At 39.9% G+C, this 144179-nt stretch overlaps 2 protein-coding genes across 4 annotated transcripts; both read left to right on the forward strand.

Moving 5' to 3' along the window:
• Positions 1-11354: 11354 nt before the first annotated feature.
• Positions 11355-97582, forward strand: ANKRD17 (ankyrin repeat domain 17). Of its 3 annotated transcripts, none has more exons than XM_084286399.1 (34): positions 11355-11925; positions 48224-48377; positions 48985-49141; positions 51389-51536; positions 51827-51974; positions 52828-53061; positions 54940-55034; positions 60640-60877; positions 61407-61598; positions 61984-62093; positions 62898-62985; positions 63996-64123; positions 64549-64692; positions 65256-65358; positions 66880-67635; positions 74630-74778; positions 75882-75993; positions 76176-76321; positions 77527-77669; positions 78352-78565; positions 79654-79829; positions 80661-80823; positions 81405-81500; positions 82644-82760; positions 83561-83732; positions 84551-84998; positions 85979-86134; positions 86364-86513; positions 87010-88658; positions 90514-90711; positions 91704-91952; positions 93600-93775; positions 94109-94273; positions 96616-97582. In XM_084286399.1, exons 1-34 carry the CDS (start codon positions 11608-11610, stop codon positions 96673-96675), a joined length of 7752 nt encoding a protein of 2583 aa, XP_084142525.1. In that variant the 5' UTR covers positions 11355-11607; the 3' UTR covers positions 96676-97582. The 3 variants fall into 3 exon arrangements, with proteins under 3 accessions (XP_084142525.1, XP_084142526.1, XP_084142527.1); XM_084286400.1 differs by having other exon boundaries at positions 74633-74778; XM_084286401.1 differs by lacking the exon at positions 90514-90711 and having other exon boundaries at positions 96616-97581.
• Positions 97583-99232: 1650 nt separating this feature from the next.
• Positions 99233-110816, forward strand: COX18 (cytochrome c oxidase assembly factor COX18). The gene is made up of 6 exons (XM_084286681.1): positions 99233-99510; positions 100802-100902; positions 101663-101826; positions 102762-102874; positions 103923-104030; positions 104844-110816. Exons 1-6 carry the CDS (start codon positions 99253-99255, stop codon positions 105015-105017), a joined length of 918 nt encoding a protein of 305 aa, XP_084142807.1. The 5' UTR covers positions 99233-99252; the 3' UTR covers positions 105018-110816.
• Positions 110817-144179: the final 33363 nt, after the last annotated feature.

Below are 144179 nucleotides of genomic sequence, written 5' to 3' on the forward strand. Positions count from 1 at the left end.
TTTTATTAAAACACTGTAGGGAATGATCACATGTTGGTTAGAAAAGGAAGAATAACTTCAATTTGAACTACTTAAATAAGGTCTCACAGGAAAGTTTACTTTCCCAGATGAGCACGCACCCTCAGTTTTGGACAGTTAGCCAAGCACTGTCTGCCATTTGTGCATGTACAAGCGCTGTACAAACTGCAGTATGTCCCACCGAAAGAAGGACTTCTTGTATATTTTGAACCCTAGAAAGTTCCAGACAAAATATATTTGTGCTCAAGATCCAGATGGGAATTTGACACTTGATTCCAACTTAGGCTAAAACTTAAATGAAAGCTATGTGAAAGAAATATTTGTAATTATTATTACAAATATATACATATATACATATACCTTTATATATACAAATATATATAATATATACATATACCTCTGAACTCATACACAGTTCAGAGGTATATGCATCCACATTTATACTTAACAAAAAAAAAAATCAACCCATAGATCTGATGAGACAGTCAAATTAATTGCATATTCCTTTAAACGTATCCTTTCAGAAATGATTTTTGGAAAGTTAGGTTCCTAGATTGTTTCCAATCACATAGGGTGATTGTAATTGCACACAGAAACCCTCATTGTCCTAAAAAAATCCTCTTCTTTTTCATCGATGCTGAGATTCACTGTCTGTTCCAATTCAGACAGGTGTTATTTCATTCTAAAAGAAAAGCACAAACTGAGCAGCCTCCATTACTTTTCAGGATGTCCAGAGCTAATATATATATATACACTGCCACCTTCTGTGTAGATGCTGATCCTGCCTCCAGAGAGTAAACTCTTATTAAAATCTCATTTATGGTAGTGAGTGTTCATAGAGGAAAAAGAAAGAAAAAAAAGAAAGAAAACACTACGAAAGAAAGAAAACAGTTGAGCTGCTTGTTATCATCCAGTCAAGTAAACTGGAACAGAGAAACAGGAAAGGACACTGCGTGTGAGAAATTTGAAGATGGGGATGGTAGTCTGGGGGCTGCTGAATGAGCATTTGAAGAATTAGTCTGAGGACAAATAGGAAAGATGGAACTGAATGTCCAAAGCAGACTGAACAGGAAAGGATGTGCTGTGCCTGGAGTAAGGTTCTGAGTCAAGAGAAGACCATCTGATAGGCTCTGAAGAATGGGAGTTGGACAATGAGATAAAGATGGGGGGAAAGGAACCTAGACAGGAAGAAAGGAAAGGAGACAGGGCAAATGTGTGGCTGAAAATTGGGAAGGGAATCTGTGCTTCCAAGGACACATCTACTTTGGTGACCTGGAATACCACTTGGTAGGTACCTTTGATACCATCTGTCCCTCCCCACTGCATTGCTAGCAACTAACATGCTGCCTTAGGATGTACCTGCCCACTGTAGACACCAGCTGCACTGCTGGTTCAAGCATCAGAGAAGCCTCTGAAGCAAATGAATTTCATGGTTTCTCACAAAACACTTGTAAGACGCTAATCAAATTTCTTCTGAAAGTGTTTTGAATAAAAATATGTGAGTAATGAATAATCCAATTTAAATTTGAAAATCTTTTTTTTTTTTTTTTCAAAGTGAAAACACATTATCTCATTTTCAGTACTAACAAAAAGTTACTTATTTCCAAAATTTTTCAATTTCTTCTCCTTTCAGCTGACACTGAATTTGACACAAATCTGTGCACAATTTTCCAGTCTAATTTGCATGCAATTTGCTATTTGAAAAATGTTGGCTTCTTGCTTTGAATCACTAATTGTGACCAAATGGTTTTATGGATGTCTAGATTGAAACTCAAAATTCTGATCTAGAGACAAATTGAGTCCTCAGAGCTGCAACCGAGGTTAACAGGAGGTGGGTTTTGCAAAGACACAATGTTAAAAAATGCAACACTATGATAAAATCCCTGGAGGTCTTTAAAAGACGTTTAGATGTAGAGCTTAGGGAAATGGTTTAGTGGGGACTGTTAGCGTTAGGTCAGAGGTTGGACTCGATGACCTTGAGGTCTCTTCCAACCTAGAAAATTCTGTGATTCTGTGAAAATCAGGTCATTTTGAAAAAAATGAATTGAAGAGTTTTATCTGAATCCTGACATGTCTTGGATTTTAAGTGTAAAATGTAGAGATAATCATCCCTTCATCTGTAAGAGATGGGTCTGGAATAAAACATCCAACTTAAGACAAGACTGAGGGCTGAGTGCAAATTACTCGTTGAAACACTTGGCTAATAAAATGATAAGATTAGATTGTAATTATAAACCACAACAACAAAACTAACCAAACAAGCAACAAACAAACAAAACAGAAAAACTAGTAACATGTAGTAAATAATCCCAGGAATCATATACTGGAGATAGAGGAAAAATCAAAATACTGAACAGATATTTGTTGAGAATGCAGACTATTCCTCACACCAGGTGAAACAGCAATGAGTAGAAAAGCAAAAGACTATGACTGCAGAGGCCATTTATTTTAGCCTTTCCAGACCGCTGATTGTAAACTTCATCTTAATACAATGCAGTATGCCTTTTTCCTATGTATCTGAAGCATATGTACATTAAATACACTTTTCAGAGATGCTGAATATCCAGTTTTGTGGCCAAGAGTTACATATTCTAATGCAGAGAGAGATCTCCACCTGTCCTTCTATGAATTGGCATATATTCGCGTAAAGTTCATAAAAGCTTTCCTAGTTCTCATTTATCTTCCCTCTCTTTGGAGGTTGCTATTTTGAGATATTTATGTTTAGTGTATGTGAAATACTCATCCAGACTTACTTACATTCTCACGTTTGTGAATGAAAACTTTTAATTTTCTTGACAGCCCAAAGCCTTTCATTTTCCCTGATCCAAACATTCAAAACAAGCTTTTAGAAACCCATTTACATGCAGCTGGGAGAAAGATCCTTCCTGAGGTGTAGCACAAAAATAAGAGGTACCACTCTCCAATCACAATGTAAGAGATTTCAATGAAAGACTGTACTAGTATGGCAAGCTTCTAGAAAGAAACCAGAAGCTTTTGTTTTAGGAAGATTACTCTGTATGCTGATAGTTATGCTTATAGTTGTAAGCACGGAAATTCCCTTCTTATGCAAAATTGAGATAACCCTACCTGTACTAAGGTATTAAGATTCATGCTTGAGAAGACTAAACCATAACAGTCAGATGCTAATTTGGGGTACAAGATCTATGGTGTATACTCCTGAACAGCAGGGGAGAAATGTCAGGGCTTCAGCTATGAAGTTACAGTCTACATCTGAATTTGATTTGTTAAAGTGTTTTTCTTCCAGCCAGAAGGTGAGATTGTCTTTTTTTTTTTTTTTTCTTTCTTTAAAAGCTCCACTTTAGACTCAGACTTTTTTCTTATGATCAGAATTCTCTAAATGCATTGATATCACATCTAATGTCTAACCTAACAATCTTTGAAAATTGCCATAATGAGGTGTATAGCAAAAAGACCAGCTCTCACTGTAGCTTCAAGTACTAACAAAGAGAAAACTAGACTTGTTGATTAATCCGGATGTGCAATTTATTCGCTGTTCTTGTGGGAAAGTGTTTGTGTAATTCTTTTGGAAGTACTTTTATCGGAAAATGTTTTCATTGCTTTTACACGAGTTGTTTTAAATGAAAGGTATTTTAAATAAAGAATGTGAAAAATTCTTTAAGACACTAGGTAATGCTGATAAAGTACAATGTTTGAAAAATTACGAAGAGCTTTTTATAGTTTGTAACAGTCACTAGCCAACAAAGCAGCGTGCAAGATGTGGAATTAGAGTACACAGATCTTATACCGAAATTATTTGCTGAATGCAAATGGAGTGAAGAAGACATTTGAAATTTGACTGATGTTCAACAGAATGTAAGAGCTTTGCAGAACCTGGGGAGACTGTAGCAACATTTGAATTTGTGTTCAGAAAGACTTCTGGAATACAAAGTTAAGTATTAAAAAGTAGTATCTCATGCATAGTTGAAAATCACACACCTGAGAAATAAATTTTAGTCTCAGTTTGCGTATCTAAGCTAACAAATGAAAATAAACAATCCAGATGTACTTTCAACACACTTATAAGCTTTCTCATGACACCTATAGCTAAACATGTATTATGACTTGTTGCAGCCCTCTTTTCAAGTACTTTAGAGTCTTCTTAGTGATACCTTCTTGGTTAGTAATATAACTAAATTCATATACATGAATGAGAAAATAAGAGAACTACAGGTGACAGATGAAAATTTACCTCATCAGCAATTTTCCTCCTGTGTACGTGAAATCTGCATTGAAAAGAACACTGATTCGGGAACACCAAGCTATTCAAGACAGCACCTAACCTTGTAACTAGTTTGCATTAAAAGCAATAGTATTTTAAATGTGTTTCATATATACAAGAAAAAAAATTCTGTGCTTAATCTTCTGGAAATAAATAGAAAACAAACAAACACCAAAGCACTCTGTATTACATGCTGAATAATAATAACAATAAAAAAAGAATATGTATGTTTAAGAATGAAATGCTCTAAGTATTTTTCCTTTCCAACCTGGGTTTACTGGGTAATACTGGTGGTTGAGGAATGGTTGGACCAGATGATCTTGGAGGTCTTTTCCAAGCATAATGATTCCCTTAATTTGTCTTTCAATTCTGACTAGTTTTAGATGAACGTGGATTGCCAGCTTCTAGCTCCATCTACTGTGGCAAACTAAAATGACAGAAAGCTTGATCTTTCCTCTTTTTTAAAAGACAGCAATCTATGGCTTTTGAAAGCAAATGAACTAACGTAAAGGCAAAATGGCAGATATATAAGCCAATAAGTAGAATAGTGCAAAATAAACAAGGTAAGGAAAGTTTTGTTTTGAAAAAAAAAAAAAGAGGCTCTGCAGGATCCTGGGTAGCTGGACAATTCTGGATAACTGAGGGCTATTAGACAGTTTTTCTAAATGTCATTATAACTCTGGGAAACAAAATTTTCTTTCATTTTATGCACCATTTTGAGATATCACAGAGACTTACACTGCCTTCGCTGAAACCAAGGTCTTACTAAGGTTTTCACAGAAAGACAGAGACAGAGACTGTCACTCCCTTTCTTGTCCAGAGATAAAGTAGCCTGGTATTTTCTAAATATTTTCTATGAAGATAGAAGAGCAACAGCCTGAACCTTGTTATTCTGCATCCCAGCAGAAGGCTGTTTCCATTAAGATCTCCTGAGCTGCACCAAGAGCAGCAATTTCAAGGACAAATTTCAGAACTGATCAATTGTTTACTTAAAAAATGGTTACTATAGAAATTATCATTAAAGACTGGCAAGCCTCAAAGTAAAACATAAAATGTAAGAAATGTTATACCTCCTAGTCAATTCTTTTGTAGTCTATATGCATGCTAGCTTCAATGTTTCTAATAATAAAAGCAAAATGAAACAAAACACATGACTTAGGTAAAAATTTTGATGTTTAATACAAGTAGTTTTGGCATGAGAGTTCTCGCACTAAGCTTGGGATAAACACAAAACTTCAGAGGACCCGTGGTGAATATATGTGTAGCACTGAATGGCAATGATCTACTTCTGCACTTCTACTAAGTGTTCTTCTATCTGTTCAGTTATTTCTTCTGCTGAAGACTACAGGGCATTATTTGGCAGGTTTTGGTGACCCTGTATGAAAAAGCTTCTCTCCCTTTCCCCAACAACTAATCTACACACTAACACAAGCTGGGTTCCTGGTAGAGTTCAATCACTAGAAAAAAACAAGGACTAATTCAGAATTAAAACCAAAGGAATGAAGCTGTAGATGTCTCATGATACAGAAAAGGTGTTTTGGTGAGTAACAAAGAGTAGCACGGGCATTAGTGTTATATTTGCATGGTTGGTAGACCTCACTCTCTGTAGATTCAGTCCAAGACTTTCTCCAAGTCAAATATCTGGGGAATTTTGTACCACTCTATATCATACATTTAATACAGAAAACTACATTAGAGGTTAACCTTCCTAAACACCTCCCCTAAAAAATCCCAGTGTTTCTCCCCACTGATCATATAGAGACTAGGTTAGGTGTCAATAACCTCACCTTTTATTTCTATCTTTTAAAGCACTTGAAAGGAACCCAAAGAGATCCAGAAGCTCATCAAATACTATTTGCCTCAATTCGCCACGGTATTTTTTCATCTTATACTCACAAAGTGTATACTCACATTTTGAAAACATGAAGCAAATTAGGAACCTGAAAACTACTTTCAGAAATGATTTATCCTTGTAAAAAAGAAGTAAGTTTCAGAAACTATTAATAAATTTTCTTTCTTAAATAAGACACAGACTTGCAAAGTACTAAATATATTACAAAATTAATGTTCTTCTCCCTTAATGCTTCAGACCAATTTCTATCTCATCAACCCTTCAGAATTTCAAGTTTAAAATTATGTTTTAAATTATGTTTAAATTTAAATGTTATATGCTGGGTAGTACTGGGAGGATTCAGTAAGGTATGAAATGCTGATGGGTTTGTCAAGCTGAGTGTTAAAATCTATAAAGTTCAAACATTACATAAAAGACTCACTGAAGGTTTTGCTTTGTGGGTGTGATTTTACTTTCTCAATCTTCCCCAGGAGGAAGTGGTCAAGCACAATGTTTTTTCAGGTTTTAAGGGCAGTAATCAGAATGTGTAACATGAGCATCTGAGATGGAACACAAATAATTTTCAAGACAATGAAGGAGGATACAAGTGTATTTCAAATTGAAACTGGTGTGGTAGCCACTGCAAATGGCAAAAAATCACCTGGTTTACCATGCCAAGTGGAGGCAGAAGTCACTTTTGAAAGGGCCTTCAATACTGGATGCATTTGAGTATTAGTATTAATGTAAGTGCTTTACCTTCTGCATATGTAGAGGTGCTGTCCTTTGAACAGTGCTGCTGTAACTATAAGCAGTTCTTCCAGACTGACATCGATCTTGTTCAGTTCTGAATCTGTGTGGACTTCCTTTACTTTCTTCACTCACAAAGCCACTCCAATCGAGATGCTGACAGGAAACCTGTAACGGAGAAATGCAGATATTAAGAAAATGTAATTTAAAGTAATTGCCTTGGCTACATAAAAACAATTTTTAAACTTTCTTTTGCATAATTTACTGTTATTAAAAATGAGTTTTAGACAATCTGAAAACATAGCACAAAAAAAGTATTTCATGAATGTACAGACATTTCTTTTCCTTCTTTCTCCCTTTAACCTTATCATCAGTAATTGCATAATTGCTGAACAACCTGAATTTTATTATTTTTTTAAAGAATTAACTACAGTCTAATTTTAGTTAATCTTGTCTCCAATTTCAGATATGTCTTTTTTATTTTGAAACAATGCTTCACTGAACCAAGGAGGTTCAGTGAGCCAATCCTTGTGGAACACGTGTTGAAGGCACACAACAATTGTAGGTTCACAATTCCCAGAACAACATGAATAAAAATACTGCAGCATGTACAGAAGCTGCAACAGCTGCATCCTGTCAAAACTGTGAGCATCAAAGACATCCAGTGAAATCTCTGATTCTATAACCAGTGAGAATGGCAAGATTTGGGTTTTGCTTTACTTTCTTACCTCATTTGGATAACCATCTAATCTGGAGATGTGTAACTTCTGTGCTTCTCCTACGTTCCTCCTACTCTCACAAATATTAAAACTAGATGCATTCATTCTTGAGATGAAGAGATAAAAATGGGGGTGTGGTTTTAGCTGAGAGCATTCAGATTTTTTAAGAGCTTGTTGCTCTTTAGCACTTACAGAAAATCAAGCAAAGCAGCTGTATTCACAAAAAAAAAAAAAAAAAAAAAAAAAAGAGAGAGAGAGAAATTGCTATTGAAACTGGCTATAGGGAGACAATGGGAAAAAAATTCAAAAAATTTCACAAAAATGGAGGAAAAAATAAATTTACCCCCTGCCAAAAAGGAAAGCATTTTAGCATCTCAAAAGTATCATTTCAGTGCATTACTAACAGAAGTTTTCAAAGATGAAAGTAATATTCATCATTTAATCTGTTCACTTCAAGAATGAGACACTTCCCTTCACCCATTTTTCCCTCCAGCCCTCAACAGATCATTTCACACATTCTGATTGCTGTTTGGGAAATTCCAGGCTGAAAAAATACGTAAGAAGTAAGAGCTGGGTGTGGAAAGGGTATGTTTTGGGTTGCGGGATGGCATGGCACAGAGCACATGTAGGTTGAATTAGATGCCACGTGTATGAATCAGGAAGGAGAGGGTGCATATTTAAAATCAGAGCAGAAGGGCAGAGGCAAAAGTTGGGCTGATGGGTCTGAAAGTATGCATATTCTGTGCTAGTGTGTGTGTTGTCAGGGTTACCAAGACACAAACCAATAATATCTTTTTTTTTTTCCAGTTCCTGTATCAGCGTAATTGCAAGTCAGTATCCCCGCTTCCTGATTGCAATGGTAATACTTTTTCCTGTACTTGTAAATGAAACTGAAAGCAGAATCCATGCCGATACTTACACTACAGCGTAGGTTTAAACACGTGAGTTGTCTCACAGAACTTTTTAAAGAATCTTTCCCTCCACAAGACAGTCCCTGAAAGCATTCACTGAATTCAAACCTCACATTTATCTACTATTCATATTTAGCATTCGGTGCAGTGACCAACAGCTAGAAGGGAATTGAATAAATACTCAAGTAGAAGTCACAGATAAAAAAAGTAACAAAGGATTGGTGTTTTTCTCAAGATTTTCTGCAGCCTTATGCTAGCAACAAAAAGAAATATCTAAAGCTAATCAATCTCAGGCTCACAAAAGGAAATGTTTTTGTTAGGTGTTACTTTCCTGATTAGATCCCATTACTGACTTTCTATCGTTATGCAATCCACCACCTCAAAGCTCTGTGAGTGGCAAATACAGCTTTGGGTTATGCACTCACATTGATAGTGGGATACAAAAAAAAATTATCTTAATTATTTACTCTTTCATCATAAGCATGTTTTTCTCAGGGGTTTTAGAATATAAAGCACTATTATGCAACTGGAGGAAGTTTCATGCCCTCCCCAAATGTGCTCTTTTTTAAACCATCACAATTCGTACCTGACTTCCACAAGCAGCTCTTGCCCATGACAAAAAAAAAACAACATGTTATAAGCATGACGAATCTAACACCAACCTTCTCCAAAGGCCACAAGCGCTTTTACTGCTGCTGCACGCACAAAAAGTTCAAACTAGTAGAGGCGGTGGGGAGAGCAGGTATAAAGTGTGTTATAAAACCATCGGAAAACGACTTGTTGTACACTGCACGATTAGAAGGAGCGACTGTTTGATCAGAACAGAGGTCACCACCATAAAATAAACTGAACAAATAGCCTCAGATAGTCCATACTGCTTCTGCCTGGAATGGTGGTGCTTTGTAATTACTCAACCTGATCCAGGACTGGATAATGCAACAGAGACTGATAAAATTATATGGTTGCTTTTATTAGCAAGAAACCCAGATTTGATGGCTGAAAAGACCCTTTCCAAGCCTACCACCTTAATGGATCCGTGAATTAATATGTAAATGTTGAAGCTCATTATGAAAAAGCAGGTTTGGAACAAAGTTGAACAGAGCATTACTGCAACACCAATCGCCCGTTGCCATTTTCTGACCTCATGCTGCCCTGAAGAGACACAGGGAGGCAACTCCTTGCTAACAGCTCAAAGGGTAAAATCCAGCCCTGCAACTGCCCTTCCTGAATCCAAACAGGTGAATTTGGTGCATTTGGACAGTCTCTCCTCTGCCAAGCTGCTGAGGCTGTCAAAGAGATTTAAGATGTGTTTTGTCTTAAATTTTCTGTTAAGGAAGTAAAGGTGGTGACTTTTTCACATGTAAACCATTAACCTCAGGTGGAAGGGCTGAATTTACCTTATTCTCTTCATTATTTTTTTCGTTTGTTGCGATAACAACAAAACTTAACGCTTGACTTGTGCTTGTATTTCACTATGCAGCAGTAAAAATCCATGTGTTTGACACAAGAAGACAAAACCATAATTCTGATAGATCTGTATCTTGCGCTGTTTTGCTTTTGTGATTTTTGTGTAATCACACCAGTTTGAGAGGGAATCTTACTGATTGTAGAGTCCGTTTTTCGCAAGTGACCAGGAAGTAGTAGTGAGGTGGCTAGAACATCCCGTTTATTCCTCCTAGATCGCATCAAACTGTCATCTGCAGAGGTATGTATAAAGGTACTTTCACTTTAGGTCCTCTACCTGAGGATGAGGTGAAGAGCTACAACCAGAGCCAGGTGACTCGCAAATTATGCTATAACTTAATAGTGGTGCTGTTACCACTGCAGCAGTCCTTTTCTTAATAGGTTTTGGTGGGCTGTGACTTAGAGGGAAACTCTGTGGACTTGCTTTCATGATAAAATTAGTTTGAGAAGTTTTTTTTAAAAGCAAATGTTCATTTTAGAGGTGCTGCAGATGCAGACAGTTCTTTTTAATCTTATCCAAATAAGATGACAATTATGGAATCAAGTGTAACTCCTTTGCATTCCTGTAAAATGTGAATGGAATAGACCCTATTAGCTTGAAACATTAAATCCAAAACATCACTAGCATACCTGTGCATCACGGCCGTTATCAACCTGTACACTCAGGTGTTTCTGAGGTGAAAAAAAAAAACATTTTCCTTGGTGATTTCCATCATCTTGAAGAAAAAAGTTCCCGTTCTTTTAGTGAGCTTGCATCAATGGCCTGTATTTCAGTGCCAGAAGACTTGTGCTAAGAAAAGAATGAACCTGCACTGTGCTCAAGTGGAAGTGATGATATTTTTCCACAGAAAACCAAACCAAAGCATTTGAGTATGGATGTCCCAAGTCCAATTCCGGGGTGGGGGGGCCTTAGGAAGGAAATGGGATGTGGTGACAGTTAAAGGACAGGGCTGCAGCGTCTGGTGACAGAATTAAAGGACCGAACTGCAGTATGCGCTGCTATTTGTTGGCAACGACGCCCGACCAACGTTTTTCACCACAGAACTGAGGGGATTGCCTCAGAAAAATCAGCTAACAGACACCATTCCACAGAGTTTGACGTAGTTCTGACTTAGAGTCACCAAAGACGTGTGTTTTGGCACAGTGCTGCGTGTTTGGGGGGACGGGGACGACCCCATGGGTGGCGGTTGGGGCTCGCGCCCGCTCTGACAGACCCCGGGAGGGGCGGAGCTGGGTCGTGGGGGGGGGGGGGCTGTGAGGAGGAACGGCCGCAACGGCGCCGCCGCGGCGGGTGATGACGTCCCGCGCTCTTCCGGCGCCGGGGCGGTGACCGAGGCACGCAGGGGAGGGGGGGCCCCGCCGGGAGGGCGCTGAGGAGGAGGAAGAGGAAGGCGCTGAGGGGCGGGCGGGGGGAGAGAGGGAGAGGGAGGAGCGGGAGCGCGGAACGGGAGCGAGGAGCAGCGGGCGCGCGCCGGCGGCCGTTGCTAGCGCGCGCGGCGGCCGTTGCCGCTCCGGCGGCGCTCCCGCGGCGGGGCAGAAGTATCGCGAGAGCTGCCGCGGCGCCGGCGCTAGAGGTGACCGAGGAGCGGCGGCGGCTCCGGGTGCTGCCTCCCCCCCCCCCCCCGCTTCTTCCTCCTCCTCCTCCTCTTCCTCGTCCCTCAGCGGGGCGGAGCGGCCATGGAGAAGGCGGCGGAGGGAGGCGACGGCGAGGCCGGGAGCGCCACGGCGGGGCCGGGGCCACCGGAGGGGGGGAGCGGAGGGAGCGGAGCCGGCTCGTCGTGCCCCGGCGGGGCGGCGGGGCCGCGGGGGCTGGTGCGGGTGTGCGACCTGCTGCTGAAGAAGAAGGGGAAGGCGAAGCGCAGCGGGAGGCCCGGCCGGGCGGCCAGCAGCAGCGAGAGCGGCGGCGGCGGCAGCGAGAGCAGCAACAACGGCAGCGAGGAGGAGGAGGACGAGGAGGAGGAGGACGAGGAGGAGGAAGAAGAGGAGGTCTCCGAGGTAGGGCCCCAGCGGGCTAGGTGTGGGGGTTGGCCTCGCTGCCTGGGTTTCATAATTTCATAATTCCTCCCTCTCCTCGGGGAGGAAGGGGGCAGCACCGGGCCGCCTCGTGGCGGGGCGGGGCGGCCGGCACCGGGGCACGGCGGGGAGCTGGGGCCGCCCCTGGCTTCCCGACCCTTTTCCCCCGAGTGCCCCGGGGCTCAGGAGGTGGTCCCGGGGCCCAGGAGACGGCCCCCGCCCTCGTGTGGCTCTCTGGGCACGTGTGAAGGGGTGGCTTGTGTCTACACGTGCTAAGGGGCAATCCGGATCGCAGCCCGGAGCGGGGGATGAGCCTGAGTTAGGGTGTGTGGCTAGGAAGCAGTCCCCGCTCCGCATCAGGTAAACAGGTCGTTTTCAGTAAGAGCAGGTGGATTTGCAGCTAGAGCAAAGGCTTCCCGAGGTCTCGGGGTGTTCTGCTCATGTCCAAACAACTCTCTGAAGCTGTCAGCAGCCATCATTTATATGCCACAGAATCAAAGAATGGTTTGGGTCAGAAGGGACAAATACAATGCTGAAAGAAGCATGAGAAAGCATGGTCAACTTGGTGTCACTTCATGTTGTTTTCTTTCAGGTTGGTATCACTGGAAAAGGCAAATCAAGATTTGAAGCACCTTTCCTATTTGCATAAATAGCCATGCCAAGTTGGTTTGCTGGGTAGCTTTAATTCCGTAATGTTCCACGGAACAGTCACTTCTGCTTTTACTGAACAGCATTCGCAGAGCAGTCCGCTCCAAGTTTTTAAGCTTTTCCTTGAACTTTATTTCTAAGTACTTTTGATGTTAAGTGGCATGTTCTACTTTTGGGTTAGAAATGAAAAATGAGCAAGGAGGAAGAATCTCATACAGTTCAGGAAGGGCTTGGCTGTTACTGTGGTTGGTTTTTCCAGGGTAAAGAAGCACTCTGCATTTTTTTTCCCTACAGAAGTAGATACAAGGAACTTCGTATCTAGTTGTTGTGAGATAAATTGCGCACAGAGAGCGCCTGTCTCAGTTAACAAGTAATTATGTCTGGCTTCTTGTTTTTCAGTGTCTATTTTTAGCGAAGTGAGCATCCTGTAGGTACAGGTTTTCAAATCCTAAAACTTAAGAGTTAGGCAGCTATGATCATGTACTTGATGTGCTTTGCTGTGCCATCTAGCAGTCCTACAGATATGTGAAATACTCTTGAGCAGAGTCCATTGAGTTTTACGTGGCAAATGGATGAAGGCTATCTAATGCTACAGGCAATGCATCGGTTGGTGGTTCAGTATCAAGATGAGTTGTATGGTGCAGCAGAATTCAGCGGAATTTATGTCAAGTGGGACTTACTGGTAAAATCATAGGTAGGTTAATTTTGTGGTCTGGAGCCTTTTATTGAAGGGGCTGTTTATGCTGCTGATCTACCAGTGGTATTGAGGATGGTGTGATGAGAAAGGTGAAGATAACAAAGGTATGGGTAGTCTTGGACAATGTGAGCTTTCTTAGCTTGTATGCTGTACCTTATGTAGCCATAGGTACCTATTTTGTATGCTTGAAGATGTCCAGAGGTGAGAAAGCAAGTGGTCATTAAAATATCACAGGAAGGCTAAATAACACTTCTTTTTTTTTTTCTTTAACAGAAATTCTATGTCTTGTAGGCATAGGTAGCTGGGGAAGCAGTTTTGGCATCTGGAAGCTTCCCTGATGCTTTTATCTTAGTCATAGTAAGGGAAGGCTTGCCCAGTCTGGGTGGTCTGGGTTTAAATATGAAGCAAGAGCTCGTAAATAACAGACAAGTTAACACTGTGGAGTCTATTAAGTCCAGGATATGTGAGGAAATGTATCTGCTTAATTTATCTTAATTCTTTCTTGTCATTCAGGTTGCTTAAAAAAGCTCTTCTGTCTTCTTTCTCCAGACTTCAGGATGGAGTGATGCGGTACAGTAGCATATGCACAGCTGAAATCACAGTTTTTAGGAGTGAGAACATGAGGATGGCCTGGATAAGGGAGTAGGGGGTCCAACTTCAAAGTAGTTCCCAACAGCTCCTGGGGAGGAAATGTCTTTTGAGTGTTGTCAGCGAATGAGAGTTTTCCTCATCTGAAAGCAACCTGAAGTTTAATTTTGGCATTTAAAGGCTTAAAAAAATAGTTAGAGCTCTACTGTGGGATTTCTTGGTAGCAATTTTTGTTTCAGTGACTTGTTTCAGTTCAGACTTAACTTGATGCGTGCAGCCTGTGTGGCTTTCAGCAGTTGGACCGTGGTCTTCTGACCACTGGCAGTCTGAAGGCACATGAAATGAAAAACAAATCTAAGTGTATGGTTTTGCTGGAAATGGAAACTATTGTGGAAACACTGCATTAGATGGTGTTCCCTCCCAGCCATTCTGTTCATTATCTGGGTGAACTTAGGGCAGTTTGTTAGGCTATTTTTTGCCTTTCCCATGCTTAATACATTAAGGCTCTAATCTCCAAACTGAAGTACTTCTGGATTTGACTGTTAATGAAACAGGTTCTAAAAATTGGGAGTGCAGTAGCAACAAGTCAAAGGAGTTATAATTGGAAACCTGGCAGACGCTAAATCACAAAAACCCCAAGAGTGGAAAGACATTGTTTTGGCTCAGTTGTTGCTGAGCTGATGGAATGGAATAAAAAGTTGTAATCAGATGTTTTCATCTCATTCTGTTTCTAAACTCAGTTAGATCCCAGTGCGGAAGCATAGGCGCCGGACGGAGCTCTGGGAGAAGTTAAATCGAGATGTCATACCAGCAACTTAATAAACTCCTATTACTATGTTTGTGGCGAACTTCAAGCTTGCTTTCTGAAATTGCAGCAAACTGCTGTTTGTGAAAAAAAAAAAAAAAGCCAAGATACCAGGTGGCGCAGTCTGATATTGTCTATAAGTGGCAAATTGGCTTTTCATTATCCAAAAGTTAATAAGAAAGTGAACCGTTTTCAGTGTGCAGGAAGAATAATCTTAAGGTGAGAGGAAAATGACAGTAGAAGTAACACCAGGGGATGTCTGCTCGCATGTTTCTTGGCAGAGTTCTGGCCTTGCTTCGTGATGACCACATGCACCAAGCAAAGTGGTTTTGTTATCAAAGAGGTAATCTCAAGCTGTTTAAGGAGCTGTATGGTTAAATAGGACTGCTTGATCACATGAAACCTCACAGAGGTTCTGTGCATTCAGGCAAAAATCACATAGGTGTAGTGACGTGTGGAAAACTTAATAGGTTGACACATTAAACATTTAAGGGTAAGGTCAGGGTGCTTCTCTGTATTCAGAGCTGTGTGAGGAGTGTCACTGAAGAAGAATTCTTAGGCCAGGCATTGCATCCTGAGTGGGAAGATGCTTCTGCTTTTTACTGGGTCTCTGTGCAGTATTCCCTCCACCCTTGCTTAGCATGGTGTGTTGCTGATAAGTACATCTGTGAAACACAAAGAAAACTGCTCATCACATTCCACGTGCTCTGGGGCAAGTCCAAGGTTTCTCTTCTGAGGGTCTTAAAAGAATGATTTTAAGGACACAAGTCAAAAAAAGTGAAAATTGACATTGTGAAGCTTTGGAACATCAGAATTAGTTAAGAACTTCCTTATTTGTTATCTTTTTTGGTGAAAAAATGGTTTAGCAGTTCATCTGGACAGGTTCAGATGAAGTATGTAAGTGTGCAGAAGTCTTGCAAGGGTTTTTATACGCACCAGTTTAGCTAAACATTTGTCTTCAATAAATAGTGAAATTCTGCAAGAAATAAGCAAGTTGTCATATCTATTTGAGAGTCTGATGTCCAGAATGCATTAGGACTTTCCTTATTAAACACAGAAAGGTTTAACTCTATAATATGAAGCTTGCTTACAAGCTTTTTTTTTTTTTTTTTTTTTTTTTTTTGGAGTCTTTGAACTTGCAGGACGTTTGCAGCTGGCACTGAAGTTTATAATTCCTGTTCTTAGTATCATATCCATTACACAAGTGTATGAGTTCAGTTTTTTCCTTGACCTAGTGCTTCTTGATAAGCAGCTGTATATCGGTTTTAGGTTTGTGTGTGGTTCTCTCCTAATCTCCCCACCCCAAAAAGGGCCTAGTCTGATACTGGGTTCTTGGATGGCTTCTGCAAATCTGCTTCATTAAACACAATCCTCAGTAACGTTCCATATACCTGAAAGCACTGCCATATGCAAAGGATATTTTGGAGAGTTGTTAGCTGTTTATTAAACATCCTTGGTTTTACTTTGGCCTTGCAGCTTCTGTAAATAAAAGTTCATTTTTTTTAGCTGCGATAGAATTAGTAGTTGAACTGAGCTAGTAAGATGAAGTAAAAACAACAGAATACCCCCAGTCCTCTAAAATTTCTTCATCCAGAGGAAGTTTGTCTTAACAGCTTATTGTAGCTTCAGATAGGAGGTGTTAATCTGAAAATTTGAATTTACTGATGTGACTTTGAGCGTCAGAAGCACACAGGTGTAATATATTTAAGTGTCAAAGTAAGCTGTTGATTTCAAACATAAAATTTATTTTCTTTTTTTTTTTTTTTATCCTGATTGTCTTAATTAGACTCCTGGAATAAGAGGCCTTTGGCTTCTGCAGGGCTGCTGAAGAGCCAGTATGTCTTGCTTGACTGCCGTTACTCTGAAGATAAGTAGAATTTGAGACAGCCTGGAAGTATGTAAAGGGCTTTTCTTGAAAATACTGAAATATCAGGGCTGGTAGAGCTGTGGGTGGTTTTCACAGTGGTGAAATCTGCTGTAACTGACCAGGAAGAAATAGTTAACATTTGGAAAATGGGAATCATGTTTTGTCTGGCTTTGCCATTCCCACTAACCACTGTTCAGTTGTTACTGGCCTCACTCTGTAGGTGATGTCTGGCACATGCTCCCTTATCGAAGGAGCTAAGTTACTAGATTGCATACACCAGTCAGGGGAATGAGTGTGCTTTTAGGGGTTAGAGAGGTGCATTTATGTGCATGGAAAGATTCTAGGTATCCTGAGCTAATTAATGATGTCTGGCTAGGCCTGGTGCATATTAAAAAATAATTCTTCAAGGTGTGAGCGTGTGCACTCTACCGAATTGAAGTTGTTAGTGAATATCTGTGACTTAAAAAAAAAAAAAAAAAAAAAAAAAAAAAAAGCACCCTGCATAAAATTACTGTAGAAAGTGGAGTCAGGTATTGGTTGGACCACATGAATTTGTTTACTTCCTTAGGTATTTCTGCAGGAAATGTACTTCTAAACAACTCCAATCTGCAGGCTGAAACCAAATGCCTTTATTTTAAGATAGCAATTTAGTTCTTCATAGAATAGTTTCTCTGGAAGAGATGCAGCTGAGATACGAGCACATCTTGTTTGTCAACTCTGAAGTCAAACTGGATTAGTTAGGTCTATTTTCTTCCTCTCTGTTTTGGAAACCTATTTGATCTTATTTAGGATGTATTTTTTAGAAGTTTGATTTAGGTATTAAACAACTAATGCTGCAGATCCAGGATAAGTATGTAGGTGTTGTTTGTTTATTTGTTTGGTTGGTTTTCCCCAAGGTAAAAGAAACAAGCCCTCACAGCTTGGAAGCTTTGGATGCCCGATCCCTGGTAGTGTCCAGGGCCAGGCTGGATGAGGCTTTGGGCAGCCTGGTTTGGTTTGGGGGATGTCTGCTTATGGCAGATATCAATTAGATATCTAAGGTCCCCTCCAGCCCAAACCATTCTGTGATTTGGTGAACTGTGAGTAAAGTAGAAAAAAAATAGACAATTTACCTATTTGCATTTTAAGCCATTTGAGGCGAGATCTGTGGCTGCCTTGGTAGGCAGCTTTCCTTTCTGTGAAGTGATGATGTGCCTCTGGTTTCTGGATGCTATGGTTGGTATTTTAGGTGACTCAACTGACACAGCATCTTGAAGGTGTGTTGTATCCATAGAGCTTCTGCAGCTATTTTTTGTCAATACTGTCATTCTCAAAATAACTTCTGATGCTTTGAAAGGAATGTTTGAGTAGGGAAAGGCTTACAGCTTGTAAAAGGCTCATTTAAGGTCACTTGAGTTATATATATATGGGAAGAAAAAAAAAAAAAGGAACATGTGAATGGCCTTAGCAATGAATGTAAACGTCTTGGTGTTGGTGTGTGATGTCTGGTGACCTCTGTACAGTCATTGTGCAATGATAACTGGGATACCTGAAGGAAAAAAAGTATATAATTGAGCAATAAAGGCAGCATTTCCATTCATTTTTCACTAAGCAGTCAGTACTTTGTGCTAATTGAGCAGAGTTTCTCAGTATTCTAAATGTACTTCAGCCACGTTTTTTCCACCCTGTATGCAATCCTACACTCACTGTCTGAAGAGCTAAAGCCACGGAGAGGTGTTCGTTAACTCTTCTGTCACCTTATTTTCATATTAGGTAATAGCTCTATACCAGACTAAAAGTCAGGCATGAGACTGAACATGCTCTAAATATATCTTCATACTTGCACTGTTTTCTTTAAGGTTGAGTGTTGTAAGCATGCTTACCCAAAGCTGTTTGTGACAAACAGAAATTACTGTTTTATGTGCAGCTGCTTTTCCTCTGCTGTGTTTTAGCAGGAAGTTCAAGTCTTAGAAGCGTGGTGGTATGTTCGAGGAAATAAGCTGAAATTAACCCGGAGGGTTTTTTGCCTGCTCCACCCCAATATCTTAGTTTGAATTAGGATTTTATGGTGTTATACATTATCCATCAACAGTGGATAGCGTGTCCAGATTCACAGCTGTTAAGATGCTAAAAAGCAGAGCTAGAAAGACAGTTGGAGTATTATGTAGTGTGATGAAGTGTCACTGTTTAGGGTATTAGAGTATCAGCGGTTTTGGCCTCAGTTCTCCTCAGGTTCAAGAAGTTAAGTGTCCATATGCTAACTCCGTATCCTGATTATTTTTGTCTCCTGTCCCTTCAGTTAAAATTGAAGGCATCTTTCTCACAGTAACAAGACTTTTTTTTTTTTTTTTTTTCTGTTGCCAAGGAAGCTACCTTGTATATGGGCTCAGGTTTTCCCTAATCCGAACGGAGTGATGGTTCCTAAGCCTTAGCCAGGGTTGGTTTATGGAATAAATACAGCTTCAGCAGAAGGGGAACATCTGAAACCTTTCTCTAGGGCAGGGAGTGATTCAGAGATAAGAGGAAGAAGGTCACTTCTCTCCTCCCAGTTTTTCCCACACATGAGAATAGAACTAAACGTTAATGAGAAGCTGGAGGTCCCTCGTACATCTGTGTCTGTAAGGTATTCGGTGACTCAGATGTTTTCCTGTACCTGAGCTTTACCATGTAAAAACTTGAGGTATTTTTTTCCCTTTTGTTCAGTCTTGTCCTGAAGTGTTGTGCCAGCGGAATTTTCCTCCTTAGCTGTTGTGCAGCTGGGAATTGTTCTCCTCCACAGAACGGTGAACAATGCTTTAATCAAGTTGAAAATTTCAACTCACAATGTGACTTAGCTTCTTCCTGGAGTGCTCAGCCTCTATGTCAGCGTGGGTACTGAGCCCACCACAGTGCAGGCAGGGGAATCAGGCTTGTCGGAAGGTTGCAGTGACCTCAGGGCTTGGGGAATAGGGGGAAAGGCAGTCCTTGCTCCTCCCAGCTGCTTGGGAAGTCATCTCCTTTATGAAAAAAAAAACTCAGCAGCAGAAAAAGCGTGCGTACAGCCGATGGGGTTTTGATCCTGTTTGTCAGGCAGCCGCACAAGGACTTGTGCTGACACAGTGGAGAGCTGCGAGCTTGGACAGTGTGAGGGGTGAGGACTGCCTCTTTTGGTGCAACTCATCATTGAAATGTCTGTCAAAGAAACGCTTGCATTGTCTTTGAGGGTTCGAGCTGTTGAGAATGCTACAGATCTGTGAGTTGTGGTATTAAAGGGCAAAGTAATCCTCTTCACAGTTCCTTTGGATCTTGCATTTGTAAGTGGCTGGCAGAGTCCTGGAAAGATAAATAGTGCAGAGGGTTTTTTTTCCTTTCAGTATTAAAACTTGAAAGCTTTTTGAGATAAAATCAGTGCTGACTTTTTTCGTCTCTGGCATTTCTTAAGGTTTCTTAAAGCAGTGTGTTAGGGATAGGGCGAAAGAGAATGGAAGCGGTGTCACGCTAAAAAGTTGCTGCACTTGTGAAGTATAACCCTTGCTGCTCTTGTGTCAGCTGGTGGAATCCAGCAAAGGAGTCATTTTGTACTTGGACCAGTACAATACGGTCACAAAGTGTGACTGTGAGGAGCATGGCAATTGTAGTACAAATCACCAAGCTAGTTTTAGGGAAAAGAGCACTTGCTTTCAACTTAACAGGCTGCTAGATAGATGAGCATATGCCTTCTGTCCATCTCAGTCACTAACAGAAGTGAAAGTTGGCATAACAGCATGCTGGTATTTTTGTGAAGCATCAGCTTGATCAAGGATCTCCTCACTCATAAATATAGTAGCAAAGTTTAGCACGTAAACTTCCAAAAGGGCTTTTCTGAACTCTGTGTGTGTGGGAAATGGTTGTGCTTGTCAACAACTTGTGTGTAAAAACTGCTCTAAATTTACTTAGGTCTTTGGGATGGGTTTCTAAAAGTGTGTTAGTATGTCTACCCAAGTTGGGTTCTTCAGTAATCTTTCTGAAACAGCGTGGAGGAACAGGATGAGTTGATCTAACAGCTTACTTCTGCCACGAGTGGGGAATCTTTCTCTGAGCTATTACCAACTGTGCACGTACAGTTAGTTGGTAATGGTAAAAATGGGTTTGTAAGCCCATTTTAGTAGGTCAGTGGCCTGTGGTCTACCTGAAAGGTACTAATGTGGGTACAAAGAGAGAAGGAGAAATAGCTGCAAGAATTTATTTGGTGGTTGTTTTTTGTTTTTTCCTTTGGAGTCTAGAATTGAACCGTTATATCAGCTTGCCATGTGCCTTGTTCGTGGATATGGGACAGAGCAGAATTTTTTTCCTCAGCTGCACATTGATCCAACAGCTCTGCCAAGTGCCATGTGTGGTATGGAAGTTAATACAGATGCAGGTTCCCCCCATACTTTGTAATGTTGCGTGCTGTCCTGTCCCATCCCAGTGTTGCTTCGTTAGGTTAGAGCACGGCTGAAACCTCAGCTAGCGGATGTCTTGCCTTCGCTAACTCAGTCGATGCTACCACTTCTGAAGAAGCGGGTCAAGTAGTACTACCTAGTAAGCACTTCCTTCAGTGAATGATTGAAATAAGAATACCTGTAGTACTCACAAATAATTATATTTAAAATCTGTTTTTAAGTATGAAATGGTCACCTTTAGGAAGGGCAGGTGTCTTCAGCGGTGGCTGTCGCTGTAATCCGAAGATGGGTTTTGCAGAGTACTCAGTCTTTGCAAACCATTGTCATACGCTGTTAATAGAGAGAACTTGAGCAATGTGTGTTGAAACAAGTGTTCTGTATGCTGTCTGGGACATATTTAAATGGTTTTGCCTAACTTTCTGTGATAACAGGAAGTGGGTGTTTTCTTTAACCTCGGAGTAATTTCTTAAGCGTTTATTAAAATTTGTCCTAGTAAAATAATTCCTTGAGGCGAATGATTAAATTTGAATGCAAGTGGAGGGGGCGAGGTCCCTCTAATGGAGAGGATGCACATAGGTTGGGCTGAGAGCGGACTTCAGTGTCAGTGCAGTGAGTGTTGTATAGCAAAGCTATTTAAGACCTCTGAAGATTTTTCATTTTTCTGTACTCATGTAAACCTTTAGAATTAGTTTTCACTTAAAATGAGGCTCTTAATGTCCATGCATCTTGAATTGGAAATGGCAGATGTTTGAGACTTAATTGTTGTGGATTTCTTTTGGTGATGTGAGATAAAACTGAACCTGTGGTTTTCACGTGGAAGACTCAGTAAGGAAGAAATGGACAACGGAAGGTACTGAACTAAAGTGAACAAGCAGTGTTCAGCTACAAATATTTTAACCTGGTGGCCAGTTTGACTGTGCCCATACTAAATACTCAGAGCTCTGCTGTGAGGTTCCCAGTGTTTCTTCATCTTCCAAGCATCTTCAGATGAAACAAGAAGTCAACAAGTGCATTATAGTCAACACAGAAGTCTCTCATTGTTTTAATTCAGTTTTTGGGCTCCTCCTCCTTCAGCATTTTTTTTTTTAAACAGCCTTTTCTCTGTTCAGTTCCAGGCTTTTGGTATTGCTATTGATGAATGCAGTAGCTCTTGTAGATGGTTTGTTTAATCTGTGATCTTGAAGATGCCAGCAGAGATTAAGAGCTTTCTAAAAGAAAAACTGTGTACAGTATTATGGGTTCTGCTCATTTTCGTGATTGTGAGGATAGGCCTAGAAATGTGATATAAACCAGGTTCAAAGTGATTTTTTTTACCAACTTCCCACCTAAATGTAGAATTGCTGAATTATTTCTTTGGCTTACAGCTGGGAAAATGGAGATGGGAAAATCCTGGATTAGAATTTGATAAGGAAATGCTTTGTATCAGTGTTCATTTAACTGGATTATTATGCACCAAATGACAGCTGTGGAGATGTGATTCTTCTAAGAGGTGAAGGGAGGGGGGAAATAACAGAATACTATGGGAAAACAGTCAACGCAGATGAGGATCTTGACTTGAGAGGATTCTTGAGGTTTGGTTTTGGACTGACCTAATTTTATCTCATCACAGAAGATCAATAGTCTGAATTTGGTGAACGTGTCTGGAGAGAGAAATCTAAACAATGGGTTTATTTTTTTGTATTGATGTAGGAATAAGTGACCTTAACGAATGCGCCAAGAGGTGACTGATACAAACTACTATAAAGTAGAAGTCATGTTTTTGTGCCATATATATATTTTTTTTTAATTAAATTATGAATGGTATCAGAAGCAGCAGAGGGTAAAGAACATGTTTAGTGTCTTTGTGGCTACTCAACCTAGTTACTGATGTGATGGGGTAATGAAGAATAAATGCACAGGTGGGGATTTAGGTGGTAATGAAGGCAGAGAAATATTAGTGCAACTTGGCAGGTATTGACCTTATCTGCAGTAGTGTTTACACTTACAGGTATCAGTTTGGGAGAGATGGAGTTCTGACTTAATTCTAGAGGGATTTGAAAAACTGTTTTTACTCTAAGAGCAGATTGAAAGAACCTGGCACAGTCCAGTGAAATGGATGTGGGTAGGAGTATCATCACTGCCTTAAAAAAGGATGAAGTGGATAAACCGCAAAGCTGGAAGTTAGTATTTGCAAGAGGAGGTGTACATTAGGTAGTGGATAACTGTAGTGTCTGAGGTATTTGCTTGTTAGTAGGTCTCCCAATTAAGGTAGGCTTGCCTTTTTTCTCCCCCTTCCTGTGCTCAAGATGTTGTTTAAATAATGAATGCACCTTGTGTTTTTGCTGAATAAGGTGTTAGCATCTAAGCAGGATGCGATTGAAACAACCCAACCTTGATACTGAGCTCTCGGCTCTGGAAACGCACACAAATTGTGTTTATATGCTTCGGGGCGGTTGGTGACCAGTACTGCTTGATCAGCTGTAAGTAGATAACAATGTGCTTTTGTGATATAAGAGTGGGAATTGTCTGATCAATTGTTGAAACGCTTACATTTCTGGGTGCCAGAATCTCTCCCAGATCAATTGAGAGAATGCTTGTTTCAGGGTGACATAATCTGAGCGATGTGAGCTCAAAATTGGTGGTGGCACGTGTGATAGGAGGCAGATAGAAATATTTTTTCCTTTTAAAAGTTGTCCGCCAGCTCCTCAGTGTTCATAGCTTCACAATGTACTTCATCCTGCATGAACAACTGCTCCTTGAAATGTTTTTACTCTCCCTTTGATCAAATCATATGCTTTTCACTTGGTTTTAGTTACCATTGCTGTATGGGGAACATACCACAGAGTAAACCAGCCTCGTTTTATAAATGTCCCTGGCTTTGGCTTTCACTGAATGCTGCTATCTCAAGATGCTTTTTGGTCTTACGTGCTTGAGCGCAGCTTGAAATAGGACTTGTTCTGTTTTTTAAGCAGTGCTATGATAAATTTGTCTGCTCAAGCTGCACTTGAAACGTTTACTCTTCCACCTTCTGTGTGGGAAACATAAGGACTTCTCTTTGCTTTAAACTTAGAGAATGTAAGGAGCTGTCATGAGACAGCATGATGGATGCGTGTGACTTGGACAGCTTGCTTTCTTTGAAGGTACCACTTTTTTGGAAGAAAGAAGCTTTTTTAGTAGCAGATTGTAATAGATGAGGATGCTGACTAGCTCATACCCTTCCGAGTAAGGAAAAATGAAGATAATAAGTTTTCAACAGAAGCTGAGATGCTTTAAAAAGATAAAGATGCTTTTTCTAAAAACAGCAAGCTGAAGTAATTGATAGAGCTGGACTTGAAAAAAAGAAAGAAATGGTTTTGTGTTCACCTGTGCAGAACTTGAAGATATGTTTCCTGACCTGTGAACTCCGTGATTTCAGGTTTTAAACAGAGATGTAAGAAATAATTGATATGTTTAAGCAGTTCCTATTCTCCCCAGCCCACGTATACCTGCTTTTCCTGCAGGATTAGAATGGCAGTCTGCATCAAAGCAGTTGTTTTACTGAGGATATCACAGCACTGCAAAGTTTAAAATGTTGGGAGTCAGCTTTATAGAATTTGTAATTCCTTACTGCAAATGAGTTGGAAGTACTAAGTGAAGTAGGGGATGTCATTTGACAAAAGAATATTTCTTTTGAAGGCCTTGCACAGGGCTGCAGGTGATGGATACGCTGCTGGGCCAGGAGAGAGGAGAAGGTGAGGGAGCAGGGGGAGGTTTGAGTATTTGGATCCCAATTGAAAGCAAACCAGTGTTGAACACAACTTGATTTCAGTGGAACATGCAGCTGGTTAGCTTGTTAGCTGCCTTCTTCATTGCTCTTGCGTAGCACTAGTGGTGTTTGTGATGATGTAAAAACTTGTCGAGCTATGGGTTGGTCTTTTGGTTATGGTTTTGTAAATGAAGTTATGTTGCAGACACAACCCTGTCTTCCAGTTGGGACTGGAAATGGTTCAGCTCTTGAGATGAGCTTGTTTCTCCTCAAAATCTTGCACTTGTTCAGTAGAAAATGGAGAAGGTGCTGCTATTCCTATTGTGTAGATCAAGCAACTTTTGTTCTGCTCTGCTGTCTTTCCATTTTTAAATGTTTTTGGTGTTGTCATATGTAATGTATCTTAGCACAAAACCGAGTGCTAAAATTATGTTTTTTGGGGTGATATAAGGTATTTGTACTTTATTTTCTTATGCTTGGAAGATTGAGGAACTGGTCTTCTGAGACATAGCTGTTATGTGGGAGGTTTGTGGGTTTTTTAGCTCTGCTTTTTCAAGGAATGCTTCAGGCTGGAAGGGCTAGCTTTGTACTTGCCTAACATTTCTGTATAATAAATGCAGTGCAGGACCAGTTGCAGGGGATTGCCAAGGCACTCAGAAATGACTGGAAAGTAGTGCTTGAAGGGAACTGTGGAATTTTGTCTGGTGATTTTTCACGTGGACAACACTTTCCTACAGAAAGTAGGCTGGGATAGGTAGATGTCTGTATGATTCACATCCCTCAGGGCAACTTAGAGTTGTATTAATCTTCTTGGCTATCTAGCTGCTGTTACAAGTACGCATGCCCAGCAAAATTTAATAGGATGGCATGAAGGCAGTGCTGCCTCCAGAATCCCTGTGCTGTTGGTAAATTTCCATGTATTGAAGCTCACAGAAATTGTTGCTAAATGTATTGTCTGCAGAGTTAACCTCCTAAAAGGTTTTTGTTAATTTTTTGTTGTTGTTCTGGAGAACTGGTTGAATAGCAGCCTAAATAGTAATAAACTGCATTTGTCACTTTGGTCTTCTGGTGTGGTACCTCAGCTGGTCAAATTTCCTCTCAGAACAGGCAAAAGGCAAGCACAGGTTCAGTAAGGTATCTGATGTCACAGAAAAATTCTCATGCCCTTTATAATTATGTAAGAACAAATTCTGAAAAAGGACTCAAGGCAGTGCTGAAGACAAACAGCCCATCGAGGAGGTGCTCCTTGAGTAAGTTATAGTAAAAAGATATCAGATCTGAGGTGTTCCCTAGAGTGGTAAAATAGGATGGAGCATGTAAGCAGGTGTAGAGCTCTCGTAAAGTGAGGGTTTTCTGCTAGGTGAGTACGGTGTATTCCCCATTCATTTATTGTTGCAAGTGTGGAAACTGTAACAAGAGAACAGGGCTGTGCCTAAAACTTGGACTGGTCCACTCTAACTTGCTACAAGTGAGGCAGCCTGGGCAGCTGTCAAAAACTTGTTAAAAATATTTTTGCTGAGAGAGGGTATTTGTTAGCAATGCAGTTCTCATTTTTAAGAAAATATTCAGTTTTTACCAAGTTACTTGTTAGCATTTCAAGTCTGAATGTAAAGTTAGTTTGGCCAAAAGCCCTACTGTGCTCTGCTAAAATGAGTTGGGGCTGATTTTTATGGGGTCAATGATGTTTAGTTTTTTGAAAACTGGAAAATGAAATGTATTGAAAGCTGCCAATAGGATAGGTGATTTTTGTGACCTGCTGTGTGCAGAATGGATACCACAGTTGTGTGCTGTTTGGAGGAGGCTTTGTTGTGAAGGGAAGACAAATCCCAGGCCAAAAAAAGAAGTAAGTGAGCCAGCCATGTGGTACTGCTTGATCTGAGGTGTTGGGTATTTTTGTTCTTAAGGGTTATGAGGGGTGTGCAGTGCTACCACAAGTGGATAGGAGAGGGAGGCCACAAACAGACCCACGTCTGCTTTTGGGGCCGGAAAGCAGCTGGCCCATGGGCAGGAGCACTCAGGGCATCTCGCTGAGCTGGGCAAGGAGGTCGAGGCCTCGTCCGGAGCCTTTGGACGCCGAGCTAACTTTTTATTTTTTTTCCAGCAGAGCCTTCGACAAGCCCTTTGTACTCGCTCCCGCGGGGTTGCGGAGGCCACGGGAGGAAGGCGAGCCGCCCGCCCGGGGCGAGGCGCAGCGACGCGTGCCCGAAGCCGTGCCAAGGAGCCGGGGCTGGTTGGGGATGGCGCCTTTGGGCCTTGGCGGTCAACGCCCGGCTACCCCCGAGGGGCCGCAGCCCCTGACAGCGGCCGCCCCCCCCGCGCTCGGGTGGTAGGCGCCCGCCCCGCGCTGGGTGGAAGCGTCCATTTCCTCTTCCCGTGCTGACAGCAGGGGGGGGGAAGCGAGCGTGCTGGTGCCGGGCAGCCCGTCCGTCCTTCCGTCCGTCCCGGGGGCGGCAGGCGGCGGGGAGCGGGGCATGGCCGGGCACTGAGGCTGGGCAAAGGAGGCAGCCGCCGCGATGGAGGCCTACGTGCTGGAGGACATCCTGGAGGTAGGGCGGGAGAGGGCCGCAGAACAAAGGGGCGCGGGCTTGGGGTGGCGGCCGAGCCCCCCGGGGGCTGCGGGCGGCCACGTTCCCCTCCCAGCCTCTGCTCTGCGCTGCACAAGCCTTGGGCAGCCCTCAGTCTTGGGGCTTTTTCTACACGCTGCTGCCCTGCCTCCGCCTTCTGCCAGCGGCCGGACAGCGGCCTGCAAGGGGCGGGGAGCCCTCCGGTACCAGGGGGAGCCCTCTGGTCCTGGGGGACCCCGCAGGTTGGTGGCTGGGGACCTGGCGCAGGATGACCAGCTGTCACCATGCATCTCATAGCCGGGGCTGATCCTGCACTGTATGTGATAGGCCTGCGGGATTCCTGTGTGTCCTGTCTCCTTGAGTAGGTACAGGCTGTTCTTATGTCCCCTGCAGAAGTAGGACCCTGTGTTACAGAAAGAAACGTTTCCCTGTCTTGGAGTGAAACTTCAAAATGCTCTTTGAGCTTAAGGAGGAGAGCCTGGTTTAGGAATCTCCAAGTGACACAGCTCTGTAGTCCACATTGTACTAACAAGTAACTGTTGCAGTTCAAGGAAGGCTTTTTTGTTGTTGTGGTAGTGGTGGTGGTTCTGGTTTTGCAAGCAAGAGCACAATCGCCTTGCCAGCTGACTTTTCCAAGTATTTGCATGTAGTCTTAATTATAAGGAGAAGCTGCTACCTTGTTTTAGCAGCTGCTGAAACTTCCACAAAACGCTGCTTACAGTGATGTTTGTTCAGTATTTTTTTTTCCAGAATGGCCATGCTGCTCTTTGGCCTAAAATTTTATATCCATAAAAACACGTAGTGTTGGTGTTAACTTCCTTGTGAGCGCTGTGATTTCAGCACATTTACATTCAGAATGCTAACACAACTGCGCAGTGCGTGCTTAAATTGTTAGAGATGTCTGGACAAGGCACTGCTACCGGTATTTCTGTGTGGCTGGGTTTCTGTGGTGAGCTAGGAAGACCAAAAGTGAACTGGGCTCTTTGCCATCAGAAAAACATTTCGGTACTTCATTTGTCTTTGTGAATGTGGAAAGCTTTTTCTTTCTTTTCTTGTGAGCTATAATTGTCATGTGCAGCTCCATGGTATGCCGAGTTAATAAAATACTTGTCATTGCTTCATTTTTTTTTCTAATTTTTGGAAAAGTGAGTATATTACTTGTCTTAGTATAGCAGTATTGTGGGTTTGTGTGTGTGAGCTAAGCAATTCTTGCTTCTCAGATTAGTTTGGATTTGGTACCTTTCAGTAGTTCTGTAGCATGTTATTTTCATGGTAATGAGACTAACTGTGTCCAGGCAAAACATCCTTAAAAATCAAGCTGCTGTATAGCTTACATGATGCCAGCTGAACGTAATGTGACTGCATCTCTGTTCATGAAACTCTGGAAGCAGTAAGGGCAGTTTCTGATATCTTAGTGCATCATTACATGAAACACAGCTGTCTGGAGTTCCCATTGGGGATTCAGAAGTCAAACTTGGTCATCCCAAAGCCTGTTTCTATTGAAGCTTTTAAAAGTGTGCTCGTGTCTGTGTTTTATTCTTCATTTTAGGGCTTTTTTTCTCCTGTGGAGCAGCCAAAGAGTGGCATGAAGGTTGGGAGAGCTGCTGTTGGTTAGGTAGCAGAGTCTAAGCTGGATCTCACTCACTGGACGGTTTGTACTTCTTAGTATTGAATTAAATTCAGATGAAGCAGTACTTGCATTTTCACAAAATCTTCAGTAATTTTTTTCACCTAGACATTGCTTAGAGCTTAAAACAGAAGAAAAAAGGCACTTCTGTGGCCTGGTAGTTTCGTCATTGAGTTTGCCTGGAGACTGAGGCTCTAATGGTGTTAGAGGTCCTAACCGCAGGAAGAGAGTGGGTGCTTCTGGGGCAAAAATCACTTTGGGGTTGAAAAATGTGGATAGTAATCAAGTAATTCTTAGTTCACATGTTCAAGCTTGCCCTCTTGTGAGGGCTACTTCTGTGTGGAAAGGGTGAAACAAGATGAGGTGAAAGCATGTTCTATGTTGGCTTATTTCGTTGCTGAAGTTGCAGGACTCTTGGAAATGTTTTTCCCTAAGACTTCTGCTTTCCTTTGTGAGGATAAAACTAAAATATTTCTCCAGCAAGCTTAATGCAACTGCAGTCAGAAATGGTCATTAGGTCAACAGCATGAAGGATGTCATTTAGCGTTCTGGCTGCTGCACGCTTACACCGCCTTCAAAGAAGGTTGTATTTACTGCAGACCTTGTGCTGCTCTCCTGCTCTCAGCTCAAGGTGAACAGGGTCCTGGCTGTGCTACTCGCATTTGGTATTGAAAGTACTGCGAAGGAATGCAGCTGAATCAAATTTAAATACCACGGGGTTCAGCTGCAGTTAGTTTTTGTTCCTTTGGTTCTTCTGATATGCGTATCTTGGCAATGCCTTTTTTTATACGTGTGACCTAACTGATGACAGAAATTTTGTTGTTAGTATAACATTTAGGTTTTTGGCTCATGTGCTACTGGAGAAATTACTGTGCTACAGGAGACTGAAATGTGGCATTCAGATAGAGGCATAAACCTGCAGTTGCTCTTTGGTCGCTTGAGTTAATCAACAAACACTTTTTGTTGTTGGAAGAAAAGGAGGTATGTTGCTTCCTGACAGATGAGGGTGCGGTCTGTATTCTGGTGTGCAGAAAAGCACTTAACAAAGCTTATGGAAGTAGAGGAGTGGCCTGATATTCCCTGTGTTGTTTTGAAACTTGTCAAGAGAAGCAGCCATGTGTTCTGACCTTCAGGTGGTTTGAAAGTTTGTCTGTGCTTGACTTGGCAGAAACAAGCTGGAGTATAATGCCAGCCCACATGCAGCAGTTGATTATTAATGTCCTTAGTAAGTGCATTAAAAAAAAAAACTTCAGCTTTTCAGCATAAGGTAAATATTCTTCACCACCTTTGGGCAGAGACTCGAAGTCGTTGTGAGCACACACCTTTCTTATTTTAACACATAGAGTATTTCCTAACTGCTGAAGACTTCTGAATTGTTTACTGGAGCCATGGAGTTGTTTTTACAACCTATGAAGATCCTGCCTTAGTTGCTTCATGCGTGGCTGATACAGGATTGATATTGGTAAGAAGCAGGATGATAAAAAAGGATCACCTCCATCACATCTTGATTAGTCTAGAGCCACAGTGCAGATAGTGGAGCATAGCTTAGATAGTGACCTAAAGCTTTACGTGGAGTGGAGACTTACCTGCTTGAGTACATGGGTTATTGATGAAATGCTAAGAGAAGGAAGAGCAAGGAGATCACTGAATGTGACATAGAAAGGTCATGTCTAATGCACATCCAGAGATCAAGGAGGCCTCTGCAATGCTATTTTTAACACACCAAAGCACTTCATATTTATAAACCTTGTGTTTTTTTGGTGTGAAGATGAAGACTGGGATGATGTTGCAGTATTTTCATTTGGGGCATTAGTTTGTATCTTTGCTACGTGCTAACTCTTAGCCTAATATTTTTTCTTCTCTGTTGCTTATAGTTTCTGTGGGTCGTCTTACCAGTTTAACTTCATACCTGTTTTCCCATCGTCTTGAAATGTTTTTGTTTGTGAAGAAGACAATGGCTACTAATGTGCTCCAGCATTTCCTAGAGATAAGTTGCAGTTTTCATAAACCTTCTGTTAGCAACTACCTCGTGTTATTTTCAAGTAAATTGGAACACTACTGTACTCTTGTCTTTTTTTTTTTTTTTTTTTTAAGGCAGCATTAAAAAGTTTGGGTCATATAGTCCTGAGCCTATGTGATGAATATCGGTTATGTTACTGTCTGGGTCCAAGGTGGTGGGATATATAGGGCTCAGTCTTTTTTTTTTTTTTTTTTTAAAAAAAAGGTCATTGAAATAATGTTAACAAGAATGCTTACACTTAAATGCTGTGATGTGCCCATGTCTCTCCTCACACATGCATGCACATAGATTTAAAGGTTTAGTGGGATATCATGGCAAGGCATTAAGTAAGGGAAGAGACACTTCTGCCTGCTGTAACGCAGCGAGGTTGTGCTGTGCTCTGGAGTAGGGCTGAGCTTTGTTTTGGGATGTGTTCTGCTGGGTATGACCTTACGTTCTGTCAGTTGCTTGTATCCAGTCAGTGTTCGTGTGGTTGTCTGTCAATAGCTAGCTGATGGTGGCATAGCTTACCCCAAATTCAAGAAGAGCAGAGCATTTGGTTGCTGTTTGAGGTGATGGGACTGCCTTGCTGAGAGAGGGACTCATGTTCCAGGTGAATGAGATTGGAAGGTAGCTGAACGTGGCTCACGTGAATGTTCAGATGAGCCTGAAGGTAAGCTGAACTTGGTAACTAAGAGAGGACAGGAGGCTGAATTTGATCAATCATCTTGTTCTCAGGTGGCATTAACATGCCTACTGACCTGCAGCCAAGGTGTGTAACAACAGTCATGGTGAGGCTAATGCAGCAAGAGCAGGATGTTAAAATTTGCACGTGCCCTGCTTCCAGGAAACGCTGATGGAAAAAATGCTTCTGTTGCCCCCTTCTTGAGTCAGCTGGAGAAGACTGGTCCATTTTTGTAGTTTACCTCAAGTTTCTGGCTGAGCTATTTATTTATGCACGGCTTACTGATCTGCTGTGCAACTGATTATGTAGTGAGAAACTTCTGTGGTTGCCGTCTTCTCGTGACTCCATGGAACTGACAGAATGGTGTCGCTCTGACAGAAGAGCAGTGATAGCAGGGCCTAGGCGATGGCCAGCTTGTGTGTGTTTGCAGCTTTGTGGAGGTGAGTGGAAATGAGCAGTACAGGGTACTATTTTTCAGCTGCTGAAGCCGGGTTACCTTAACTGGCTAGCAAGAAATAAAAGCTGGTCGATGTTTCCTTTGAGTTTTCATCTGTTTCTACTTCCATTTGCAAGAAGATATTACAAGCCTGATGGTACAACTAAATACCATCATTGTTTTTTGTTTTGTTGGTTTTATCTTTTTCCAGTAACAGTTTGTTGTTTGTACATTAATATGAAAATACAGGTATTGTGTGAGAAACTTCAAGGCAGTTAAGAGCTCCATACTTCAGAAACTGCCATTGAAAAGGTCATCATTAAGTGGTTGCCAGTGAGCAAGTTGCTAATTGAGATCATCTAACTGGAGGCTTTGATTTGACAAGCAGGTGGGGTCGGATAATTTGCAAAGGTCTCCTGGAACCCCAACTCTTCAGCTTTTCTAAGTGGTTAGTTCAAATCGGATACTTGATCAGAAAGAAAAAGGAGTCAAGTGTTTTAGGCAGGTGAGCTTATTTCCAATTTCTTTTTGTACATCTTTTCTTCAAAATTTGTAGAAACATACAGCAAGGTTCTTCTCCTGGATGAGGTACTTTTCCCTTTTTCCCCAAATACGCATGAAATCTCTTCATGTCTTTATGTTGCTGGAATTACCTGGTTCTGTAGGCTGATAGGAAGTCACGTACACTACAGCTGTAACTCAGGCTCAAATCAACTTGTTACACTTTACATTGAGTGAGAATGAAGTGTGAATTATCTGTTAGTATAAATATTGGGTCTTCATCAGTTTATGGCTACCACCTCTTATGTTGCTGCTCTTGCACAATTTCCTCAGTGTTGTTGCACTTAAACCAGTAACATTCATGTTGGTAGGTGATGAGTTGAACATCTGAGATGGTATTTGAAGAAGAAAGGGGTTGTGCCCATCCCTCGCTGTGGACAGGATTGTTGTAATCTGAAAAGCAGCTTTGTACTCTAGCAGTTTTGAGATCTGAATATAGCTGAGCGTGATTTGTGCTGGAGGGAAGGAAACAAAATTTGATTAATGATGCGTTGTGTCCTACTGAGAAGCTGATGTTGGAGCTGGGTTCGTATTAACATAGAATAAATGTGCTAAAACACCTTAATTGAACAAATGTGATCAGAAGCATAAAGAGGAGAGCAGATATCAAAGTGGCAATAGGTATTTGAGGGAGCATGGCATATGACATTTCTGTCTAGCAGGCTGGAGCAAATGGTGAAAAGAAGGGACTACTTTAAGCTGCTCCCTTTGTTTTGCCCTTAAACCTCAGTTTTTCAAGACCTATTTGATGAGCAGGAGGAAGAAAAACGTATTTTGATTTGGTCAAACACTCGGGCATTTCTTATGCTGCCTTTGCAAGTCTGTTAATTTACCATATGTAAAAAAACCCATGCAGATATGTTCAGTGTGGAGAAGCGCTCAGTGGGGTCTGCTAAACACAGCAAAATGCATTGTTGTTCATTTGTTAGGTATGCTTGGCACTGCTCAGTATCGAGGGAAGAAATGGACGGCTACCAAGCTTGTGAGGATTTTAACCAAATGGGTGGAAGTTATTAGAAATAATTCCCTCTGTGCTCAGTTGCCTGGGTGGTAACAATAGGAATCCTGATCGGACACTGAACCCAACTGTCTCCTACCGTAACTTTATACCCTCGCTTCTCACCAGAAGAGAAGACTGGAAAACTAGGCCATACCAGATCCTTTATTGAATAAAAGGCTTCAATTGTAACTGCTAAAAAAGACACTTTTAGCAGTGGGAAGTCAAGGAAATCAGCATTATGCTTGGTCACATTTTGTTGTTTTTTTTATTGGCCTCGGTTCTTGTCTGTGAGTTTAGTCGTTTCAGGACAGTTGCATTGCTATTTCTCCATTTATAAGACAAGAATGAATACCAATTAACAAAACTGGAGCGACTTGAATTAATTTCCAAGCTCTTGACGTACTGAATCCTGTCTTCCCAAACTATGTTTGGTTATTTTTCTAAAACTATCTACATAATAGTTTGATTTGGCTGTGCTTCATGATGCGGGTTACTGAGCGGAGACTTGAGCAAGCTAATTACATCTGGGAAAAGTAGCTGTCATTTAAGGAACTTGGGTTTCTACTTTACTGTCCCTGATCCTGATGGGTTAAGTAGAAGGCAGAGCACGCAGCTTTTGGAAGCAGTACACCAGCAAGTTCTTAGTGGTCATCTGTACAGGAAAAAATGAGATTTGTGGAGTTTGTTCTTCAGTTGAATGGCATATGATTTAAACAGCTTGGGACGGTCCCTTCTCAGTGACCTCAACTCAAATAAAGCACTTTTCTGCTGGAAGCATTCTGCAGACTTTTGGAGCACTGCTGTGGTGGTGTGGTTTAAGCAGTAGCAGCCTGGCTGATCTCTTGGCTGTTCTCTGGCTTGGAAATTAGGGTAGAAGGGAACAGTAGCTGAACCTGCAGGTTCTGAACAGAGCAGCAATTTTATCAAAACACCAGGGATGCTGAGGACAAAAAGGCAACTGTCTGGTATGTCGCAATCTTTTTTCTCTCGGTACAGGAGTGTTTGGAAGAAGAAAGTCCTTCTCCTAGTAAATATTTTTTTCCTTGTCTTGTTCACTTTTTTCTTATTTCTACAAGTATGCATGCATTACTGTGTAATGTGTATTAGGGATTTAGAATGATGTGGCTTGATTTAAGGGACTGCTACCCAGCATTGAGAAACATGAGCTATGGGGCAAGTGTCCAGCGCAGTTGGTTTGTTCTTTTACTCCAGGGATAGCTTATTGAGTGAAGACCACGGCAAGAGGGTTTCCAGTTGCCCTGTGCAGTGCACTGTATGGTGGAGTGGTGCTTTAATCACTTGGATCATGTGAAAGAAAAGCTATGGCTAAGCTACACATTACACAAAGAAGAAAAAGAAAATTGTTCTAGCATTCCTGAATTTTGTTTCAGATCCCTGCTGCATCCCTGCAGACAGGCACATGCAAACACGAGTTTCATTCATGCCAAAGGGAATTCTGGGTTTGACTGAGACAGAATGGCTGTTGGAGCATTTGTCCTGTCCCTCCTCCACATGTCCTTGTTACCTTCTGCTGCTTCATCTTTCGCTGCAGAGTGCTTCCTGGCTGTTGTGAAGACTAGCTGACAAAAAGGACTTGCAGAAGGGAATGATTTCCTGCCAAATCTGTTGAAGAAAACGTGGGCAGTTTAAAACTATTTCTGTTTCAAAAACAAGTGGTGTTATGCAGTTCAGGTTACTTGCTGACTGTTTTATGCTCAGTAGCCACAGTGAGGGATAAAATCAACTTGAAAGTCCTTGCAGTGAGTATGGGTCTAGTGCCTCAAATAAGCTTGTTGGCTTATGTGCAAGAGCGATCAGAACTGAGAATTGGAAAATGTTTGATTTAAACAAGAAAAATAAGGAAGAAATATGCAGCTCGGGTGAACAGGAGTGCTAGTGCTGTTCAGCATCATCCCTTTGTGGAGAGCAATGAAAATGTTCATCAAAAATTGCATGTTAGCTCTTTTTCCCCAAAGCCTTTATTCTCTGGTACTTTCTTAAATGAGAAAAAACAGCTCTGGGAGGGTTGTGCCTGAAGGGCAAACCAGGCAGACTGCAGTGGGAGGCAGAGAGCTTTTCTTCCTTGCTGTTCTGGAAGAGGTGGGTAACTGCCACTGTCAACGTCTTTTTCTATAAAGTAGGTCTTCATTTTTCTGAGCACAAGCAGAGAGACCGTTTTCCACTGGGTGTGACAGCTTTTGTAACTTTCAACTGTGTTTCTTTCATCTTTGATCTTTCAGGGCGCTTCGTTTTCATTTGTGCCCTCTCCTACTTGATGTCAGAGAAGGCAGGGAGTGAGCTGGTGGCCCCAGTGGGATGCTTACCTCACCTGGGGCTGAGAATGTCTCTACTGCACTTTCCTGCATTTCTTTGGTCCCCTGTGCTACTGTCACAAAATCCAGGTTTGCTGCCCCGAGTTCGGCGCATCATTCTTAGCGGCAAGCTGGCTGATGTTACTGAAGCCTTATGCCGATTTCCACGTAGGCTTTTATTAAAACAAGAGAGTGGGATGCTTTGGGGGAAACCACTCTGTGAGGGCCTCTGTGAGGCCTTTTAAGCACTGATGTAATACAGGTGTGCAGCTCGCTTTGTGCCTTCAGGTAAGCCCTAAGCACCTTAACCAGTGTGTCAGTAAGTAACTAAGTTTTGGCAGTGCAGTCCTACTAGTGCAGGGTGCTGAGAAGCTATCTGTGAAAAAGCCAAGTGGTCCTGTGGAAATAGAGCTTCTTGGTGCCACTTGGGCAGTCTTTCTGGACTGCTTGGGTGGTTCATCAAGGGAAGTTGGCTTCAGGCAGGGTGCTGTCAAAGCACTGGGTTTTTGCTGTGTTTTTTCCAGGAAGGAGTTCACCTAGCTGCCTGACAGATACATGTGATCCTGAGCATAAAGAAGAAGGCAGAGGATTTCTTCCTTTTCTACTTGAATTGGGGTTGGTTGTTGTAGTAGTGCTGTGGCAGCTTTGAAATGGAGCGGGTTGGGTGACTGATTTGTTGAGGGAGGCTCTCTTGCCAGCCTGGTGGTTTTTGGACATGTGAAGGAGCTCAAGGTGCCAATACGGAAGTGAAACTGGAGTTTATCGTGCAGCAGGGGAACGGCACGGCAGCGAAGGGGAATTTTAACAGTCATGTTTGCATGCTCTCCCTGCCCTAATTCAGTAGTACAGTTTTGCAGGAAATTGATGTGAAGCACGGAACCCTTTCAGCACCTGTTGAATTCACCAAAGACAATCGATCCATGCTTTCAGGAAGCTGTAGCATGGCGGGTTCCTCTTCCCAGGGGAAGAAAATGGGATGATATTCATCACTGCAGAGTCGGGAGCAACTGCAGGGTGATGGGTATCAATGGGCACTGTCGGAGGGACCTCAGTGCAGCTGCTACTTGGGGTGTTTGGGGCAGGGAGTCATTTTGTAGAGATGGGGGTGTGGTGTTTTAGTGAAGCAGTGCCTTAGGCATCAGGATGTTTAGTCTTGAGGTAGCATGTGACATAATATGAGCTGCTTAATCCTTTATCTTCACTCCTGTAGTATCTCTTGTGTGTGATGTGATCAATCTCTGTCTCAGTATCTGTATTTGCAGATGAAAATGTGTGGACAAGCACAGATCACTTGCTTTCTGGGGGGTGTTGAAGCCAAGTGCTGTTGTCCTAATGGCTCTTGTGCGCATCATGAGTTGCAGGGCACGGAGGTTGTACTGTGTGTGGATTACAGCCCACACCGTGCAGTCATCTGCCTCCTGTTTGGAGGCACTGTGGCAAACATCAGTATCTGAGCTCCACTCTGTTCTACACTCGAGTTAGGCTGCGAGATTGGAGATCAGAAATATGCAGAAAAAGTCATCTGACAGCAGCGAGGGAACAGAAGGAGTAAGCTCCTGGAGGGAATTGGAGCTGATACACCACTGCTGTAGTTGCTCGCAGATACAGGGAGGAAAGAAGCCAAGCTGACTAGGCTAATTGTCAAGAGTCATGCTGGCTGAGGAACGCTTTCTGGCAGGTTTAGCACAGCAATCTCAAGCATTTCGTCGTGGAGACTGGGGAGGTTGGTGTTTTCCCTCTTTTTAACCTCCTAAGTGCAGCGTGCTGTCAGTGAAAGCTCACCAGGTAGATGTGTTAGTGGCGGTTCTCTTTTTGGCAATGTATTTTGAATGGATATAGGACTGTATTGCTGGAAATTACATCTTCTGGGAGATGGGGGAGTGGTCTCGCCTCTGACTGATGTGAATAAATGAACAAACAATTTGCAAAGTTCAGCAGCTTCCTTGGCATAGCCTACAGAGAAGCTGCCTTGGGTCATTTGAGGCTTGTCCTCGTCACAAGAAATAAACGTGTGCTCAAATCGGAGGGAACTGCTCTTGTTTTAGCAGTCCTAAACTATGCCGTTAGGAGATGTGGGTGAAGGCAAGGCGCCACAGCACTGTTTCTGCACTGAGCTTCGCTTCTGGCTTTGTCTATATAAAAGTTATGATGTTGTGCTTCCATTGTTCCGCAGCGCTAATCTCAAATCCTTAGAAAAACAACTTCTTCATCTGGCAATGGAAATGGGTGGGTGTGCACAGCTCTGAACTGGAACTGAGACCGAGTGCGTTGGGCCAGTAAAAGCGCTTGTGGGAAGCTGGGCCACCTTTAGTTGTGCTAAGCTGCTCTAAACTCCCTTCTCAAAGGATTAGTTAAGGGTCTTGATCTGTTGCAACAAAGCCTGAGAGAGTGACAGAGAAATGGCTGCTTATCGAGCTGTGAAAAGAAGGCTCTAGATACTTCTCCTTGAAGACTCTGCAGGCCACAAAGATGCAGACGAGCTCCCTGAAGTTAGCCACGGATAACAATACTAATTTCTGGTTGGGATTTCAAGCCTGACTTTTTCAGATATAATATAAACAATGCGTTTGTCCTTTTAATAACTTGGGATTTTTTCTTCACCTTTTCCTTAGGTGTCATTTTCAAAGAGGATACTTGAAGGTCATACATCAGTGGTTGTGGGATCTGTAGCAGGGTGCTTTGTTGTGGGGTTAGAGATGCTCGCGTTGAGAAGGCATCCTTTAAATCTCTCCTTGGGGTATACGGTTAAGGCAAAAGGTGAGTCCAGTTGAAAAGAAACATGACCAACCGTTAAAAAGGATTTCCTTTTTCTTCTCAGCTCACCTTCCTTAAACAAGGCTTAAGAGAATAATTAGTCCCTTGAAAGTAGGGCAGCGAGGAATAGGCCGTAACCGCGCACAGCAGCACTGCTTAGGCCTTTGTAACGTACACACTGTTCAGAGCTGCTGGTGTTGCTGTGAATCCAGGCGCTCCTCAGGTACACGTCCAAAATCTTTTAAGAGCGGAGTCACGCTTAATGTACTTTCCAATTTTTGTGTAATGAATGACAAAACTGAAAGGACTTGGGTACAGCTAAGATGTTCTGTACTATTTATGTTCCCTGTGTTTGTTGCAGTCTTATTAATAGCTGAGAGCTGGACATGCCACACTTGTGGGTTAGTCCATGGTGGTGAGGATGAGCTCGAAGAAGCACGGGCTGATCCAGAGAAGTCCTTGAGCAGGAGGAGAGGTGAGGAAGCTCTAACAGGCCATTTACCCAGTGCAGAAGGCTTGTCTTTAAAGAGCTCGTGATACAGCCTGGGTGGAGAAGTGGCTAGATGGCAGCGTAACGTGTTCGTGGAGCTCTCTGCAGCTGTAATGAGCAGGCTTGTGGATGTTGTGTGGCCCTGTAAGGAACTTGGTGAGTAGCTGAAGTGATGCTTACGTGAGGTAGTGGGGAGAGAGTCTTAGGGGGCTGCAGTTGTCATCGAACCATGACATGGGGGCAGTGGAGCAGCAAGAGGAGAGGGTGACTCCAGGAGACCTGGCTGCTTCATCTCTTCACTTCATGGTTGTTGCGTGCCCATTTTTCTGTGTTTGACAGAATTTCTTGTCAGCGAAGACGTGACAGGTTACTTGCTGTGGGTAGCAGAAACTGCCTGTGGCAGGTCAAGTTCTCTGTTGTAGCATTCCTTTGACAGGGTTATTTTGACAGAAAACTTTCCATGGTGGCTGCCCAATGGTATGGGAACAGCCTTAGATCGAGATGTATATTAGTGGATTCGTTGTAGACACCAACATCTCTGGTTTATCCAGAGACGTGAGCAGTCTGTTAAGTGAGTACACCATCAGGGAAACTTTGCATTCTGCTATGATGAGTTCTTTTCAAACCCAGTTCACAAGACAGTTGATATTAAGAGTTTGTTCAGTGTTTTGGGGGTGCAGGTGGGAGCAGGAGTGAATGTGCATACCTGTGTTCAAATGGTTGGAGTGGTACCCATCAGCTATCGTGTCGTGAATGAGTACTGTCCAGGAACACTATGGCAGGCAGTTTTACAGTAAGTTATGTGCAGATTTTGTGACTGTATTTTTTTAATATACTGTTATTTCATGCCAGTGACGTAACTTGTAATTTGTCCCCCGGTAGTGTGAAACTGGGGCAGGGAATTGAATAAGCTGAGTGGAGGTGGTGGTGTTTTTCTGTTGGCATGATATTTTTTTGTGCACGGACAATTGTAGCTGAGTAGCAGTAAATGTGTAAATTTGCTTGATGTGGAAGTATGCCAAGTGCTTGCTAAGATCTGAAATGGAAAAGAAAATATTAAACGAAAGGTCTTTTTTCCTTGTGGCTCCACACTAACAACCTTTCTGTAGCTCTGTTTCAGTCTGCATGTCTCTTTTTATTGTTGTTGGTAATACGAAGGATGAACCATAGAGGAGGGGAGGGGTTTCTGATGCGAGTACATCAGCACCTGTCTCGTCATCAGAAACACTGCAGTAATAATGCAGGTGTCCCTGCAGCAGAAACTCCGTTGGTGCCAGTCATGAGGACGGTGTTATGCCATCTCAGCAGCACGGACTGTTAATCTTCTCGTTCCCTCCCCCTCCTTTTAGAGCAGCAGTGGCAAGAGAACTGGAGTGTACAGTTGATGGAATAAGATGAAAGAAGACACTGTTGAGACATTCCAGCTGCCAGACTTGGGATTTCTGCTGAATAAGGCATTTCGGCTTCGGGAGGGTCATGGCATGTCAGAACGACAGCACATCTGATTATCTGTCCCAGATAACTGGAAGCAATCCGCACTGTGCAGAAAGGAAACATTGCTCTAAGGCTTTGTGTCTGCGCTTGCAACACTCCTGTAGTAGTGGGGTAGGCTAAGGAAGGATCATACAACATGTTTCTGGTTCAAAATAGATAGGAAGAAAACCACAAAAACAGTGAGGATGAAATTGAGTGGGCAAGATCCTCTGGTTCATTTGGCTTCAGCATATGCTTTCCCTTCCAGTAACCAAGAATTCAATATAGTTATTTAAAGAAAATGGTGTCTCTGGTAAATATCCAGTAAATCGTCACTTCCTCTTTAGAGCTATGTTGTGTAAATTAGGTGGTGATGTGTTTTCTCCACACAAAAATGACAAGCACTCAGATGCTTGTTCTCAAGGAAGATTTGATTTGAGAATTTTTAATGATAGTCTTAACAGTGGAAAGGTCTGCATTTTCAAGTGGCTTCAGACCTTAGGGGTAGTTACACCTGAAGACGTGTAATCTTAGCTGAAGAAGTAGAACTGTGCAATTTTTTTTGCCTTACTGTTTAGTTGGATCAAGTCGTACTGCTGCTGTTCCGTTTTGGGGTGCATATAACTAGATAGCTTTGTCTTGGTGTTACAGAGAAAGAATCTGAAGCTTTCACCGAGCTGGCCTGTGACTAGCATGTGCAAAAAATGCAGCGTATGGACAGTGTATGGACATCACAAAGTTCAGTTGGAATAATGAGCCTTTCTATTTATAAGGCTCCAAGTTAGTTCTTTGCACTTGTAATTGAAAGCTGGGTATGAATATGTAGCCCATGAAAATTGAAAACAGGATGGAGTTCAGCATCATAACCAGCAGAGTTCTGGGGTTATGTGTTTGTATGTTAGGTTTTGGATGCTTAAGTCAAAAATGAGCGCCCAAAATAGGTGGCTTGGTTTGCCAGGTTTCAGTTATATATCATTGCTTTGTATCAATTCACTCTTCCCTCATAAATCCTGTGACCATTGACGGTTCAATGTATGAAACAGTTCAAAAATACCAAGCAGTGATGTGCAAAGAAATCTTTGTTGCATTTGAAACATGTTTTATTTCCTCTGGTAGGTACCAATTGCAAGGTGATAGTATAGAGACTGCTATTATGTGTAAAACAGGTTTCTGGGTCAGTAAATGAAGTGAATGGTAGAAAATATTTTGAATTTTCAAGGAATGCTTGTGGAAGTTGGATGAAAGATGCGTGTGCGTGTGTATGTATATATTTTTGTGCTGTGTCTTGCAGTAACTTGGAACAATTACACAGCAATCCCCAAGGGTGTAGGAGGTGATCAACAGATGCTCAGCGGAACTGTTCAACAGCCAAAAATATTTAAGAGCTGGTTTCGATAAAAGCATGGGTATGTGAAAATCCTGATGGGGTCCTGACCCAGGCTCTGGAGGAATTTCTAAGCCCATCACCTTGAATAAGGGGTAAGGGGTTGGTCTGTGTGCTGACTGGGTGCCTGCTCCCTGCCCTGAGTGGTTGTGGGATCGGAGTGTTAGTGTCCAGCTCGGAATGAGTAAGTGACATGGGTGGTTTAAAAAAGATAAAATCTGTTGTCTTAGCAAGATGAAGGACAAGGACAGGGATAGAAATAATGAGCTCTCTGCCATTGGAGGTGCGAGGGCTAAAACTGTTCTGTAGTGAAAGCTGAGATTATCTTGGGTATGAGTGGCTGGAGAGCAAGGGGAAAGTAGCATTACTGTGGTCAGGCTCTGCTGTCTTGCTGGGTGTTCCTGATGTGACTCAGGACTAAATCTGGTCACTGAATGCCTATCATTGCAGCAGAGAAAGTCAAGAATTTGAAGCTGCCTTGACCTCCTCCATGCTGGTAACTTCTCAAAGTAGGGGGACTAAATCTCACCGAGCTGGTAGATTGCAGCTTCAGATTGAAGGTGGCTTTGCAATACCTGACGGACATGAAAATCCATGTTAAATATCTTGTCATCTTTAAAAGCCGTGTACTGCTCTCCAAAAATTTTGCAGCTGTGCCAAATCGATTGTTACAGCTCTTCAAAATTGGCAGTTAGTCCTTTGGTACCTAACTAAGAAATAACAAAATTAGCCTCTCAGATGAAGTCTGCTTTAGGTGGTGAGGTTTGCTACAGGACAGCAGTGAACGGCTGTTCTCCAGTGTGAGGTTCTTGGGCAAGGCTTTGTGCTAAGGCTTTGCTCTCAGCGGATCAATTTGGCAGCCTCTGGATATCAAGCACCAAAGGCTCAAGTGCCAAGGTAGAAATTTAGCAAATTCCAAATTAGCAATCGGTGCCTACTAGGAGGCAAAGTGTGTGGGAGTGATCTGTCAACAGCTGAGAAATAAATTGGCTTTTCAATTGTAAGGCTGTAGAAGATAGGGGCTAGCCTCCACCCCCAAGGAAAAGGGAAAACCTGCAGAGAATTTTTTCTTTTTTCAGAAAAGGTGTTTTGGGGCCTTTTGAAATGCTTGCCTGGGCTCATTAGGTTCATCCAAAACAGGTTTCAGATGTTGTTTATGAAGTCTGGATACTGAAGCTTAGAATGTTTCATCCTATTATGTTAATAACTACAACTTGCCAGTTCACAGCTTTCGAGGGCTGTTGTTAGCACCCTAACTGCTAGACGTTGAAACTGGATTTCACTCTTCTACTTCGTATTTTTTTCAAGATATGTTTACTACTATTTAGAGCATGGCTACATGTATGGCTTCAAGACAGAGGAATATTGTCTTGTGTGCTTACACATTGTAAACACTGTCTAAAAAAACATCTAGGAACTTGTGTTGCTTCCAGGAAGATATTGCTGGATGGTTGGCCCAAACATGTATTCATGTTTTTTATGTTGTTGTTTTTTTTTTTTGAGCAAGTGCTTTGACTGGGCTGATGACAGCGTGCGCCTAAATGTGCTGCAGGCTCAAGCAGCTCCTTGCTGCCCTCGATCTCTGCATCAGCTTCGGGATACTGCGTGTTACAGGAACGTGGTGTTTATTTCTACAACTTAAATGGTGGGTAGGGTCCTGAATGATTATTCAGTGTTTGTTTCTGACAAGATGCTGGAAAGCAGTGTGCTGTGTAAATACTGTGTGCTTACTTGCAGGATGCCCTTGGAGAAAGGCTATGAGATGAAACCTGTAAAGTGTGCTTCTTGGGTGTGAAAAATCTTATAGGTGGGAAACTTGATAGAAGGATGAGAATGTGACTGCTTAGAGCATTTTTTTCTTTAGTGCTTCTGGGTTGTCCTTATGGGACAGCTGTGATCGAGGGGAAAATACCTAAAGCAATGATAATTAAATGCCAGAGATGCTCTGTAGACTAATGATCAGAGCTATTCATGGCAGCTATGTACTGATTAAATGAATAAATAAGTCTTCTGTCGTTTGGCAGTAAGGGCTTTAGTAGGTGGTGGGTGTTGAAGAACTGTTTTCTACCATTGCTCATGAATGAAATTTTAAATAGTAGCTTTATTTATTCCATATTTTGAGGGAAACTCCAGGAAGAAGCTTGTTGGATGTTGAGTTCTATCTCTGAGGCCACATGGAGGTATGGATGTAGATTTGGAAGGCACTTGCGTGGAGAAAGCAGCTGGGGGGGAGTTCACAGCACTGTGTGTGGCGGTCGGCGTGCTGACGGCAGTTCTGCACGCACGTGGCTTGCTGGTGAGAGATTGAGAAGTGTGAGTCAGCATCGAGCACCGAGTGTCTCTAGATGTTCTACATTGCACAGTGGAGATGGAGATGTTACCACAGTAAGTAGTTATACCACAGTAACCCAGTTCAGCGTTTTCTTTGGCTCTAGCCTTGCATTTATTAAACTCCGTGTTCAGTATCTGGCATCTTACAGTCAAAACATAAGATTACTGAAATGTTGCGCAGGTTTTTTTTTCAGGGCACATGCACAGGAGTCCTGGTGGATCAGCTTTTGTCCAGCTGATATGCCTGTAGGTCCACGTCTCAGGTGTTAAAGCAGTATTAAAAGTGCAAAAGCACTGGGTTTTATGTAAGTGAAGTTGTTGCCCTGCTTACAAAATATGCTTTCTGTAGCAATTTATACCTCCTGGTTCTTGATTGGTGAAGAGGAAAGCTGTTTATACAGTAGCTCCCACTTGATGGGGAAAACAAAAGGAGCAAAACAGATTGTTCCAAATTTAGAGGATGAAAGCACAGGAGGGGTTTTGAGTCTGCACTTCAGAAAACAGAAAACAAGCAGTGCATGTCTGGGTGAGTGCCTGCCCACAAAGATGGGGCTTCGCAGGAACCTTGGGAGTGTGCTCAGGGAAGAGGCCAAGTGTGCAGCCCCTGACCTCAGTATTGCTGCTGGGCTTGGTAAAGCAGCGAAGAATTCTGTTCCTAATTAGAGGTGATAAAAGCACATAACGCTGAATGTTGCAGTTAAGCCTAATATCTCAATACTTGGAGTACTTGGGGCTGTGGTTTTTTGCCTGGAAAAAAAATACTTGGAACATGTGCTGGGGCACTTGTTTCATGAAACTTCATTGAGGTTTGGATTAGTCCCTCTGTTAACACTGTACTTTTCTAGGCACTCTTAAATTTCTCGTCATGGCTGTATTTCATGCATCAAAACTCGTCTGTTTTGTTGGAAAGCAGTCAAAACATGGTACTTTTCTTCCCTGTAACATCAACTTCCATACAAATGATTATGGGCACAACAAACGTGGATGAGTGCAGAACATAACGTTTTATTGCGGGCTGAGAGAAGGAGAAATCTCGTAAAAGCCTTTCTGTTGGGACCGACTGAACAATTGGATTATGTCAGAGCATTGTTTGATCAGAGAAGTACCGACCGAGAACCCAGACTGATTGTTCTGATATGTGAGGTGGAGCATTTGTGTACTCTTCTACACGTTTTTAGTTAAGGGAAATAAAATACATCTGGAGACTGTTAAAAGGAAATGTCTGTTTACTTGGGCTGGTAAATGGAAATGCTTTGTCTTAGGTTTGTAGTGTCTGTAGGGAAGGCAGTATTTTCTCAGAAATGAAAGAGAATTTTCACTCCTACCAAAAGGCAGTTATGTTTTTCCCTGTTAAGAAGTCTTTGACCGCTATCATGGTGTATTGGATGCAGCGTCACGTTGAACGAGCTGGAGAACAAGACTGTGGATTTAACAAAACTCTTAAGATAAAAGGCAATTAGAGAAAGAGAGGTGTAGCTGTGGGCTTCGTGAAAAGTTCTGCAATTCACAGGTCCAAGATGGATCTCCTAGAAAAGGAAATCCAGGCGTATTTGATGTCAGAAATAGTCTAAAATAGGTATTTAATAAGTTGCATTTCTTGAGACACAGCTCTGAAATTGTGCTTGAATGAGAGTGTGTAATACAAACCTTTTCCAAAATAGCCCACAAGACAAGTCTTCTGGTGCCTTGGGCTGTTGTTGGTGCTCAGTAGTTTGTAGGTGGATTACTTTTTTGCACCACTTTCCTTGTGTTATAGTTCAGGTGATTTATTTGTTTTTACCACACCGTTTTTGCTTTCTTAGTGGGAAGGGAAAAATGGCAAGTTTTTTCCATTTGAAACCTAAGCTGTATGAAAGACCTGCTGTCAAGGGAGAGGATGTGAGTACAGGAGAGGTTTTGGGGTTTTGACTCATCTTAGCAAATAGTGTATAATGGTATCAAGATTCATGACCAGCTGTTAAGTATCTTGCTCAGATGAGATTTTTCAGTTAGCCTAAAAAGTAGGTTGTGTTTTTTTTTTTTTTGTTTTGTTTTTTAAGAGCTGGGTGAGCCAAAAATCCGTGCAACTGCTGGGTAATTTGCATTTCCAGTGGTGAAATCTGTCTCTTGGCTTCTGAACAGCGGAATAGTTCCTTTCTCTTGCTGCCTGCTGCTGCAGCAAGCTTTGTCCTTCGGAAGAAGACAAATGGCAAGTCCTCAGATGAACCAAAACCAGCCTGGAAAATGGTCAAGGAGATGCGTGGAGCAGAGTTGGCAGTGAGCAGCTTGGGAACCCGGCAAGGCAGGAGTGGGCTACTCTGTAGTAGTGGGGAGGAAACTGGGAGTTGCCTTTACCAGCATGTGTGAGTATCCAGTTGCACCGAGAGCATGGAAAATCGAGTGCGGAGAAGCAGTGTCCAGTATTGCAGGGCTGTCCTCTTGTTAGCAGCTGCTGACACATCAGTGCTGCTTTAAGCACAAGTTGGAAGTCATCCCTTTGAGCTTGCCATGTTCCCAGCTTTGAAGATGGATACTCATATGTTACCAGAAGCTGTCCGACAGGAGATTTTTCTTTTTATCAACGATAACTTTTGAGTGGTAAATTAAACAAAGCCATTTTGGAAGTAGTTCTCAGCCTAGCTTCCTAGGCAAGCAAGGTGTTGAGGTTTGAGCAAAGTGCTAGTGCCATATACTATTAAGTTTTGAATGCAGTGTTTAACTTCTACTGAATTGAGCTGGAGAAAGTTAGTTTCCTCCTATTTGTAAAAGAAGCAGGGAACTGGAGTTAGGCTGCAGAAGAACCAGTTACAGTGTAAGCTCCTTGCTTGTACCCAAGAACGGATGGGAGGATGGAGGACTTCCCCTCAGGAGTCCTGAGATGAATTGGTTACTCTGCTGGTTTGTCTGCCCTTAGATTCTTAGGATGTTTATCTGCAGGAATCTGAACTCATGACACTCATGAGACTGACTGCTGGTAAGCTTTGGGGACAGACATAAACATAAGAATCAAATAAATTGTATTTCCATCTTGATAAATGGTATTCCACGTGGAAGTGTATTACTGCTTTTACCCTGAGACATTTGGAGTCTTCAGTGATGTATGGGTGGTGACAGGTGGTTTATGTGCCTGGCAGACTTGCATCTACTTGGATTCTTTGGTTGTGGAAGAAGCAGAGGCTTTTGAGCTCTGGCGTGTGTGTTAACATGGTCTTGATAGTCTAATAAATTGTTTGATCACTAGTTAATAGACTTCAGGGTGTGTTGATGGAACTTCTGGAGGAATGTCTTTGCTGAACTATTTGACTGTGGTCTTTCTTCAACAGGCAGTGAAGGCTGCAATTGCTGGCCCCTTTTTTTTAACGGTGGTTTAGGAGACTGAGATACCAGAGAGAATTTTTCTGCTGGTCAGAAGAAAACAGATAACTTGAAAATAGCAATGATAGTTAATTTTTCTGGTATCATTTCTATCGGTTCTGCTGATAGAATTGAATGCTATGTGGGTGTAGGTCACATCTTTGGAAGGTAACCGGGTTTTGTGAAATAATTCTGTCTTCATTCAGTATATTCCTTGTGCTTTGGGGAGGTGAAAAACATACTGGCTAGAGAAGAAACTCGTGACAGTTACACCTGTGGGCCTTCTGGAGTCATATCTAGTCTTTGACATTTCCCTTGTTGTATAAAGTTGTACTTAAAGCTTGTTGAGTGCAATGTAGAGGTGTGAAGCCAGTTTCCTAGTGTATCATGGCTTTTAGTCACAGAGCGAATGGGCAAGAAGACAAAAGATAAGTTCTTTCTATGGGATTTTGGAAAACCTCATTGCTTTCTCTGAGGAAAAATACTCTAAGTCAACTCAGGTTTGGCTAACGTAGTATTTAAAAAGCAAACACAGAAGTGATGATGACTGCACCCGTATTTTTGTTGTATTTATTAGAATTTGGTCAGTAGTCACTCTTAAACTACATCTGTTGTTTTTTCAGGTTGAATCCTTCATCTTGGATCAGGATGATCTCGAAAACCCTATGTTGGAAACTGCTTCCAAATTACTTTTGTCAAGTACTGCCGATGGTGCTGACCTAAGAACAGTAGATCCAGAAACCCAGGCAAGATTAGAAGCTTTACTTGAAGCTGCAGGTAAGTACTCGTGTCCCATACAGGTTTAATCCCAAAGCCCTGATACATGAGACCATACTGGAACTGCTTGCATAAGTCTAATCCATACGAGCATGATATATATTCAGGATGCAACACAGCATGAACGTGGCAAGGTTGTGCACATCAGGGAAAAGAAAGGAATTCATTAAAATCCTCTGAATCTTTGAAAAGTAGAAAATTAATTTCATGTCAAGGCTGTGCCTCTGATAGGATTCCTCCAAATTCGGATTTCTGAAAGCCAAAAAACTGACACCCGCCCTTGGCTTGCAGCCTTCTGTCAAAAACCGAATTGCTCAATGAGGCTTTGTTTTGTAATAATTACTGCACAAAAAGCATTGCTGGTTGCATATACTGAGTAGTTGTGAATAGTTAAATAACGTGTTCTGTGGCTTTGAGGGCTTCACTCGTGCATCTCATCTGAGCACAGCTTTCAAATTAACGTTGTAAACAGTTGATCCTTTTTTGGAAGCTGTAGTTCATTATACTTGGAATGCTTTACTCAAGAGATCTAAAAGGTTCAACCTCAACTTGTCCATTTACTTCTTTTCTGGCATGTGTACCAACCTGTTGTAAATTGGAATGGAAGGAATAGGTAAACTGTCGACTGCTGATGGTAAAGCGTTTGCAGATCCTGAGGTGCTTCGCAGACTGACTTCTTCAGTGAGCTGCGCGTTGGATGAAGCTGCTGCTGCACTTACCCGGATGAGGGCAGAAAGCACAGCAAATGCAGGGCAGACGGACAAGTAAGCTGTGTTTTCTATACCATCCAGTTTTTAGTTGTTTGCTACTTAGAGGTGTTTTTTCCTGTGTACTTTTGGACTATGAGATGATGAGACTCAAATGGAACCAATGCTAAGTTGTCATCTGTGATTCTCTCCTGTTAAGTATACCTGCAGTGTCAGTTCCTGTACTGGGTAGTGCAGCAATTAGTATAGGTTACAATTCAACAATCATTCTTCAAGTAAACGTCTTTTACTTGACCAATAGTAGAAACTAAATCCTGAAGCTTGTAAGTAACCTGTGGCTTTGAAAAATATGGAATCCCCAAATGTTGCCCCCCCCACCCCAAAAAAAAAAAATAATAAAAAATCACAACTTCTGAGCTCTCCTTTTCAACTGGTGGAAGGAAAGCAGTCTTCAGAGACTTGAGCCTTCAGCTTTCTGCTGTTGCATAGGACCTTGGACAGAGCCCCAGCCAGAAAGGCTCAGCTTTTTGAGGCAGCTTCCTGGCTGTCAGTGTTTTTTAGTTTTAGTGAATGAGGGAAAAGTAAAAGCTGGTTCCCTTCTAGGCAGTTGTTAAGGTTCAATGCAACAGAAACAGACTGCTAGTACACATCTGCTTTGCTAGTTGGAAAATTATTCTTTATATATTGAGTAACCCAGAAAAAACATTTTGTGATGTGCTGACCTGGACACATGAAGATGAGTAGAATATTTTCTTTTTTGTGTCTGCTTCTATTCTGTGTGTTTGTTCCTGTCCCCAGCTACCCCAAAAGGCTGCTAACAGCAAGGTTGCCAAAGCTATTGCTAGGATGGGGGATGTGGGAAATAAAAAATAAATGTGTAAAATGTGGTGAACAGTATGTGTTTCAGAAATATTTCTCTATGTTAGTGTATGTATGTTCTGGTGGCACAAATGAAATAGGAGTCCTGGGTAAGATGCACAGGTTGGTCCTTGTTGTTGTTTGTTTTTTTTTTTTTTTTTTTTTTTAAATCCACTCCACTTTTAAAGTTCGTGTTTTAAGAATTGCTCATATTGATGTTGAGTAGCGAGGCTTGCAAAAGTTTCCTGTAAACTGCCTTATTTTTGTATTGCCTTTTGTCAGTTCTTTTTTGATGCGGCTTGCAAAGTGGACAAGAGATTAAAAGTTGGTGGGTGGGATGAGGCCAACCAAATCAAATATATCTGGATTTATTATTAATGATGGAATTATTTGGACCAGAATAGAGTTTTAGTTCTTACAAAGCAGTAACTTCTAGAATAAACATACCGTATATGGAGCACAGTATTAGAATGATGGAAAATAAGTATTCAGTAAATTCTTTTTTTTTTTTTTTTTTTTTTTTTTTAACTGAAACAGAAGTGAAGAAATGTAAGGGATCTGGGAACCAAAAGTTCTCTGACTTCTGGCTTGCTAAACCAGGAGAAAATTACCTCTTCCTGCAGGTCTGAGTTAGGGCCACAAGTGAAATGCTTGGTTGTTGTTTGAAAGTCAAAGCATTTTATTATGTTGTAGGTGAAGAACATTGGAGGTGATCTGCTTTAGTTTCATCAACAGTGCTGAAAAAAAAGTACGATAAGACTAATCATTTCCCTGTCCTCTAGTTCCTGGGACAGAGGAAAATGTGAATACAGCTCTGATTAGTGGTTGCAGATACGAAATGGAATACTCATAAAATAATGCCCAATTAAAGACACTGTATTTGTGTTCCAATCATGTCTCCTTTTCTTTGAGCCTTACTTGAGAAAATGAATGGGACAAAACCTGTTCTCAAAGCAGTAATACAGAACCGGCATAGATGGAGACTGTATGCTAGGTAGTAATTAACAATATAGGGTTTTGTTTCCAGTACTGTAGTAGTAGCCTTTCAAAAGGGCAAGTTGTTAGCTATCGAAGACATGTATTTGATTGCAAAAAAGGCTTCATACTGACATAACATTGTGTTGAGTGCACAGAGTGTCCTTTCTGAACATGTCTTCTGTTGCTCTTGCACATCTTGCAAAATATAATTAAAGTGGTCGTTCTTCGTATGTTTCTTGTTGTAATCTTGTGCTAGAAATGAGTAACAGGAGTGTTTGAGTACATGTTGAGTTTTCAGATAAGTTACTTGGAAAACTTCAAGTGTAAAAATGCCAACTCTTTAACAGTTGACAATGGTTTTTAGGTCATTCTGTGTCCTCATGGCATGGGGGGCTTTTTGTTCTGTATGTAGACCAAGTGTTTCGTGCATGGTCCATTTTCACTTCTTAATGCTTTTTATTTTGTTAGCCGCAGCTTGGCAGAGGCTTGTTCAGAAGGCGATGTAAATGCTGTGCGGAAGTTGCTAATCGAAGGACGAAGTGTGAATGAGCACACAGAAGAAGGGGAAAGCCTCCTTTGTTTAGCCTGTTCAGCAGGATATTATGAGCTTGCACAGGTAGGTTTTCTGGCTGTTTTCTGTATATCTCATATCATAATAGGTAGTTATTGAACTGATGTTTTTTTAACTTGTGCACCCGAAGGTGGTGTTAAAGTACTAGAATATGTCAGCTAAATGACAAATGAGGAGTTGCCCACAAACTGTGTGTTGCCAGTGGATTCCTTGTGCATATTTTTCAAGTGTCTGACACAAAGCTGTTCATGAAGGTGTCTTTGTGTAATATTGTAACCATCTCGACGTTCTGGTTTGTCACCTAACAAGGCTGTTGATCATCCTTCTGTTCACAGGTTCTTCTGGCGATGCATGCTAATGTAGAAGATCGAGGTATTAAGGGAGACATAACACCTCTAATGGCCGCTGCTAATGGCGGGCATGTCAAAATCGTCAAGTTGCTGCTAGCTCATGGTGCTGATGTGAATGCACAGTCATCAACAGGTAACTAAGTGATAGAGCTTGCTGAAAACAATTGGAAGGCTGAGACTTGTGGCTTGTGGGAACTTGATGTGCAAGTTAGGTAAGAATGGCTCTCAGCTGAGCATAGCTCTTCCAAGCAGATCTCTTCCTCTGGGTTTTACAGTTTGGCTCATGTATTTTTCTTTGTAGCTATAAGACAGTAGTTGGTTGTGGACAAAAGTGGATTAAGTTGACTAGTAGCTGAAAGATATTTACATTTGCAGGGTTGGTGTACTAAGAACATAATTTGGTGGCAGGTCTAGTTAACCTGGGGAAAACAGTAAGCATGAGAAGATGACGTTTTTTGCATGTTTCTTGGCAGTTTGGGAGGCATTTCTGTTTGTGACCAAATTGCTTTAAGAAATTTTCGTAGTTAATGCAGCTGTTAATTGGAGAGATTCTGTGTAGTCTGTTATCATGGGCAAATTGATTATCGACTGTAAATGATGAGGCAGGTTAGGATGTGAGAAAATGTGCATGTGGAGGTTTTTTAGTGAAGTAGTTCTAAGTAGTAATACTGCTTTGTTGTTTTCCTGCTCTAACAGTGTGGTATGTCTCTGCTGATTAGCAGGAAAGGTGGTGGGATTTTGTGGTGCAAGTTGGGATTAACCAGGAGAAAAATAGGAGGAGAATTGTATCAGTACTGTTACCAGGCACGTTTAGATCTTCATCTTGTCAGCACTGAGTTGTGTTTTGTAGTTATTGCTTTTTCCCCCTTTATTTTTTACGGTAGTTAACTCAGTAAAAACAGTAAAGTGGAGCACCAGGTTCCCCGTAGAAATTGTCAAATTTGATGTTGTGTTTTTTAAAACTTTTTTTTCTCTTCTGCCTCTAGGCAATACAGCCCTTACATATGCCTGTGCTGGAGGCTACGTAGATGTTGTGAAAGTACTGCTGGAATCAGGCGCTAGCATTGAGGACCATAATGAAAATGGTCACACTCCCCTGATGGAAGCAGGAAGTGCCGGCCATGTGGAAGTGGCCAGAGTGCTGTTAGAAAACGGCGCAGGCATAAATACGCATTCCAATGAGTTTAAGGAGAGCGCACTTACACTGGCTTGTTACAAAGGTATAGTACCAAGGCCTTTGCTTAGGTGTGGAAAGTCTTGACAAATATGTATTTATTCAGCCTTGTTGTCTGTTATGAAATTAATTTAAAGGCTATGAATAGACACTTAGACTTTTATCCTGGCTTAAATACTGCATAGCACATGGGTACCATATGTAAAATGAGCCTCAGCATGGAGACTGTAAGTACTAAGATACAAAACTTCTGTTCGAGTCCTATAATGCTTTGAAATATTTTTCTCTTAGTCAAAGTAATTCTGAAGCAAGAAATTAATTCTTCATAAAATGAGTATGATAAACTTTATGTAATGAGTATGATAAACTTGATCTGTTTTACAAGATACATCTGCTTAGGTACAGAAATGCCGAATAATTTGAAGGACTTAGCACTTACAAAACATGCAGAATCTGGGGCTTTGCCTTTTAGGTGTCAATGCTTAGGCACCAGGACTTTCCTGCCTCCTTTGGAGTATTAGGCAGCTATCTTGCATCATCTGAGCAAGAAACAAAAATGTTTTATTAAAAGGCCAGATCTGTTCAAACAGAGCAGTTGTTGTAATACTCATTTAGTATATGTTTTATTAGAGCTATTGGAATGGCTCTTGGAATCATAGAATAATTGGTATTTGTAACAGAGATACTTGCTCTGGCATTGCAGTAGGTTTTTCTGCCTTGAACACTCCTGGTGCAGTGTTACCAAACACCTTCACAAGCTCTGGTAGTTGTCTTTGTGGTGATTATCAGGGCAAAGGCTGTATTTGAAAGAGCATTGGGAACCCAAACTGTCCATTCCCTCAAGAAGTAAGTCTGGGCCCTGAATCCTGAGGTGAGCTTGGAAAGCTCAGTTTAAAATAAATAAATAAATAAAAAACTAAAAATTTCCCCCTATCCACATATGTTCTGTCAGTATCTCTTGAATTTGTGTTACTTCAAATCTCATGTTTAGGAAGTCGAAATATGGTACTCTTTTTTTATGTGTTGCTTGCTTCCTGTAGTAGAACGATTTCGGGTACTTGAGATCAAGAAAGTTACTAGCTTCTCCCAAATAAAGGGGGAAGGGTGGAAAACGACTGTAGCCTCGTTTTGGGCAGTATCTGTGCGCTTTGTGTTGTTGCTAGGTGTATTCCTAGTGTTAAGATTTAGCTTTATTCATGTTGAGTTACAAAGCAGCTTTTTTCTGGCTTGGTTTTATGTTTGCTTCTTGAGTGAATCATGACTGTATAGTGGAGTTGACTGGACTTGACGTACCTCCAGAACTTGAGAAGCTATAGCCATGAATTAATGGAGTGGTAGAGAGTAAATAATTTCCAAAAGCTTTTAAGTGCCTTTGTAGTTGGAGGTTTTCTATAAGTGGTCAAATTCTACAAATTTCAGCGTGAAGGTCCATCTGCTTTGTTTTGTGGCCTAAGGATTGATAGGAGCTCAGGGGCTGTTTACAATAGCATTTATAACCACAGTAACCCTAAATCCCTAGAGTTGAGCAGGAAGAAGCAGAAAAATCTGTCAACCAAACAAAAGGCTGTCATTCTGTAGTTGAAAAAAAATAAGTGTAAGGTCTTCAGACATAATAAATCACCCTGGTAAACCTGATGTTTGCACTGCTCGGCTCTAATGTCACCTCAAGGAATGCATACAATACAGACATGATTTAAGCCACTAAGTGAATCGGATGGTATTTTTAGTAAGTATGCTATTGGGCTTCTGCAGTTGTTAAACCTGTAGATATGAACTTGCCTACTGAGACAGTTTTACTGACATTTTTTTCTTGTAACATAGCCTTTTTCTACCTTAATTATATTATGCTAGACCTTCTCTATGACAGCTGTGAAATGTACCTGCTGAAAGTAGTTTGTAACTGTTAAGTACTTTCTCTGTACAGGCCATCTAGAAATGGTGAGGTTCCTGCTGGAAGCTGGTGCAGACCAGGAACACAAGACAGATGAAATGCACACTGCTCTGATGGAGGCTTGCATGGTAAGAGATGCATGACTTAATCTGTGAGGCATATGTATAGTCTTTTCACTTGCAGGAGATGAACAAAGTGATTCTTTTTGGCCTCTTTTGGTATCAAATCCAACTGTGTGATATTTTGATTCTCTGTATGTCACGAATTTTTGTTACACAATGAAGCAAAAATGGGAAAAAAAATCATAGTGGAAAAATGGTACTTCCTAAAACAGTAAAATGAAAATTTTTGCTCCCAGGGCTGACAAAATAGTTAATTTCTTGAGACAGTGAGAGAGAGAGATATTAACACATTCTTTCAATAACAAGGTTTATGTTATGTCTAGCTGTACTTATGTTTTTTTTTTCCTGAAGTGGTAGGAGTCAGCAAGTAAGGCTCTGCTTGTCCTGAAGCAGCTTCTGTAGGCTGTGTCTGCCTTTGTGTTATGTCAGTTACTTTTGGCTTTTTGTCCAGTAATAATCATGTAGGGCTGGTTTGATAAGAGATACTTTTGTGACCTCAGTTCAGAGGAATTCATGAGTTGAGAGATAGCCAGACGTAAACACCAGTTAAGTATTTAAAGAAAACATAGTTTTTAAATGCTAATTCTGTCAGTTTCTGGGACAGCAGCTCTGAGCATACAATGTAGAAATGCTTTTTACAGCCATCTCCAAATGAAGTAACTTAAAGCAGATTGAGAGTGGCTGTTGAAATGCTTTTGACTATTACAGTAGGCACTAAACATGGGTGATGAATGTGGTTGTAACCTGGCTATTGGAAGCATTTAACATACCTAGGCATGTTTAAGGAGTTTGTAAGCCAAGTGTTCATCTTCCCATGTTGGTGGTTATATTTAGGGGTGTGTGTGGGACTTGTTTCAGTATGATTCACCCAGTCACTTATCATAGAATCCCAGCATAGTTTGAATTGGAAAGGATCTTGAAGACCACCTAGGTCCCAGCACCTGCTATGGGGCAGGGACACCTCCCACCAGCCCAGGCTGCCCAAAGCCTGACCGTGAACACTTCCAGGCATGGGCATCCGCAGCTTCTCTAGGCAACCTGTGCCAGTTCCTCACCACTCTTGTGGTGAAGAATTTCTTCTCAGCAATCTAAATCTATCATACTTTGATTTAAAACTTCTTGTCCTATCACTACAATCCCTGACAGAGTCCCTTCTCAGCTCTCCTGTAGGCCCTCTTTGGGTACTGGAAGACCATTATAAGGTATCCTTCAATTCTTCTCTCCTCCAAGCTGAAAAACCCCAACTCCTTCAGCCTGTGTGCATAGGAGAGGTGCTTCAGCCTACTGATCGTTTTTGTGGCCATCCAGGAAGTTCATGTCCTTATGCTGGGGACCCTAGGGCTGACCTTGCTCCTTGAAAACACAGCACCAGAGGCTGTGTGGGGAGCAACTAGGAAACAGAAGGGGAAATTGTTAAGAAACTTAATTAAGAAAAATACTTCCATGTTGCTGGTCTGTTAATCTGAGGTAATTGTAAAATGACAGCATAAAAGAGATTACCTTTTTATAAAATTTAATAAGACTGAGAAGAAATCTGATTTTTGGTTTCTTGTGGTGTAACAAATATTGGTTTAACTTTCACTTGAAAAGGTTATGTATGGGTACATTTCAATGCTGAAATAGCAAAATTGATGCTTAATTTAACATTATTCCAAGCTTTTGTGGTGAAGAGAACTTGTTAAATTGCAGTTTTTATGTGGTGTTTTTGTTTGAGGTACTCATAAGCTTGAACCACGTATGTAACTCTGGTTTATCTGCATCACCTTTAAAGTGCATATCTTACTGGAAATCCATTTACTGCTACATATAGCCTCAGGTTGAGGTTTCAATTACTTTTGCTTTTTCCTTTGGAGTTTACTTTTGCGTAAATGTGCTCCTTGATTCCTTTTTTCTGCACCAACAGTTCAGGCTTTGTTGTGCCCCCTTTCAGAGAAGTGGGTACATTGGTATGAGTTAGCCCTATACTGTTTAATACCAAGGGTTGGCAGGATTAGCACAATGAGAAATTCATCTAGATACCAGTTTTCATTTCTAGATCTACATGTGAATTGGAACCTCTTTTGGTGGAGAGAAGGAAAATAAAACAAAAAGGAGCAGAACTAGGCTCCCCCCCTTAATTTTTATTGTATTTAGTTAAAATAAGGATCTGTGAATGCCTTTGAGGCTTTGAAGAAACCTTTGTTGTAGAGGTTTCCTTTTCTATTTAGGGTTTGTAGCTGCAGCATGCTTTGTTCAGAAATTTTGTTAATGCTTTATGCATATGTTTTAGTAATTCTTCATCAGTATGTACCATTTCAACATAAAACTTAAAACTTGCCTCTTTAATTACTTTCTTATTTCATCTCTGGCTAGATTTGTCGTGGGTTGTGTTTTTGTTTTTTTTTTTGTCACAAGCCTTGTGTAGTATCTTGTGACTGTGGCCATAGAGGACTGCCACGAATGCTTCTTAGAAACTTAACTTAGTCGTCTTCCCTTTCCTGAAATAACAACAGTAATGATTCTAAATTCAGCCACAGTTGTCTGTTGAAAGAAGTTAATGACTGCAAATAGGGGGATCATTAACAGTGGCAGTTCTCAAGAAGTCATTAGAAAGCAAGGCATGCAGATAAACAGGACTTCAGCTATTCTTTCTTAATCTGAAATATTAATAAGTGTGCCATATAGTTATGGATTCTGTGCTTGCAGTTAGTTCCCTAGAACATGGCAATAAAATAATCTTGTTTGCAGTAGTCTTTCATCGAGACAGCTTGGCAGACTGCAGGGAATGCTGCTACTTTGTGGAGCTGCGGAGCGAGCTTTCCTTGCTTTGTTTTCCTCCTTTCCCCATGATCCTCCACCAACAGACTAACACATCCATTGGACTCAAAGAAATGTTGGGACCCGTTTCTTCCTAAGCAATAGGAAAATTTCTTGGTGTCCCATCTTTCCTCCGGAAATATTTCCTAAGTGGGCATTTCCACACATTCTCAGAATTAATTGACTGAGAGATGGTTGATGTTACCAGGATCTTTGGTTTTGCTTCAGAAGGAGCAGCTTTCTGTGGCAATACTTAAAAAGTTTGCAGTCTGAAATACAGCAGAGGCTTCTCATCTCGGCATGCTTTTCCTGCAGTAATGCAAGAAAACTGCCCTTCAGGATAGCACTGAATCGAGTATATGTTAGCGAATTTGTCTGTGGCACAGCATTTACATACAGGCCTAAGAGACTGCATGAACCTTGTCCTACAAAGCATTCAGGAAGACTTCTGTCCAACAGCTTTTTTATACACAGCAGTAGTGGTTTAATGCAAATGAGTTGTTAAGCAATGTGACTTGCCTCGTGGGAGCAAAAAGCAGGTTTGTCTAGTTTGAGCTTCCTCTTACTGAAGTAATGTAATTTTCTCCAGTAAGGGACGAGTACTGATTGCCCACATCGGTTGATCTTCAAAATGTGCCTGGTACACTTGTGCAGATTCATCAGACAATGTTTTGTGATCAAATAACACTTACTAGGTGTTTTAAACATATTTTAGAAGAGCTGAACAGCACCATCCTGTTGCAAAGTTTGTTAAAACAGAGATAAAAGTCCCTTGTGTGGTTAATCACCAGGAGTTATTTTCAAGACTGCCCAGTCCATGTACAAAAGTTTGAAGCATACTCTTATATTGCTGTTTGCCATGCTTGAGCTAAATCAGTCTATAATGATTAGTGAGTTATTCTGCACCATCCCTGTATTTCCTCAAGGAAAGAATCTTTGTGGAGTTTTGGAGGTTTTCCCTGAAATAATGTTGTCACTTAATGCAGAAAAAGAAGTGAATATGTCCTAGTTAATGGCCTAGATCTTTCTCTGAGACAAAATTCTGCTGTGCTCCCTGGAAATGATAAGGTATACAGTGCTTCAGATAAAGAGGTTGGAATGTGTCAGATGCAATTTTGTATTTTGTCTGGGAAACAGCTTTTAAGGTTATGGTTTCTAGCTTCTTGACGGTAACGATGGCTTTAGTTTGCTGTTTCTTGGTGAGGATGTCAATGGCTTCAATTGGCTGCTTCTTAATAGTTAATCTGAGTTCAGAATGTACTTACCTTGTCAATGACAACCTCAAGAGAGCCTTGTGTTTGTGGTAAGCAGATGCTTTTTTTATGCTACCCTCCTATGTTCTGTCTATGAGGCTTTTCCCTGCCTGGTTACTCCAGGCTTGAATGATCATAACTTCCTTCTGGAGAAAACCAATGTGGAGATTTTCTGCTGTTGGACTACAGTGACCAAGCTGATTAATCTCTGTTATAAATAAAATCAGATTTTAATGGCATTTTGATACGTCATTGTCAGGATTTCAATGTAAGCATACAGCTGGAAAGTCACTTCATCAAGTTCCTGAATCTAGGTGTGCTAGAAATATGACAAAGATCATATGCTTAAATCTTTTTTTTTCTTTGTTATCCGAAGGAAGCAAGCAAGCAAGCAAATGCAGGAGCTCCGTTTGGGTAACCAGTTTTACAACTTAACAGTACCTCAAGACTGCTGCCAAGGGAAAGCCATAGTTTGAGGTGGCTCTTGTGATCTAGGAGGAACTCCTGACAAATGGTCTTGCTTTCTCCCTCTAAGGGAAAAGACTAAACAAGTCCGGACTGCTCTAAAATCAAGCGGGAAGCGCAATAGTTCTGCAAGTGCCAGGAGACAAGCAGTGTAGTTGCGCATGGCTTTTTACGATAGTAAGGAAGCAAAATTGTTTAACTTAGGCCATGCCCTTTCTTTCATCTCCCTCCCCAAAAGCTGGGAATCAGTAAATATTCTGAGGTGCTAGAAGTCCTCATAGAGATGAGGACCAACTGTGTTTCTGATGTGTTGAAATGAAAATATACTGCATAACAAATAATGCAACTGCATGTTGAATCTAAGTTCCCTCTTCTTGCCGAAGCGTGGAGCCTAGACGTTGTGACCTGTTGACAGTGTAAAGGCTTTGTAGTCTTTAAGAAGAACATTGCAACCTGTTCTCCTGTCCAAGTAAATAGATTGAGTGGATTCTCTTAATACTCTCATTTAATACACTGCTTTGCCTCATTAGTAGTAAATTTGTTGAAAGAACATAAATGCACTTTGGTGGTAGCTTATTTCCTAAAATTTTTGCTCCTTGCATACATTTGACAGTCTTCAGTTCTGTCTGCATTGTTCAGTGAAGACAAATACTAGGTGTTACAGCATCTTGGTATTGTTCTTGTGGAGGAGGTATGCTTTTAAAATACTGTCAAGCTTGCTGGGCTGTTTTTTTCCCTCTGACTAAAGTGATAGCAAACACTTGAACTCGTGTGTCTTCTGTGAAGTCAACCAGTCTGCAAGTTGGAAAGCTTAGTATGTGTATACTGATGCTGTTTTTGAACAACGCACATTCAATAAAAGCGTTCCTGAAGTTCTTCCAGTTACCGGTTTAACAGTGGACCTTTAGTCTTTATCCAAATATTTAAGAAAAACTGTAAGGAAGTTTTGTTATATTTTTGGACTTCCTTACTTGTTGCTCTTACGTGTCATTTGATGGAGTTTAGATGGTGAGTTCTTTAGGCTTTGAAAAAGAACAGCAAGTTTCTTTTTGTTACGAGTTCTTAAACTGTTTTTTTTTTTTTTTTCCTCTTCGTAGGACGGCCATGTGGAAGTGGCAAGATTACTTCTTGATAGTGGAGCTCAGGTGAACATGCCTGCTGACTCTTTCGAGTCTCCGTTAACTTTAGCAGCCTGTGGTGGGCATGTTGAACTGGCAGCTTTGCTGATTGAACGTGGAGCTAACTTGGAAGAGGTGAACGATGAAGGATACACACCGCTGATGGAAGCAGCTAGAGAAGGCCATGAAGAGATGGTGGCACTACTACTTGGTCAAGGTAACTATTGAAGTGCCTTCCGTTAACTACAATTCAGTAGGCATGTGTCTCCTTGTTTGTTGGTTTTTTTTTTTTAATATATTACAATTATATTGGTTCCTTTCTGAACAACTTCTGAACAACCCATCACCCTCTTTTTGAGCAGTTCTTTAGCAAAATACTCTTTGTTATACTTTTGTTTGGTAAGTGGTCATCCTGAATTGTTCTTCAGAGCAGCTTTGCATTTTTCAGACAGGTATTTTATACTGAAGGGCTAATGTGGGTAACTTGCACTCTGCACGATATCCTTGGCATATCTCGATAATGTTTTATTACTGAAAAGCTGTGGAGAAGCGCTTTTGAGTTCTCAGAGGGGTTCCCCGAGTAGTTAAAGGAAACTGAGATTTGATGTGTTATGGTTTTAGAAGGATACTTCTGAAGCTGTAGAAATGAGATATAAACTGATAACTTGTGCAACAATAAATAGCTTAATATGCTGATATTGCTTTTAAAAATCAGTATTTTCTGATATGTGTTCATTTTCTTGAAGGAGCAAACATCAATGCTCAAACAGAGGAGACACAAGAAACCGCTCTAACTCTGGCTTGCTGTGGAGGTTTTTTGGAGGTTGCCGATTTTCTTATTAAAGCAGGAGCTGATATAGAACTTGGTTGTTCAACACCTTTGATGGAGGCTGCTCAGGAGGGTCATTTGGAGCTGGTTAAATATTTATTAGCTGCAGGTATGGAGTAATTTTGTTAGTCCTTTTGTAGAAACTTAATGTAACCTTAAAAAACGTGTCCCCAAATTGGTTACACTTTGATTAGCAGCTTACTGAAGTTGGTTGCAAAGGTTTGTGGAATTGTAAATAATGTACTAGTTGGACCCTAATTTAGCTTTCGTAGACTTTAGTTTATCTAATTTTTTGTGGGAACTTAATTTCTGGGTTTTGGGTGGTGTTTTTTTTTTTCCCCTAGAGTATTGTTAAGTTATTTAATAACATTGTAGATGTTGTACTGAAGGGAGAAAATTGTTTGCTACCTGATCTTATAAAAGATTGTTAAGATACTTGCATATTTTCTGTTATGAACTCCATAAAGCTTACATGCTCATTAATACTGCTTCAGGGGCTAATGTGCATGCAACAACAGCAACAGGTGACACAGCACTGACATATGCGTGTGAAAATGGCCATACTGATGTAGCAGATGTCTTACTTCAGGCAGGTGCAGATCTGGTAAGTAATTATTTTATTTAGAAATTATAAGTAGGAAATACCTTAATTAATGATGTGTGTTTTGTTTCACGTTCACTGCTGAAAACTTGCTGTTGAGTGTTAATTGTTTTAATTGGATTTATACTGGTTTTTGACCTTTTTACTTTCAACTAAGCAAGAACTGATGATGGCTTTCTAACAGATACGAGACTGTTTTGTTGCCTAGAAGTGTGTAGGTCATATCAAAAACTTCGGCAGTTAATTCGTAAAGCATTTCTAAACCCTTCAAGGTTGCTTGTACAGCAAAATTGAGGATTCTATTTTTCTGTCTTCTGCAGTGCTGAAATGTACTAAGCTAGGAATTGGTGAGCTGATTATGGTTTAAGACTTGCGTTTACAAACTTGTTCTGTTACTTAAGCAGCAGTTGACAGTTCTGATGTGATCTATTTGGTGTACCATAGTGGAATTAAGATAATGAAGGTCAGTTGATTTTTACACCAGGCTTGTGCACAAGTATGTTACTGAAAAGTGCAGTTAAGCCTGACAAAATTCTTTTTTAATCTATAATCACCAGCATGTGCTTTGAATACTTCTTATCCAGGCATCTTAGACCTGTACAAAGGTAGGTAGATGTTCGCATTTGTTGGCAAGATATACTTAAATGCTGTGCTGTTTGAAATTTGATGTTTGTAGACTGTCAAGCACTGAAAAGGAATCTTCCACATCTGATGTTTTCCAATTAAAAAAGCAAACAGTTGGATTATGTCCTTTTAGATGTTCTACTTGTGATTCCTGAATTCTAAGTCTTTATTTATCTGTTCTAGGAGCATGAATCAGAAGGTGGAAGAACTCCTCTCATGAAAGCTGCAAGGGCGGGTCACGTTTGCACTGTTCAGTTTTTGATTAGCAAAGGTAAGTTTGTGTAAAGGCTTTTGATTTTGGCTCTTAGAGATGCTGTGAGTTAGGGACATACATCAGTAGTAGTTTAATTTAGGTTTGGTTGAAATATTTTAAAGTAGTTCACTGATCCTTAAACTAGGCTCTTAACAATCACCTCTGGTTTCAGGTGAGATTAGTGGAAACTTCAACAACTTTTCAGAACAGTTGTATTCCACTCACTAATTGCTAGTAAAAGCAGTAACAACTGTAGCATTTACTGGGTGTTGCCATGTTCACGGTACAACTCTTGAGCACTGTCTTGTTCAGAAGTTCAATTTCAAGCACCTGTTCGTTTCAGCATCTTGATTATAACTTGTTCCATGTTGTCGGAACTATCAGCCGCAGCCTTATGACACTAGGCCTGTAGTGTGCATACAGAGCTCAGAACTGTTTTTTTTTCCTTTCTTACAAGCTGAATGATATTTCTCTTAGCTTCCTGGTGTGGAGCAGGACTAGGCTGAAGTTACCAGTGTGATGTAGTTTTTTCTCTGTAAAGGAAAAAAGCAGAGCTGCAACTGGTAATCTGCTTGCTGGCAGCCAGCTAAGATCCGTGTGTTGAATCATTTGTAGAGAAAGATACCACTCTCTAAAAAACTGGTAGCAAACTTAAAAGGAATAGGTTTGCCTACTGTGTGAAGGTTGGTATGAGCTAACATACCAGTTAGGACAATGGGCTTGGAGTGTTAGTGCAGGTAGTGTTTCTGTTATTCTTGGAGGCACATATGCTGAGGGTCAAATTCTACCTGACAAGACTGAGATGTTGAATTTGGTGACTGTGGCAGGTTAAATGGGCTTCTAAAATAGAGTTTGTAAATAGAGTTTGACTTGAATTTTATATAGCAGTTGCAAAACTGCAGCCAAAGACAGTATTTTTGTGCTTAAGAAGGCGGCAAACTTGGTATCCCTTCTCTTTTGGTAGAGGAGAACCAATTGAAGTCTCTTTTTTTTTTTTTTTAAATAATCTTTTCTCTCTGTTTTTGAAGGAGCAAATGTGAATAGGACCACTGCTAACAACGATCATACAGTATTGTCATTGGCCTGTGCTGGAGGTCATTTGGCAGTTGTGGAGTTACTGCTAGCTCATGGTGCTGATCCTACACACAGATTGAAGGTTTGTAACTCAACTACCTTCTTATCCTCTGAAGTAGTCTTCCATTCATCTTATAGCTGAAGATATGCAAGAGAATTTACTTCTGTATTCTCTGCAACTGACCCAACATGTCATGATATCAGTAAGATCAAAGAGCAGGTATTTCAGTGAAAACCACAAGCAGGCATTATGTTTAGTAATGTGTTTGTAGGAGTTGGTGTATGGAGGAGCACAGACCTGTTAATTAGCATGAATCTGAAGGCTGAGCTCCAGTTATTGTTGAGGAAAAAGAAGGAAAAAAAAAACACAACTGTTTTTTAAGTTCAGTTGTGGACTTGCTGCAGGTGGAATATTAAGGAAGTCTGAATATATACTGTTGTATCTCCCAAAACATTATCGTGTTTTCATTATGATCTTTTCTAATAGTGTGATCTTTGCCTTTTTAGGATGGATCAACGATGTTAATAGAGGCAGCAAAGGGTGGTCATACCAGTGTGGTTTGTTACCTTCTAGACTACCCCAACAACTTGCTTTCTGCTCCTCCACCTGATGCTACTCAGCTGACCCCACCATCCCATGATTTAAATAGGGTAAGATTTAAGGGCTGATGGTCTGTTTTGTGGGGCTTTGTTTGTGTGTGTTGCAGTTTGTTCAAAGTTGAAAGAAGAGAAGTCAATCATGTCATTTCATCTAGTGCTGAACTGTAGGTCAATTTTGAAAATCTGAGCTGTTGTGAAAATGAAGATCCTCTGAGCATCGCCGTGTAGTCCTTTATTTTTCCTATTCTATAAAGATTATTGAAAAAATGTCAAGTAAAAAGCCAGTAACTGAAGTCTGCTTTAATGAGGCTATTCTTCAGAGTTATATTTGTAGCCCGCTGTGGCTTATTTCCTTTTCCAGAGTATAGCACTAGCACTGTACAGTACAGAGATGAGTCGTCTTTGGCAAGTTATTTCCTAGGTGAAGAATGCCAAGCATATGGAAGTCAGGCGATCTCAAATGGTTAACTATTGAACTCAGCATATTTAAAACGTATGAAATGTTATTAGTTACCATGAAAGTCTGCTTTTCTAACAGGTTTTGTTTACCTTCTATTGAACTATCACTAGATTAGCGTATGAGGAAAATAATCTATTAGTATCCAACATTTTAGGCTCCTCGTGTACCAGTGCAGGCGCTGCCCATGGTCGTCCCACCCCAGGAGCCTGACAAACCCCCTGCTAATGTCGCCACAACCCTTCCCATCAGAAATAAAGGTCAGTCTTAGTTCTGGAGCTTATTTTCTAAATATCCGTTAGAAGATTTAGGGTTGCGCTTACAGCAGAGTAGTGCCTATGAAGAGTGTTAATGAATTCAGTCAAGGAAACTGTCAATTTTTTTTTAAAGGATTGGTTATCTATCAAATATGAAGTATCAGTCATCTAACCCTGTAATCACAAAGCGTCAAGAAATCTGCCTAAGTAAAAGCATACATATATATTAGTTTGACATACTGGACTAATGCAGAATGTCACCCAGAAACCTACATAAATTTGCTAGTGCAATTTGTAGCAACTGTTACGTTCCATATGGTAGTTGATTGGGTAACCCGTGTTTTCTTAGGATAGTAGTCTTGGAGTGGGTTTGACTAATTTGACTGAAGGCGGAATTTCTTGTGCTACAAAACATTTAGTCTGATGTGGCTTAGCTCCTCCTAGGACTAAATTTGCATCTATTTTGATATCACTATTTTGATAACTTTACTCTTTCTGTACTTTAGAAGTCTCTTCCAAAACATTTTTTTTTTTATCAAGGATCAGCAATAGTGCAAATACAGGCGTGCATGTCATAAAATTAATACTGTGTGTACACTTGTATTGTTCTGGAAATACAGCAAGGATTACTGGAAGAAACTGGGCACCGCCACTGGCTCAAATCCTGGGTTTTGATTTGTCTTTCACCCTTCAAAATTAACAGATTGTTCCTTCTCCAACTGGTATGGCAGACCATGTCAGCTGTTTTACTGTGGACTTCTTCATAAAAGATGTATTGGATTAGTCCATCGCTCATTCTTACAGGAAGGCTGAATTATTTGCCTTGCCTGGGCAGAGCTGAGTTTTGACACATCCAAAGTCATGTCTGCTATGGATAAAATGTAGTGGCTAAACATACCCTTTTAGGTCATGTTAAATATAAATGACTATCCTGGGTTCTAGCACTGTTTGTCAACTGAGCAAAGCTGGATACCTGTAGTGAAAGGATTCAGTGTTCCTAGAAAGTGTAGTACTTTCTAAAACGTACTAAACTACTCGCAAAACTGGTGGCCTGAGCAAAGTCACGTGTCCCTTGAGATGTTTTTGCATCGCTTTTGCTGTGCTTCAGGGCTGTAACGATACACTTATGCCTTAACACGATGCCAGTCGCAAAAGATCAAGTGAAGAGACAGCATATCCTACCCTTTTGTTTCCATTTATCTTGTAGCACCACTTGATAACAGCGGCTCTTGAGACAATCGCTTCATTTGGCGAAAGTATAACAATTGTTGGAGTAAATATTTCAACGTAGCCTAGGGGTTATTTGGAATGTATGCGCAATAATCTATACTGTTAATTTGCAATCTGACTGCTGTGTTTAAAATTGATAGTGAAAGATACCTTTTCCTTTGAGGGCCTTACAGTACACTGACCTTCTGTGGGTGCTGTGTCTTGGTGCATTTAGCATCCCAACAGTAGCTCTATAATGAGGATGCCATTCATATGCACTTCCATTGGTTCTGAGGGGGTTTCTTTTTCACACAGCTGCTTCTAAACAAAAGTCCAGCAGTCATTTGCCAGCAAACAACCAGGATGTACAGGGTTACATCACCAATCAGTCTCCAGAGAGCATTGTAGAAGAGGCTCAGGGCAAGTTGACAGAGCTGGAGCAGAGGATAAAAGAAGCCATAGAGAAGAATGCTCAGCTGCAGTCCTTGGAATTGGCACACGCTGACCAGCTCACCAAAGAGAAGATTGAGGAGCTGAACAAAACGAGAGAGGAACAGATCCAGAAGAAACAAAAGATTTTGGAGGAACTGCAGAAAGTGGAACGAGAGTTACAGCTGAAAACTCAGCAGCAGCTAAAAAAGCAATATCTAGAGGTAAAAGCGCAAAGAATTCAGCTCCAGCAGCAGCAGCAGCAACAGTCTTGCCAGCACCTGGGACTACTGACTCCTGTTGGGGTAGGAGAACAACTCTCAGAGGGAGACTATGCACGATTACAACAAGTGGACCCCATCTTGCTTAAAGATGATCCTCAGCAAGCTGCTGCGCAGACGGGTTTTGCACCAATTCAGCCTCTGGCGATGCCACAAGCTTTGCCTCTGGCAGCAGGTTCCTTACCTCCAGGGTCCATCGCAAATCTTACAGAACTGCAAGGTGTAATAGTTGGACAGCCAGTGTTGGGCCAAGCACAACTAGCAGGGCTGGGGCAAGGAATACTGACAGAAACACAGCAAGGGTTAATGGTAGCCAGCCCTGCTCAGACGCTCAATGACACGCTGGATGACATCATGGCAGGTGGGTTTATATTGTTACGAGCAGGTATAATATTTGCTTAACCAGTTGAGGGTATGTCAACTTCTTTGTGTGTGTGTGTGTTTGTGTATTCCCGCTAGCTCTGCAGCAGTACCTCTAGCCTACTGATAACCCTGTGTTGAGGTTTTCAGAGAATTAGTTTTAACTTTTCGATTTGCAGGGTTGCTTTTCCTTTTGTTGTGCTAACAGGTGCCTGTTTGTCAGGTTGGTATGTCAGAAATAGCATTTGTACTTCTTTTCTGGTTTGGGGGGTGGATATACTAGAGATAAAAAGTTTTTCAGCCTGTCTGTAGCTCAGGAATAACATCACGATGGTGCTGTTTGTTAGTACTTTTGGCTAGTTGACAGAGAGCTGACTTGAAGTGCTCAGAATAGGCTTTGAGCCTACATTATGCCTACAACTTGTAGCAAACCTTTAGGCTTGTCTTTTGAATGAGAGCTGCTGTAGATGGCCTTGAATAGTGAACCATTAGGAAACTTTTACTTCTGTTCAGAAGAAAAGGCAGTAATTCCATTAACTTTTTTTCAGTATATTCATGGAAATTGTTGGTTTGTCAATGAAAAAATCTAGCCTAACCAAGTTTTTCGAGTTGCTCTGGAGATTTTTGTCCATGTTATATCAGAGCTTTAAGGCCTTAAAAGGTAGCAACTAAAAATAATGAAACAGGCCTTAAGTACTTGGGAAGTGTGAGCTGCTAGCATTGCTTTCCTTTACATGTGCTTTAGTTGCATGTAGTCCCCTGTTAGTGTAATGGCTGAACTACTCATTCTGAGTACTTGTTTGAGTACAAGTTAACTATTCAGGAATGTTGGGAAAAAATCATGTTACTTGATTGAAATTTGTTAGGGTGCTCTTTGTGAAACTGATGAATGTTTATTTTTAAAAATGCTCTCTGTCTTAACAAATCTCCTTTATAAGGAGACAGTGTAAGACTAACGCAGCATGTTCAGATGTGAGCTGGCGAAAAGGCAGGTCTCCAAAAATATTCTAGCCCAAAGGTGCAGAGGTGTGTAGCATCTCTTGCATGTACTGCAGGAATTAGGGGAGTACAGTAATGGTGCACAGTGAATAGAGGATTTGGTAACTAGGAAATTCCAGGTGGTGATTGTTTGAAATTGGAACAAGGCTTCTAAAACTGTGGGATGAAAATTAGGCTCCTACTGAGTACTCTGATGTTTGGGCAAAGCCCCCTTAAAAATCACTGAAACTTACGGGAGACACAGATTCTATTCAGAAAATCTGGTGTTAGTTTAAGCCTAGACACAAGAGTTGGAAGCTGTCAGTGAGTACATATCCAACAGGAGACATGAGACGGTAGATAAAGCTACTTACGTCGTGATAGTGTGCACTGATGCTGAAGGTCTCTCATGTGGATCTGCTGGGATATGTGCCAAAATCAGATACTCAATTCAAGAGAGAAAACGTGGTTTGTGGGTAGCTATGAAGTACGCACGCAATGCACTTTAAATATGACTTAAACCTTCAGTTAGAAGACACTTGCGATGTATTTAACTGCATGTAACATACTGAGGATCTGGGATTTTAGGTGGGCTGGCCCAAATCCAAGTGCTTGTGCATCCTTTTTGTGAAAGTCAGATACTTCCAATGAGTGAATGTATTTGTACTCTTTAGTCTCAGTTCTTAGTACATGAGCACACACATGCAATTAGAAATGAGATCTAAATTGTGCTTTGGAAGGCCTTTGTGGGAAGTCTGTTATAGGCTGTACAAATGAAATTCCATCTCTATTTTTCTGCCAAGTGGTAATTTTCAAGAGAGCAGACAGACCTGACTATACAGCTCTGATGCCAAGTTTATTGCACGCTTCAGAACTTAGTGTGGAATGGAAATGGGTTCAGTGTAACACAAAATGTTTAAGCACAGCAGCGAAATACTTCGGCAGTAGTTTTCGGTACTGCTTTAATGGGAACCCTCTAGATTATCCCGCATGGATACAAACCTCCTGTTCCTGAGGCAGTGACAGACACGTGAGGGTAGTTCCAGCACAGATGTGTGGCTTGCAGCACTAGGTGAGTTTCACCAGTTACAAAAACAATGCTACACCTTGGCTGAGTAAACTTTATATAGTATTCATCTGTGTTTTTATTGCAAGCTGAATTGTCCCATGTTAAGTACTTTTTAGAACAAGGTCACGTGTGCAAATGCTCTTATTAGTGAGAGGCTAGGGTAAGATAGCAATGTTCCTGGTCAAGTGCTGTTGCTAGATCAACTCTGGGATGATAAAGTATATTTCCTTGTTACTATAGTAGCTAATTGGTGTTACCAGAGCTCTGCAGAAGTTGTCTGGAGACACAATGGGAAAATGTACTGACTTGAGGGTTTTGAGGTGATTGTGGCTTTTTTGGTTTGTTTTGTTGTTCTTTTTAAAGTAATAGGGAAATTGAAAAAGTAGTAAATAATCTTGCAGTTGCAATGTAGGGTTCCTTTCTGATCCTGCTGGAATCAATGACAAGCAGAGGGCTTGCTCTTCAGCTTCAGATGCTGGATAAGGTGTTTGCTTGCTGAGAGGCTGGGTGAATTAGAAGCATGTTTTTGGCAGTGGAAAAGAGATTATAAAACTCTTAACTCAAAATACTGCATATGTTAAATGATGTGTGATTTAAACCATCTTCTGTTTTTAATACTAACCCTATGTTGAAGTAGATCACTGTTTCCAAAGGAGTATGTCTGGGAACAGCCTCACAAAGTATTTCTGGAATCTTGAAGTGCTTGATAGTTTAATTCCTGGAAGCTACCTTGTGAGCTGAGTCAGTGATAGTTTTAACTAGCTTAATTAATACATAAGAAGAGAATACACATTGACTGTTAGATCTTACTGGGAACTCAACACTGGAAAAAACTACAAGAGAAAGCCAGCATCACAGCAAAATAACGAAATTGAATCCTATCTGCAGTGCATGCAGGAGATCTGGAAAACTATAAGGATGGAAGCTTTTATGCTCTGGTGTGATTATGATCAGTTGTTGGCAATGGTTATGCTGTTCTTACAAATGGATGGTAGATGCATTTAGACCATTGTTCTAGGAGTGTTAAGAGATTTGTGTCTATTGCTAGGCAGCTGGTTTTGTACAGGGTTGAGCCTGTGGTAGCCTGCCTTTTAAGACTGGATCTTGACATGGAAGAATACTCAGGATGGGCTAGACTCTAACAAAAAATCATTGAATTAAAGAACACAACTGCAGTGTGGTTTTAGGGCTTCAACTGCAGAGATGTTTGTGTATAGAAGCAATGCTATGTGTTTGTATTAGAATTCAGAACATTACTTGGGTCCTTGTAATTCAAGGCATGTTATGCATCTGAAGTGTTTGGTATTGATTTGTAAGCATGCTGGCAGGAACATAGCTTTTAATAACTTAAGGTACTAAAAAAGCAATGGCAGTATAAGATAGTGGGGGTAGATGAGAAGAAACTGAGGCTGTTGAGTTGCCTTAAAGCAAGTTGGAAGAAGCTACCGTATCTAGTATTTTTTGTAACTTTATTTTATCAGTCCCTCATCTTGCCTTGTTGCAATGGTGGTGTGAAACAGCACTTTTATATGCTTACTGTTGAAGTTGTAAAGGAGATAAAGAATAAGCACATGAAAAGAATGCTGTGCCCACAATCAGACAACACTAGTATCAATCTTGATGGTTGACAAAGATAATAAGGAGTTTAGTTTCTGTAAGATACTGTACTTAGTGAAAATTGGAAGTATTCAAGGAAGGAACGAACTTGATCACCATAAAAAAAAAAATACTCTTTGTGAAATGTCGGGCTTATTTTTAAAGGCATGTCTTTTATTTTAGGGCATGTAGATCAGTGAGGAAAGGAAAAAAAAACATTGTCTCAGCTGCTACATATCTTGTGTTTGTTTTGAAGTTTTTTGAAATTTTTTTGTTAACTTGACTGTTGTCTTTCCTCCACTTGGCTTACACACGCAGTGTGTAAGGAAATATTTCTGAATGGTGGGGCTGCTGGGCTTATGGGAGAAGGCAGCAGCTGCGATGTCCTTTTTTTATTTGAGCTAAGGAAAAGTTGAGATGTCCAGGGAGAAACCAGGATGAAGAGCAACAATGCTACTAATGGCAATAAGTAAAAAAAAAAAAAAAAAAAAAAAAAAAAAACTGACTGCCCAGTATCTTAACAAATGCCAAGACTTCAGTTTGGGTAGTCAAGCGGTGCTTGGGGCGGTATAAGCTGACAATTAAACTTCTTGGAGTTTTACCTTGTATCATCGTGTTATTAAGATTGGTAGTTGGTCCTGTACCAAAGCAAGTGTATACTAAAATGCTTGAATTGTGAACTAGCTTTGAAGACATCGCTATCCCAGCCATACAGTTATGAGGGTCTAATGTTGGAAGTGCAGGATTTGTTAAGTATTGCAACTGGTCTACTAAAGCAGATGGAGGGGCAGAAGGGAAGTACGAAGCTTTAGCTGTCGATGTGTTTAGACTTATTTCAAGATAAAGTTAGTTGGTTACTCTTATTTCACTGCTCAAGACTGGTGTAAAAACCTTTTGGTTTATTGAGAACATCTAATATTTCTGTTTGGACACAGTCAAGGTTCTAGTTACTGCACTTGGCATGTAGATTAAAAGTAAGAACTCTGCATAGGTGATATTTAAAGAAAAATAATCCAAGTTGTTAGCCATAAAAAATAATACTTCAGTGAAATGTACTTCAGGGATATGAACTGTTTATATATCTGTGAGTTATTTCTGAAGCACACTTGAGATATATTTAATGTGAGAACTGTAAGCCACCATGCATATTGATGGTCTTTTCTGCTAGCATTCATAAAAACATTTGCATATGGATTGTACAATAAAGGTTTTCTTCTCTGGGGAACGAGGTTTTGGCTTTTAAACACCTCTTTCCCCCTGCCCTCTCCTTCCAGTGCAACACAGTTGGTATAAGAGGCTTTACCTGAATTGATTTGCCCAACTAGCTTGATTTTTTTTCTTATTTTTTTAAAAAATGCTAATAGTTTTAGTAGTGGCTCCTGTAATGCAGTGCGTAACACAGCGCGTACTCCCCAGCCCCTATATTGGGGTTCTAGTGGTAATCCTTAACAGCTGTAGAAATCCCTTGTGCTACTGTAGCGGGGTTCACATTTTTCATGGGTTCATTTTACCATCTTTTTCTGGTCCCTTGGGACCAGATCTGAGAGTAAAGAACTGTGTTTTTTTTCATTCCATTACTGTTTTAAGCTGATAGAGCTTTCTCTTAGATCTTGGAGAAAGGCAAATTTATTCTTTTTTTTCCTCTACAATTGCTCATTATGGCCATGTGTGTAAATATGAGAACAAGAGTTCAAACATTGTTATTTTCTATGAAACAAATGGGCTACTGTGTTATTAATGAGGTTATATCTCTTTACAACAAGCATAAGAAAACAGATGAGTTTAAAGTAGGCTCTCTGCTGAATAATATTAGATGAGACTTGAGTTAGCTCTGTACAATACGAAGTTCCTGTATGCCACAGTTTTTGACTTTACATAAGTCAACTTTGGCTCGGCATCTGCATTTTTCTTTTAATCCATACCTAGTTTGATTTTTTTTCTCATAAGATGAGAACAAAAGGTGATCTGATAGGAACATCAATGGAGGTTGGGTCTTGTTTTAGTCTTAAATATAAGGTTAGGCATGTTTCTTATGCCATAAGTAAGTTTTTTGTTTTTGTTTTTTGTTTCCTTTCAATGGCATTTGTTAGCTTTTTCGCTGGGATTTGTTACAGGAAGTCCAGAAATCAAATTAGTAATGGATTCAAAACACAGCTGCCTTGCAGAGAAGGGAGTTGGCATGATAGGCATGTTATGGTAAAATTTTTGTGACATCTGTTGAAAATGTTATCCCTTCTAACTAATTTTTAGAGCAAGTAGCCATGGGTGGTAATCTGGGACACAGCTGATTACTAAACCTATTTGAAAAATAAATGTGATCCCAAAAGTTGGGGATAAAGTAAAGGGGAGTTACGGAATACTGAAATAAGGTTACTTAGTGTTGTGTATTCAATCAGTATGGACAATGTGTAAACCATATTTCTTTCATTTTTGCAGTTAAAGGTCCTTTTGTGAGCTTGACAGGAGAATAGTATAGCACTTCTTCACTTTCTCTTTTTGCTGATCATACCTGATAAAGACTTGTAAAAATATGGGAGAAAAATCATGAAGAGAAAGCACTGAATTCCTTTAAGGAAAACTGGATTTTTTTTCCCCCAAAGGCTGTTTTAGTATCAAGTTACCTCGGTACTTGCAATCGTTATATGTATGAAATGAATTTCAGGGAAGTGTGGCCGTTGGTGCTATTTTGTGTCATGTCGATATACTGTCATCAACTGTAAAATGGTATTACCTTTTGCTTGTCCTAACCTCTTTGACCAAAGTCTCTGCAAAATGGCTGTTAAGAAGCTTCTACTTCACTAGTTTCAACAAGTTCTGCCATGTGAGCATCCTGGTGCTAGCTCTGCTGCTTTTTTTGTGATGTTTGGGGAAGGTGGTGGGTGTGGGGGAGGTAGTTGCACTTCTACGTGGGAATCCTTAAGCTGTTTTAAGGGAAAAAAAAAAAAAAAGCATAGATAACCATTGATTTGACTTGTTTCACAGTTCAGCTTTTAAAGGTATGTAACTCCTGGTCCAAATAATGAATGACTTGTAGGAAAGATTTTTGATATATATATTAAAAAAAAAAAAAAAGTATATCTATTCTGTAGTGGGCATCTAGAAAACATGACAATCTGATACTTATGTATTTCTTTGGTGATCTGATATAGTTAACCTTTTTTCTAATTGATAAATTCAAAGATTTGAGGGCTCAAAGACTGGGATAAACATGTAGAAAATACGCATTTGTGAATAGTAAAGTATTTGGGGAGTTACGTCGGTGGGAGTTTGGTCCCACTGGCTGCTCACGGTCATATTAAAAATGCGAGGTAAAATTTTTGCCTTTACTAAGTGTAATTATTCTGTTCAACAGCAGTGAGTGGAAGAGCATCTGCAATGTCAAACACTCCTACCCACAGCATTGCAACTTCTGTCTCCCAGCCTCAGACGCCAACTCCAAGTCCTATCATTTCTCCTTCAGCCATGCTACCAATCTACCCTGCTATAGATATTGATGCCCAGGTAAGCCTGCCATTGGCACTGCAGCATAGATGTGTAGCTGTTTTGCCTCTGTATCCTGAATAATTCATATACAGTAAACAGCGCTGTTGTATAATGAATTGGGTTCTAGAGACTTGATTAGCTGCTTTTGGAAAGCCAGCATAACTCTCTGGAGAGTTGCAACCCACTTTCCTCAGTGCTGTAGCTGAACAAAAGGCAAAGTCATTGAATGATCAAACACTTCGTATTTCTTTTTCTTCTAAATACTTTTGGGGCGTGATTTCTGAAGACAAAAACAAGATTTACAACTTGTACACTGCTTTTCCCAGTTGTGCTTTAAGTTGGTGGCCAGTGACCACTAAGCTTGACAGAAGCATAAAAGTATTGAAAGAAACAATCATTTTTGTACTTGTTTTAGCAAGAGGATATGAGCGTTCTCCTTTCTAATTATAGAGAAGGTATATTTATAGAAGATAACTTTAAAAGCTACTACTTTATATTGAATTGCAGCTAGCTGGCCATCAAAAAAAAAATGTGCATAGTACCTTGCATATATATTTGCGTGGTTTTAGACTGTACGTAACATGGTTAAGATGTTACGGCTGAGATACAGGCAGGGTGAATAAGATGGAGGGTGGATTGTTGTGGATTGCAACGAGAGATTATTGTGGTTTAGCGAGAGAAGTCTCTGGGAAACCAGTTCTAGCTAGTTTAGTCACTCATGGCAATGGGCCTGGTTTCTGCAGGAGACTGCTGCTCCTGCCGTAACCTGATGTGCCTCCTTGGTAGACAACAATGCTTATCAGTACTGGGCTTGGTTATCTTGGGTCATAATAGTGTAAGTCAAAACTAAAACTATGCTCTCACTGATGAAATTTGTTTTTAAGCAATCTCAGTTCTTGTCAGGTGTTCATAGATCTCCCAACAGAGTTGACTTGAGTAGCGGAATCCTGTTACGAAATTGAACACAAAAGTAAACTGAGGTACTTGATCAGTAGATGGGCCTTAAGGTTACAAAAAGTTTTTGTTGTAGATACAGTCATATTTTGGCTATTAGGCCTTATAACAGAGTTTGTACCCTAAAAGGAATTATTTATCTTGTATATGATGTCTGTTTCTTTTAGACTGAGAGTAATCATGACACCGCATTAACACTTGCTTGTGCCGGTGGCCATGAAGAACTAGTGCAAACACTGCTAGAGAGAGGAGCCAATATTGAACACAGGGACAAGAAAGGTAAGTATTTTGCTATGGCAGTACAGACCAATTCTAGTCTTCCAGTGTACCCCAGTAAATAAATACACAATACATGTAGTCTTTATGCGAAGCTTTTAGGCTTGCTTTTTTAATGGTTTAACATATGTCACTTAACCTGAAGTTACGAATGCATATTCTTCAAACATCCTTTTTCATTCTAGGATTTACTCCACTTATTTTGGCTGCCACAGCAGGCCATGTGGGTGTTGTTGAAATTTTACTTGATAATGGAGCTGATATTGAAGCCCAGTCGGAGAGAACCAAGGACACTCCCTTGTCTTTGGCTTGTTCGGGAGGGAGACAAGAGGTGATGTAAAACTTAAGTCTTCAAAAGCAGGTTGTAGATAATGTTTTGTGTCAGTATACCCAAGTATTTTTCCAGCATATCTGTAGTAATTTAATTCACCATGCTGTCAGGATGGTGTTTCTTAAAAAAAAAAAAAAAAAAAAAAAAAAAGATGTGAAGAGCTTAACATTTTTCAAGTTGTGTATTGCAATATGTGTGATAAATTTATTTTTCTATTTTAATAAGTTGGACCAGAGCTCTGAACAGACCTTATAACTAGGGGCTAGTTATAGGGCTTTTACTAGCTTAATTAGATGTGAATAGGAAAGTAAATGGGATGAATGTTCCTGTTGAGAAGCTAGAGCTAGGCATGAATGGGCTTCGTATAGGAGCCAAAGGAATATGCTAGTTGATTCTGCACAGGACATAGGCTATCAGTGTACTGTAGATCTCTACAGTTAAAAATGATGATAATACCAAATCATTTTTCAAAGGATAGATCGGAAGTAAATCTAAGGGAAGTCTTTTTAATGTTATCAGAAATACTGTGTTCTGTGACATCAGAAGAAAATTAGAACACGTGATCAGAAACAAATAACTTTTTTGTTTTGTTTACAAATTTCAAGTGTGTGTTTCTGTTAATGCTTCTGTTTGGGTTGCAAAGGCCCCAAAGAAAGCTATAGAACCTGATGCAGAATACTGTGGTTTTGCTAGATAATTACTTCCTTAGACAAAATGTTACGAAAAGTTGCTAGCTCTTTAGGCTCTTTATTGCCATTCAGAAGATGTCAATTACCTGATTTCAAGTCAAAGTTTTGTAATGAAAAAGCTTTTGGCTTCAGCTCTGTAGGACCAATCAAAACACGTTTTATGCTTGCAGGATGAAAGTGGAACGAGTGATACATTGGAATGTATCACAAGTGAGGCATTGGAATGGGCTGCCTAGGGAAGTGGTTGAGTCACCATCCCTGGATGTCTTTAAAAGACGTTTAGATGTGGAGCTTAGTGATGTGGTCTAGTGGAGGACTTGTTGGTGTTAGGTCAGAGATTGGACTAGGTGATCTTGGAGGTCTCTTCCAACCTAGATGATTTTGTGATTCTGTGAAAAATGCTTTCTCTCTGGGAGATGTCAACAGTATATTTAGGTTTTGAAAAGCCGTGGATAGATTTGTGTCAGATTTGCAAGTTTGAGAGAAAACAAGATGTTATTTTTCAAAACACTGCAGGTGGTGGAGTTGCTGCTAGCTCGAGGGGCAAACAAAGAACACAGGAATGTCTCCGATTACACACCTTTAAGCCTCGCTGCTTCTGGTGGCTATGTGAACATTATCAAGATTCTGCTAAATGCTGGGGCAGAAATCAATTCCAGGCAAGTTTCCTTTTCACTGCTTCTTCATGGTCTTTACCCTTCCCCAAAGGCTTTCTTGATAACTAAGTAGAACAAATTACTGTTTATTACATGAAAGCAAGCAATGTATTATCTTACCTGTATTAGGCTTCAGGTAGGAAGGAACGGTTTTGATTGTGATTTTTCTAATGCTTGCTTAACTTCCATCTCCCTCTTCTGTATTTTGTTAACTTCTGTCCTATATCATGTTTTATCAATTGTCCTTTATTCAAGATAGAAATATTTCTTCTTGCTCTGGTTTGCCTTCCGGTTTGAAATTACCTCTGGGTTAAATAAGAGCAGGTTTTTGTTCCTGATGCCTACTTTAAGGAAAGATTGTTTATGTGTGTTTGCACTTATGTAATGCTTCTTGCATCCATTGAATGGGAGAAAATAGCCATGCACTGTACAAGTCAAAACATTAAAGCAAAAGTTAAGCTCGTGATAAGAGAGACCTTGGAATTTACAGCAATTAAAATGCAACATACCTGTTATCATTTAAATGGAAGTATTTGTCCAAAGCTGCTATCAAGAACCTTTTGTTATTTCAGTAGTAGTTGCTTTGTAGACTTTCAGTCTTGGTTAAGTACTCTGTTTTCACTCTTTTTGTTCAAGTCATTTCAGATATGTGATTGATTCAAGTTTTTTTTCTCTCCTCTTTCAGAACTGGTAGCAAATTGGGCATTTCTCCCTTAATGTTGGCAGCCATGAATGGGCACACTGCTGCTGTGAAGTTATTACTGGACATGGGCTCTGATATAAATGCCCAGATAGAGACCAATAGAAATACAGCACTGACTCTAGCTTGTTTCCAAGGGAGAACTGAAGTGGTTAGCCTGCTACTTGATAGAAAAGCTAATGTGGAACACAGAGCTAAGGTAAGAACCAAATACATCTCCAGAAAGATATGCTTGAAAGTCTTGACTTCACTGTGGTCATCTGATGACTTCCTTGCCTTTTATGCATGCCCCTTGGAAGTGAACAGAACTGGCCAAGTCCACATCAGCTATAGCTCAATTCAGTATTTCTGACACTGACAAAAAGACAATGTAACAATAATGGCTGTATTTGAAGACCTACTATTTCCATGCAGCTCAGTGAAAGAGAAGCAGTTCTGAAGTCTTACTTCATCTTCAGGTGCTTACAAGCAGAAGACAAGTAATCCATTAACCTGATAAAAAAGAATTTAATTCAAAAAGCCAAGATTCTTGATCCAGGTTGTTGTGCTCATGGTCTAGTCTGTCTAGTTGCTTCTATCCATGGCGGTAACAGAATTGAAATGGAAATTTGCATTTCTGTGAGTCTGTCTGTTGATCCCAGCTTTTGAAATTGCAGGGAAGACTGTTCAGTAGAAAAATTACTAGAATACTGAAAACTAAATTAAAATGAGAGGAAGAAAAAAAAAAACACACAGACGTGCCATAGATGTGGCATCCTGTTCTCCTTTTCCCCTGTTTGTAGTTATTGCCAAGGAGAAGCTCAGAGGGAGCTGTTCAGTGCTTTCTTATGGTAGGTATCCTTGCTAAAGTAATGTGCCCTTGACCTGGCCAGGCATTTTCTGGATGTTGCTATGTAGGATCTCTTAATGAAGGTAGGAAACGGGGTTTGCATCATCTGTACAACATCATGTGTGGTACTTTGCTGATCCTCAGCTGTATCAGATTGGTTGTGTTGGTTCTGAGATAACGTGACAGCAGCAGGTTTTGAGTGTCTGTCAACGTTGTGTAGCAGTGGAAGGACACTGTGCACTGTGTCTTTCCTCCCAAGTGCTGCTCAGTGAAAGCTCTTCTCAGTGCAGCTGAAGAGGATTGCTCCTACAAAACACTTGGCCAGGTAACAATTAGAGGCTCTATAGCAGAACTTGAGATGTGCTTCTGGAAGTAGAAATTAGTCCTTGCTCTTAGGTGAATGTACCACCCACTTCCTTCAAACTCATTGCTTGTTTTTTTCTGCTTGCTTGTCATAGACTGGTCTCACACCATTAATGGAAGCAGCTTCTGGTGGATATGCAGAAGTGGGCAGAGTTCTGCTGGACAAAGGTGCAGATGTAAATGCTCCTCCAGTACCTTCCTCAAGAGATACAGCTTTAACCATTGCAGCAGACAAAGGGCACTACAAATTCTGTGAGCTTCTTATTAGCAGGTACTGTGTCCCTTCCAACCCCTGGAATTCTGTGATTCTGTATTTGAAAGTGTGCTGCTTAAAGATGATCCTGAATGTAGTCTTCTCTAACATGTATGTTCCAATATACGCTGTAGTAAGAAATAGGAAAGGTTTTGTCTGTTGACCACTAGTAGCTACATAATTTTATTTAGCGAGAGAGATCAAGGAAAGTTCTGTTTAGTGTTCGAGTTCTTGTGTTTGCCTGAGCAGACTAAGCTTTTTTTGTTTGTTTGTTTCCCTGACTTGTAAATGTCAGAAATAAACAGTTTCTTGTGAAGTTCACATTTATGGTCTGTGTACACCTGACACCTCCATTTTAGATAGCAGTGTAAAATTGGTAAAAAGCACAAGATGTGCACATTATTATTTTCTTTTTGAGATAGATTGATCACAAAGCATATTCAGAGTCATTGTTGCTTGAACAACTTTTGGTTATGACACTTTCCAAGAAGTGGCACCAGCTGTTGGCTTGCACTTGCAACATCAGAAGTTGTTCTAAGTTTTTGAGGAATTGAGTATACTAATGGATGGGAGTTAATGAGGTAATTAGCAAATCTTTTGACAGCTGACAAACAGTAAGATTCAGAGTATTAAAATGATTTTTAGGCCAACTGTAGGTTCTTAACAGCATCAGAGAAACTAAAGATATAATTTCAGAAGCTGAAGCACTGTGGATGCATGTTTCCTGTTCAAGTGGGTATCAAATTAGCCTAATGTTCTTAGGTGTTGCATGTATTTTTTGCATGTCCAGTTGATGTAAGTAACTAAAATTTGACTCACGGTTTTGATTGAACACGTTTGTTTTTGCAGAGGAGCTCACATAGATGTCCGTAACAAGAAAGGGAATACTCCACTGTGGCTGGCAGCAAATGGAGGGCATCTAGATGTTGTCCAACTGCTAGTTCAAGCTGGAGCAGATGTGGATGCTGCTGATAACAGGAAAATAACTCCTCTTATGGCAGCCTTTCGAAAGGTAGAATGCGAAATTAAGCTTTGGTCTTGGTTAATATTGTCTTGATCATTCGTACATGGTGAGAATAAACAGAACATAACTGACAAACTGTGTTTTAAAAAATGTGAAGTCGTTTTAATATTTAGCATTGAATGTTCAAAAACAGGTATGTATGTTACCTGTATAGTGTCTGTGTTAAATTCTAGTAGAAGTTTGCTTGATGGGCATCATACAGTCTGGTTCTCTTGGGTCAGAGAGGAGAAAATGGACAGCAATGTATTTGTGTGAAGAGGTGGAATATGAGATAGAACTAGAAAAATCACTTATAAAAATTGGTTTGGATTCTTACGCAAGAGAGGATGAGCACTTTACAAACTAACTTTGATTTAGTCCAACTTGACTTGAGATGATTCTTTCCACATGAGTGTAGTTCAAGTGCTGTAGTAGATTCTTACAGTCATTTCCAATTTAGAGCTGTAGGTTGCCAGAGCCAGGCATTTGAAAACTACCAAAAATAGAATACAGAAGTATATGAAATTAGTTGTACCAAGATCAACTTGAGAACAGATTCTTTAATTACTTGTCCATTTCTTTTTTTTTAGGGTCATGTAAAAGTGGTGCGCTACCTAGTAAAAGAAGTAAACCAGTTTCCATCAGATTCGGAATGTATGAGGTACATAGCAACGATTACTGATAAGGTAAGATTGTAAGAAAGAAAACATTTCAGAAGGAACAGTACTGTTACTCAGCTTTAGAGTAGATATTTTGAATACTTTTTAGCTTGGCACACCAAATTTCAGCCAAACGATAAGTTCCTTTGAAAAATGTTCAGGAGAAAATGCATGGAAAAAATGGGAGCACGCAGCCACTGTAACTTAGTAAACCTTTGTGGTGTGAATGGAGTAGTAAGTGCAGTGTTGTTTAATGTTCATGTTTATTTTCGAGTGTTCTCCATGTCCTTTCCTCAGACTGCTCTGAATTCCTCCTGTTGAGTATGTTTCTATTGAATTTATGATGACTTTTTCAGTGAGGTAGAGCTAATTAACTTCTGCCAAGAGAGTGAGCTTAAGTATGAAGCTTCATGCTTACATTAAAGCTTGTGCAAGAAGGAAAATTGAAACCATACTTCACAGTAAAGCTTTTTTTTTTTTTTTTAAACAGCTTATTAGGAGGCCCTTCAGCCTACATGAGCAGGGCGAAGAAGTATTTTGTAAATAAGAAATAGAAATAAGGAGAGCAATTGGTAGAGAAATGTGGCCATAATATTTCTTTATGGGGCTCAATTTACATTATGAGCATGTTGAGGGTGAAGAAGGGCAGATGTTTAAATTGATATGTGTTTTATTGCCAGTAGCAGTGACCAATGGTCATTTGCATGATGCTGGCTACCCTATGCATTTAAACCTATTTACTGCCATCCAACTAATATACGTTAGTGAGTAGTACTGTAATACAGAAATATTTCCCAAGGGATGGGGGATAGGGTTGGAGAAGGCTACTTTTTCACCCTTTTAACAATTTGCAGTTGGCATTATGGTCTTATTCTGGAATGGAAGGAAAATCAATTCCATCTCTATAATGGTGCTATGTCACTACTCATTCAAAAAATCAATGAATGAATCGTTTGCAGCTTATTTACCTATGAGAGGTTAACTTAGTATTAAACATGGATGTTTGTGATAGTACTGCAGTGGCATAATGCAAAACTTTTATCCTTTAAAATTCTCGTGTGCAAGTAATGAAGCAGTCAGTAAATCACTAGTGTAAGCTTGAGAGTGTATATTCAAACACATGTCGTTTTATTTCTTCAAATAGAAGGTTCTTGGACTTTATCATTTTAGGAGATGCTGAAGAAGTGCCACCTGTGTATGGAATCAATTGTTCAAGCCAAAGATAGACAGGCTGCTGAAGCCAACAAAAATGCAAGCATTCTTTTAGAAGAGCTGGATTTGGAAAAGGCAAGTTAAGAGTTTGGAGTTGTGAATATTTATTTGATTAAAATTCCAGTTTCACCTTCCTTCAAGATCCGAAGATCTGTGAAAGTCTGTACTGAGTTATAGGAGTGTTTGTAATCATTGTAGTTGGAGTGTCTAGAGATGAACATAGTTATTAAGGTTATCTTTGTACTTTACTTCCTGACTCTGATACATTGGATCAGGAGACTGATAACGCAATTTCCTCTGCAGTACTGTACCAAAAAAGGATTTTTAAGTAGAATATTTTTCAGACACATTATAAGTAAGCATTTTCCAGTGACATTAGTATGGATTTTAGGTCTAAAACCTGTTTTGTCTTTAATAAAGCAAAATAGACTAATCATGTTCTTGGAAGCCATCGTACTGTAGCAAAAATGTTACAGAAAAATATAAGTAGAAGTGTAGTGTCAAATGAGTGCACATTTTGTACCCAAGCTAGCTGAAGACATTTCATGTTCTAATATTTAAAAGGGACATGTGTTTGGACTGTACTGCTGAGATGCACAAGGTTTTGTAAAGAATCCTGAAAAATCATTTTAGGTAACTTGCTTATTTTGTGCAGTGTTCTCTATTTCTACACTAACCTTCTGTTAACGTGAGTGAACAATCTGTTTGGAAGATGTAAATGTGTAGAAATATATATAGATCATGTAATTGAGCTTTGGCTTCATAAATGTGTTAGCTTAAAACACAAGTTCAGCTTCTTGGTAAATAAAAAGCATCTACATTTCTTGAAATGCATGGTCCATCCTGTAATGCTGTTCAATGTGCTTGACTTGTAGCTGCGGGAAGAAAGCAGAAGATTGGCTCTGGCTGCCAAAAGAGAGAAAAGAAAGGAGAAAAGGAGGAAGAAAAAAGAAGAACAAAGAAGAAAGCTAGAAGAAATAGAAGCAAAAAACAAAGAGAATTTTGAACTTCAAGCTGCTCAGGAGAAAGAGAAGCTAAAAGCTGAAGGTGATGTAAACCATTTGCCTTGTTTGTGAAACATGCATCTGATTCTATTTCCAGTATTTCATTGGCTTTTCTTGTCAAAACTTGAATATGGTCTTTATGACCTGCTGAGCTTTGCATTTGTTTACACTGTGTTTACATTTTCTGTGAAACCCATAGATGAGCGTGATGACTTCTCCAGTGTCTTGGTGTGGCTAGAGACTGCTGATAGAAGCTTCAGTGAGAGTTGCTGGTTAAGTTTACCACAGGGAAGACTTGAGCGTGTTTCTTCTTCCAGGTCCCGATACTTGAAACTTGTCCAAATAACTCCTTTGCTCACAAACTGAATGATAATTTGGGTCAGGTGGAAAAAAAAAAAGCAACATTAAATTCCAAATGTGTGCCATTTCTTTATCCATTCAAATACCAGCTCTTTTCTGTCCCAAGCTTCATCTCATACGTTGTGCTGAGAAATGGTCTTCACTGATAGTTCCATGACTGTGGTAGGCTAAAAGAAAAAGGAGTACTTGACAACTTTGTTTCTGTGGTTTCATGTTGGTTTGTACTGTAATTGCTTCTGTTACTGTCTTCCATGTCTGATTTTAGTTTCACATTTGTTGCAAGATAAGAAATATTAGATGAGTTACCATAAACAGGGGAGAGGCTCCATGGTATGACATGTATACTAGTTTTACAGATGTTTGCTTAGTTAGTGGTTCTGCTTGTTTCTTTTAAGGTTGCTAATGAGTCATTAGACATGACAAGTGTGATTTGGAACACAAAACCACACAGGCTTTTCTCAAGCCAGCTGAATTAGTGATGGTTTTTTATTCTTCCATCAGATGATCCAGAGGTCCCAATGGAACCTCCTAGTGCTACCACTACAACCACCATAGGTATATCTGCAACTTGGACGACTTTAGCGGGTTCTCATGGGAAAAGGAATAATACCATCACCACAACAAGCTCCAAAAGGAAAAACAGGAAAAACAAAGTAGCCCCTGATAACGTTCAGATCATATTTGATGACCAGCTCCCAATTTCCTATGGCCAACCAGAAAAAGTGAATGGTGAATCTAAGAGCAGCAGTACTAGCGAAAGTGGTGATAGTGACAACATGAGGATTTCCAGCTGTAGTGATGAAAGCAGCAATAGCAACAGCAGCCACAAAAGTGACAATCATTCTTCCACAGCCGTTACTAACACACAAAGCAACAAAAAGCAACCATCGGTCCTTGTCACTTGCCCAAAGGATGAGAGGAAAGCAGTTACTGGCAAATCATCTATCAAGTAAGTTGCTGTGACAATGTATGCCTATTTAAAGTGGTTGTTGCCTGACATTTGCAAGTTGCATGCTTAACTCTGCGGACGTGGCATATTATTTGTTAGGAAGTGAACAAGGCCCTGTGTCTTTGCTGTAGTGCGTGAGGAGCATAATAACTTTTGCAGTTTGACTATAAACTGAGTAGTAGGTTCTGAAGGGGAGTCATGATTGTGGATATGAAACTTAGAGAACTGTTAGGTTACTGGGAGATGAAAGCATCTCAGTTGAAGCCACCTCCTCTTAATGCAATGCTTTTTGTGCTATGTGGTAGCTGCTTGGTTTTTTTTGCTGTCTTCCTCTTCCAGGCTTGCCTAAGGCTACTCTGGCTTTAATGTAAAGGTTTGAGCTGGAGACAGTCTAGAAGTACTTTCCTGCCTTTTGAGGAACTGTACTGTATCAGTGTAATTAACAGAGCTTTGCAGAGACCTCTGTGCTAGCTCTAGAACCCAAACCCATTTGGATACACTCAAGTTGAACTGCTGGTGAGCAGTACTTGTTCTAAAATGCAAAGTATCATTTCAGCCACTGTATGGTACTTTCAGAACCCAAGATCTCAACACTGAGATAACTTGGTATTTCACGAACTGTGGTGTTTTGGTGAAAGGTGTTGAGCAGTAGGAATGTATTCCTTGGAAATTCCAGTTCCTGGGGTACAACTATCATTTAAGTCTGCATAAGCAATGTTGTTAACTTTGTAGTGGGTGCTGACACCACACAAATGCTTTACAAAAAGCAAGTAAATCCTTGAGCTCTTTCTAGGGGACGGGGGGTGATGGTAACCTACTTTTAACCCAGTGTTGTTATTAACCTGGGTTGTGCACTCTAATTTTTGTGTGTTCCTTGTGCTGAAAGAGAAGTTTTGGTGGGCTGGAGATTGAGCCAAAAGGAAGTCATTCTTGTTGTCTTTGTGACCCTGCGTATTGAGAGAATTTCCTTTCTTTTAAAGGTTGTCTGAAGTTATCAGCGAAGTGACAAGTAATTCCTTGTCTACTTGCACAAAATCTGGTCCTTCTCCCCTTTCTTCTCCAAATGGAAAGCTAACCATCGCTAGCCCTAAACGTGGTCAGAAAAGGGAAGAAGGGTGGAAGGAAGTTGTAAGAAGGTAAGCAAAACCTTCCCCTAATTTTATCTCACATATGTCCCTTTTCCGATCATTTTAATCAGAGATCATTTTAATTAGTGTAGACCTCTCTGGGGCTAGTGAATGCAGTTCTTCCTAGAACAAGTTTTTGCTATGTAGGTGTAATCTTCATAATGTCCTTGCGGCTAATCTGCCCATTTCTTCATGCCATCGAAGTGTTTCCTAGCTAATGTTGTTTCTTCTTCTATAGATCCAAGAAGGTTTCTGTTCCATCAACTGTCATATCCAGAGTCATTGGCAGAGGAGGATGCAACATCAATGCTATACGTGAGTGCACAGGAGCACACATAGATATTGACAAACAGAAGGACAAAACTGGAGATAGAATAATAACAATAAGGTAAGCAGGCCACTCCATCTGTTCGTTCCTGTGAGGATTTTCTCTTGGCAGAACATGCTTCTGTATAGAAAAATTGAAAGGTTTGACTTGATTGTCCCTTGGAAAAAACAGATGCTGCTTTAGGCTAGTGGAGACAAATGGTGTGAAGGGAAACAGAGATGAACTATGGGTCTTCTAACTTTGCCTTTGTGCAAAAGAAACCTTTGAAGATGAGGTGGAGAAGGCGGATATGTACTTGTTCTGGGCATGTCTAAATATGTAGGCATACTTAGACAAATAAACTTTCTAATGAGGCAGTTTTGTTTTTTTTTGATTAGAGTACTCAACTTGAGCTTCTTAAATAACAGTCAGTAGCAAGAAAATGCCAGCCTCACTCCTGAGAGGGTTTTTTTGCTGTTAGCATGACAGAAGACAGGCTGGATACTGTGCTTGAGGTACTTTAATGTGTGTAAATGTTTTATGTGCGCTTTCGTTTTCCCCTCCTCTTGTTCTTTAGGGGTGGCACAGAATCAACGAGACAGGCCACGCAGTTGATTAATGCCTTGATTAAGGACCCAGATAAAGAAATCGATGAACTTATTCCAAAGAACCGCTTGAAAAGTTCTGCTGCGAACTCCAAAATAGGGTCATCAACACCTGCCACCACTACAGCTGCTAACAGTTCTCTCGTGGGGATCAAAGTGACCACCGTAGCTGCTTCATCAACATCTCAGACTGCCTCTGCGCTCACCGTGCCTGCAATTTCTTCAGCATCCAATCACAAAACCATTAAGAATCCAGTGAATAACGTGCGGCCTGGTTTCCAAGTCTCTCTTCCATTAGCATATCCTCCTCCGCAGTTTGCACATGCTTTACTCGCTGCTCAGACTTTCCAGCAAATCCGTCCACCTCGGTTGCCCATGACCCACTTTGGAGGTACTTTCCCACCAGCTCAGTCCACGTGGGGGCCGTTTCCCGTTAGGCCACTGAGCCCCGCAAGAGCTACCAACTCACCTAAGCCTCACATGGTGCCTCGCCATAACAGCCAGAACAGCAGCGGTTCTCAGGTGAATTTGGCAAGTTCTTTGACAACTAGTCCAACAGCTACAACAAGTTCAGTGGCTTCTACTGTGCCTGGTTCTTCTGCAAACGGCAGTCCAAGTTCACCTTCAGTCAGAAGGCAGCTTTTTGTCACAGTTGTGAAGACGTCAAATGCCACGACAACCACTGTGACAACCACAGCGAGTAACACCAGCACAGCGGCTACGAATGCCACATATCCAATTCCTACTGCCAAAGAACACTACCCTGCATCTTCCCCGTCATCCCCTTCTCCTCCTGCACAGCCGGCAGGCGTTTCTAGAAGCAGTCCTTCAGACTGTGCAGCGACCTCTCCGAATAAAGGTGCACCTTCATCTGATCAGGAAGTGGGTAGTCCGCCAGCAGTAGAAGCGAGCAGCTCGACCAGCAGTAGGCAGCCCAGTACAGGTTCTGGGAGTACTTCTGTGCACCCTGTTCATCAACAGCCTCCGGGAACTCCTCTGCAAGAGGCAAGACCCCCTCTTCAGCAACCTCAGGTTCCTGCACCAGATCCTCGAATGGTTGTGCCTCCCAATTTAGCGGCAACGAGCTCATCTGCTCCTGTGGCAGGTCCAACAAATGCCCCGATGACCTATCCCATGTCTCAGACATCAATGGGGTCTTCTCAGCCTGCAGCTAAGATGGAAACCCCTGCCATCAGACCGCCTGTCCATGGAACTGGTGGTGTCCATAAGAATCCAGCTCCTGTGCAAAATTCTTCTGTCGCAGTCCTCAATGTTAATCACATTAAAAGGCCCCACAGCGTTCCTTCTTCAGTGCAGCTTCCTTCTACCTTAAGTACACAAAGTGCTTCTCAGAATTCAGCCCATCCAGCAAACAAGTCCATGGGTAACAATTTCAGTGCTACTTTACCATTTGGGCCCTTCAGTACGTTGTTCGAAAACAGTCCGACGTCTGCTCATGCCTTCTGGGGTGGTTCTGTTGTTTCATCTCAGACAACGCCAGAGTCTATGCTGTCAGGAAAGTCTTCATTTTTGCCAAATTCAGATCCTTTACATCAGTCTGATACTTCCAAAGCCCCAGGTTTTAGGCCACCATTACAGAGGCCAGCTCCAAGTCCCTCAGGTAAGTCTGTGTTTTGTGTTTGTATCTTCATAATGTATTCTTCTAATAACTGCTGCGTGTTTTCATTTTAAAGACTTAATACTTTCTGCCTCGGCTTTTGTGGTCATTTGTGGTAAATCACTGTCTGCCCTGCAATGAAAGCATGCTCTAATACAGTTTATTGTTCTTGTTTCTGTAGGCATAGCTGAGTTCATCTTCCTTTTAAGTGCCACCTGTCAAATCCCATAACTATTTAGGAGCTGATGAGCTTGATTAAAGTCGAGCTGTATTCTTTGCCGTTCCACTCTACTCTTCTGCAATAGCTGAGATAATAAAACACTTTTCTGTTGTTTCCACCTTCTTTCTGTGCCACCAGCTAATAACTATTCTGGTTTGTGATAACCTTCTGCTTGTTCTTAGATTACAGAAACATTTACGCCCTCTTTAAAGTGTTAGGCTGATTAAAATATAAATAAATCCCTGTTTTAATGTGGGCTTAGAGAGAAGGTGTATTCTCTTAAATACTAAATTCAATTTAAAAAAATAATATTTTCATGGACTTGCTGACTTCTGTAGCAAGATTTTTAGCCTTCTGCACAAATAGAAGCCAAGGAGTTGTCACAGAATTTGTTCTGAAGCTCCCAGAAAGTACACACACAGTTCATACCATCTGTGCTTGTTTTAGTAGGATCTTTGAGTTGGTAGTGTAGCTTCACTTATCAACTGAGAAATTTAACAGCTAGTTTTCCATGCTCTGTAAATATAATAATGTTGAGGAGCTCTTGAGGAAACTACCCATGAATTTTGGGCAACTTAGTATCTTTTTTTTTTAATTTGTTTGGACTTTTGCACATGCATATGCTATATATCACTTGAATATGCCCATCAGGTTTCTGAGTAAAATCAGTGCTCTGACCATGGTAATACCACGATCTCAACAGTTTGGAAACCTGTAGGAGCAGGAGGTGAGGTTGGAAATGTCTGTAGAGTCAGGGAGTGTCACATCAGTTTATAGGAGATAACCTGAAGAACTTGATGGAAAAGGTTGGATTTTCATAAGGCGTGGTGCAGAGGAGGCAGCTGCTGTGCTATTTTATTCTTCTGCCTGTTTGTGGTGAAATAATTTTTTCCAACTATGACTACAAATAATAAACTTAAAAAATTGCTTTGAGTAGGAAAATGATCCAACTGTCACAGCAGTTGGACATAAAGTTTTTTTGTTCACTGGGTCATAAAATTCCTGTTTGTTTTTACATTTCTTCATTGAGAATATTAAGAGGATAGTATTGCTTATAGTTTGGACACCTCAGCTAAGGTGAGTTGCTCTTGTAGAATTGGTGCCACTGGGTCTTAATAAGATGCCTTTTTATTAAGCAAAGGAAAATGGATCTCTGGATTGGAAAAACAATCACTTCAGTGTTGGTCAAGGTGTATATATAGAAATTGTTTTCCAGTAAAATGAAATGTGTATGGGAAAAAGTCGTCAAATTTTTAGTATTACCTCAGTTTTCCCTTGTACAAAATCACACTTGCTTGAACCTACAAAAATTTAAATTACAAGATAATGAAACAGTTATCTTTCTGATGTCCATTTACATCAGAAGACACACTGTGTTCATTAACTGATTTCCATTCGAGGTATCTGCATGGTAACGTGAGTCATGGGTGATTTATGTACAGCACAATTGATGCATACTATTGAAATCTGTGGAGCATGAAGCTTAAGACTCCCAATTACTTTGAAAAATAATAACAGAAAATCCTAACTGTTTGGGTACAAGTTTTCCTTCTTTCCTAGTTTTTTCCCTGACACGAGAGACCTTTTTCATAGAGATCTGGCAATAATGGGAGTCACTTCTGCCAATTTCTCTCATAGGTATTGTCAGTATGGATTCACCCTATGCTCCTGTAACACCTTCTTCTACACACCTGGGTAACTTTGCCTCAAACATTTCGGGAGGTCAAATATATGCACCTGGGACACCTCTTGGCGGAGCACCTGCAGCTGCTAATTTTAACAGACAACATTTTTCCCCACTTAGTTTATTGCCTCCATGTTCATCAGCATCAAATGGTGAGTTCTAGTCAGCAAGAAACTAGTTGAGAAGCTATTGTATTAATAGGAAAAAAACAGCCTGGTACTGCCTATTTTAGGTAGGCTTTTCTGGCTATGGTTATTTTTAACTTCAGGGTTTTTGATATTTTCTAAACCATTATGCAGCCACAGATTGAGATGTTTTTTACAGGCAGCTAGAAATCAAAACTTCTATCAGAAAATTTTAGTAGCTATGGTTTTGTCATACTTCTGGAGTTCCTTATTCTTGTTGCAATTAGCACTAGACTACTACTATATATGGCACTCTTTCAGTCACCTTGCAAAAAAAGAGTGAAGGATTTTGGTTTGAGGGTATTATTGTAAGTGTGAGCAGTGTAAATCATGTAATGATATTTCTACGAAAGCCAGTCCTACAGGTGAGGAGTTATTTGATGTTTTTTAAAGCAGAACTGTGTAATGTATTTCAGGGGAAGATGCTTAGGGCAAGTTCTGGTACCTTCCTCCATTACTGGCTCCTGCAGTTCTGGCTATGCAGCAGAGTTTTCTGGAAATAAAAATATTAACTCTTAAAAGCCAGTTTTTTCAGGGAGTAAGTTAATCAGTTTTACTGGCGATTATGAAAAGAAAACAAAAACCCCACAGAACAACTCATAATTAGAAAAACAACTGTAAAACCCCAACCACCACCATTTTGGTTTATTTCAGCTATGCTCAAATCCTCTATTGCTGATACACAGTAATGCTTAGTTAAGACTTTAAACTGTCTGTTGCAGTGCATGTCCACTAGCTGACAGGGCATGGTACTTATTTTGTGTAAGAAATAAATGTTGAATGTCTCTGATTTGCAAGTATAACTGTTAAAATTATGTTGAAATGTCTGCTGTATGAATAGGGCACTAACAAACTAGTCATTTTCATTTTTGCTGTACAGCTTGACATTAAGTGACAGGCTTATAGTAATGTGTGGGGGGGTCTGGCTGCTGTTCCTAAATGTACTTGTTTTTCTGTAGAATCTCCTGCTCAGTCAGTGTCTTCTGGAGTAAGAGCGCCATCTCCCACCCCCTCAGCAGTGTCCTTGGGATCAGAAAAACCCACTAATGTTTCTCAGGACAGAAAAGTTCCTGTTCCAATTGGGACTGAGCGGTCTGCACGTATTAGACAAACTGGAACTTCTACTCCATCTGTTATCGGGAGCAACTTAGCCGCTCCAGTGGGACATAGTGGAATCTGGTCCTTTGAAGGTATAGGTGGCAATCAAGGTACGTTGTGTTGATAGACATCCATGTGCTTGCAGCTTGCTGCAGTATTGTCTTTTCCTAATTCTCCTTTGGAGCTGAAAGGTGACGATGAAGTAAGATCTTACAGATGAGCTTTTTCTAAGGCAGGTGGAGCAAGGTCTTTCACCTGCTATCCATTTGTCTTGTTTTATCAAGGTCACAGAAAAACTTCTTTTGAAACATCTTGGTTGTGAAGGCTTTTTACTCAAAACAAGATATAACAAGGGAAGTAAAACCATCCTGTACAGGGATGAACTGCTGGAGGATCGATTTATTTAGGAAGAGGAGGAAATGAAGGCCTTCTAATTTTTTTTTGTCCAGTCACGCTATTTGTCTTTTACTAAAATAAGGCTCTGAACTATAGTCTCATGGAACTCAGTATTTCACAATTGATTAATAATTTACATTATTGACATACAGTTTTTCTCAACAAATAACTCTTGGATGCAAATTACATGAGACCTGTTTGTTGTTTTGTGTTTTGTTTTTTTTTTTTAATTGTTGGATCTTTTTCTTTTTTTGGGGTGAGGGGGAGAGAGTCACGAGAGTATGTTGGATTGGAACCTGTAGAGGTCATCTCAACCTCTTGCACAAAACTGGATTTGCTGTGAGGTCAGACTGGGTTGCTCAGGCCTTTATCCAATCTGATCCTGAAAACCTCTGAGGATGAAAACTGCTCAGCCTCTCTGAACAACCTGTTCGACTGCTTCACTGAGCAGCCCGAACATCTCCTAGGGTTTTAATAGGCTGACAGTGCACATTCTTCTCGTGTTTTTTTCCCTAATGCAAAATAGGTTGTATCCAAAAGCTTTTTTTTAACCTCTGTTCTGTTCATCTGTGTAGTGATTGGCTAGTCATCATGAAGATTCTATGCGTTCTCTAGGTATAAAAGTTTGCCTTCATGTATCATAGCTTTGGTTTTGTACTGCTGCTTTGTTTCTGCTTTGTACAGGTACTTAAACATTTGATATTTAGTTTAGAATGGAATAGACTTTTCTCTTGCTAAGAATTAAGATGGCTTCAGAAGAGTTTCTGTGTACACCCCCAATCAAACTTCCTTATTTTATTTTGAAAAAATGGTTTGCCTGTTGTTGCCTGTTGTTTGCAATTTGTAGTAACAGTGCTAAGTTGCCTATGATGAATTCATGCAATTAGAATATAAGTATACAAGTCCACCAGACATTTTTTGCTTGTTGAAAGTACTTCTATGTCTGAGTTCATGATAAAAAGCGTGAAAGAATGATAACAAAGTGGTGCAAATAGCCTTCATAGTATGCATACCTCTTCCTCAGTATAAAAGGTGCAAGGAATTGAGTTTTTATGAGGAGGAAGAGTTAGCACAAATGCCAGGTCTCCCTCTCAATTGAAGGAAAGTTGCAGAGGTGATACCTCTGCAAATTTGGAACTGTTCAAAACGCCTTGCAATGACTTTGCAGAGTTATTCCGCAGCAGCAACTAAGGTACCGTTTCAGATGCTATTCATCCCACATGCAACCAAGTTCTAATATAGATGGATGCAAGGGAACTGTAAACTGAGCAAATACCACTTCTAGAAATGTGGTGTGCAAACATTGATGCTGATGATTAGCAAGTGTCAAGGCTAATGCTGTTGCTGTGTCATTCTGTTAGATAAAGTGGACTGGTGTCACAGCGGAATGGGGAGCCACATGATCCACAGGCCCATGTCTGATCCAGGCGTGTTTTCGCACCAAGCCATGGAGAGAGACAGCACGGGAATCGTAACGCCTTCCGGTACATTCCATCAGCCCGTTCCTGCAGGATACATGGACTTCCCAAAAGTTGGGGTAATGATCCTCTTGTACTTTGTGTGCAGTACTGCTTGATTTCTACCTCAGTGTTTCTGGCAATAAACAATGTGAGGTACTGCTCGCTGTGCAGTTGAGCAGGCATGAGCTAAAACACAAACTGGCCTGACAGTATTGCAGAAGCTGACATCTGTCAACAATGTCCATGATGTAATAAATACATGCCGAGAAAGGTTTTTCTTTAATTCAGGCTTTTTATTACTGCTTTAAGACCATTTCTTTAACATGAATTCCCTTTTGTTACTGTCCATGTTTAATGGGTGTAGTGTTTCTGAATACATACTGACTTTTGCTTTTTCCCTCCCCCTTAAGGGTATGCCTTTCTCTGTGTATGGGAATGCAATGATTCCTCCAGTAGCCCCCATCGCAGATGGTACTGGAGGCCCGATATTTAATGGGCCTCATGCTGCTGACCCATCTTGGAACTCGCTGATAAAGATGGTTTCAAATTCCACAGAAAATAATGGGCCTCAGACGGTAATATTTTTTTATCTTGTATTCACCATTTTCTTTTAGATTAAGGGAAAGAAAGTATTAAAACAGAAAAGTAGAAAGTATGAAAATCACCTAGTGTTTTTTCTTGTTGCTCATTCCTTTAAATTTCTTTGCTCTTCTTTCTAACCTCCCTCCCAGCACTGAGTGCTGTATGCATGTACAGACAGCTTGTAACTGTCAGTTGTCTCTCCAAAAATAAGCTCAAGTTGACACCCAAGTTAAAAATCAACATCAATAAGTTAATGCAGTTTAAAGGAGTGTAGTTGATTCTGTGAATGTATTTGTGCTTGAGAAATAGGATGTTTGATTCCAGCTGAATATGGAGAAACTGCTTATTCAGTCAGAGTAGACACCTGGTTAATTACTGCAAATGAGTTTCCTTGATGATGTTGTAGGCAGGTCCTTACACAAAAGATATTCCTAAACCATGTATTTTACTCAGATGATCATGATTTGTCTGTGCAGTTCTACACTTGGTAAAACACAATCAGGTTGCTTTTATGAGAAAAGCCCTTCATTTGCTGTTACATAAGCTTTCCCATCTCAGGAAGCAAAAACAGCATTAGGTCTTGCTATGGTTTAACCCAGCAGACAGCTAAGCACCACACAGCTGTTTGCTCACTCCCCCTCAGTGGGATGGGGGAGAGGATTGTAGACAAAAAAAACAAACAAACAAACAAAAAAACACTCATGGGTTGAGGTAAAGTCAGATTAATAAGAAAGAAAAACAAGGAGGGAAAAAATACCCAAAAGAAGCAATGCACGACATGATGGCTCACAGCCAGACTGTTCCATAGCCAAGGTACCCCCCCAACCCCCAGCTAACTCCCTCCAGTTTTATTGCTGAGCATGACATGTGGTATGGGATATCCTTATGGCCTGTTTGAGTCAGTTTCCCTGGCTGTGTTCCCCTCCCAGTTTCTTGTGCACCCCAGCCTCTTCTCTGGCAGTGCAGCATCAGAAGCCAGAAAGGCCTTGAATTAGCATAAGCACTGCTCAGCAACAACTAAAATGTGTGCTATCAACATTATTTGCATCCTAAATCCAAAACATGGCACCATACCTGCTACTAGGAAGAAAACTCTGTCCCAGATGAGACCAGGACTGGTCTAAAGGGTCGTTGTTAGGTTTTAAAAGGTATGATGTCTTCACTGGGCTGGGAGTTGGTACAGAAAGGGAGGAAGTAGATCATCAGGCCGTTGCTTTGATCTTGCATTGGTTATAAGCATGTTGATTAAATGTAATTTAGGTACTGGGATGGTGTTGACCTAAACCTCCTTCATGTACTCAGCCAGTCACTTATCATTAGTTCTTATGTTGAAACCCCATGTTTATTCTTAATTATACACTGAGCTCTGTTGTACTGTTATTAAACAAAAATATTTCTGGACATTATTTGCTTGGGAACTACTCAAAATGTATTACTCAATTGAATTACTCAAAACCACTTTCAGCTCTGGCAGACCACAGGGGTGCCGATATCTGTTGTTGCAGGTGGTCGGTCTGTTTGGGCAGAGTTTCTGTATTGCTCTAAAGTTGCTTATGCCGATTATCTGGTAACTCCTGATTTAGTTGAACAAAAACAATAACAAACCCCTTTGCTCCCCAAAGGTGGCTGTGCTTTGTTGCACTTGAGTTTTCCCAGAGCTGCGTTGCTTGGTATGCACTGGGAGAAAATAATTCAAGGTGTCAAAGTCAAGTTCTTAATCATCCTAACATTTTGAGGTGAAGAGAAAATAAAGCCTGTTGTTCTGAAACCCAGAAGTCTTCAGGAGTTGTGGTCACAAATAATCTTGCACATGCACAGAGCTGTGTTAGTTCTCCGTGACAGTGGACCTGGCATGCTTTGAGGGCATACCTTACTTCCCTCGGTCTAAAGGGATACATTTTTCCTGTCTAACGCTGTAAAATATATATTGCACCCGTGTTGCTGTAATGGAGGAACCAGTAGACATAAATATTACTGATTTGTTTGGTTTTAGTGTGGAGGAAAGCATTTGGGCTGGGTGAAAGTATATTTTGCACCGTGTAGAAATGAGGAACAAGATGGAACTTGTGGCCAAGGTGAAATGAGTACAGGCAGACAGATGAAAAACCTATTTCCCTCTCCAAAAGCCTTTTCTGACCTGAACTGCAGCAGGATAACAAGTGATGAAAGTAAATCAGGGTAGCTTTTTGATGATTTATTGCTACGTTGTCCAACGTTAGAATTCACCCCAGTGCAGTGGAAATTGTAAGCACTGCAATGTGGCTTTGATTTCTGAAATACTTTGAGCTGAAATATTTCCTACGTGGTATTAAGTTAAGCTCTTTTTCTTTTTCAGGTGTGGACTGGAACTTGGACACCTCACATGAACAGTGTGCATATGAACCAACTTGGCTGAGTGGGATCAACTTGCTAGCCTTGAGATTCCTTTTTTACAGAGGAAAACACAAATGGCAGAAACAGTTTATGTGCTCCCAGATCATTCTACTGATGTGCTTGACTGAAGTGTGTAGGCTTTTTGCAGAAGAACTTACTAACTGACCTTTTTCTGTGAACATTGTGACCGCCCATTCCCCACCATCATACGTTTCAACTTAGTTAGCCTTTATTCTTTCCTTTCCTGTTTGTTTTTTTTTTTTTTTTTGACATAACTTTCTGTTGAAGCTGTTCTTTGGCTGGTTGGTTTTAGTACTGTAAACTGCTTCTGAGCAAACACAGAAATTTAGCAAAATTATGTAAACTTGATCCTGAAGTTTTAGAATGGCAAATAAATGTACAATTGTTTACATAACAAATGGCTAAGCAGAAAGTAAATTTCAATATGTCAGTATAGAGGCTCTACTTTATGTAGACTTAAATTAATGTGAGATATGTACCTTCATATTCAGAAATCTGGATGTTTCCTTCATACATTAAACTATTAATAAGCATAACTTTTCTACTTGTGTAATTTAAGTACAGTATAAAAACTGGGCATTATCAGAGGGTTTCTTCCAAATGTGTGTTGGATTTCTTTTTCAGGAGGTATACGTCAGTTGTAACTAGATTTTAAGAGTTACCATTTTCCTTGCATGGAAGGCTTTTCAGCCGAAAGTGCTTGAGAAAACAGACGTTTGGCACATTAAGAGCTGTCTCCACACCAACTCCCTTACTTGCCCAGCAAAGGAGGCAAATGTATCATGCTGCAGCATCTATTGAAAACTTATTCTTACAGTTGGGTTGATGCAGCTAGGCCTCTTCTGTTCTGTAAGTGCTCCCAGAGCTTCTGCTCATCCAGTTCCTTCCTTTGCCTGAAAAAGTAATTTCAAAAGATACATACTTGGTATGTGTTGGTTCAAGAACCAACTTGCATATTAACTTGCAGTTACAGTAGAACTTCACCGATGAAAACTGGCTCCAAACGAAGGCTTATTTCAGAATAAGTGGCTTTGTTTTAGTGGATCATGTTACGTTGTCAACTTGCTTGCTGACCAGAGATGGTTTGTCTTGGGAAGTCCAAATGAAAAATTCCTTACCGTCATCTTCAGTAGCTGTCACCTTCCTCGCTTAGTTGTGGAGCAAACACCAGTGTTGGGAAGAAACTCAGGGGTCCTGTGAGGAAAGGCTCAGTCAGCAGTGACGCGGAGCTTGAGTCAAGATCCCTGTACACATTATGTATACACAGCTTAAAGTACATGTACAAGTTGAATGTCTTTCTGCACAAGACAGCAAAGGACCACCATGATCTGTTGTTACTGGTTATCCTCTGGAGGAAGGCTGAAGGGAAAGCTTATTATTTTTACTTTCTGTGTCACTCAAATTCAACCCTTCTGTTTTAAGTTACTCTCCTGAGACATACAATCTGTCCAAGAAATGACACATTAGTTAAATGGTCTGCTTTTAAGGCATGAATTTTTGAAGTGCTATTTTGTATTTATTATGGTGGTACTTAAGCAACGGGGGGGAGGGTAGGGAGGAATATTTGTCCAAAGAAACCTATTGCCTTTTAAACATTAGGCAATTTTGGAGAAGACCGGAAGTTTTGTGTGTACTGATGTCCTTTTACATACCCTTAGGTGATGGTCTCATTAAGCAAGCTAATTTTTCCAGCTCTCTGATCACTTGAAGTATGTTGTATAAAGGGGGGTGTATCAAAATGGGTATTGAACTGAAGAACTGTTAAGAAAAATTATTGCAATTCCATTTCAGTACCTTACTATGAGTGGAGAATAGTGCCATTCAGGTCTTGTGTGACCTCTTGCCCTCTCCTAGAATTTTAGGCTTACTGCTTCAGTGCTAATTGGGATTATTTACGTTCTTATTCTGAAATAATCCTTCACAGAGAGACTGCTCAATATTTATTACAACAATGTATTCCGTGGCACAAACGAACAGAGTTTCTTAGGATGTGGTTTCTTACTGTATTTTGTCAACTTGAAAATCAAACTGTGGCCAGGGTAGCATAGGCTTGGTGCTACAGCTGTGGCATTGGGCTTGTTAACTGAAAGCCTGGGCTCTGTGCAAGTCTGTACTAGGAACATTTTTTTCAGATACGTTTTTTTATATTTCAAATGTACTGCATTTATTTGACCAATAAAAAAAAAAAAAAGGAACGTACTCTTCTGAGACCTGGCAGGTCTTCTTTATTTTAAAAGAAAACAGCCCCATGCTCTAGATAGAAGCCTCATTTCAACACAGGACTCAAGGGGAAACCTAGGGAGAGTGAACACAGCTGGTGCAGCAACTTTGCGATGTGGGGGCAATTGCTTTACAACTGTGGGGCTAGGCAGGAGGTACGTTGGGGCAAATAAAAGCATTCACTGCAGCGGTTGTGCGGTGAGACGTTAATTGCCCTTCTCAATGGCCATTTTCCTCTCAGCCCTCTTCCCTTCCTTTTGCCCTCATCCAAAATGGCGGCGCAGGCCCGGCACCTCACCCTCCCTCCGCGCCCGGTGCATGCGCGCTGGGCGGGCTGCGCGCGCGGCGGACGTTGAGAATGTGGCGGCTGGCGCGCGGCGGCCGACCGGTAACGGTCGCCGCTGTGGTGGCGGCGGCGGCGGCGAGCGGGAGCCCCGGCGGCTGGTACGGGTGGCTGGCGCAGACGGCGCCCGTGCACTGGGCGGAGGGCGGGCTGGTGGCCCTGCAGGCGGCCGCCGGGCTGCCCTGGTGGGCCGCCATCGTTTGCGGCGGCGCCGCCCTCCGCACCGCCGTCACCTTGCCGCTCGCCGCCCACCAGAGCCGCCTCCTGGCCAAGGTGGGTCCAGGCGGAGGGGGGGGGGACACGCAGGAGATATTGTTTGTGGGAAAAATAATAAACGGGGGCAGCGTCGTGTGCGCGGTGCTGTTATTTTACCACAAAAATGCGGGTCTGGGGCCGTGGCGGCTGTTCCCGCCTTTGCCCAGGGTCTCCTTTGCTGACTGGACTCGTGTGGAGAGGGGCGCTGCAACCCGCGGATGTGTTTGTTTTTTGTTTTTTTTTTTTTGTAGTTGTAAACTTGCCTCTCATCGTTTATTTGTCATTCCTTGAATGCTTAAAGCCTAAATATAACTGAAAAACGTGAATATGTTTTGTCACGGTAGCCACATGAAAGCTTAACTGCTTCAACTTGCATTTAAAAGGTGCTCTCTGTGCCTCGAGTTACCTTAAACACAACTGCGAATCACGGCGCTCCTTTAAAAGTCTGATGTACTTTAGCCTTCAGTACCTCCTAAACGTCTATTTTTTTTCCTCAAAAGTGAGGAAAATGAAGTTACTAAAGAGACTATATACTGTCCCTGCAGCAATAAATGATAGGAATGATCAGATCTATGATAGGAAATTTTTCCTTTTCTGTTCTTTTTCTTTGGCAACTTCTGAGGATTTTAGGTTGATGCACCTAAATGGTCAGAGCTCAAGGTTAATTTGGAATTAATGAGGTCTTTGCTCATCATCTGTATATGTTGTGAGAGATAACAATGGGAAAGGTTGGACAGGTCTTTAAAAACACCTGTGTTTCTCAGACATGAATTTTCAGTGATTATAATTCAAAAAGTGATAAGGCAAAATAAGTGCAATTTAATTTCTTTTTTGTTTGTTTTTCATGTAGAGTTATGTATTTTGTTTCTTCTATAGTATTCCATTCGTTTTCTTCTCTTTTGATTGCAAAATCGAAAGTTGTATTGCAGCGTTCCATAATGGAATCTGTTCTTATTCTTCAGAGACGGTGCAGTTGTATCCTGTGGGAGTTTAAAATACATTTGAGGCTTTTTGTTCCATAAAGTGTCTTGTTACGATCCCTTGTGTGAAGACAGATAAAAATTAAGAATAAAATTCAAAACCCAATTAGTTTTACTGGTATATTTGATTGGTATTGTAAATATTTTTCATTAGTATTCTCAGATGCTTATTTTGTTTACATATAAAAGGTATTCATAGATTTGTGCCTTGTCCTTCACAGTAGTTTTTAATGTATCCATATGAGTATCCATATGAGGTGAGGAGAGGAAGTGGTTCTTACATGTAACTGTTTGTCTGTTCATAAACATGTTTCCTTTTCTTTAGCTAGTTGGAAAATTTACAACCTGAAATTAAAAAACTTTCTGAGCGTCTTCGCTATGAAGTTTCTGTTCGTGGGAAGCAACTGGGTTGGTCTGATAAGGTTGCCAGGTAAGATGACAGTTGCATGTACCCTACAAAAATGTTCCAGAGGGGAGGTGTGAAAAACCCTGCAAAAAGCAACATTATAGAAAGAGTCTGTGCTTGCCCTAGACTTAGGTGTTTTTTACTGCTTTTTAAACTTTTTGTGTGTGTGTGTGTGTGTGTGTGTGTGTTGGATATACCCTAGAAGGCAATGCTTTTAGCTCTGATTTTCTGAGAAGCTACCGATTAGATGTCCAAATCTAGGCACTTTCATCTTTACTCACAACTAAACTTTCCTTAGCTATTATGGTGTTTGTGAAAATGAAGGCTTGGATGGTTGTGGTTTTGTTCATTTCTTAGTGGAGAACTGCACCTCATTTACTAGCAGGAGAACTTAGCTAGGACATTGAAGACTGCATAACTGATCCATGGCCTCTGTGTTGGAAAAATGATATCCCAGTTCAGACAAAAAGCATTGTAAAATAAAATACTGTAGTCACTTCTAGCATGATGACGTGAAAACTCATGAGAAGTTGCTTACGGGAGCAGAGCTAAAAGTTGAGAGGAATGGGGTCTGGCAAAAAATAGGGGGAGAGAGAGAAGCATGTTTTAAGATGAAAGACCTTCAGGTGTTCCAAACATAACATGTAAATAAGTCAAGTTGACATGCCCAGCCTGTTGAATTACTATTTTAGAATTTGAGAATTTCTGCTATATCATATTGGAAGAGGGTTTGTTTGTTTGTTTTTGTTTGTTGTTTTTTTCATTATTATTTTCTTTCTAAAAGGTTTCATTTTAAGAAGAACCTACGGAGGATTATCACGGAACTGTACATTCGAGACAACTGCCATCCCTTCAAAGCCACCTTACTGGTGTGGGTGCAGATTCCGATGTGGGTCTTCGTGTCCCTCGCTTTGCGCAACTGCAGCGTTGGTGCCTTGAACTCAGAAGGTGATCTGCCTGAAGAGATGCACTCAAAATAGTCGTTTTTCATTCAGCTACTGTTTTTATAGGCACTTAGTTGGTTAAAGAGCATAATGTCCTGAGTCTGACATACAAGCTGATCTAAAAACTACTCTACTATTAAGTTTTTAAACTTAAAATAGTTTAGGCATAGATAAATATCTAATAAAATGGATTGAAAATGTTTCGATTAGGTACGTTGTACGTGTTGTGTTAGAGTAGACTACAGTTCATTTAATCACGGAGCTTGCTTCTGGACCACACCTACACTTTTTTTTGATCTGAACTGTTTCAGTTGGTGTTAACAGGACCCAGACACTTAACTGATATCAGTTTATATGCTTTCAGTATGTATAATGAGGTTGCAAGCTGGGGGATGCCTGTTTAAAAGCAGTATCGGGATCTGAGCTCTGAAAACAGCATGGAACGTTTCATTTCAATACACTTGTATTGTTTTGTAGTTTACTGAAGACAGAGTTACATTTTGTTCTTCTGAAAATAAAAGTGACAAGTGATATTGTTATTAAGAAAAATACAATTACTTCAAAAGTACAAAAAGTTGAGATTGTGTCAGTGTAGGTTTTTACAACATGTATTCTCCTTTTTGGCTTATAAAATGGCTGTTCAGATCAACCTAATTTGATGATTAATCAGCCACTGGCTGTCCTGAATCAGTGGCTATCGTGAGTTAACCTGCATCTCTCTTGCATCTCCCACCATTTTTCCTTTGTAGTGGTAGCAGACTGCCTTGATATGTGATCTTTTACACAAAAGGCTTTTTTTTTTTTTAATGTCATTTGTTACATAAATAAGGTGCACCTAGAAATTTGGGTGATTTGTCTGCCATATTTGGCACGGCTCTGACTAAAATTGAGGTAGAAAATCATACTTAATTCCATGCCTTCTTTTCATTTTTGTTCTAGTTCAAGAACAGTTTTCGACAGGTGGAACATTGTGGTTTACAGACCTCACAGCACCAGATTCTACGTGGATTTTGCCAGTTTCACTTGGGCTCTTGAATTTGCTGATAGTGGAGGTATGTTGGTGGAATAAACAGAATGATTCCAAGAGGATAATTTTCATTTCAGATTTTTAAGACAATATTACTTGTTTTTAAAACACAGTAACATCGTGGTAGCTTCAGATTATGACTGCTTTAAATGCAGAACTGAAAAATAGCTTAATTGTTCCATGTATTTGAATGTGCATGTGTCTCGTTTAGAGGTGAAAAATTCTGCTGAGACATTTCTGATTTACCTCATTTACTTGACTTGAGCCTCAGTAAAATTTTGTGTCAGCTCTGAAGCTGATCTTAAAAGACTTCTCTAATGAGCTGCCTGGTTTTTAGCTTCAAAAAACACTTTTTTAACCTCTGAAAAAAACTGTTTCAACCTTGTAGTCAAAATTAACAATATTATTTGTTCTAACTAATATATTGAAAAATCTAGAACGGTGGAAGATAGCTGGGGAGAGGAGTGAATAGAAACAAAATGAAGAAAGTAGTCTTCGTTTTTTTTCTTCTTCAATGGAAATGTGTTTTTTGTTTTGTTTTTAACTCTTTCTGTTAGTTGTCCTCATCAGACTAACCAACTGGATTTTATTCTTCCTCCATTGTCTTCTGTGTCACATGGACTAAGATTGTGTTATGAGAATACAAGACTGTAGACTTGATTTTGTTTTCATTTGATTACCCATCAACCAGTTTTGATCTGTTTCCTCTCGGTAGCCCTTTATCAGAGGACTGTTCTTGAGGACGAGGTGCTAGAAATTCTGAATGTGCCACAATGGCTGTGTAAAATGATGTTGCCTTGAAATGATTTAGATGGGTACTTTGATAGGCCAATACAATTATTTTACAAAAATAAATAATCACATAAAACATGAAACAAAGGAAAGATTGTACTAGGTTGTTAATTGAAATGGATAATGAGAAAATGAAAATATGTGAACAGGGGTACTAGGTTACAGGAAACCTCGCTGTTACTGTTATTTTCTTTTTTCTTTTTTTTCTTTTTTTTTTTAAACAACTAACATGAGACAAATACTTTATTTATAACTGTGAGCTTCTTCTCTCTCTCCTTCAGATTTTTGCCTCACAAAAAATGGAAGTTTCCAGGTTCCAGAAGCTTGCTACAAATTTCTTTCGAGTGTTGTCAGTAGTAATGATCCCTGTTGCTGCAACGGTCCCCTCAGTAAGTACAGAGTCTTGGTGGTGTCTGCGTTTACCTGTGACTTTTGGCCCTATGAACGTATGAAATAGGCCAAATCACTGGTCTATGTGATAGATCTCTATTACCATTTATATATATATAAAATATTCTCTATTTAATGGTCTTTGTTATAGTGTGCCCTAAAACAGCTAAGACTTTCTGCCTAAGCATGCATTTGAATTGTTTACACACTGGGATATCATTGTCCAAAAGGGAAGAATATACAAAATCACAGTTTCTAAACATCAGTTTCACAAATTAGGCTTGATATAAAATTCAGTACTGCTAGCATGCTTTCTGTGATTCCAGAAATGAGAGGAAGTGCTTTTTTAAGGAGATGCAAATGAAGCTCTAATATGTATTTGCTTACTGTAAGAGGAAAACAGCTTAGTTTTTAGATTTGGAAATTTTCCATATCCTTGTTAGAACACTTCTTATTTTTATCAAGTGTTCTACTTCTGAATGTTTTTGCAGTGGTTAGCAAAACAATGTGTACAGTTGGCCGATCAGGTTTATTTAGTCTGAAACACAGGTGTTTACGCAAGTTGGCCATGAATTAATTTATAAACTGTTATCAAGCTTCAGTGTAGATGACTTTTTTCCCAGAAGAGTTGAGAGAGAGTGAAAAATACATTTGAAATGGAAGTGATTTTGTTATTGAGAGGAGTGTATTTAGGTGAGATTTTTTTTGATAACTAGGAATAACTTGTGGTTGTGGTTTGTGAAGAGCTGCCTGAGATTGTAGTGTCTTCATTGCATCTAGGGTGGCTGAACTCAGTATTTGTCTTGTTGCAGTCCATGGCGTTGTACTGGTTGTCCTCCAGCTTCATGGGACTCTCACACAACCTGTTGCTCCGTTCTCCGACCTTTCGCCGACTGTGTTGCATACCAAGGACCAAATCTGACTCGGATACTCCTTACAGGGATATTGTGTCTGCCTTGACTACCAGATACGGTTTTAAGAAATGATGTTTTGAACTGTTGGAAGAGCTGTCCCACAAAGCTAGCATGTGTAATTGAGAAGTGGTATTTTGTTGAGATGTACTTATTTTACTTACTGTAAAGTGCTGCAGCTGAAATATATTTATTTTACAAAGGAAATGCTGACCTTCTGGCTATAAGGAATGATTCATCAGCACAAATTTATGTTTATTAGGAAGTTTGGTTTTGAGGATGCTGATTTTGCAATTAGTATGGTCTGGTGATGGAAGTCCATCACCTAAATTGTTGTAAGGAATTGTGAAGATGAATATTGAATAAAATCGTGACTTATTTAGGCTGCCTTGTAGTGAAGCTGATCTGACCTGTGGACTATTGAACTATGAATTCTAGGGTGAAGAGGAAGAGTAGATGGGCTGACATGGTGTAGTTACTGGTTTGTTGATTTAGACGTGGATGCATGTTGACTGGTAATCAGTTAGAGTCAATTGGAAAGTAGAGTCAAATTGTGTGGTTAATGTGACATTTTGCAACAGTTCTGACAGATGATTCTTGCAAACTGCAAAGTAAGCTAGGTCATTACCAGTCTTTTGTGCATCAGATTTGGAGTTAGGAGGCTAAGTGTCTTGTTTCTGGTGTACACCTGTTGAGTGATGACATTATGGTTTTGACTTTTTTTCATGAATAAAATTGAGTAACAGCAGCCCATTGTACCTACTAAAATGATGCAAGTAGCATCTTGATAAAGAAGAAACCAAATATTTCATGCAACTGTACATCAATTACTCTAATATAAGTTCTAAAGGTAAATTGCAAATGCTTTATGCCTCAAAGGACCTGTGTTTCAGTGTGCTTTTTTTTTTTTTTTTTTTTTAATGTAAGCATCTGTGTAATTATATGTAAGCACTTCCTGGAGGGGTAATTTATGTTTATGTCTAACCTTGCTTTGCATACATTTAAATTAGTAGATGAAGCCTGTGCACACTGATGTTCCTTTGCACAGAAGTTTGTGCAAGTCCAGTAATGTTTTCTTACAGAAGCAGCAATCAGGATAGAAAGCAAAATATTTCTTTGCTTATTTCTTTGCTGTCATATGGTTGTCATACAACAGAAACAAGATAATTCATGTTGTAACTGTTCAAGTCACTGCTCATTAATCTTTGATAAGAGCAAGTAATTTTAAAAATATCCGTGGTGGTTTTTTGGTTGGTTGGTTTGTTTTTGTCGGACGAGCACAGTGCTGACAGCAGACAACAGTACCAAGTCAGTGATCACATGCCTTTGTCATGGCAGAAAGACTCTGGAGTCTTCTGTTTTATTTCTTCCATTTGTTTCTAGTGTCTTTTTTCTTGTAAATGTACTGTTTAACACTATTACTGTTTCCTTAAGAATAATGGTGAATTTAGTCTTCTATAATAATGTTCCTTTCCCAAAAAGGTGTTTCCTTCCTTTTTGAGGTTTCAATCAGAGGTTGTACTGTTGTGTGCAAACATGCATGCAGTTCTTCAGGTACAGGAAAGTAGGGTTGGTATTACAGTAAGAAGGTGCATTTACAAGATTTTGTATGTTGGTTGATGAACATATGGGGTTTTGTCATTTTAAATGTTGGAGAGTGACTCACCTCAGAATGCTAGCTGGCCTGGCTGAATGGAAAAAAAGGTAATGAAGCTTGGTGAGATATTGCAGTTGATTTTTGCTCACAGATTTTGAGAATGGGTGAGTTTGGTATACTTTGTGACCTCAAATAGCATAGCAGGATTTAGTGAGTTTACTAATGCTACTGCTAAAGCTAAAGGGAAGCTTTTTGTCGACTAAAATGGCAACGGGATAAGACCTAAAGGGCCTGGCTGATAATTTTCTTCTGCTTAGCGACATAAGTCTCATGCAACTAAAGATGGCAGGAGCAGGCCCTTCTTCCTTCATTATGGGTTTATAATTGTTTTGTAGTAGATCTCTACTAAGGTAGTGTAGAGTGTGTGATTTTTCTGAGTGATGGTGAGATCAAGTGGTAAGTTTAGCATTTGTTAAATAAACACAAAAATAATAGAAATGAATAAAGAAGAGTAAGCAGAATGATGACAAGATGTTTGATTAAATGGGAACTGGCCATAGATGAGCATATTTAAAGTAAATATAAGAGGTCTTGAGTGTTTTCAAATCTCACATTGCAAAACTATACCCAAACTCGAAGCTATGAAGACTAACAGGAAAGTGCTCAGGAAGTGAATTACTCCACATTTGTGGTTTACTTGCTTCCTACACTTTGCTTTGAAATACCTGGGGACTGTGACCAGCAGAATTTGAGTAGAGCTGGAGCAGTTCTCAACATTTTCAAAATGGACACCTGGTAACTTGAGCCATGTTCACAGCTTTGCAAATTAGAATTCTGCTTGCTTGCTGATTCTGATCAGCTCCAGTGCTCTCTGTGACATATTCATTGTTTTTGTCTCATTTACTCCTCCAATTAAATTGCAAAGTACGCTTTCTCATATCTATGAGATATTTATAGTTTTTGGCTTGTAATTTTAGGTTTGGAAAATAGCAGTGAACTGTTTTTTTGTCCTTGCTCCTTACTTTGATTAGAAGTCAGTCTGTAATATGAATTCATTTCTCATGTGTGCATTCTCAATCCCCTGATCTACCCTTACTGGGTAGAAGTCCAGTAAGGCTGAAGCTATGTTGTGCTGGTAATGTCATTATTCTTCCTCTCTGAAAAGGAGTTGAGACATTGTACTGGCTTTGACTATTGTTTCTGTGTTGAAAAATTATTATATATGGTTTTAAGGTGAACAAAATTTAAACTGTTCAGCCTAAAACTGGGGAAAAAAATAAATATTTCTGCATATTATTTGAAGCAAACGAATATGAGGCAGAAGTATTCAACCATTCACCACTTTGCTTTTACGAATTTTGTACCTCTTTGGCCAAGGAGCTTCAAGTCTGTTAACACGTGGAGAGCTATGTGCAAGGCATACAATGTTTGATTGTCCTTTTCACAGGGTAAATATGACAACTGAAACAGTGGTTCCTCAGAAGCAGACCGTAGTCAAGAAACTATGATATATCACTGTGGAGAGCATAGCACAGCTCGTGGTTTGTACAGCTGACCAGACAGGAAGAATTTTATAAAGAGGAATGTGTTTCTTTGAAAGATCAGGTAGGATTTCTTAGTATTAACATGATTGTTATGAAGATAACAAGTTGGGTTTCTTCAGCAATTGAGGAAAGCATCATTCCTCAAATTTAAGAGGTAATGTGACAGGAATTTATTTTAAGATGCATCTCAGGGAAGGCACTCATTTAAGTCAAGTAGAACCTGGAGATAAATTCCATAGTGCACTGAGCATTGGTTTTCTGCAGATCTGCAAGTTTCCTGGCAGCAAATAAACTGTACCATGCAGCTTGTTTCAACTGTTCCAGGTACGGAGGTGACAAAACTTAGTCTTCCAGCTCTGTTGAGTCAAGTTTGTAGCTGTTCTGGCAATTTAGTATTCAGTGTATGTAAAATAAGGGAGAACCTCTGTATTGGAAGAGAGAGCAAAAAATTAGGTGTTTCTCAGGACACTGTTGGTTAAATGTAAAAAAGAGAACAAAACAGCAAAAAATCCTGTGTGGTTACAAGTTGACAACTCCTACAGGCAGAATATTTCAAGAAATAGCTATATAAATAAGGAAAACTGGTTTTATCATCAAACACTCACAGAAGAACTTTGTCTTTGCCCATTCCAGTTTGCATAGGCTGACACTGGAGAATCCAGCATTTTCAGTATCTTCTGTTTATTTGGAAATGCATGCATTTGTGCGATACCACTGTTTTATCTTTGTCAGAAATGTTAGCCGTTTTGTATACAAGTTTCATAGCTGTCCCTCAAAGAGACAGGAAGGAACAAAGTGGATAAAAGGAACAGTTGTTTCACTATAAGTATTTTCACTCTCAGAATATACAGGTTAGAATTCCCCAGACTGGGAATTCTAATTCTTCCAGTATAAAAAAGCACTGTTAACTTTTACTGGTATTTTTGTTTCTAAATTGTGTAGCAGTGGTTCGGGTATAATGTAGGTTGGTGTGGTGGAGGGCCACAGGAGGGCTGTGAGGATGCTCAGAGCACTTCTATGAAGACAGGCTGAGAGTTCGGGTTGTTCAGCCTGGAGAAGAGAAGGCTCCGGGATACCTTGTAGTGGCATTCCTGTACCTAAAGGGGGCCTACAGGAAAGCTGGGGAGGGACACTGTCAGGGAGTATGCAGTGATAGATAGTACAATGAGTAATGGCTTTAAACTAAAAGAAGGTAGGTTTAGAGTTAGATCTCAAATTTCTACATTTCAGCAAGTATCTGCCAAAGTACTCCCTAGTAATAAGCTTTCAGTAAAATAAAAATAAAGCTTCTTAATTTATGTATAGTTTCTGAAATTCAGTTAGTAGATCTTGCTGCACAAATTCTTTAAATTCTTTTAACACAATCAAAAGCACTGGAATTTCTAAATTGTTTTTCCTAGCATTGCCAAAAAAAACAGCCCTCTGAAAAGCAGAAGCAAGTTCGGTTCATCCCTGGGATCTCTTAACAACATAAAGCTGACCTTTAAACAGTAGCATAAATAAGTTAGATTGACTGTTTCTATTCCAACATAATGGATGAAAAATCTAGAAAAGGGGATTATTAAATAACACCTTAGGCATGAAAGAAGATTCATGGACTTCAGCCACAAAACTGTGTGAAAGCTGTTGACATAAAAGGCAGGAGAAATTGTAAAATAAACTATAAGTCAAGAAAGTAAACGTTCCACTCTAGGCTGAAAAAATCCACGTGCCTCAGACATACTTCAGTCTTGTCTGAGAGCTATACTATAGATACTACAAGCCCTTAGTAAGCAAGAGACGGCTGGAAAGGGGAATAAAATATTTTTTGTTTAGAATATGTATACTTCGGTACATAAATTTATGTACCCTCCTTTCTTCTTGTAGCTTTTCTCCCCAATGCCACGATCTTAGTTTTTGTCCCTTTCTCTCGAAACTTATGAATAAAGGATTCTTCCGGAAAGTGTTTTGAAGCATATCTGAAAGCTGTGGTAAACTGCTCTTTTACACCTGTCAGGATGCTATTAATCTTTAACTAGTAAGCAAGATGAAATCAAAAATCAGTAACTACATTTTACATATATTACTTAGACTTCTCCGTTTAGCAAGAGCACACAGGAGATTGCTCCATTCTATTGGAATCTTTCTCCTAGTCTGCTATCCTCAGCGTTTACGTAGGTATCAGTTAACAACAAGTTGTCAGGTGTCTTTGATCCTCCTTTTCTTCCTTTAACTAATAAATGCATTTTTCTTAATTTGTTTCTTAAGAAAAGCTCACTCTAATAATTGATAATTGCATAGATTAATATGGAGCATGTGCATGTGGTGTTTTGTTACAACTCTATGCCTATATTGAAGTGCTAGCATTGTCAGCAACCTCTTTTAAAAGGAAACTTATACTTAGTCTTTGTGTACCCTTCCTCCTCACCCCCAAAACTGCCATGTTAGTGAATTCTAAGTACCACAATTATAAAATAATTCACCTCTTGTGCGTTGTGTCAATATTGTGTTGGACTTCAAGATTTTTCTCTCTTACAATGAAAGGTAAGAAATTATTTACTTATTTAAAGATTTTAAAGGATTTTCCGTTTAAAAAGTAAGAACTAAGATTCCTGCTTAATCACCTAAGTGTACGATTTTAAGAGAAAACAGATAGGGGATGTGTTGTTAATAAAAGCATTTGGAAGTCTTGTGCATGAGACAGTTATTTTTAAATGCAGTTTTGTACTTAGTAATTAAAATGCTATTTTGTTGTGTTTAGCATTCTGTGCATTATGCCTGGATTTCAGGATATTAACATTTCTCATGGACCCATTAGTTCTTTGTATGAATATTATAGTATTTCACAGGTCATGTACAGAACAGGTTCTACTAGAAGAGTTTCTAGTTATTGCTTTCATGTAAACTGAGTTTACAAAAAAATGGGAGCAAAATTTTTAGCACCAAATTTTAGGCAGTTAACTGAATTGCAGTGATCTGTAATGTGTTTGAGTGCTGCCTTAACTTTAGCATAGTGAAACTCAAGAAAAACAGATTGCACCATATGCTTACAAATCTTGTTACTTGCATGTGTTCATCTTGCCACTATTTTCCTCAGTCAGCTGTTTAACCATTGATTGCATGATGGAATTGGAGAATCCTATTTCTCCTACAGTTGTATTTTGACCTCAAATTAAATGTCTTCAGGCTTTCTAAAGGGTATCAAGAATCAACTTTCTGTATGAGGACATGAATCTTCTAATTGGTAGCTCTAACAATACGTTGTAACACTTGGTTTACTGTATACATTTGTGTTCACAGAGTTGTAACTTTACAGGTACAGAGAGATAGTGTTTCTGACTGACAGCAGCAGTTCTGGAGAAAGAGCCAAGTGCAGATGCCATCTTGTAATGGCACTGTGTTCATACAGGTTTGGCTGGTTTACTAATGGAGTTGTTGTTAGTGTCTGGTTGTGAATAAGAACATCACTGATACAGCTACATCTGTATGTTGCTGGGATATTCTGTTCCAAGTAGAACCTTGTGTGTGAGAAACTGCAAGTCAAAAGATGCAATGAAAGCATTGTGTCTAAGCAGAAAACAGAGTGAAGGTGGCTGTAATGAAAGTATTTTGCACCACCTTGGAAGCTTTGTGGGGATTTGCTGACAAGATCAGTGCATTATCTTGCATTCCAGGGACTACAGCTAAGTTTACATGCTCATTCTTACTGCAACTTAAGCTGAAAGCAGCTTGGTGCTTCCAGTGAACGTCATTTCTTGACTAAAGGCCCAAATTAAAAGAACAAAAGGATGGATGTGGCTGAAAAATACAGGAGAAATAGTTTCTTCAGTGTAGCAGAACAGTCATTAGCAAGTGCAGGAGTGTGCCAAACAAACAGCTCAAAAGCTGCAGGTAAGGGGGTCATAGCATGGGGTCAGAACTGATAGCATAAAGCCCTTTCCAGGGCTACATCATGTGTAAGAAGTTGTTTGTAGATTTTTAGCGGGTGTTGCGTCGTCACTGCCTGCTGAAGGTACCAGAAGGAACATTGCCAAACGTGGACAGTGAGCAGGCAGCAGGGGGAGCTGGTACTCTGCACGGCTCAAGAGGGAAAGAAAAAAAAAAAAAAAAAAAAAAAAATAAATAAATAAATCAACCTCTTCACCTTCTTTAGCAAGGTTATTCTGAGACAGGTTCCTCTTTCCAGTTTGTTAGCTTGGGAACAAGCCGTTCTGAAGCTTCTGGGCAGTACTTTAAACCTGAGATGGCTTTTTCGTAGTGAAAAATAAGAACAGGATCCCTTGGGAAGCAGAAAGAGGGCCTTGAAACAGATTGATGAAAGCGATTTCATGCAAATTTACAACAGTCAGGACACCAAAAGTTTAATAATACTGGCTCTGTTAGTTTATCTATTCTTTTAGATGTTTTTAAAGTTTGTCACGTTCTAAGATATGTCACCCTATGGTTTGAGGAAGAAGCATTTTTATTTTCCTTGGGATTATGTCTGTGCTGGAGTAGGCAGTATACGGCATATATTCATTAAGAGAAACAGCATATTTAGTGGAATTAGACACAGATACATAGATACACGTACACTATACATTTTCATAAATATGTATCCCTGTATAATGATGTGTGTGCTGAAGAGCCAGCAGATACTTGGTGTGGGAAAAGCACATGCAATGCGTGCCCCAGCTAATCTTCATCAGACACGGATTAAAATGTGAGACTTTCTGGTCAGTAGAGATAAACTTATATAATAATAAATGTTTGTAACAATTAAATCGATATACTAGCTGCATTTTGACTGTTTCTTGTTTGTTTCTGATATCCCCAAGAATCCATTTGCCACTCAGTTTGATTGCTTCTGCTCCACAGGCAAATTTTCAGTGCTGTTTTGCTAAAAGCACCAAGAGCGCAGCAGTCTGTTACTAGATGCTCCGGTCTCCCCTTTTTCACATATATTTAGTACCAATTTAATTTTGCTTATCTTATAGAATCACACCCAAGGCCCACAAGTGCAAGTTAAAAAAAAAGAATCAGGTCCCTCAATGTATTTGGAGGTGGATTTCTTATAATATTATCTTAGATGAAACCTGAATCTGGAAGAGGGTTCTTGAAGTAATGCAGCTACATAGAGGGGGAGGCTTGTGTTGTCAAGCTGATTTCAGTCCAGTCAAATTCTGCTAAGTTTAAGTTCCTTGAATGGGTTCTGTACTGATAGAGCTTATAATTTCTGAGAAATCCTAGTGCAGGTCCTGTAGGGAGTGTAAGTTGGAGCCTTCGTTGTCTGTATTGTTTTTCTATTCCAAAGTTGATCCAGAGCATGCATGAATGGCTTTTCACAAAGCCATTGTGAAGTATTCCTTAATACTAATGCAACGCAGAAGGTACTTCTCCAAAGACAAGTCGACAGGACATATGGTGAAAATGAGAATGAGGTACTAAAAAGTGTGTTTTGCTGGTAATATTTTAAAAGTAAAATGTTAAAAAAAAAAAAAAAAAAAAAGTGCCCCCCTTTAAATACTCGTTGACCGCCCCTGCCTAGCTGGTGTAGGTAGGGCTTTTTCTTTATGTGTGACCCGGAGAACCTGCTCATTCACACACTGCATTCTCACCTTCTCAGTTTAGGATTAATGGTATTTAAATGTGTATGTAGTTACAGGCCATACATGTTTCATTCTCAATCTTGAAAATGTTGACGAGTTGAATGTTGAAAAATAGGGCTGGGATGCTTGTTAGCTTTAATAATTTTGACCTGAAAAAAAGATGGTGTGCCCAAAAACTTATCTCCTCTTTCAGCCATACTAATTACTCTATTAAAAGACATCTTCTGTCTTGTCACAAATCCTTGTTGTGATATTTAATGCTTTTTGTAGTGAAGAGGAGCCAGGCCTTTGCTGCTTTCCTTCCTATGATGCATACCCATCATAAGGTGATTGTTTTGTTTTCAGTCTGCATCTATGAGACGCGGTTGGACGCAGAAAGATAAAGCAGCCTGTCCCAGGCTTGTGAGCTGTGCAAATGAAATAGTCCCAGTAAGAAATCTGCTCTATCCTTTATGCTACTGCATGAGTGAGTGGCCTTGCACGAGGGCATGTAGTGTTAGAGAGTGTGCTTTCTGCCACTAAGTGAACAGAGGTTGATTTCTGAAGAAGAAATAGAAAAACTGTGTTTTCTGAGGAACAAAATCGAAGTGCCTTGAAAAAACATGTACGTTAGACTTTATGTATGATATATTATTTTAGTAACGTAACATGTAGCTCTAAGTGGCTTAAGTGTTTCTTCACTTACTCTGCATGCTTCCTGAGTTTACTGAAAGCGGTGAAGAGTAAATTATCAAGCCCATTAGCTTTGAGGGGAGAGAGAAGGCTGCTTTAGGTTTCTTTGAAATAAAAAAAAAAAAAAAGAAGAAGAAAGAAAGAAAGAAAAAGAATGTGGTATTTGAGAAAGAAGGAGAGATTTGCCTTCATAACTTCCTTTTGCTTACTAGCTTGAAATACTGCAAGGAAGATGAGGTTGTCAGTGTCACATTGAAGATACAAATGTCAGTGTTAACACCTTTTACAAGGCACTGGAGGGGAGTGCTGGTGTCTGCCCAAGAATTTGAGGCTGTTTGCCAGTCCACCTGGTTGTTCTTTGTGGTTGTTTTAGTGGGGCATCCAAATTCTTAATTCAAAACTGAGTTTTTAGTCCGGATTCCTTGAAGTGCAGAGAATTTTTTTCAAAGGCAATCTGTCAATTTTGGCGCTTCCACTTCTGTGATTTCAGGAAAGCAAAAAGTCCCTAAGCATTTTCAAATTTGCTGCCGTACACACGGGGGTGCTCAAACTATAGTTAATGCTGTTGGTTGTTGGGCTGCCAGGGTTGTAAAATCTGGGGTGAGCAGGCAGGCCTTGGATCAAAAATAATTTTCTTCTGTCTTTCATCTTGATGCTGTTTCAGAACTTAATCAGCCCATCACTTTGCAGCATTCACACCTTTTCCATCTCGTTGCCATGCCCCTTTGAAGTAACCCAGTGTTTAACACTGCTGATCTTTAAAATAATGAAAAGACCTTGCTAGCTGAGCTCTCTTTCTGGGGTAAGGATGCTAAATGGAAATTGGCAGGTGTTGGGACAATCCCTCTTTCTGCCTAGTTGTTTTTGCAAAGCCATGTGTATTTGCAGCCATGTGGCCAGCTGGGAGAACCTCTTTCTTTTTTTCACATGATGTTGTTGGACTACCTGCATTTAATTGACCTGACTTATTTCTAAAAACAAATAAAAAATGTTTTCTTTCTTCAAAACTCAGCACAGCACAAAAAGTATCAGCAGCTGCTGTTCTCATAAGTGAGGTTTGTCGCTCTATTTATAGAGTTTGAGGGCTAGCAAGTTTTTATTTTCTTAAAAGAGAAGTAGGCAGGCCAATGGGGAATTGCACCACATAAAAGCTGGCTGAGGGAATGTGCTTAATCATTTTTTTCCTTTTTTTTTTTTTTTTTTTTTTTTTACTCTATTTTGTAGATTTAGGAGTAGTTTAGGCCATGATTTCATAATATTAGAACTAGACGTTGCTGGATCTCTTGGCAGTGGTGCAAGTGTGGTCTAGATTAAGATGGACCATGCAATCCCATTTGTGTCAAATTAGAGGATGCAAATAAATCAGGAGTTTATGCTGATGTCAGGATTTTTTCTTGCCAGTGCCATACAACTGTAGGAGGACAGATCATACTTAATCTAGCAAAAAGTTATTCACAGAAAGACAAGACATGCTGTGAGCCTGAAGCTACAAAGTTAACCTGCAAAAAAGTTGAAGTGTAAATTGACAAAATAAGTCCATAGGGAGAGACTGATGCTTTTTATCAGTGAGACCATGACATTTTTGACTATTAAGAGCCCTAAAGCTTGACGAATTTCTCATCTGCCCGCTGTTTCCCTTGTTTGGGGAAATGAAGATTATTCTGGAAGAGGAGGGGGAGTCCCCTCTGGCAACAGGGACCATGCCTGTCTCAGTCTGCTTGCAAGGTGACCCACAGAATTTGCTGCTCTGTCAGATATTTTAATTTGTGAAACATGTCCTCTCTAGCTGACCCTCTCAAAAAGATTACTTGGACAAATTTTTCATTGACCAAATTGTTCAGTGTTCCGTGATTTTGACTTAGGCATAGATAAAATTTAATTAAAATGATGTTTCTGCTTTCACTTTGTTCCATGGTGGAAAATAACAAAAAATTCATCAAGCTTTTCCTCTGAATACTACAGATTGTGATTTGAGCCATTTTATTTATTTTTCTTTCCAACCAATTCCTAGTATTTCTTTTCTGATTATCATCTTTTTCAGTGTAGCTTGTTAAAATACAGTCAACTGTATCTTCATATTATTTGTGTAGATAAATTTTAGATTGTTTGCAGATATGTGATGAATCACTTAGACAAAATATATTTTGTCCTGGATTAAGTAAACAAATACGATTCGGAGCCCCTGGAAAGTAGGAGACAATGTTCCAACTTTTCAGATGGACACTTAATGTTTTTGCAAAACCAACATAGTTCTAGAGATTACCAAACATTTTCACGAAAATGAGGAACAAACCTAATTCTGTACCCCTGCAGCAAACTGATATGTAAATGATCAAATATTAAGTGCTAGGAAGCTAGACTCAGCTAAACTGTATATTCAGAAGTTATGCAAATTGTGCTGGAGATGCTTCAGAAAGGTGTCTCTGCATTATAATTGGATGTCACACAATTGCAGAATGATGGAGATCCCTTTTTTAAGGATCACAATTCTCAGAGTACCTTGTCAGGACCCTCTTTTCTGATTCGCACCTGTTTTGGTCACACATAGTGGAAGGTGACTTTCCAGGGAGATTTGTCACAGGCCAGTGAGAGCTGTCTACCGTGTCTCACAGTGACAAAGGGACTAACAGTGAACACAGACAATGAGGGAGAGCTCTGGGACTTGTTTACCCATGCTGCTCTGCAGGTATTGCCAGCATCTTATTTGGGACAGTGCAACCGGCACTGCGCGAGGTGATCAGAGATCTATGATGTACCACAGCTGGATTGCTGAAACATGTAAAGGAACGCATAAAGATGACCAAGACTGGGCTATTCACCCTTCCCCCCCCCCCCCTCCCCCCCCCATTTCTTTCAGTTAAATCTGTTCTTACAGCATTAAGGAAACTTGATATCAGTAAATATTTTCTGTTGCCTTTTTCTTGACGTTTTGTTCAGATAGAATATTAGCAGCAAAAAACATCAGCTTTTCCTTGGAAAGTGGAACTGCTGAGGGCAGCTCTGTTTGTAGCAGAATAGAACCTATGATCCTGATGTTTTTTTTTCATATGCTGTAATTAGAGTCAACTTTGGGATAAGACACTGCATAGGTGTTTAGAAAAAAATGCCCAGTCTTTCTGTAATCTGAATTCAGCATAAATATTTGCTTCATTTGGATTTCATCCTAGTCTTAGCCTGCCTGAGAGAAAGGTGCATGTACCTAGCAAAGTTGTTGTCAGGGAAGCACTTGAAATTGTGTTAGTAAGAGTTTACGTGATGGGCTGCGAGTGGAGAGAAACTGCCATTTTGCTGTTCAGCTGGATCCACACAAAACAACGCTGGTAGGGAACTAAGAATTTTTTTCTCACTGCAATAACTGTATTTCCACATGTACCTAGAAGGATTTGAGTCTGAGCACTGACTTGGTTTGATTGTATCTACCCGCAAGTAAGTTGAAAGCACTGTTTTTCTTCTACTGGGACTGCATGATTATTTTATTTGTGAAAACCATTGAAACACAATGCAGTAGAGTTTTCCCAAGAAGGGAGTAGCATCCACTGGTAGACCAATCATTTTGCTCATCTTGGATGTCAGGATGTAGTTTTCACTGGCATCTTTTCCGTACTGGTGCTTCTATCTCTCATTTCATTTTCTGTCCCCATAATATAGCAGGTTGGATTGGCACGTTCTTGTGGCAGTATTTCTGGAAATGCACAGCACGTCAAGTTTCTCATCCCAGCTTCCAGGAGAAATACAGCTTCTTGGATGGCACTGTATTGCAGCTGGAATGAGAGAAAAGCAACCTCTACTTCCCTTTGGCTTAGGCTCCTTAGTTTCTGAGCAGAATGCATGTCAGCTTGCTTGGGTATTACCAAGGGTATTTGAAGTCAAGAAATGACATTGCCTTGATAAACAGTAGGGAAAACTGGATTGGTACTGAGCTGCTAAGCCTTCTCACCTTTCCTGAGCGGGTGTCCTGCCAGTTCACTGCAGCTGCTTCCTCAGGGCCTGGCAAGCTCCCCCCCTCCGAGATTCAGCAGAGAAGTATTTCTGCAGCCCAATAATTGATCTTTAATAGGGAGAGCCATTATTGTGCTGATTTGTATCAAGCTTTTTGTCAGTAGATGCAAGGCAGGTGTAGGAAAAATGAACGTCCCTAGCAGAGGCTAAACTGTCTTGCCTTACTAATGAATGAATACAATTGATTCCAAGGAAATCACAGTTTTGCATCCAGACATGAACAGTAAAAAGAAGGTTTTGGTGATTGTTATTAAAGTACAGCTGAGAACTTGTGATACAATCATAAGCTTGATTTTGGCTTTTTGAAGCCAAGTCTTAAATGCATTAAATGTAGGGGCCAGAAAGATCGAAAGCCATTTGGAATGTTGATGGGTACCACACATGTTGTAGCGAGAAGAATGTTGTTAATTAGAAACAAATGCCAGCCTTCAGTATCAGCCAGTTTTGAGGAAAAGGGCTTGTGAGATCCAGCAGTTCGGGCCTTATTATGTTTATTTTGAACTTGCCTGGGGACTCTTTTTCAGTGCTGATCAAAACTGGTGTGCAGTTGTTCCAGAGCGCATAGAATGCAAAGCCATGGTAAATGATTGATCCTTGGAAGTGCAAGAGGGTAAGCAGAGATCTTTGGATTGTAGTCTAAATATACTTCTACAGCCAAGTTTGAACAAGCCAAGAAGTTGCTCCTCCAATCTGCTGTATAAAGATGAACTGCTTTACTTTGCACTGAGATGGGCTAGGAGTGTGTCTTCAGGCAGAGACATGGTAATGTTAGAACCACTTGAAATTGTGTGAAGGAGCACATCACACTGGCTGCACTCTTCGTTTCCATTTGAGAGCAAAAACAGATAACCATCGTAACTGTGTTTTTGTATCATTTTTTTTCCCTTTTGTTTTTCTTTGGAAATATGTCTTAGAAAATGCTGAAATGTCAGCTGTTCTGACAAGATATTTTAAATATTAATTTAGCTTGATGTTTTTGAAAGGCTGAATTGAATTCAGGAGGTCTAGTTGAGGTACCAGAACATGTAAGTCCATGGATTTTTTTTACAACACCTCAGTTTGAATGGGCAACAAAATATTATACTGATGTGTACTGCTGATGGAGGTTTTTCACATATGTTGAGTAGCGTGTGCAAGGGCAAGAGGTCCTTTACGAGTCTGAAGAGTTATTGTTGAGAGCAGGAATTGTGGGATAGGTTAGTTTGAACAGACTACTAGGAGGATTCCGAGATCCTTTTTTCTCCATGCAAGTCCTTGAACAGTTTTAGTTTACTCTTAGTTATGACAACAGGAAATTCTCTTTGTAAGTCAGTTCCTCACTGTTGATGAACAGCCTGTGTGTGGAGAGGCATTTTCCTTGTGTTTGTGGTTAATATGGCTGCAAAAGAGAAAAAAATAATCATGAAGATTATTTTTTTGAGCTCAGGATAGAATTAGTAAGCTAGTTATTGTTAATTGATAGTGTGCGTTATTAATAACATTGAAATTAGTTTATCTTAAGTTGTAAATGTGTAAAAGAAATGTGTCCATGAAACTTCCTGGAGAGATTCTCACCTTTTGCTCATGTCACTGATGTGCATGATAAAGGTAAGGAGTGCTGGCTAGAACTTAGCAGGACAAATGAGTCAGGAGCAGGAGCATAGAGAGTTAACTTCCTCTGAGAAGACCCTGTCTTTTCTAGTTCTTTTCTAGTCCTGTATGCAGTTGATAATCATTCGTGAGGGGGGAAAAAAAAATACTGCCAAAGCTCCAGGGAGACCAAGCTCTCAGTATAGTATAGGGCTCTGCCACTGCCTCAGTTAGATTGGTTGATGTAGGCTTCACAACTGGAGGCTGTAGGGTGTGAACACATGGTGCCTTCTTCCTGGTTGGTGTAAATAGCTGTCCTGCTAAATGGAAATGGTAAGCAAGTAGTACTTCTTAGTGCTTAGGAGAGATGGGTAGCAGTGGAACATCATCTCACTGTAGGCTCTTTAGGATCTGATTTGTTAAACTGAGGGTCTGTTAGTGCTATTACCTTAAATATGTTAGTCCAAGATCGTGTGTAGTTATTTAGAGGGGAGAAGTTGTTCCTAACCAGAGGTGGTTGAGTGTTCCTGGCAATGGTAACATTGAAGTCTGTGGTTACAAGCTGAAGATGTGTTTTTAAAGATATTTTCCTGTACTTTCAGCATACATGTATGGTGTAACATCGTTGTCAGTTTATAATTCACTATGCTTAGGAACATTTTTATTAGTTGGCATTGTTTTAATACAGAAGGAAGTGAGGAAAAACTCTGGTGCAAACATGGTCTTGTCCTCAGAAGTGAGCAGTTATAACTCCAGATCCAAAGAAGTTGTGCTGCCACTTCGCAGGATGACTTTGTTGCTGGGTTAAATAACAGTGGTTTACTTTGGATGGTTGGGTCTCTTAAATCTGCCTCTGGGAATAGAATCCCTAAAAAGTAAGTGGATGGAGATGGTTTTGTTTCTCACCCTAATGATTAATATCCATCCATTTTTCAGAGAAGGGATGTGTACCTCATAGAATAGTGGGTTATGAATTGTGGTCAAAGGTGTGCGTGTCTGAAGAGGTCTGGTTTGCAACCAGCATACCTGGCTTTCTCTGTTAATGGCTTTTCATTTTGCTCTCTGTTACTGAAGCTTGCCTGCTACTATCTCTCTCACACTGTTTCTTGCCAGGGTTCTTGGTTAGGTTAGATGCTTTCTTTTCCAGACATAAAGAAATAGGGTAGGGAAAGGGGACACTACTGTATGCATTCCAGCATAAGCATGAACTTAATGATACTGGATGGGTGTATATGTCTTGCTGGTTTGGAAACAAAGCATGTCACCAAAATTGTCTGGTTGATAAAAGGTATGAAACAGAAGGTAATTCTTTAAATGCCAAGGATTTTTTCCTGTGGCTTAAAGCATTGCATTGGAAAAGGTTAGGTCCAGGACAGGAGACTAGAAAGTGGAGAAGAATGTGTACTTCAGTCTGGAAGTGTGCTAATTTCCCTGATTTGAAAACAGTGTTTGTGTATTTCATATTCCTATATAGATGATGTTCATTAGGCATTTCTTGAAATTTTTGTGTGTCCATTTATTAAAATGACTTCAGGTTGGGTTAGAAAAAAAACATCCTTTCAGCATTGACAAACTAGGTAGCTTTCTACGGCAGCAGAGTGTCAGTGACAGCTAAGTGCTATCAGAGTAAGTCACCATGCTTACTGGTATTTATTGTCATAAGCTTTCCTCAGAGACACATTGTTTCAGTAGCCATTTAGTAACCTTTTTCAAAGGGGCTCAAAGGAAGTCTGTGGCAGAATTGCGAGAGGAAATTAAGTTTTCCACACTTGTATGAATTTTGGTATGATCCACTTTGTATGTGATGCACATCTGCATCTTTTCGTACTGCCTTGTTTTTCCTTTTTTCATTATGAAATAGTCACATGTTCAAATGATACCCTAGGAAGTACAAATATGTTTAATTCCACTGAAATGCCACATAAACTGGACAAAAAAGTTTTTCAAACATAATCAGGATTTACAGATACATAGAACTAGCTCAGTCTTTTTTTTGTACTCAATACTGTATCATAGGATGCTTGTAGACTCTGAGCCAAAAGCTCCATCTCCATGGTTTGGTTTTCCAGATTCTTTTTAGTGTCAGTAATGCCTCTGTTAAATATCTTATGTCTTGCAGACAATTATCTGATTTGTACTTCGATAAACCTGGATAAAGTTGAAATATTGATATGCAAGTTAATTACTTCCAAAGTTGCTTTTCAGAGATAGCCAGCTCTCTCTGAAGTACTCTGTTGAAATGGAGTATGGGTGGAATAGGGAAAGCAGAAGGGATAATGCCATTCTAGTTTCACGTGCAGTTTGTAATTGTAGGATGATTTTTAAATGTGAATATATGTTACAGGAAAGTGTGTTCAGTTCAAGACTCAAGTAGCTTGAATTATGTAAACCTAGCAGGAACGTAACAAATGATGGATATATATGATGGATGCTATTTATGTGCTTGAAATCATGGGGATAGGACAATGCTGAGTTCTGTAGTATTCCCAGCAGCAACACTCATGGCAGAGTTGGCAGCTATGAGTCTGAGAGTAGGATCGGCTCATAAGCTCTTGACAGAATATCTTACTGTACATTGACCATATATTTTATGTTACAGGGAATGATTTGGTAAGCTGAGTCTTGTATTTTGTGGCTCTGAACATTCCGAACTGTGCTTCCCCCAGAAAGAGATGCTAAGGTATGATTTCCAGCCCACTGTTGAAGGGAAAGGAAAGGACTGCTTGCCAGTTCATGATTCTCTTCATCTTCAACACCTGTGGAAAACACAAATGGCACGCAAAACAACACCACCCCCCCAGCTGTATTCAAATGGGATCCCAGTTGGAAGAAAGCTGAGATGCAGGAATTCAGTTTTAAATAATAGATATAATTGCCCATAAGGGTTCAAATTAAAACTGAGGCCCTTTTTGGTTTACATACTTGACATAAGCAGATGGAAATCACATTGAATGTAACTACATAGTTATGCAAGTTGGGAAACATACTTTCTTAAGGAAGTGAAAGTCAGAGAGGCTGCACTGTAAAAATGCCGTGTGGTCTAACATTGGTGAGCTAATAATGTACTTTAATGCGAGCTGCTGCAGGCAGATAAAATTCTCTTCTCCATGAATTTCTGAATTGTTATGCTAGGAAGGGAAAAGGAGAAACATGGAACTCGAACTCTCTTTATGACTTCGAACTTGAGCCCTTTCTGTCTAGAAAATGGTTAAAGGAAAAAATCTACTAGGGCAAAATAAGTTGCTTATAAATTTGCCTAATAAAATGCAAGTAGTGGCAGTATTCTTTAGGCATATTGTTTGTACTTTGAGGAAGAGTTTGAAATCGCAAGTTAGCAGAGAAGAACAGTAATTTAGGGGGTTCATATTTAAGTAGCCTAAAATTTGACCTGTATCTTGTGGATACAGCTAAAGAGGTGTATTGTTTTGAGAACTAAAGTTTTGTGCATTTTTTTAAGTTTAACTCACCAGTCTTCCTAACAAAACAAGATTTTTTTTTAAGGTTCTGTAAAGCTGAGGAATTTATAACTAGAGACTACTTCTGAAAATGTTTTCATTCATCCCTAAATGTGACACAATTATTTAAACTTCAATTTATTTTGACTCTGAATGGTTCTTACCTACACTGTGCTCCTCATGAGTTCTACCATTTACCTTTCTTTTGTGTTCAAGCCAGGAATTGTGGTTGTTTTTGTTTTTTTCTTTACATGTTCCTGTGGTTCACATTTTGTTGATAATTAAAATACTAAGTGTTTTTGTTACTCATCCATTTGGAAACATTTGTTTTATTTATTTTGAAGAATTTATTTTAATACCTTGCTAGAATTACAGTTGAGACACCAGGTCCCTTATCAGCTTTTGTAAACAGAGAAGATCCAGCTCTGTTAGAAGGAAAATAGTGACTGACTGGAACCAGGTCAGTTGATTCCCAAGCCGTGCCATTGGAAAAGAGGCACTGATTTTCATCTGTAATCGCTCTGCAGTTCATGTTTTTTATTTAGTTACTGCCTGCACAATTCCTGCTCCGGAGAGTGCAACTAATAATTCTCTTTTATTTTCAAAATAAACAACCTCAGATTAATTGGATAATAAAAGCTTTGCTATGCTTGCATTTTTCTACTTTATATGCTATTGCTGGAAAGGCTGAGAGATAAGCTTAATTTGTTTGGAGATATCTAGAATAATGATTTCAACAATAATTCCCCAAAGATCAACTATGCATGTCTGCAGGTTTTTTTTTTTAAATATGGTGACCTTTTCCCTTTCAGAGTCAGATTATCTAGAATGAAATAATTGTAGAAATCAGGAGAAGATGGAAGCAGTGGTGCTTTAGACTGCTTTAATGCAGCATACTTGGTTATTAATAGTCCCGCAGGTTCTTGTGCTTTTCTTTGCTGCAGCATGCTGATGGTGACATGAACATGTCAAAACGGAACAGAATGCAGTCAACAGACTTGTGAGAGCTTGGAGCTTTTGCATATTTACTTTTCCAATGCAGTCAAATTCCTTAAGGAATGGAACTGAAATAAGAGCAGTCTGGCTCTAAACTAAGTATATATCACGTTGTTGCTGTCACAAGCTATATGCTTTTGTGATAATTCAAAATTTGAATTGAAGACCTCTGTGGAAAATTAGGCTTAAGTCTGGGGACCGCTGAAATGCAAAAGTGAGGACTGGACCACAAGATAGTGTTTTAAAAATCCCTGTGGTGCTTTTTAAGCAGATAGGGAAAACTATTTTTGACATTCTGGCCAAATTCAAATTTGTTTGATGCTTTGGGCTTTTAGAATATTTCTTCAAACTCTATGATACAAGATGTACTTATGGAGTTAAATAATGCAAAGTACGGATTTGTGGTGTGGGCCTAAGCAAAAGAGCTGTTGTATTACTCTGTTGTCATCACAGTGGCTGTCAGCATTTCTGTTTTTTAATGGTTTCTTACTTTTTATCATTGCCATTTGGATGAGCACAACTGTGTCTTATCATAGGATCATAGTCAAATAGGATTTCAGATCTATGTGATGAAACCTTTGTGGTCCCTTCTTAATAAATTTATGACTTGTACTTTTCTCTTACTATTCATTCACATTCTGGTCTGAAAAGTGAAAGCAAGCACATGAGGCATGCTGCCTCATGATTAGTTATTGCACGCGTTGTGATGTATAGCACTCTGATAGCAGAAGATGCATTATAGTCAAACTTGGTCTCTCCTGCAATGAAAGAGGAAGGAAAAATGAAGGTGAATTCACACTTTTCTCTTGTGTATGAATGCAGACCATTTCCTCAGCTAAACTAATGCATGGTAACTGAGCTCAGAGCCAGTTCCAAAAACATCTTGGCTAGGCTGTTGGGTTTTGTGCTTCACTTGACTACATGCGTCCTTCCAAAGACTCTGTAACCTTGAACCTGCTGAATCCAGCAAGAATTTTGTGACTGATTTCAGCAGGGCCAGGATATTCCTGTTTTTCTAATAAGGCAGGTTGAAGCCAGATGAGTTCCTGCTCCCAGGTACTAGTCCTGTGGAATGCACCAGGCTTGTAAGCAGTGACATGGGGATGGCCATGCTGATTGGTGAGGATACGCCTCCAGACTTGGATACTGAATTGCAGATAGTTTACGTTTTTTGTCGATTGCACGGTAATGTTTGTAATAATTCACTTCAAACATAAGCTTGAATTTCTGCTGTGTTTTCGTATATAATTATATGTTATGTATATAATTATATGCTATAATAGTAAGAGTAGTTTTATACATTAGGATGTTAATCCTGTATTATTTCCAAGTAACGATTAGAGAAAAAAAAAAGGACATTAATATATGAATTTTAAGAGGGGTATTTTACTTGTTAATAAGTGATCAAAAGTCTCAAACAACATGTTGAATGTTTACTGCTGGTTTTATTTTCCAGTGGAAAATGGATATGTTCAACCAGTCTGAAATCCCTGGGAAAAGAAGATTCTGCCTTAAGGATAAGGGTTTCCTAATTCCATAGTTGCTGTGAATTAAGTAGTTTTTGGAGCAAGCTATAGTTTAGGGGCCTAACTGTGTATTTAGCTTACTAACTTAAAAATTAATTTCTAGAGAACATTCTTTTTTCCACTCAGCGAGCAGGAAAAAATCAGTTAAGAATACCTGCAAGAATGGATTTTTCTCCATCTAAAGCTCTATAACTCTATTGGGCAGCTTTTTGACTTGCCTTCTGCTAATGATCAGCTGGCCTTCTGAGGATGTCATGTAATTCAAATAGGGCCTGCCAGGAGTGGCTGCATTCTTGTACTGATCCTTACTTACAGATCCTTCGGGCTCTGCAGACTTCTGTCCTGGTAGTTCAGAACTGAAAAAAGTTGTAAACGAACAGAGTTGTGTTCCATCAGCAATACCACTTGCTGGGTGGCATAACGTGGAATGACTTTAGAGCAGGCAATAGTGGGTTATGGATTCATTTTTTCTAAGTGAGCTTGTAAGTATTTCAATATGGGACAGTGTCATTGTAACGTATTACTGCTAATAATACCATATTGTGGCCATCCACTGTTAAAGTCTAAACCCATCTCTTCTGCAAGTCACCTGCCAAATTTAGTGATGGTCAGCCTTCAGAGGCCATGCAAATACCAGCACACAGAAAAGAGCTTTGGGATGACTATGCCAAAAGAATTAACTTATTGTTATTTCCCACCAGATGTAAAGAAAGATTATCTGTTTTCATTATTCTAGGTGTGCTATCATACCTAGAAATTTCTTTAGATGTTTTCAGGTGAGTTTGGCAGGGTCTCTTCTGTTAAGTCTAAATAAATATGAAGTGTTTTTATGTATATATACAAAACATATTGAGGGAGAAATATGACCACATGTGTAGTACCACATTAGGATATAATCTTATGTTTGTGAAAGCAGGATACTTCCCCAGGTTAGCTTATCCTGCAGTTTATAAAGATATTCATCATCTCAAACATCATTTCAGCAATAAAGCATTAAACGGGCTGCAAATTTGGAATACTAAGGTTAAGAGTAAGCAGAAGAAATGTTGCAGATCAGCAACTCCTGTGCCCAGCATGACAGTATCTCCAGGCAGATTTGGAACAGACATGAGTATAAACAACCTTAGACTCTGACATGAATATTCCTTGCAATTCAAACTTCGACAGAGAGCGTCAAAATAATAGAGATTCCCAAAATGAAGTCACAAGACCTTCCTAAATTAATCTGTGGGGTTTTGATCTGTGATAAACTTCAGACAAAGCTAATGCATTTGGCCTCTCAGTGCATTTCTTTTGCAGCTTGAAGGGTATTTTAAACTGAAAGCTATGATGATGGACAGTATATTTGCTCAACTTCCTTTCATAAAAGAGAAATACTTAGAAACTGTAGGAAAGGATTCTAGCAAAAATGCTGGAACGATTAGCTCAAAACCTTACATTATGGACAAAAATAAGTGTTTGTTGCTAAATCATTTCAATATTTTTGGCAATTGTTATACAGATAGAATGTGAGATAGGTTTCTTTTCTGTCTTTTCCATATAATCTTCCACATCACAGTATAATCAAAAACATGAAAAAGAAACAGTCTTTGCATCATTCAAGAGTTTCAGATGGTGCATTCATCCTGCTTGCCAAGCATAAGTTTTGTTTCTGCATGGAGAACTATATAGCACCAATATGTGTTAAAAAGCAGAGATGTATTACTAGTCTTCAGCAGTAGACACAGCTCCCTGGATGATTCTCCCTTCCATTTACATTCACCTGTATTATGCCAACCAGCAGTTGTGGTATTATTCTTATCCATGTTCTTATCACCTATAGAGATCTAAGCTTAAAAAATGACAACAAAAAACAAGGGTGTGATTTCTTGTACATTTCCTTGATAAAGCAAATGAGCCAATTGCTGGTTTTCTAGCATACATTAACAAATGTTAGTATAATATCTGTTATGTTCACATCTGTTTAATAGCCTCATTCAATACAACAGGGCTACTTACTGGTGCGAGCATTGCACATTGCAAAATACTTATTCTGCAATTACTGATGATCTTTTGAAAGTGTCACTCTTGGTATTTGCAGGATTTTTACCTGAAGGAATGGCTACCTGGCAGGTTCTCCAAGGTGACGGAGGTACTGACTCCCTGGTCCTGGGTGCATTCAGCAGCTGTTGTTACGAAGAATGCCACTCTTTGCTCACAGCCACAGTCACCTGTCATTGACAAGTGAGTCATTCTGGGCCTTCATTTGGCAAGGTTTGCAGAAACCTGATTTTTTGGAGGAGGTAGAGGGAAGTGAGTTAACAAGGCACACAAACTCAAGGTCAAAATTTCAAACTGGTCATACAAAATATGAGTTTAGAGAAGGCTTTTGCATATCTTTGCATTCCCCAGCACTCTCAAACTCTTTTTTGCTGTCTTAGGGTAACCTGCATATTCTCTTAAGCTAAATGGTATTATTAATAATAACCACCAGCCAAATACTGCATTGCTGCCTGCACTCATTTGTAAAATTGATAACCAACATTGCACCCTGAAGTGCTTCTTTTATTATGTAACAAACCGAATATATGCATCTTCCTGTCGCTGTGTACCACCATCCTTCAGGTCTTTGCAATTGTCTTTTCCTTTTTCAAGTGAAACCTCTTCTGCCCCTTTCTTTCCCTGCTCTGGTTTTTGTTGCAATCACCCCAGCTGAATCCTTGTCTTTTCCAAACCACCCATATGCCCCTATTTTTCATGTCCTCTCTTTATCCTGCCCACACCAATAACAATGTCAACAATTTTACCCTCTAGGAAGATTGAGCATGGCAGAGTCTGGGGTCCTGAGGCAACAACAGTGTCTTCTATTGGTAAGAAAGCAGCAGGGTAACCTGGCTATGTGGTAGCAACTGGAAGTTGCTAGCCTAAATTTGAGTGCTGGGTGAGACAGGGCTGGTCATCAGCGTTACAGAAACTTAAAGAAAATGAAGGATGTGTTTTCAAAGACCAAAGACAGCAACTTTACTTTGAAGTTGCATAGCTGACTCACCTGGTCTTCAGATGGGAGCACACCACCAAACCTGGCACCTACTTGGACATTTGTGTCCTGTGTTCCAGAGTTGTCACATGGAGTGTCTTGGCACGAGAGAGGCCTCTGCCATCAGTTTGCAGTCCCCACTTCTGAACATTACAGAAGAACTCTTGGAGGGAATATCTACATCCAGTGGCATCTTTTCTTCTGGTGTGCCACCACGGTGAGTATCAGCAGCCCACTCAGTACAGGCAGGATTGCTGCTTTTCCATGCATTTCCTTTTGGGGGTGGGATATGTGTGCAAGATTCTTCTGGCAAAACTTGGGCATTGGACTTGCTTCTGCAAAGAGACAATGAATAACTGCTTGCCTGCCTACAAGAACTGTACACCTTTGGGATCAGTTCCCTGAGACTGAGAGAGAAATCTTCCACATACCAACTGCTCACACCAATAATCATCTGCCTGGCAGCTGCCTTGTTGGAGTGCTTAGCTTTGTCCTTGTGACAAGGACACTGAGCGTGCACTGTGCTTTATTAATCCATGTTTGTGTGATTTCTGTATAAGAAGAATGCTTTGCACCACTTTTCGCTGCTGAAAGCAGCTGGTAAGGTGCAGTAAGGAGGTCATTGTACCAGGCACTGCAACATTTCAAATCCTGTCCCACAGGTAACACGCTCACTTAAAACTCAGGGTGTTTTCTAATACTTGGAGCATAAGGAAGCAGCAAGGTAACGATCTTCTCCTAGCCTCCTCCAAGTTCAAGTAAACATGAGAACTCAGGAGCTGAGGGTGAGAGTCACTGGACTTCAGAGAGACTCTAAAGCTGGGAAAGCAAATACCCTTGTACCTCTTCTCCGTTTGTTTTCTTATTAGTCATTTTAACTCACATCTTAGATTTTACATCATTTGTAAGGTTTTCATGGTAAACATTATCTTCTAGTACATGGGTCTTCTATGTATAGGGATCACTTAGTGCAGAGTATCTCTGATCTCTGCTTGGATACAAAGGCAGATGCTACAATACAAATAATAATTTATATTGTTCTGTACTGAGATACAAATCTAAAATTATTCTCAATAATGGCATGCATGCGACCTATTGTGTAATGTATTTCAGTTCAGATACGGAAATGATTTTGGAGTTGAGTCACATAAAAGCAGGTAAAGTAAGTTCACACTATCACTGGGAAAAAGAAAATCCTCTAGCAGCAGTTATCTTTACATTTCCAGACGTTTTCTGAACGTGGTGCCTATCCCTTTGGACCAGACATATACTACATTTGAATGAAGGTGATTCTCAATCTTAAAATTCATATATGTAAAATGAGGGATGCACAGGTATTTCTAGATTTTTACTGCTTAGCATTTGTTGGACTTCTGTAAGAGTCCAAGTAAGAAGAGCCTAGTTGCTCTTCGGTGTGCTCAAGAGAAAAATAATAATGACCACATCAGAAAAAGTTTCCCGCTGGCCCTGTTTACATTAAACAAGACAAAATTAGGCCACCTCTTAGGCAAGTCTTTGGCCACAAAAATTTCTATCTTTTAATAACATATAGTGCCTCTTTGAGACAAATGGAATCCTTAGAATCCTTTTAGTTTAGAAAAGAGAAATGGGTTTAGAAATAAAGCAGAGAACAGCTTGATCATGTCATATGAAAAGGTAGAGATTTCAGGCTAGTAGTTCTGGAAAACTAAGAGGAGTGATGTGACATTGCTACAGACCATTTGGCATGGGTAAAAGGTGTTAATGCATACTGAAGAGTGTGAGTCCTCACTATAATTGCAATCAAGGCCTCTCTTTGCTAGAGATGAAGTAGAAACAAAATGCGGAGTTCTGCATTCAAACAAGATGGTGCCATGTACCTCTGTAACAATGTCCTTGTGAAGAACACACGTGAAAATAAAGCCGTGTTGCTTCCCAGGCAGACTTAGCCAGGATCCTGTCATGATGGTTTTTAACAAGTTTGCTCACGGTAGGCAGGAAAAAAGGGAAAAGTCCTACACCGAAATGAACATGAAAGGTGAAGTGGCCATGACTAGCACTTCTCTTTTGTTTCAGGTTCTCTAAGTACTACACACAACTGTGACATCAGCCATATTTTTATGTTTTTTTAGCAGTATTAGAGTTCATTGACTGACCACGAACAGTGTTACTTTCTTCTACCTTTCACCCTAAACCAGCATGTCATATTGGGTTTAGGGATTTTTTTGCCAGCACATCCCACATCAGAAAAAAAAATATATATATATAAATACATACATATATATATATATATATATGTAAGTAGCATCATTTTACAGACTGTTTATTATCTTTTTGTGGGTTTCATGTCTGGATGAGCTGTAGTTTTGTTAGAATAAAATGTGGCTGAAAGATTGCAAAATTTCATACTTATATCTGTATGTGGTATTTTTAAAAGTTTCAAGCAATGATCTCTAGTAGTCCCTAAAGTGACGGGAAAGAAATGTGGAAAGTTTTTAAATGTGCAAGATCAACTGAATTAATAATGTGTGTGTTGAATAGGAATTTATGCACATTCTATAATGCCAGTATTGAACAGGAAACAATCAGTGTGAGGTTTTGGGTGGGAGCAACATTGCTGCATAGACTTAGAGTTGGGAGACCTTCACTGTGTTTGTAGCTTGCTGCTCTGTGACCTTTGGCAGTTGCTTCACTAAATTCAAACTCTGTTGGGAGATTCTGCTTTCCTTCTTGCCCTTTCTTTGGCCTACTTTAGTTGTAAAGTTTCCCAGCTAGGAACTGTCCCCACCTACACTTTGCACTGACCACATAAAGTATGTTAAATATAGAATTTATTTGTTCTCAGCTTACTTAATAGCTTAAAATACTAAATTTTTTCAGGTGTAAACACTTGTAGTGTTTAATCCTAAGAGATTTATACAAACACCAAATAAAAGTGTTTGCTTGATAGGAACTAGTGAATCAAGAGGTTGCGTTCTTCCTGTCCCACTTTGCTCTGATCTTAGATATAGTTCTAAGAAATAAAGGCAGTTCAAGATTCCTAACGTACAAGTCATGGTGGAATATGATATGTTGTCCTGGGAGAAGACATCCATGCTATGACACAGTAGTTGTGTGTGTAGTCAGCATTTCCTTTGGAATATTTCTTGAGAAATATTTGACATGCAGTTCATATTTCTGCATAAGACAGAATAAATATGCTGACGACTTCCAAGTGGGAACTGCACGCTCCAGTTCTTGTGAGCTGCGTGTGTAATTTTCCTGTTATTGTTTTCTAATATAAGTGTTCAAATTGGCTGCACATGTTCAGTCATTTCAACCTTCCAGTTATTTGATTCTATGAAACGTCAGTGCTTAACCCTTTCCCATACCCTTCGGATCAGTTATTCTCACCATTAAGGTAACCATTCAAATGAATGGAATAGTAAGATCAATAAATTGGCTTTTGTGTTTACTATTCAAAAGTCAACATCAGAGGCCTGATTCTGATGCCATGAGAGCTTTGTGTAGGAAGTAAGCACAAAGCTACTTAAATAATGTAGCAATGAAAGTTTCATTTATGATTTTTGTGTTCACACTGTGAGGACAGCCATAAGCAAGTTCTTCTATTCCATGTCAGAGGAGTCCACTGAACCCTGGAAACCAAATCTGACTAAAAAGAACTACTATTTTTTTTTTTTTAAAGTACAGGAGAGAGTTTTGCTTGAAGGAATTTAATCAGAGAATTCATTAATGTTGTATGCAACATGAATTCGCCTCCTGAAACATGTAACTATTGCTGTAGATTGGCTCATCCATATCACTGCAATATGAGTTTATAAAATGTATTAATGTACCTACCTTAATCTTGCCACAAGAGGTAACAGGAGACAAAAGAATGGAGTTTGGAGTTGATGTCACTGAGGTTTGCTCACTGGACTGCTTCCCTTTACTGTCATGTTTCATGTGAATACAGTTAAGCCAGGTTATGCCCCAGGTTTAATCTAGGTTATGTTATTTTCTGGACTAAAAACTTGAACGTTTGAACTGAAGCAAAGTATGCATGGTTATCAGATAGTATGTGCAATTAATTCTAGGGTTATACCCATCCACGCTTATGTGAGGCGCTTCTGTGGAAGCACTTAAGATCCAAACTTTCTTCTTCATGAGTGAAGGTTATTCTTCTATAAATTTATCCCAGGGTAGAGATCCCACAATAGAAATGGAAGAATACTGCCACTGTAATTTCAAGTTAATCTGTTTTAGTAAAAAACACGTGCATGAATGAGATTTAAAGCAATGGTACACCAACTACTTATGCCAGAAGTAAAGCATCTCTCACCCACTCCTATACATTCTTTCCATGGCTTATAAAATTATCTTTGTATGAGAAGTATCAGGTGAAGTGTCAGGCCACATAAACCTGTAAACATTATTTGCCTGAACACCAAGAGGCTCGATTCAAGTGTTTTAAAGATAATTGCATCAGAGTTCCTGTGGGTTATGTTCATCTTAATGGTAGTGAATCAACTGATAGTGTTTCCCCAGAGCAGAGGCATAAAGAGATGTCTTAGCAAAACTCATCCGTAAATTTTCTCAGGTCCACAAGACAATGCCTCTGACTGCAATGTCCTCCAGATAACAGAGAGAGCAAGTAAAGCTATTTGAAGACTACAGCTGAACAGCTAATGGATACTGAGCTCTTTTCTGGTCAGTGGAGTATCCATGAACAGGCTTCTGTGTTTGTTAGTGATGGTAGCTGCCTGCCTCATTTAAGCAGTTTAGTCTGACAGCAAATTCACACGCTCACACAGCTCCTATTACTTGCTGCCTAGCCAAAGTCACTGTCTAGCTAAACCATGAAACACTGTTGCTGTCTCTTATGAGAAACCCTCCAACAGTTCTTCACCTTCAAGCATTATGGTGAATTTAATGTGTTTTGATACACATTAAGAAAAAGAAAAAACAAAGATATGGCAGTTATTTTTGCAGTAGTGGTTATAATCTGTTTTTGTCTTGAAAATCCACATCTAGATGTCAACGTGAGGTTTGGCCCTCCTTCAGTTTTTGTATGTTTATGAATGATCCAGGTACAGGTTTTTACTTTCTTTTTTAATTATTTTTTTAAACAGAAGCATAGTATTCACTGGAGACAAAATTAAATTGGTATAAAGCTTCCTTAGGTTCTTACAGCTCTTTCCTCTTCCCAGACTCACTCAAGATGTTTTGGCACAAGTTCAGTATTAAATCATTGCCACTCCATCCCCTTTCTGGCTGACTGGAGGTTTGCTGTTAGAATTGTAGCATATGTTAAATGGTGAACTTCTGTGTCTGAGCAATGACTGATGTTGTCAATCTGGCATGTCATAAAAGAACCTAGGTGATTCTGCCTACGTTAAAATTCCCTTCTGAGCATAACCTGTTCTTGTTTTATTAGCACTGTACTATTTAAAGAAAAGGAAGAGGTGATCTTCAAATCACAATATGAAATTGATATCTACACATATTTTTTTTTTTATTTAATAGACCATGTGATGAATTTGTACTTTATTCAGGACCTGACAAAATAATGTAACTTAAGGATACACGTGTATTTGCCAAAAACTGTTTCAAACAAAAACAACAACAAACTTTCCTGGTTTGCAGAGTTGAGTTTAAATCACACTATTAAAGTTGTCTGTGCTGTATTCTTTATCCCTGTGTATGTATGTGTTATGGTGCAATGTAAAACGACCACAGACTGTTTTATTCTTGGCAGTTCTGCCTCAGTGCACTGGATAATTGATGTTCAGGGGTTTATGTACTCAATGAAGCTCTTGGACATGCTGTAGTGAAGGGACTTGGAATGAACATGGCGAGTAGGTCAGGAAGTTATGGAACAAAGTATGGTTTTCTGCTGAAGGTGGCTGAATGTTGCCTTGCCTTGGGTAGTGTTTTCTGTGGGCCATTCAGAGGATACTTAGGACAGGAATCTCTCTAGAAAGGTTGAGCGTATTTGTGTAGTCCACTAGTAATGTGCTACAGGACTTCCTGAAAGAGAACAGTCATCCCATATACTCATGTTCAAAAGGATAACTAAACATATATAATGAGCTCTATCATGCTTGTGGTATTTGTTCTCTTTTTTGTTCCTAAGCTGTTTGCATATCCAGCCTTGTGTAGTAGGGTGCCTTTTCTTGTGCTGACTTGTTTGAGAAGCAATAGGTTGTTTATCAGTTATCTGGATGATGTTCCATACTTATCTTAAACTGCTTCTACAGATAACCATCAGCTTTAGCTACATCTCGACTGTATGTAGTAATTATCCTTTAAATTTTGACTCAAATTTGTGGAGTTCATAGCAGTTAAGTGTGTTCTTGGGGGTCGTACAAGTTATAGGTGAATTTGTAATATTTAGACAAATATAATGCTTCCTTATCTTGAGGATATCTGTCTTCAGTGGTACCTGTTGGTTCTCCTCATATATGTGAGGCTTGGCTGAAGAAAGCACAGTCTGCTCTTGTTTTGGCCAAAGTTCTGGAGTTCCTTTTTCTTGTTTCTCTAACTCTCTTCAGACTCCATTAGGCTATAACATACGCTGACATCTTTGTCAAGAGGAAGAAGAACCAATCCATCCTTATTGCTAAGCAAAGTACTAGTACATTTTGTTGGCCAGCAGTGAAAGAACTCAGGACTCAGTATGGTATATTCCAATTCTAAAGCCTAGATACTGGCGTCCGTTCACCACCAGTCTTTTGGACTCGTTTAGACCCAAACAGGAAATGTTAACTTGCCATTCCTGGTCTTGGAGTTTTCTTTGTGCTGTGGAGAGCAAAATCTGATGCGCTCGGCTAAATGTTTTATTTGCTATGGGAATTTGCTTTGCTTAATGCAGTTTTTAAGACCTGTTGGTTCATTCAGAGGTCAAGGAACATTTATGTAAGAGAGTCTTCAATAACATTCCTTCAGCTTGGCAAGTTGAAAAAACATAGCGCCAATTTTTCTCCTCTTTTGAGTATTAAATCTTTGCATGGATCCTTGTGACTTCGAACCAAACAGTGAAGTTGTTTTTAAAATCTGAAGATAGCATCATGTAAGGTAGGGATATGCACTATGAATTAGGTTTGTTGATTTTCCCCTACCTGCCTATTAAGAAGGGTTAACCCCAAACCCAGCACTATCTAATAACTTTCAATTGAAATGATATACAGAGGTAAGATTTGTCTAAGCTTGCTTAAGTCCAGCTATCTGTTATGATTTTTCATGCATCCAAACATTCTGGAGATAGCAGATGTGAGGGAAGGCACTGTATTTTCTGTGCTGCTTCTCTTCACCAAAGAATCCTTAATATATTGGTGTTTTCTGTATTTAGCTCACATTTGCCATCTGTACTCAAAGCATTCACCTCTTCTCAAGTCCACAAAAAGAACCCACTCTTGGGTAAATTCCACATTAAAAGCCTCAGGTTAGGAAACATGAAATGAATTCTTCCCTAGACAGGAAGGCTCTTCTGCCATATGCTGCAACGTGGGTGGAGGGGTGATTTAACTGAGTTGCCTCATATGACTTTTCAAGAAATAGAATAAGTAAATGTCTCTCCACAGAGTCCTTTTATACATCAAATGCTCTTCCTCACTCTTCCATATGCAGTTATTCATATTGTTTGCACAGAACTCATGTTTTTCAAAAAGCTGAACGAGGAGGAGAATTGGGCACACATTGTTAAGAAGCAGGAAGAGATCCCTATCCTCCTCATTCGCTGCTAGTTACCAGAAAGATTTCAGATATAGTAAAAGCTTGTAAAAGAAAGCTACTCTTAATTTTCTTTTCCTCCTATTTGCCCTTTCCCTTGGCTGAGAATTGTATTAGTAGTTTTATTATCCCATTGCCCTGACAGATCCTGTGCTCTCCAAATGTGAATTGTAGGGTTTTAAATCTAAAAAAAAAAAAATGTTTCTCATTATGGAATGATGTGCCTGAGGTACAGTTGCTTATAAGTTCTGTGATTTTTGTTTGTTTGTTAGTTTTTTAATCTTTTTTGTTTGTTTCTTTTTTATGCTGTTTTAACGTAATAGTAAGCCAGTGCCAGTATGCAAGCGCCTAGTTACACACATAGCCTGTGGGGCAAATATTGCCAGAAAACTTACAAGCTTATCTTACAGCCAGAACTATCCTATGTTACCTGGATTGAAACCCAGAAAGCCGGCTCTGACACAGACTTTGACACAGCTGGAAAGGTTACACCCTCTGGCTGAGTCTATGCAGTTAAATAAAAAGAGCCAGGTACTTCCCTCTGGCTCAGAGGCTGGATGTTACAGCTTAGTTTAGCTTGTAGCTGAGCTTTTCTTCCCCATAGAGGATGGTTGCATCAAAACTGCCTTGTTAGGGTTGGTTTCCTGAACCTCGCTGGGGCATTGTTCATATAGTGTTTTCTTGCCAAAGTTTGCAGATGCACGGGCATCACTCTCAAACTGATCACTCGGTGTGAGGCAGTGCATAATGTCATACTCCTGAATCAAAAGCCAAAATGACCAAATAGGAAATATCTAATAAAAGAAAATGAAATACTTGGATATAAGAGATGAGTTCTTGAACAATATTATATCTATTTGGTTCTGTGATTTTGCTGCATCTTCCTAACAAGAGGTAGTTTTTAGCTGTGTGTTATTTTTATGCATTTGTAGTGAGAATCAACCTGTTGGGTACTTGAGTAGTGTTAGAAGCTTAGCCATTTCCACTCATCAGAATGGAGCCAGCAGTGATGACTATTCAGCATCACCACTAATTGGAAAACTGCTGGTTCCATCCTTCAGCCAGCAGAATTAATGGCTGAAACTGAGAAAAAAATGTGCTTATTTGAAGATGCAACCTGTAACGTGGAGTGGTTGTAGTGATCAGAAACTCATAGGCAACCTGGGAAAGAAAGAACCTTTTCTTACTTAGAGCTAAGTTGTAGCATTTCAGTTGCCTTTTGTTTGTTAGTTTCTTTCCCATGGCTGGTCAAAGTCAGACTGGGATTTCAAACAACAGGCAGATTTAGCTGATTTTTAATTTCCCTTACTGCTGCTTTTCAAACCAGTGATGATGTGTGCAAGTGACATGCAGCAAAAGAGATCAAGAGTTATGAATGTGCATTCATACCCAAGGCAGAAGATGTGTCTAAGGACAAAAGTCATGAAATCAGACTTGAGCAGCCACAGCCAGGTGTACACAGGAGCACAAACTTCCAGAGACAGTGGTATTGCTACAGAGCCCTCAGACCTACAGAAACATTCACTTCTCATCAAGTCCACGTTAGGATTTCAGTCCTCAGGGTCAGCACTAACAGTTTACAAACTTGCAGTGATTTTTCTGAAAAATCTTTTCTGACAAGCTTGCAGGGACTGTTTGCTTCATTTTCCCTGGTGCTTAGGTTTGTAGTGTGTAGATGTTTTGCAGTCCTTTATCCTAGCTATGTTGTCTCTTTTGACTTGCTTCTTTGTCATTTTTGTATGAATGTTAAATCTTTAAGCTGTAAGAGCTTTAACCCTTGTACTTTGTAGTTGTCTATCTTTTTAAAAAACTTTTAAAAAAGAGAAAAGAAGAAGATAGCAAGTAGTGTGTATTTGTGTGAGAAGGCCTGGGTAGTGGGAGAAGTTGTTTGTAAAGCTCTGAAAAAGTCCATGTTGACCTTGAAATGTTTGGCCATTTTTTTTATCTTATTACAGTTCCTGCTGTTATACCTGAGATGAATTAATTTCATCATTAGTTACATCTGACTGCTCAGGCAAACATATCAGTTGGACATTCTGGCGTTTTTGTGAGAAGAGGTGTTGCTATTTTTAATAGCACTTTCCAGGGGGTGGCTAAGTTCTATCCCTGCTAGGAAAAACATGTTTTGGCATTAAATGAGGGTTAAAAATACCAGTGTACTAAGCAAATCTGGTGCCTGAATATACACTTACAGATATACACACGCTCCCAAATCAATGGTTTCTTTTGCTTCTTACCTCCTTTTGCAATTATAAAGCGTATTCGTTCATAGTTTATGTGTTTCCAGACCTCCTGATGGCTGCTTGGGATTCTTTTAAATTTACACACAAGAATGGCAATGAATCTTTTTCCACTGTGTTGTGTTAAAAGCCAAGCATTTCCATTTTGAAGAAAGGCACTGTTTTGCGCTGCAGCTCTGCATTACTGTAGGAATGAGCAAACTCTGGAAATAGATGTTTTGCAAATATTTTGAAGTGCTTTGCAGTTTCATGTATAACTAGAATACATGAATGTGACTCCCATTGTAATCCAAACCCACAGGCACAGGCCTCAAGTTGGTACAAACTGGGAGAGCTGTCTTTAAATCCCTGTGTGCTTCCTGTACCTTGGCTGTATGCAGCAGCCAGGACAGGTGCCAGTTGGAAGTAGGAGACCTGCACGTAGTACTCCTGAGCTACACAGAAGGACTGCTAGGAGCATTGTGAGTGCACTTCTTATGCTTACATCTTTGTTGTTCTGCCTTTGCCTGTTGTGTGTCCTCCTGTGTCTACACTGGTCTCTACGCTGCAAAAAGGGAACTTAGCAGATCAGTTGGAGTATATCAAATCAGCACCAAGTGAAATGAAGATCATCTACTGTAAGACTTAACCAGATCAGGATTCCTAGGGGCCTCCAACTGGAAGGGGCATAGTGTTTGCTCCAAATCTTCTATACATTGTATCTTCTTTCTCTAGGGTGGAAATCCTAATCAAGTCTATTGAGTGCAAGCTTAAGGCAACATACATTTTTTTGCCCACTGGAACCTGAGAGCCTTAGTTCTTACGTATAGAAGCTTTATTCTGATTTTTAGCATGTATTCAATTCCTATCTGGAATGTTCCGTTCTTTTGTTGTCATCATTGTGTAAATGAAATAGGAGGAAGAAAAACTTCCACACTCCTTTCGTGTTGTTTTTAAAGAAATGAGTACGCCAAATAGATATGTAAATCTATATGCGGATGGCATCTCAGTCATCTGGTAAAACAAACCCTCCAATCAATCCTTTTGTTGTATTTGCATGTAGTGGTGATTCTGTCACCAAAGCGAAATGATGACAGAAGTGATTGAAAATATTAGAGTATTAAGTGCCTTTGGCAGGAGAGGAGAGAGAATAAAAGGCATTTGAGTATGAAGAAAGAGGTCACAAAGGAGTATTTTATGTACAGGATGTACAGAAGGCAGTAAACTACTGGGCTTTTTTCCCGTCTGTCATCTGAAGGAACGTCATGAAATGTGTTACTCATTATGAAGAAAGGATCTGGCTCTTGCTGGTTGCCCTATATATGTGCTATCTTTAAGAAAATCGGTGGTTATGCTGCTGATCTGGTAGTGATTTCCTGTCTGTAAAAGGAAAAATTATAATTTTTAATTGTACTGTAGTAGGATCTCATGTTGATATTGGATGTGGCATTCATTTTTAAATACAGCCTTATTCTGTAGAAGTTTAACAGTAAATGTTAACTACCAAAATACCTGCCAACCATCTCTCCCAGCAGATCATTTCTGTGGTTTAGCTGCGAGATTTTCAATGCATCTTTGCTTACTGACTTCACTTTTCAGTTACTGAGTTCATTGTTCAGCTAAGCCAGATTTTTTCTTCATTAATGACTGATGCTGCCATGCAATAGAAACACCCTGTGATACCAGAGAGTTAAAATAAATCACCTTTCAGTAATTCCAAACCATTTTGTTGGACGCTGTAAATGGTTTATCTGCTTATATAATGCACTTCAAGTAAAACAGGCAAGCTTCTTTCATTCATACCAAGATAAATCTGGAGCAAGTCAAATAAAATCACAGTGCAGCCTCACTGAGTTTGCATTCAGCAGAGTTTCCCTAAATGTAGGCCAGTGAAATCAATATCAGTTGAGTGCGTTGCTGTTGTTCGTCTGAACTGTCCCATTCTGTGGAGGGGATGCTCACTATCCAGAATCTCAAGGTAAAATTGCAGTTTCAAAATATATCATAAATTTATGTGTTTTTTTTTTCATTCTAAGAATTGATTTTAGAATAATGTTTGTTGACAACCTTTTGCATAGTGCTTTCTTTCTAATGACTTGGAAATGCCTTCTCAGATTGCTTTTTCAGATACTTACCTTGTAAATGAGGTATGAAATTTCTAATTGAATCAAGTATTTCGCTATCTTCGACAAATAAATTTATTTTCAGTAATCAAAACTACTACTATAATTTTTTTCAAATTTTTCATACTGCCAGTGTAGTGAAAAATATAGCTTTCATAGGCCTTTTAATTTTAAGCCCTCTAATTAAATCCTTATACTTTGTTTCTAGATAAAACTTGGTGCTTGACCTATACATTTCACATCATTCTTTGCTGAAATTGAACCAACCCAGGAAGTGTATTTTGGTAAGTGGTGGGATTGGAAATAATGGGAGGGAGTGTACTCATTCTGCTTAAAGATTCCTCCCGGGTGGTGATTAATTGGCCTTCTGAGATTTTTCCTGATGTGTAGAAATAATTCCTGAAGGATTCAGGCTATCTTATATCATTCATGGGGTTTGAAATGAGGTTGAAGAAGTGCTCTAAGTGAACAGTGTTTCTCTATAAATTGAATATCTTGCACCTGAAAGTTAAATGCGAACTAGTAAAGTTTCCAGTTTAAATTCAAAAAGAGGAAAGAGCATCATGCCCCAACATATACCCTCACTGGACTTCTTTGTGGTTTGGATTAGCTTTAATTTTTGTAATCCGTTCCCAAAACAGATTTGCTCTCAGTTCATTCCAGTGGCTCGTATAGCTCTCCCTCCAAAATTTAAGGGAAGAAGAAAAAACACTGATGGGCAAAGGGACTTTTCTATGAGGGCTAGCTGAGGACAATGTATTTCTGTGTGTTTCAGTAAATCTTTGAAGAAAGTATTACTTCCATTTTTTCTGTGTGGGTCAGTTCTGGCTTGCTTGTAGCTATTACGAGGAGGGAATTTTGGTCGTTGCAGAAAAGAAGACAAACACATGTTTTTAAGTCTAAGTAAAATACTTGAACTTGCTAGATATTCTGGCCACATCCTTTGCAGTCTGAGCACACTGAAATCACTTCTGCTTGGTTTTCTTTTTTCTTCTTTTTTTTTTTTTTTCTTTTTTTAACCCATTGCAACTGTACTTAACTCTAATGCAGGTACATTAGCAGATACAGATGTGCACTCAGCTTCTGCTATGGAGTTGCATCTGTAGCGTTCTGTCAGGCTTACAGTATTTTTCAAATTTAAACAAGCCACTTTCCACATATTTTGTTGCACCCCACTGCACCTTTTCTCAAAAACACTGTTTGTGAAGTGTGTTCAGTATGCTCTTGTGAGCCAGCTGCTGCAAACTATTAGCCATTTTTTCCTGAAGCACAATTTGGGGAGGTTTTTGCCAGAGACCAGAGCTTCAGTTTTTAATCCAGAGGCAATGTCCAGAAGAGGGCACCCGTGCCCAAAGGAGCATTAAGGCAGGCATTCCAGGCAGTATGTTAGGAGTGCGTTTCCTTTGACATGCCACAATTTTAGGAACAATGTGCCTGATAACACTAGAGTGCAATTAAAAAGCATTTGTTTTTCAGAAGAGCCATTTAAAAGATTTTTTTTTCATTACGTTAATATATATAAATGAAGTTAATTTAGAATTAAAGATATTATTGACTACTTCTGTGAAGGCCTCACTTGCCCTTGGTATATTCAAACAGCGTAATCTGAATAGAAATAATATTTGCACAGCACGTTTTTGCTGCCAAGTTTTCAAGAAAGTCAAACTACTGAATTGGCTTACCACTCAAGATAGATAGATGTTAGTGATATACTAGCTTTTAGATGATGTTAGTCTCCTTTGCAGGAGCAAGGAGTATGTTTCCATCATTCCATTTATTATGTTTATTTACCTTAGTCCAAAAACTAGTTAATTCACAATTAAGAAAACCAAGTGGAGGAGAGTGAACTTGCAAAGTGGGCATGCTTGTTTTACCCTTTGATTCTAAGAATAAAAACGAGTTGTGATGGACCAGCATACAAATATAACAATAACAAGTGTTTAGTTCACTGATTGCAGACAACAGTTTAATAAATCAGTTGTTTTCCATTGCAAAATGTAATGGAGGCATTTTTCTTATGCATTCCTTTTTTTTAACTAATACTTTTAATTAAACTGCTATTCCATATTTTAATTGTCATTCCAGTTTTCACCGAGGAACAGCTTGGATTGGCAGCTGTAAGTTTAAATACTTTATTAAGAAAATGATTAATCATTGTGAAAATATATTTAGAACCTCATTAATTATGTGATGCTAATGTGAATGTATAATGCATTCTGGTCACTGAAAAGTTCAGTTCAGAGTTTTTATTTACATGGCTTAATGATTATGAAGGATAAGTGAATCTCTACATACGATGTTAACTAAAATTTGAAAATACACAACAAGATACAAATCCTCACCTGAAAGAAAGGTTCCTGTTTCTGAATGAAATTGGTATTTTCATCTACGATGACTAACCCTAGATCATCTTATCACTGAGTGCTGGTTATGTAGCAGAATTTAAATATTCAACAAAAGGACACATTGCTGCAGGTATTTTCAGTTGATAGCAGTCCCGTATCCTAAGAGAATTGAAATTTCAGCCTCAGATCTGATTCTGTACCACTTTTGTGTCTCCTCTTCATCACCTTTAGGTCTCCTACTTAGTACTGCAGGGATTCTTTGTGCAATCAAAACATATTACTGTGATTGTAAATGATTCGTTTCCTCTCTCATTTTATCTAATTTCCCGTTTGTCTCTGAGTCTACATAATAGTTCATACTACTTAGTCCAGACTGCACTGGATTCCATTTCTCAGGTATCAGTTTTAGGTTGAATTGATATCTTGGGAAACGGGAGTTGTTTCCCTATCACTTCGGTTTGCCAAAGGTAGCCAAATTTCTGTTGAAATCCCAGCACGTCCATACCCGAGTCCTGAACTGAAGAACCTGATAGCAGGAGGACTCTGTTAGCTTAGCTATGTTCCTGGCCCTTCTGCAAATACTGGTGCCAAGGGTGTTACTAATTTGAGTGAAGTACAAAGTAAGAAACTGAGCTGAGCTATCAAATTAAGTGTTTCTTTTAAGTAGGCATAGATCTATTGTGATTCTTGGCCAATATCGAGCTAAGTTAGATCTGATCTGTTGCTTTGCTGATAAAATATTTCATGTCTAAATGCTTAGCATTCTCAGTACATTGTTGTATATAATATTCATGAAAGAGAAGATCCACGTTAAATTAACAGTACACAAATATAAAGTGAATGACTGACCATTTTGATGTTTTGAAAGAGAAGACCTGTTTCTTAGGAAGAAATGTCTTCTGTTTTACCTAAAGGAATTG

The sequence above is a fragment of the Netta rufina genome (assembly GCF_964035555.1).
Source record: "Netta rufina genome assembly, chromosome: 4".
Taxonomy (NCBI): Eukaryota; Metazoa; Chordata; class Aves; order Anseriformes; family Anatidae; genus Netta; species Netta rufina.

Excerpts from the sequence above, each read along its gene's own strand:
- ANKRD17 (XM_084286399.1), top strand. The coding sequence starts at position 11,608 with ATGGAGAAGGCGGCGGAGGGAGGCGACGGCGAGGCCGGGAGCGCCACG. Across the intron at positions 75,994-76,175 it reads TGAACACAGGGACAAGAAAG|GATTTACTCCACTTATTTTG; the intron begins GTAAGTATTTTG and ends TTTTCATTCTAG. Across the intron at positions 82,761-83,560 it reads AAGAGCTGGATTTGGAAAAG|CTGCGGGAAGAAAGCAGAAG; the intron begins GCAAGTTAAGAG and ends CTTGACTTGTAG.
- COX18 (XM_084286681.1), top strand. The coding sequence starts at position 99,253 with ATGTGGCGGCTGGCGCGCGGCGGCCGACCGGTAACGGTCGCCGCTGTG. Across the intron at positions 99,511-100,801 it reads AGAGCCGCCTCCTGGCCAAG|TTGGAAAATTTACAACCTGA; the intron begins GTGGGTCCAGGC and ends TTCTTTAGCTAG. Across the intron at positions 104,031-104,843 it reads TTGCTGCAACGGTCCCCTCA|TCCATGGCGTTGTACTGGTT; the intron begins GTAAGTACAGAG and ends GTCTTGTTGCAG.